Below are 144,179 nucleotides of genomic sequence, written 5' to 3'. Positions count from 1 at the left end.
AGCGAGTTTTCAAATAATTAAGATACGTATTGACCAAAGAAAGATATATTTTATATAACCAGTTTGCATTCAGTTTTACTATTTATTTTCTCCAGTTCTCTAATCAGTTTAATGTATAAAAAACAGACAAATTTATAATTCTTTAAACAGTTGATGACCAAAAACTATAGACAATATTCATGTTAATATCTAATTCGATTGATGAATTCAAAGAAATATATGGGTGATCATAATGTCACGAGTTATAACTGTTATTTTTATCAACAATTTCACTTATTTGCTTTGCCTGTTTTATGTTAAGAAAACAAGAACAACATAAAGATAAATAACAAAAACAAAAACAAGAATTAAAAGTAAAACACAATAACAATCAAAGACGTGAAGTTTACTTTAAATAATGTTTCGTCTCTATACATTTATCAAACGATTGTTACAAAAGCATTATTAACTGATTTAAAAATAACAAGTACTATCTTAAAAAAAAAGATAGCCGACGCAGTAAAATTTTGTTCTTTCTACTTTTAATTTTTTGCATTTCATTCAGGAAATAACACATGTCTCGCAATTTCGATACAGTTTTTTTCGAACGCCACTATGTTTTTAGTATTTAGCCAATCGGGAAACAAAATTGCGACTACGTGACCTGCGTTTCCAAAAACGTCTTGCAGATTAATCGGTCCATTAGTGAAAGGGGAAAATATACCGATTGCATCGGAAAAATCTCGAATGAACATAAAGTTCCAAATAATAATTATTTTTTTCCTTAAGCTTAATGAATGAATATTTCGTATCATTACAGATATGTTGCAGCAGAAGTTGGACATTTTAGAACAGGGAAAGAACACACTGAAACAGGAACAAATTGTTTTACAACAACAAAATCAATATCGTCAACAAACTGTCAATGACAATATCTACACGATAGCTAATCTCACTGATTCCTTGCAGAAAGTTCAAATAGATTTTGATGAGTTTAGAAAGGAATCAGCAGTGACTAACCTTAGTTCAGTTACGAAAGCTATTTATGTTTTACAAAACTCCGTATCCTTAAATGGTCAACAAATATCCTCCATGAAAGATGATTTAATGTATGTCAATAAAGTAACAGAGGGAATTAGTAACAGAACAATGCTGATGGAAAAAAAAACAAAGTTGACAAATCAATTTTTGAAGGTATCTTTTAAAATTTATAACAGCAGTCAAATCGGCTCTAAAATAAGTTTACATATTGAACAATTGAGAGTTTTAATTGGAGATTAGTCTATTAAGGAATATAAAAAAATGATATGATAAAAGACTAATATCTTTGAACTTATCATTAAATGTTAAAACGTACAATAAAAGGTGAACCTTATGCGTCCAACATTAGCATATTATTGAACGCAACTCGACGTTTATATTGAATTTTCAGTGACGATACGAAAAGCAAAGGTCGTTTAACATCAGCCTGTAAAATGTATTTTTGCCAAAATACAAAGAAGTAAATTATTCTTTTCTGATAATATGCCATTATGTATTGTGTCAAATGTGTGTTTTTTACACAGGTTCGCTACTACAAACAATAGGATTTACAGCCATAAACAGCAAAGATGTGACTGTTGGGTTAAATGATGTGATCATAGTTAATAGCGTGATTTCTTCTTTTGGACATGAATATGATCGGATAACTAGAATCTATACGGCCGAAGTCGCTGGTGTCTATGGTTTCTTCGTCATGGCAAGAGGAGACGGACTTTGTATGCAGTGTTACATCAGGATAGTCTATAAACCCACTTAAGCGATAACGCTCAGGTTATTGTGCGTGTAAGTATCAGAGATAAAGTATAGGTAAGGCAGGAGGGCATTGCATTTGTTAATGGTATTGTTAATAGCGAATCTACTTTGATGAGATATCTTCTTCATCCAACGATTTCATGAAATCACAGAATATCTCCAAAATAGCTGAACGGTCTGTAGGCAAACATTTAAGCAATTATCAAATACTTATTGCATAATTAAAAGTACTCTTACAAGTCTTTTGTTAATTGTGTAAAAGAATCATCTACCTTAAATTCAGAAATCTTTATGTGCATTTATTTTAGCGATTTGGGGAACTGGGAAAATGCCATTTGTTTAGCGGACAGGCACTTGGGAGAATTAAAATCTGGAATTATCAACGTTTTCAGTGGATATGTAAAATAAATAAACAAAATAAAAACAAAACAAAACAAAAACAAACAAACAAACCAAAACAAAAAAACAAAAAAACAAAAACAAACAAACAAAAACAAAAACAAAAACAAAAACAAAACAAAAAAGAAAAAACAATCAAAACAAAACAAAACAAAACAAAAAATAACAAAATCTAACGCATGAAATCAATATAAAGCTGCCAAAATTTATGCACACGGTTTTTATTGTGTATCCATCTATACCGCAATAACCGATTTGTTCACCATGTCATAGTTTTCCTTTCCCCAACCCCGGACATGAGTTTTTATAAGGAACACAGCTGGTGTTTCTAAAAACAAAAACAACTGTTAATGTTAACGCCCTTGTTCTTTAACATTCGGACAACAAACATTTCGTTAATTAATCAATAAGCTGTCTTTCAGACAGGAGGTGATTCAGACATGTCAAAACCCACCAACTTTACTTTTATTTCCTATTCAGAAGCAGTAAAAGACCACATAGCCAGTCATAGTTTTTCATTTGGGTGTTGCGCTTTTGAGATAAAATTCAAATAGATTGTACATGAAATTAGCACTTTGCAAGATCTAGAGTTATCGTTCTTGAATTTATTCGATTTGGTTGATTTTAGTAGGAGATAAAGATACGATTTTCTCAAAAGTACAGATCTGAATATGGAAAGGACAACTGTTTCGTAAATATATAGCAGATTGAAAAAGCTTTGTTTGTTTGGTGGGTTTTTCTTAACAATGAATCACTTTAATATGGACAGTGTCTGGATTTTATACGGACTGGTATGTTTATCAATTGAAGAAAAGAAATACTACCTACTGGAAGAATGAAAATGCTACTGACACGAAAACCGATTACAATATAACAGTACAGCAGCATCTACTGAAAAACTCAAATCCAAATATTATGGATTTGATTTATAATTAAAAACTAAAACTAAACTAAGTTATTTCCAAAATTGTGTTTTATAAAGTATTAAAAATATACGCATTTTGTTTTTTTTCTCGATATTTTTATTTCAATTTATGCAAACTTGCATGCAAATATGTAAATGAAAAAAATTCAAAACCTTTTGATTAGCAATATATTGATAAGGAGCACACATGTGATGTGTTATATGCCTTTTTGACTGCCCTCTTTTCTATGTCTCATGATCATCAACCCGATAACTTTCAGTTTTCTCCTTGATAAAGCGTTTCTTTTTTCGACTCATGGAAGGTAAATCAGGTTACTGTATATCTATTAAAGTCTTCATAGTGGGGAAAAAATAACAAGCAAATGTTTTAATTAGTTAATTAATTAAATTATGCAACAATTGTTAATTGCATATGACTGAACACGAAGCAGATAAAATGATAAACCGTCAAATTTCATCACGAATTAAGAATAACGTGTAACAAGTAACTTAAGTTGTCATTAACGAAAACTAAACTTGATGAAACTTTTAAATGACAGTGTATATATCAAATGACAGTGTATGTATTAAATGACAGTGTATGTATTAAATGACAGTGCATATATTAAATGACAGTGTATGTATTAAATGACATGTTTAATAACAGATGCTTTATATCACTCCCGGTTTTTTGTGCGTTTCTATTGCTAGTTCTTTAGTTATTTGTGTGACGTCTTGTTTACCTTATCTTCAGTTTTTATGTGTACTATTTTGTATTCGGTTCGCTATATTGTGTATGTAGATCGTCTCCGTTTCATGCGTTCACGTTTAAGGCCGTGTTTTTGGATTTAGACATATATGAAACATGCCACTGCTGACGCTTCAGTATTTTTTGCCGATATCGAGCAACGAAAAAATAATGTCTATTGTGATGATGACAAGCATTATCGGTACAGTAAATGCAACAACCCAAGATAAGATGCATGGTCGAAAGAATAGTCTAGGGAACCAAGGTTATAGCGGTAATCAAAGAGGAATCAAGGAAACCAAGGTATAGCGGTAATCAAAAGAATGTAATCCAGGGACAAAGACCAGCCATGGAAAACAGACATACATAACAAAGAACATGAAGTAACTAAAATCATACCTACAAAGTAACAAAAGTAAATGAGCAACTCGGACTCCACTAAAACTGGGAGCATGGACCAGGTTCATCGGTTGAGTAAGCGTCCTCTGCTTTTCTAGAAACACCCGCCGAGTTGTTCATAAAAAAGTCAAGTCCGGGGTAGACAAACGAGGAAAGGAAAACTATGACCCGTTGAATAAATCAGTTCTCATGGTGCTAATGGATACACCATAACAATCCACGAGTTCATGATAACGACCATAAAACTTCTGTAGTGATGACTTCAATCTTGTAGCAACATAACCCTGTTCCAGAAGCCTATTCGTTAGAGTTCTATCGCGATACAAAAAGTCTGCGTAGTTTCCGCAAGCTCTGGCATAACGTATGAGTTGTGATATGAACACTCCATACGCGGGAGCCGAAGGGATGTTGCCACAGATGAAAGGAAAGTTGACAATTCTGAATGAAAAGTCATCACGTTTGTCGTAAAGTTTGGTCAATAGTTTTCCTTTACCATCGATTTCTAAGTGTAGGTCAAGATATGAGGCTGACTTCACAGTGTCTGTAGTATCCTTTTTTTCAAGTTGTTTTAGGTAGATGCGATGTATCAAATACCCGAAATTAGGATTGTTTAAAGATAATATGTCATCTATATAGCGGAAACTGAGATTGAAGGCTCTAGCCAAATGATATTCTTTCTTTCTGATCAGATCAGCTATAAAGTCAGCCTCATAAGAGTGAAGGAATAGGTCAGCAAGTAAAGAATCACAATTTGTTCCCATTGGAATGCCGACCGTTTGTGGAAAAACACGTCCACCACACTGAACAAATATGTTGTCGATTAAAAATTTCAGCATTTTGTAAACATCTTCCTCTGTATATTTGGAAGATGATTTAGAATTATTTCTTACAAAGTATGAGGAATCTCTACCAAGAACTATATATGTGTATCTAGGTGTACCATCTTTTTTGGAAAAACAACGATGTATAATGTTTTTAAGTCGGGATTTTGAATGAGTGGTGAATAGAAGTATACAGTGTTGAAAAATCATAGGTTTTAATGCTGTTATATTCAGATAATAGTCTTGAACTGATTGTCTCCCAAAGATCTTTCGAATTTTTCAGGATCCACATTGAATAAATACCACTACGGGAGTAACAAGTGTTGTGATAGGACTGCAGACCCTATTTGATAGTTGTGAGTATAGAAGTTAAAAGTTTTGAAAGAGGTTTGGAGGTACATATTGCAGATCCAGCTATGAAACGTTGTTTGTATGGATTCTTGTGAAGTTTAGGAATCTCTTCTTTGGAGAGAGTGGTAGCAGTATAGGTCTTATCACTGCTATTATCTTCTACGTCTACCTCTGATAATAAACACTGCATATAAAACGTTTTGCTTACAAAAACAATGTTGTTTTGGGCTTTGTCTGCTGGTACGACAACATATTTGTCATGTGTAGCAGACAATGGTTTTGTTACAGCGGGGTCTTTGATAACTGATGTAGCCTTAGCACTCATTGACCTACTTAAAACTTTCATTCGTTTCAAAATTAAAGACCTCACTGCCTTTAACCACTCTGACAGAGAATCAATGTCTTCTTGTTCTCGTTTTATCCATTTTCTTGCATAGTCCTCGACGGCATCCCTAAGAACTTTAAAGTTATAATTCCAATTTATGGAGAGTGGTTCACGGTTCTTTGGACCTTTCGAAAGGATATTACGCAGAGATTCGTCTTCGATAATGGTTAAATCTCCCGTACCGTGACCAGAAGGACAATATTTGAATAGAAAGGTTTTGCAAGAACAGTCAGGTGATTTAGCCTTGAAGTCCTCAATCTCGAGGTTCTGCAATAGCCTTTTATAATTAAAAATTTTGGATGCGATGGTGAAGTATAGGAATATGAAATAATTGGTATGGATTTGTCTTTGAAATATGGGGGAATTTTGTTGGTAACGTTTTTGTGATGGAGTATGTTAACGTTTTTCTTCATCTTGACTTTTCACACAAACTGGTTTAAAGAGTCTGTGGAAACCAATATCCAAAATGATGGCAACAAGTCTGTATAATGATGAGGTGGGGTCAGAAACAGGAGTGTCAAGAGTTGTTTTTTAAAGGGAGTGTAGTAGAGTGATAGATATAGAATAAAGTTTGGTTCTAATGTGATGAAGTCCAAGAAGTTTTTGTATGAAAGGAAGGAGACCATCTATGGAGACATCATGTAACTTAGGTGACGTATAGTGGCGATGGCCATGACTCCTTTCCCGTCTTGGATTTTTGTCAAATAAATTGATCACATTTATGTTATTGTTATATTGGCTTGAAAGGTTTCCTATACTTTTGATGTTGTCATTGCATCCGTAAGGTATTGCAGTACCTAGTCTGCGTATCCAGTACTCCTCTCTTTCCCTACGATAGTTTTTATTTAGAACGGGACTGTTCGTAGGATGGTAATTTTTTTCTAGAATACGAACTCTGATGGAGAGGATTGAATGATCTTGTTTATTAAAGTGTCGGGAATTTGGTGGTGTTAATTCCCGAACGATGACCGCACATTCTTTTATTTAATCGTTCTTGCGTTTCTCCGACATATATTAAACCACATAAGTTGCATTCTAATCCATATATTAAGTTTGTTGATTTGCAACTTAAGTCATCGTGACTTCTTGTATGGAAGGTTTTGTTTGTAAGGGAACTGGAGAAGTAAGGGTCGGTTATAAGAATGTTGCATGTTTTGCAATTTTTAATACCACATTTTGATATGGTACAATGTGGTTCGTCATCGTTGTAGTCAAATATATCGTTTAAAGTGATGGAACATGGTTTGATAATTTTAAAATAGTCAGAATGTATTTTTGTACTGGAATAGATGGTCTGCAGACTGACTGAACGTGTGATTGGGTACTTTTAGTTGAATTGGTCGGGGCACTTTCCATACCAAACCAATCAAAATTACAAGCTCAAGATTACCGAACTCGAATTTATATTTAAGAAGTAAGAATAAACGCGAGCTGGCAAAATCAATTGGAAAAAGTCCCAGTGTTCCTTAATTGGTGATATGTGAAATAATGACGGGTTAATACAGGGATATGCTTGCCAAATCTTCGCTTCCATATTGACCTAAGAATTCAGGTATAAGTTTGTGGTGTGCATACGAAATACAGTCGAACCTCAATGTGTCGAACTTGGATTAATCGAAATCTCGGATAACTCGAACTAATTACAAAGACCCAGCAAAACGCCTCTTACTCCAATGCAATTTTACCTCGGATGACTCGAACTCGGATGAATCGAAACCTCGGATAACTCGAGGTAATCAATTAGTCCCCTCGATCGGACTTCGAGGTTAATTAACCCTGATGTCTCGAAGTCAACTAATTAGTCGGAAAACTGATTGCTTTATAACAAACTAAGATCGAAGTTTGTTTTAACAACAATTAGCGTGGCTTTTAAAATTAATGTGTTGACATTCGTTATGGTTTGATTTGTTTATTTAATTAATTTAAAATTTCGCGTGTTGTAAAAAAAACGAATTTTATTAATAACACGTCGGAATTTACACCAACAGTGATATCGGATATTTTGACATTTTGAATTTTTTTTTAAATACAGATGAATTGTAATGGTATCTGACTTATTAATGAAACATCAAACAAACGATAGTAAGGGTATTTCAACGACTACATTTGTTTCGCTAGTGAATTTGAAATTTTATCGTAATATTGTAAAGCACATTGTTTGACGATACTCCTGATTGTGAATCAAACAAAACAGCATGTTTATATGATCTATGAAGTTTTTTGATATAGACAAAATAAAAAGGAAATTTCACTAAAACACTCGATGTCGTTCAGAATTTCAAACACGATATACAACATACAAAAAATATCTTCCGAGATGAAACGCATAACACTACGATTACCGTGTAAAGTGAAGTACATTTTTGTAAAAGTACAACATTTGATGTAAATACAGAAACAATCATGCACCAAACTACTAGTATTTCCGGTTTATCCTCGACATCAGATTACTCGAACCTCGGATAACTCGTACATTTTTGCATGGTCCCTTCGACTTCGCCTAAACGAGGTTCTACTGTAGATAAGCCAGAATTCAACTCAGCGTAAGACTAGATGACTGGTGGGTGAAAAAAAAAACCACATCTGTAGTGTAAACCTTGAAAGGTTCATGGCAGTGTTATTTTTACTCTTTTTGCGGACAGAAATGTACCGCGAAAATTAAGCTGTCGCTAACATTTTCATCGTAGAGCATTATGATAATATTTGAAGAACGATCGCGAATTTATTGCAAAAGCCTTGAAAAAAGACAGCGCGAATTTCACGTTTTACAGTAATTATCTATTTATTCCGTTCCACATTTAGGAACTGTAATGTTTCAGAGTTACTTTTAACACACATATCCAAATGGTTAAATCTTAATATAAATATTGTGTTGAATCAAAACTCGATTATTTGACATCTTTTAGACAGATGTCGACATTTACCGGACGGGTTTACGTATGGTATGCCAGGTCAGGGATGCAGAGCGTACTGGGTTTGTGTTAATGGTCACAGCGTTGGTGCTTGCTGTCCTGTTGGTTCCTACTACATTGAGGGATTGGGTTGTAGAAGCGGCATACCATGCAATGATCCATGTCCACTATTAGTGAGTTTCTTAGCAGTATTTTAATCATACTTGGCTTTTTTCACGAAGAAGGATATATTACGTTCTAATCATAAGAAAGTACCAAATGTCCTTTATGTTTTGTTTACCCAGATCATATATAAATATGTACCACCCTTGTAGTACATATATGACTAACTAAAATAAAAGTAGAAAACAATGTGCTTTAAATGTGTGAATGGTTAATTTTCATGAATTCAGTTTAATTACTTGTTAATACTAAATTAAAATTCCACTTAGCAATTGACTTAAAATTCTAAAGTAATGATATCCAATTGCTACTATTATATTGTTTGTATTGTATATGTGGATTATTCATGTTTCTTGTTTGTACATGTTGGCCATGTCTTTCAATTCCTACGGTCCAAAAAACTTCTCTTGAATTCTGATTTGATGCGAACATTCCTTCGGCTCCTGCGTATGGAGTGTTCATATCACAACTCATACGTTATGCCAGAGCTTGCCGATACTACGCAGACTCTTTGTATCGCGCTAGAACAAATAGGCTTCTGGAACAGGGTTATGTTGCTACAAGATTGAAGTCATCACTACAGAAGTTTTATGGTCGTCATCATGAACTCGTGGATCGTTATGGTGTATCCATTAGCACCATGAAAACTGATTTATTCAACGGGTCATAGTTTTCCTTTCCTCGTTTGTCTACCCCGTACTTGACTTTTTATGAGCAATTCGGCGGGTATTTCTAGAAAAACAGAGGACGCTTACCCTACCGGTGCACCTGGTCCATGCTCCCAGTTTTTAGTGGAGTCCGAGTTGCTCATTTAATTTTGTTACTTTGTATGTATGATTTTAGTTACTTTATGTTCTTTGTTGCGTATGTCTGTTTTCCATGTCTGGTCTTTGTCCCTGGATTACAGTACCGCTATAACCTTGGTTCCCTTGATTACTCTTAATTGAAAGAAAGGAAAAAAATATCGCCCTCAACCACACATGAGAATAATTGAAAATAATTTTGCAGACGATGTGGACATAACTTTTTTCGACGGTTTCGACTGGTCTAGACCTGGCATGTCCTTAGTAGTCATTTGTTTGTGCATTATAGGTAAGTTTAATTGTGTAAGATTATTTTTTCCACAGTGACATGTTTTTAAAAAAAGTGGAAGGGTTGTGATCTCGCCAAAGTACTTAAACCCCGCTGCATTTGTTGCGCTTATAGATAGATAAATAAATAGATGGATAGATAGACAGATAGATTTATTTGATTAAATTTCAACATATACAAGCATAGTGAAGCAAAATATTACTGACTTATGGTACATACGTATTTGATTGAAATTTAAAAGACTTATTGTATCATATAAATTATGTATCATAATAATAATTATACAGAAAATCTGTTTAAAATAGGTGAAATAATGTCTAAAACAGCTGTAAAAAGATTTTGATATCCAATCAGGATATCCCATGAAAGCCACGTGGCTTATTTCGAAAGGGGTCCCAGTATGTCATACATCTTACTCAACAAGATAAACGGTAACAAAAATAATCTCATGACTTAGCAGGTCTATATATAATATACCAATACACAATACAATTCATTTGATCTATTTTTTCTGCTAAGTATTCCTTAACAATGTTTTTGAAATCATTAATATTTTTTTTTTTTTATATTTTATAAATGATTTGGGAATGAATTCCAATCAATATTACCATTATAAAAGAATGTATGTCATGTTTTGTTAACATTTGATCAGTGGTACCCAGAAATTGAACTCACTCGACCCTGAAAATACTGATGACAATCTCTGACTTATCCTTCATATAAGATGGACTTTTGTTATAAAATATTTCATGAACATGGTTAAGCCGGAATTTAACTCTATTTTCTAAATTTAAAAAAACCTAAACTATCAAAAATATTACAATCTATTCTGGTTCTAGGACCCGTATTTTTTAATACATCAAATACATTTGTTTTGTTCAATCTGTAATTTGTGTTGTTAATTTTTACCAATAGAGTCATACGAGTACGCATAATCAAAATGACACTGTACATGTATGAAAGCTGACACTAATGTTTTTTTCTAGAATTTTCTGATAGGCATTTACCCTGTCGGTATAACTTTAATCATGCATTATTTTTTTTAAACTCATATTGACAATTATCTCCCCAGAAAGAATTTTATCAATGTTAAGTCCTAAATATTTCAGGCTATTTTGTGAAGAAATAGTGTGATTATTGCAGACAACGTTAAATGTGTATATTTTTTAAAGTTTTCATTTTGAGCCAATAAGAATGCGCATGTTTTTTTTTTCAAATGTAGTGTCAGTGTGTTATCTACTAGCCATTGGCAACAAGACTCGAGGTCTTTACCACATCGAGCCGAAATTACATCAGGTTTCTTATGTGAATATAAAATTTTGATATGATCAGCCTAAAAGTAATAATTTACATTCAGAACTAATACTAGTTAACATATCGTCAATAAAGCATAAAAATAATAAAGGTCCTAATATACTCCTTTGAGGAAGACCACAAGGTATGATTTGAAAACTTGATTCGACTCCGCTTACACTGACCTTTTGTTTTCTACCAATAAGATAAGACTGAAACCATTTTGAAGATTTCACACCTATATTCTTTACCTTATAACATGACATGTTGTGGTAAACTGTTTCAAAAACTTTCTGTAGGTCAAACATTATCATATCAGTGCATATGCCCTTAGATGATTGTGATTTTAAATGATCCAACAAATATATCCGGCATGTATCAGTAGAATGCAAATTTCAAAACCGGACTGTAAGTTGTATGATAAATTGTTTCGAACTAACTATGTTTCTCGTGGGATAAACTGATATTTCCATTTATTTTTATAGTTTCCAACATCAAGTCTGCTGTTCTTTTAGAAAATGGGACAAATGCGGTCAATTGTCATATCATCAGGGACTATACCACTGGTAATAGAAAGGTTAACAATGTATGTGATGGGCTTTGATAAAATATCAGCACCATCTTTCAAAAAAACTTGATGGAATTCCATCCAAACCTGTGATCTTACTGGGCTAAGTTGCCGTCTCTCTTTCTTCACACAATCTTCTTTAAAAGGCGACAAATCAAAATCCTTGATTTTAAATTTTTGGTAAAATTTTCTAGACATATTAGAACTGTAGTAAATAAGTTTTGTGGCCTTTGGTACAAGTACAAGTGAAGTGGCAACAGTAGTAAAGAAGGTATTGAAATAATTGGCACAGTGGTTGAATCATGACAATTTATATTATTATTTTAAGAACTATTTTATTGTTTTCTCTTTGTTTTGTGCTATAGCCTAAAGTTTTAAATTGTTTCCAAAGAGGTTTATTTTTACTTTTCTTGTTTTCTTCAATTTTCTTTTTAACAAAATAGCATCTGCTTCTTTTACTTCTCTTTGAACTTTTTTTCTTTTGCAAAATTTAGAGTAAGTTTTTTGTCACCATTTTTATTGTACATCTCCAAAATACCATCTCTTTGTTTGAAAAGATCTAAAATTTCTGGTTATCTATGGTTCTGTTTTACTCTTTACCTTTACCTCTCGTAAAGATGTTACATCGTTTAAAACAGACGTAAATATTTCACAAAAAGCAATCCAAGCAGAATTAACATTTCTGTTCATATATACTTTTGACCAATTACCTTTACTCAACTTTTCAATTAACTCATCTATATTGTACTTTTTTGTTGATCTCATTTCAATAAAATTTTTCCCTTGATCCTTTTTTAACTTTCTGGTACAAAATGTAATAGAATGATCACTAATTCCAATTGTTAGAACTCCTGATTGCATTACCTTTTCTTCACAATTTATAATTATAAGATCAAGAAGTGATCTACTATTTCCCGTCATCCTTGTTGCATTCTGAATCAATTTCAGAGCCATGGTCGGTTTTATTCAATTGTTCTTCAAAATTAGATAAAAAGTCATTGTCGTTAGGTGGTCTTTAAAATGTGACAATCAGAAAGGTTTTTGTCTCTGAAAGTAGAATGTCAACCCACAGAGATTATATATCCCCATGCGAAAGGTTTGCTCTTGGAGAAAAAGCCAAATCCTTTCTTATAAACATGCAGACTCTTCTCCCGTTCCTGTATATATCTGATCTTACCATGGAATAATTGTCTATGTTGATTTTGGCTTTTGTGATCGAACTGTCACGTCTCAGTTATAGAGATAACTGATACCTTCGTTTTTGACACAATCCATCTCAGTTTATGTATTTTCGGCAACAATGTGAGTCTTGTCATCAGTATTTTATTTCTATTGATTACATAATAGATGTTTGATTCCTTCTCTAGTCGTACGTTCTGTCCCAAGAGTAATTAAGGGTACCAAGGTTATAGCAGTAATCCAGGGACAAAGACCAGACAACTAAGTAACTAAAATCATACATACAAAGTAACAAAAGTCAGGAATTTCTGGCCTCTCTATGTCGTGTTTTCATTTTCACTTTTAGTTTTTTTATATTGCAAGAGTATATACAGGAAACAATTTCGCTGTACCTGTGATAATGTTATTATTGTGTCAGATGCAGCCTGTCCACTGGGGTCAGGGTTTCCTCGTCGTTCATGGAAAACCCATGGGTGATCTTAAGCTGCCATTTTTCATCCCGGTGGGATTGTTGTCTCTTTGTCATATCCACCATATCCGTTTATTATTGCACAGTGTTGACGACATGAAAGTAGCTGTCCTTTGGGAAACATATTGCACACTTGTCATGTGGTAAACATAATAAAATGGTGACACATGACATATCCTATCTTTTGAGCAGAGGAGAATTAGTCGAGCCCGTAGGACGCAAACAAAACGGAGTCAGTTTGAAAGTTTACGACATCAAAGTGAAGGGGAAGGCTTTATAGTTCAGAAGAAAAGAAAACAACCGTAAACTGTATACAAAAGGACTTTAAGCATGGTGTACTAGTGTTTGGTATCAAATTTTGTCAAACTTGAAAGAGTAATCAAGGGAACCAAGGTTATAGCGGTAATCAAAACAATTTAATCCAGGGACAAAGACAAGACATGGAAAACAGACATACAGAACAAAGACCATAAAGTAACTACAATCAAAATCTGATACTACAAGAGAAAGAGTTCGGTGACCCCCAATTTTCTTTTTAAAATATGAACGAATGTCAGATAATTGTTCTATGTGTAAATTTAAAAGAACATTCTGCATAGAATCCATATAAACATCAAGATCAGTAAGCGATGTTTTTTACATAAAAATTCTTAGGTTCGATCATTTAATGTCATCTTATAGAAAAACTCGGAAAATTTATCTACAAAACATTTATAGGAATGATCCTCTTTAAATCGCCCAAATTAATTAGACTAGTATACGTAAATTTGTACTGCTCTTACCTAAATACTATCAAAATGTACATGTATATAAAACAACATTCAACACACAAAAAAAAAAAAAAAAAAAAAAAACTTTTTACCACAATTCCTGACTTCTGATAGGCACATGAAACATGTCGTGGTGTTTAAGTAGGATCCAAACCCCAAACCCTCCCCAACAAGTAATCAAGGGGAAAGTCAAGCAAAACAAAATAGGTATTACAGACAAACTATAAAAATCGAACAAAATTTACTCAATCCGCATTTCTCAAAGCAGACTACAAGTTCCGTTGGATTGATATCAGCTCCGATGGTTTAAGTTTAATACTGCAGGCAGATCACTTGCAAGTGATGCCTTCATAACTCTTTTAAGAGTAATCAAGGGAACCAAGGTCATAGCGGTAATCAAAAGAATGTAATCCAGGGACAAAGACCAGACGTGGAAAACAGACATACACAATAAAGAACAAAAAGTTACTTAAATCGCACATACAAAGTAACAAAAGTAAATGAGCAACTCGGACTCCACTTAAAACTTGGAACATGAACCAGGTGCACCGGTAGGGTAAGCGTCATCTGCTTTTCTAGAAACACCCGCCGAGGTGTTCGTAAAAAGTCAAGTTCGGGGTATACGAAAGAGGAAAGAAAAACTTCGAGACGTTGAACATATCAGTTATCATGGCGCAGATGGATACACCGTAACGATACATGAGTTCATGATGACGACCATAAAACTTTTGTAATGATGCCTTCAATCTTGTAGCAACATAACCCTGCTGCAAGAGCCTATTTGTTAGAATTTTAGCGCGATACAAAAAGTCTGCGTGGTCTCGGCAAGCTCTGGCATAACGTATGAGTTGTGATATGAACACTCCATACGCAGGTGCTGAAGGGATTTGCCACAGATGGAAAGAAAGTTGATAATTTTGAATGAAAAGTCATCACGTTTGTCGTAAGTTTGGTAAATAGTTTTCCCTTTACCATCGATTTTTGAGTGTTGGCCAAGATATTAGGCTGACTTCACAGTGTCTGTAGTATCCTTTGTCTCAAGTTCTTTGGGGTAGATGCGATGTATCAAATCCCCGAAACTAGGATTTTTAAAGATAATACATCATCTACATAGCGGAAACTGAGATTAAAGGATCTAACTAAACGATATTCTTTCTTTCGAATCAGATCTGGTATAAAGTTAGCCTCATAAGAGTGAAGGAATAGGTCAGCAAGTAGAGAAGCACAATTTGTTTCCATTGGAATGCCGACCATTTTCTGAAAAACGCGTCCACCACAATGGACAAATATGTTGTCGATTAAAAATTCCAGCATTTTGTAAACATCTTCTGTATATTTGGAAGATGATTTGGTATTATTTCTTACAAAGTATGTATAATGTTTTTAAGTCGGGATTTTAACTGAGTATGTAGAATAGACGTATACAGTGTTGAAAAATCATAGGTTGTAATACTATTATATTCTGATAATAGTCTTGAACCGATTGATCTTTCGAATTTTTCAGGATCCTCATTGATTAACACTACGCGAGTAACAAATGTACAAACTCTCTTTGACAGCAGTGAGTATAGAAGTTAAAAGTTTTGAAAGAGATTTGGTGATACATTTTGCAGATCCAGCTATGTAACTTTGTTTGTATGGATTTTTGTGGTGTGTAAGAATCCAATACACAGACGGCAAATCACAGTCATCGTCCTCGGTAGAGAGACCAAAAGTGGATAGCACAGATTTATTGTTTTCCACAATTTCTTCTTTGGAGAGTGTGGTAGCAGTATAAGTCTTATCACTGCTTTTATTTTCTTAGTCTGATAATAAACATTGGATGTAATATGTTTTGCAGACAAAAACAACATTTTTTTTTTGACATCGAGGTCTTTGAAAACTGATGTAGCATTGGCACACATTGACCTACTTAAAACTTTCATTCGTTTAAAAAATTAAAGACCTCACCGCATTTAACCACTCTGACAGGGAATTTTGTTGGTAACATTTTTGTGATGGAGAATGTTAGCCAAATTATTTGCATTTATTGTACATATGTTCACAAACTGGTTTAAAGGGTCTATGGAAACCAATATCTAAAATGAAGGCAAAAAGGCTGTATAATGATGTGGTAGGGTCGGAAACAGAAGTGTCAAGATTTGTTTTGTAAAGGGAGTGTAGTAGAGTGAGAGGTATAGAACAGTTTGGTTTTAATGTGATGAAATCCGAAAGGTTTTTGTATGAAAGGAAGGAGACTATCTATTGATACATCGTGTAACTTAGGTGACATATAGTGGCAATGGCCATGACTCCTTTTCCGTCTTGGAGTTTCGTCAAATAAATTAATCACATTTATGCTATTGTTATATTGGCTTGAAAGGTTTCCTATACTTTTTATGTTGTCAATGCATCCGTAAGGTATTGAAGTACCTAGTCTGCGTATCCAGTACTCCTCTCTTTCCCTACGAAAGTTTTTACATAGAACGGTATTTTTTTTTTTTACAATACAAACTTTTATAGAGAGGATTGAATGATCTTGTTGGTTCAAAATGTTGATAAACTGTCAGGAATTTGGTGGTATTTATTCCCGAACGATGACTACACATTCTTTTTTTTAGTCGTTCTTGTCCGACATATATTAGACCGCATTCTCATCCATATATTAAGCTTGTTGATTTTCAACTTAAGTAATCGTGACTTCTTGTATGGAAGGTTTTGTTTGTAAGGGGACTAGAGAAGTAAGAGTCAGTTATAGGAATGTTGCATGTTTTGCAATTCTTAATACCACATTTTGATAAAGTACAATGTGGTTTGTAATCGTTGTAGTCAAATATATCATTTAAAGCGATGGAACATGGTTTGATTATTTGGAAATAGTCAGAATCTTTGTACTGGAATAGATGGGTACTTTTTGTTGGAATGGTCAGCGCACTATCCATACCAGATGTGAGCATCTAGGGACACCACATTCTTAGAAGACAACAGTGTGTCCGATCTGCTGTAAGGTATGGATCTTTTTATACTGGACGTCCGACCCAGTTTTGCATTCATTTCTCTTGTTAAAACCATAAATTTTAAAATTGTATTACTGGGTTGATGATTCCCTCGGGGAAAAGATCTACCAGCCAGCAGCGGTATCGACCCTGGTATGAAAGAGTAACCAGGGGAACCAAGTTTATAGCGGAAATAAAAAAAATATAATCCAGGGACAAACACCAGACATGGAAAACAGACAAAGAACATATAATAACAAAAAAAAATACATACAAAGTAACAAAAGTAAATGAGCAGCTCGGAATCTACTCAAAAGGTGCACCGATCGGGTAAACGTCCTCTGTCATTCTAGAAACATCCACCGGTTTCTCAAAAAAAAGTCAAGTCCGGGGTAGACGAATGAGGAAAAAAAGAGAAAAAGTTCGACACGTTGAAAAAATCGGTTCTCATGGTGCAAATGGATAAATCTAGCGGTCCACGATCTTCATAATGACGACCATATTACTTAGTTGTTCTTACTTTTTAGAAGGCATTATAAAGATCCGAGCGGAAGTGATAATATCGGTGTATCAGTAGTATAATTATATTTGCTCGTTAAAAATATGTCGTTCATGTACGTTTCTTTGTGAAGATGTCACTATTGTATGCAAACTTCTGAAGCTACCACCTATGAACGCTTTTTCAAACCGATGCCACACATGTACGCTATCTCATGAAGATATTACTAATGTATGCTAGTTTGTACACATGTAACACATATACGCTTCTTTTTGATATGTCACTCATGTCCGTTTTCATGTGAACATGCACGTCACTACGTTAACTACCTCTTGAAGATTCCAGTGGTATTATCAGACGACTATTTACGCCACTATTTTTAACATTATCGCTGTCACTCAAATGCAATTTATATTGATTTTGAAAAATGCACATATGTCTTGGGTCACAGGAGATGATACTTGGATGATAGTGTTCTATGCTATTTAAACTCTTCAGACATGTTGTTTCCGCGTCTCAAGTGTTGCGAAAATGTAACCATGAAAGTCAACGATGTCTGTGTCTGTGTTGTTTGGCGTTACATTGGAAATGTGGAAAAAGTGGTTACTGAGTAATAAATAGAAAAAGATAATCTTTTAAACACGAACATTATTTATTTTAGTTTTTTTTACAACTTCAAATTGGTTAAAATTTGTCCATATTTTAAAAGGGCATTTGATCAGGTCAAATTGCTTTAATCCTGCCACATGTTTTGCACCTGTCCCAAATCAGGAATTTCTAGCCTGCATATGTCTTGTTTTGTAATTACCTATTTTTTGACATATTCACCATATACATTCGCGTTATATCAGATATTACTGAAGTAAAATATAACTCGTACAAAATAAATTGGATCTTAATAGTATTTCGATCAATGGAAAGATTACGTCGTTTAATGATAGTGCATCTATTCAACCTGCAATATAAACAGTAACTTGTTCTTTACACAATAAACCTGCATATTAAACTGAACATCGTATACTTATCATTAGGTGGACTAATCCGAACGTCTTTTTGACAAGTAATCCGTCACGTACGAAAAGCAGAAATAACATTACTGCAGGATATTTCAACGCCAGGTAAAATGTTCGATTTTATGTCTCAATAGGGTGTTGTTTAAGGATCTAATCAGAAGAATAGGTAAACATACGAATTTTATACTTGTATCCCTTAATACAATTGCAAAAATAATACTCTCCGATAACAAACTTGCATACAACAAAACCATTTTTTTATTTCTTAATAATTCGTTGAAAAAAAAGTTCATTTTTTTGTTTTTTCTTCAGTATAAAATGAAAAAAATAATGCACAGCTGTTAATTCAAGATTTCTAGTTTTTTTATTTTAAATTTAAAAATCTTATTGAACGTGTGGTTTTCAAAGTGTTCTCCGTTTGGCAATACGCTGAATGGCATGGGTTCATATTCAATGTAGCTCGAATATTGGTATTACTTAAGACACAAATAATAAAACAAATCAGGGACATAACTCTTGAAATCAGTGATATGTTTGTATCACATTCAATTTCACTATAGCCTATCAAGCGTTCATTTGAAACAGAATAAAACCAGTCAAATTACTCTGATGCTTGCATGAGATTGTTGAAAAATGCTGAATACAAACGTTCCAATAATTTGTACTCTAGGTATATAACAATAAAAAAACTGAGGCGACCTGCCTTCATAAACGAACCACAGAAGACTTTACAGATACAAATTAATAAAATAGTAGCTGAACATGCTTTTTTTAAGTATTTTATTGTATTAATTCATCAGGGTACAATGGTTCATTATGAGATGTGTAGGCGAGTTCTGTCCTATAGCGTTGGATGTATTGGCATGATGGTAACTGGTGCCATCTTTGTAGTCCCTGTTTATATGAACGCAGTGAAGGAAACATTTCATTACGAGCAATGGGAAGGTAAGTAACAATCCATATAAAATTCAGGCAGTGTAAATAATAGGGGTGGTTAAATGTGGCTGAAGGAAATCCAAACCACAGTTCGATATTAAGGGAAACCATACATTAAAACCCTCTCTTAAATCACCGAAATTAATGTGCGAAGAAACCTGGAAAAATGAAAGACTAATTCTAAAATATGTGATGTGTACTTGTTTCTTAATCATAAAAAAAGTGAATTTTGTTGGTTTTTACCTCCATGTTTCACTTCTCGTCGAATCTTAACAAAGCCGCCTTCTTACAAAAAGAACACGATACTGTATCTTGAATAGGAATATATATTTTATTATGAAATAAAGTATATAACTCTGTTTTTATGATGATTTTTTTTCATTTTCGTATGAACCTTATTTTTAATAAATTGGTGTACTCTGAAAGTTCTTAAATTCGTGGACACCAATTGTCGTGGATTAGGGAAGAAACAAAAGTGGGTTCTTGAATTCATGGTTTTCATATTTTTAGTATACACATCAATGGGGAATCTCCTTTTTGATAGGAATACAATTTCATGGTATAGTTACCCACAAAAAACCCCAAAAATTGGTACCCTACGAACAATATTACTTTCACAGTATATCATGAAAGTAAAGTTTGGCGAAAGTTATTATTTCATTTTTAGATATATCCATTCTATTTATCACACTTCAGTATATATTTTCCTTAGTAAGTCAAGTGTAACATTTTACTACAAAGGTCAATATTATACAACGTCTCAGAATGTGACGACTCTATTCGCTACACTGATCTATCGGATCAAATTTATACAGGGAAGATAACGTAAACTTATAAAAGGGTCTGAAAAATTCCCAACAATGTTAGAACTGTCAAGTTTGCGAAGCAAATTGTTGGTCGTTACCTCCGTGGGACTCGAACTCGTACCGCTGTGACATCTATGGCAACACATACTGCACTAAGTGCAGAGACATTGTATAATATTAATTTGTTGTGACATGCATAATTATTTGATCCTCTATCCTACACAATAACACCTAGATGAACTGTCCCGTACTACCATACATCGTGTACTAATATAGCTTAGCTGGCCGAGTGGTCTAGGGCACTGGACTTAGTGCAGGCAGTGCTGCCATAGATGTCAGAGAAGAGAAGGGGTTCAAATGCCGCTAAGGGAGCGACCAAATTTGCATCGCAAATTATATATATATATATAATATTATGCTATATTAACGAATATAGTCATTTCTACTTATTATTATATCATTTTATCATGTATACAGAAAAACTTGTTATTTTACATTATTATATATCACGGTGCACCTGGTCCATGCTCCCAATTTTTAGTGATTCCGTGTTGCTCATTTACTTTTGTTTCTTTGCACGTATTAATTTGGTAATTTTATGTTTTTTTTGTATGTGCCTGTTTTTCCCGTTTCGTTTTTCGTCCTTGTCCCTAGATTACATAAATTGCATTCTATTGATTTCCGCTACAATATTGGTGCCTTTGATTAATCTTTCAATAGATTTCGTATCAATATTTTTTTTCTATTACTTTATATATTTATCTATTTTTTGACATTGTAAATAAGGTAATGTGTTCCATAATATAATGGTATTCGTTCTATCCATGGAACACAGAGGTTTCAATTTAAACATTTGGCTACAATAATGTAGATCCGGCATACTCTAGTAGAATTTATAACTACTGGATTTGTTTTCCTGTTTCGATACATCCAGTTTTAAGTCTTTTTGTAAATAATTTCTTTTTTGAATCTTAAACTTTCTAAGAATTTGTTTTTTTTTTGGCTACTGTCGAGACGTTACACGTTGAAACCCGTAACAACATTTGAAAATATTTTTGTATATGTATTTTAACGGATTGCAGTAGAATTAATGGTGGCTTTGTCCAATTTTGGATTCTTCTTTGGAATACCAGCTGGCATTGTCAACGAAAGATGTGGTCCTTCACAAACTGCTTTCCTTGGGGTTATATTTAGCTGCACGGGGTACATAATGCAATGGTCCACAACGTTTTACATTGAGTTTTACTCTACCAAAGGAATATTACAAGCTTCATATGCTTTTTTGACAGGTTTGTTTTTTTTTTTTTTTAATTTACATAAGTAGAATCAACAAATATATACATTTCTAAAGAGTACTCAAGGGAACCAAGGTTATATCGGTAATCAAAAGCATGTAATCCAGGGACAAAGACCAGACATGGAAAACAGACATACACAACAAAGAACATAAAGAAACTAAAATCATACATACAAAGTAACAAAAGTAGATGAGCAACTCGGACTCCACTAAGCATGGACCAGTTGCACCGGTAGGGTAAGCGTCCTTTGCTTTTCTAGAAACATCCGCCGAGTTGCTCATAAAAAGTCAAGTCCGGGGTAGACAAACGAAGAAAGGTAAACTATGGCCCGTTGAATAAATTAGTTTTCATGGTGCCGATGGATACATTATAACGATTCACCTGTTCATGATGACGACCAGAAAACTTCTGCAGTGATGACTTCAATCTTGTAGCAACATAACCCTGTTCCAGAAGCCTATTTGTTAGAGTTCTAGCTCGATACAAAAAGTCTGCGTAGTTTTGGCAAGCTCTGGCATAACGTATGAGTTGTGATATGAACACCCTATGCGCAGGAGCCGAAGGGATGTTGCCACAGATGAAAGGAAGGTTGACAATTCTGATTGAAAAGTCATCACGTTTGTCGTTAAGTTTTGTCAATAGTTTTCCTTTACCATCGATTTTTAAGTGTAGGTCAAGATATTAGGCTGACTTCACAGTGTCTGTAGTATCCTTTATCTCACGTTCTTTTGGGTAGATGCGATGTATCAAATCCCCGAAATTAGGATTGTTTAAAGATAATACGTCATCTATATAGCGGAAACTGAGATTGAAGGATCTAGCCAAAAGATATTATTTCTTTCTGATCAAATCAGCTATAAAGTCAGCCCTATAAGAGTGAAAAAATAGGTCAGCAAGTAAAGGAGCACAATTTGTTCCCATTGGAATGCCGACCGTTTTTTGAAAAACACGTCCACCACACTGGACAAATATGTTGTCGATTAAAAATTCCAGCATTTTGTAAACATCTCCCTGTGTATATTAGGAAGATGATTTGGAATTATTTATTACAAAGTATGAGGAATCTCTTCCAAGAACTATATATTTGTATCTAGGTGTACCATCTTGTTTAGAAAAACATCGATGTATAATGTTTTCAAGTCGGGATTTTAACCGAGTATGGGGAATAGAAGTATACAGTGTTGAAAAATCATAGGTTTTAATGCTGTTATATTCAGATAATAGTCTTGAACTGATTGTCTCCAATAGATCTTTCGAATTTTTCAGGATCCATATTGAATAAATATCACCACGGGAGTAACAAGTGTTGTGATAGGACTGCAAACCCTCTTTGACAGTTGTGAGTATAGAAGTTAAAAGTTTTGAAAGAGGTTTGGTGGTACATTTGGCAGGTCCAGCTATGAAAATTTGTTTGTATGGATTCTTGTGAAGTTTAGGAATCCAGTACATAGACGGTAAATCACAATCATCGTCCTTGGTAGAAAGACCAAAAGAGGATAGCACAGATTTATTGTCTTCCACAATCTCTTCTTTGGAGAGAGTGGTAGCAGTATAGGTCTTATCACTGCTGTTATTTTCTATGTCTACCTCTGATAATAAACATTGGATATAAAACGTTTTGCAGACAACAACAATGTTGTTTGGGCTTTGTCTGCTGGTACGACAACATATTTGTCATATATAGTAGACAATGTTTTTTCTACATCGTGGTCTTTGAAAACTGATGTAGCCTTGGCACTCATTGAACTACTAAAAAATTTCATTTGTTTCAGAATTAAAGACCTCAAGTCCATTAACCACTCTGACATAGTTAAACGTATAATGGAAACTTTTCCAGTTTGTTTATATTGTGCAAATTGATCTTGATTTGTTGCCTAATTGTTGTCCAAGGTATTGCTTGCCGACGAATTCACGATTGCCTGTCCCAACCCTATTGCAAAGAATTGTTCAGTATATGTTACAGATAAAAAAGAAATCTTTGAAATTGAGCACATGGTAAAAAAGGAAAAAAGCGTCACATGTTTTAATCATATTAATATCGGATGACAAAAGATCAAAACAATGGTTAAGAATCAAACGTTTGATAAAAAGTTCAGGTTCAGATTTCACGAGACCAGGCCCAAGCGTCAAACAAATTGAAAAATCAGTTAAGCCTGAGAAAAGTCTTAACTGTTTGTGATGACATGAATTATAAAGATTTTGATTGCAGTTTTCATGAAAGTGAAGAATATTTTCAGACTTCTTTTTTTTTACTTTTGTGATAGAGACAAAGATTATGAAATCTAATTTATATTTTAAAACTATCTGTAAGATACGAAATAATACAGTTGTAATTAATATTCCAGGTTTTGGATTGTGTTTTTTGTACACGACAATACTATCAACTAATATGGAAAACTTTTCATCAGAACATCGGGGAAAAGCTTTGGGATTTCTCTTTGTGTGTGTAAATATTGGTACCGTAGTAATTGCATGGATATATGGTTTAACATTTGTGAACGGTCACATAGAAGACGAGAAAAATCAAGATATCAAGGGATTTTTTCTTTCAGCAGCTATTGTGTTTTTTATAGTCGGTAGTCTGTGTTGTTTAGTTTATCTATCAAATCCAGTTAATTCAGAAAGAGACCAGTTACTACAAGAAAGGTCATCATCACATGACATATCATCCGATGATGTTAATGATTTAACAGGTGTCCAACTCTTCAAATTGATCGACTTTCAATTCTTTTTATGGGCATCCATTTTATCAGGGGCTGTTCAGTTAGTATTTCAAGCAAACGTTGGAACGTTCCTTAAGTCTTTTAACTTGGAAAAATACACCATATTGTTTGTAAATGTCACTTCTATTTCACAAGTAGTATCTAAGTTTGTCTTCGGATTTTTATCCGATTTCATGCTTAATTATGCTCCAAGAGTTACAGTCTTGCTTGCACTTACACTTATACAGACCATCTTTGCAACATTATGTATATTTTTGTCGGACAACTTTGAGATACTTTTACTGAATGATATCGCAATAGGAATGGCGGATGGGTGTTTATGGAGTATTGGTTCTATTGCAATACGTGAATATTACGGAAGGAAGTATTTTGGAAGAAATTTTGGATTGTTTACAACGATTATTTCAATAATGGCAATATTAGCTCAAATATGTTTTGGCTGGATGTACAAACTGGTCATTCCGTTTGATGTGCAGAATGATTGTTACGGTAAATTATGTTATAGATCGACTTTCATTCTTCATTCATTAATGTCCCTTATTTCTACGATTCTTTTCATAATGGTTTTTCGAAACCATTCGACTTTCACGTTCAAAGGACTATACAGCTTAATTTGGAACAATAAATGAAATATTGTATCAATGATAGTTTATATTATCAAGTGAAATACAAATTTTAGTATTTCTGGGATTTTAATGAACTTTACTGAATTCGATTTGTTTATTTAAATCCTGACAACGTTGTTGACTAGAAGTCAGAATAATACTTCTGAGTGAAATGACACGCTAACTGGGTGTTTCCTTCGGTGATTAGAAATCTAGCTTCGTGTGTCGCACTAAATAATTATAAAATGAAGGGTCTGGAATTTAATCATAGTTCTCGCACTGAATGCATGGAATAACTAACAATGGACGACGTCGAACCACAATTCATCAGTAAATCCATCTAAATGTGCTATTGATATTTGAGGCAATCCACATTTATTTTTAAGATCAGAAACTAGACAAGCAGTAAGACAAATAACAAATAATCAAGATTTAGAATAAAAGTTTTAGCACAACATGAACATTAGCCAAAAGCAGTAAAAATGTGTTTACCGGCAAGCTACCAGACCATGCATGGTTACAATCAGTGTCAAGTTAAAAGTGTTGTGAGAGCTTTTGTCCGTAATTAAGAAGTTGTATAGCGAAATAACTTTATATGATTTATATGAAAGGGTAATCAAGATTCTAGCGGAAATAACAAGAATGTAATTCAGGGAAAAAAAATGGAAAGAAGACAAACACAACAAAGAATATTAAATAACCAAAATAATACATACAAAGTACAAAGTAACAAAAGTAAATGGATATCTCGGGATCCACTAGAAATTGGAACATGGAAATGGTGCATTGATAGGGTTAACGTCCTCTGCTATTCTCGAAACACCCACCAGTTTCCTCATAAAAATTCCAGTCCGGGGTAGACTAATGCGGAAAGAAACAAAAAAATGGGTAACTATGACACGTTGAACAAATCGGTTCTCATGGTGCCGATTGATACATCGTAGCCGTCCTCAATGTTCATTATGACGACCATATTACTAAATTGTTAATACATGTATATCAGTTGTAAAATTATATTTGCCCGTTCAAAATATTTTGATATTGCTTGAAGTACAGTCACTGGAGTATTTTTTTTTGTTGTTGTATGTGTGTCTGTTTTTCATGTCTGTTTTTATTACTCTTAAAAATGTCAATTCTGTAAATAACTTCGTAAACATTTAATTCATGTGCGATTCTTTGTGGGATGTCACTTATGTATGCAACCTCGTGAAGATGCCTCTTATGAACGCTTTTCAAACCGATGCTACACATGTACGCTATCTCATGAAGATATTACTGATGTTGGCTAGTTTGTACACATGTAACATATATACGCTACTTTATGAAATGTCTCTAATGTCCGTTACTATGTGAACATTCATGTCACGTATGTTAACTACCTCTTGAAGATTCCAGTGGTATTATCAGACGACTATTTACGCCACTATTTTTCATATGATTGATGTCACTCACGTTATGATTTTTTTATTAAGAATGCACGTATGTCCTGGGTCATCGTAGGGTATACTTGGATGATAGTGTTCTACCATATTTGAATTCTTTACATATGTCGTTTCCTCGTTTAAAGGCTGTGAAAAAGTTGTAACCATGAAAGTCAATGATGTCTGTGTCTGTGTTGTTCGACATTACAATAATCAAGGTAACCAAGGTTATAGCGGTAATCGTAAGAATGTATTCAAGGGACAAAGACCAGACATTGAAAACAGACATATACAACAAGGAACATAAAGTTACTTAAATCATACACACAAAGTAACAAAAGCAAATGAGCAAATCGGACTCCACTAAAAACTGGGAGCATGGACCAGATGCATCGGTAGTGTAAGCGTCATATGCTTTTCTAGAAACACCCACCGACTTGCTCTTAAAAAGTCAAGTTCGGGGTAGACGAAAGAGGAAACGAAAACTAGGACACGTTGAACAAATACGTTTTCATGGCGCAGATGGATACACCGGCCTGATCCACGAGTTCATGATGACGACCATAAAAGTTCTGTAGAGATGACTTCAATTTTGTAGCAACATAACCCTGTTCCATAGCCTATTTGTTAGAATTCTAGCGCGATACAAAAAGTCAAGCTCTGGCATAACGTATGAGTTGTGATATGAACACTCCATATGCAGGTGCTGAAGGGTTGTTGAAAAGAAAGTTGACAATTCTGAATGAAAAGTCATCAAGTTTGTGAAAAAAAGTGATTACTGAGTAACGAATAGAAAAAGACTATTTTTTTTAAACATCAACATTCTTTGTTTTAGTCTTTTATAGTTCAGACCATCAAATTGGTTACGAATTGTCCAGATTTTAAAAGTTCGTTAATCCTGCCGCATGTTTTGCATTTGTCCCAAGTCAAGAATTTCTGGCCTTTATATGTCTTGTTTCGTTTTTACCGTTTTTTTTTTTTTGCTAGTTCACCAAAACATTCTCGTTATATCAAATATTAGTAGAATGCAATATAACTCGTATAAAATAAATTGGATCTTAATAATATTTCGATCGGTGGAAAGATTACGTCGTTTAATGATAGTGCATCAATTCCACGTGACATCTAAACAGTAACTTATTTCTTTACACAATACACATACATATTAAACTGAACATCGTATACTTATCATAAGGTGGACTAATCCAAAAGTACTTTTTTGAAAAGTGAGCAGTCACGTTCGAAAAACATAAATAATATTATTGTCGGATACTTCAACGCCAGGTGAAATGTTCGATTTTATGCTTCTTCGGGGTTTTGTTTAACTATCTAATCAGAAGGATAGGTAAGCATATGAACTTGTATCCCTTAAGACAATTGCGAAAAAATAAACGTCCGAGCAGCAATATTTCAGCTATATTCAGACGATGAACATGAAATTGATGATAAAATGAACATGAAATGATGATGAAATGAAAAAGGGATGAGACACAAGGACAATGGGGTCGACAAATTTTGATTGCCACTGGAAATAGGAAGAGGTGGGTAGGGTCGGGCAATTTAGCCTCCTGTGGCGGAGCCCTATGGTTCCTACTCCGGGAGAATACCACAGTAGGGTTCTTTAATGTGCGATGAACGTGGCATCTTTCCCAACACGATGCACCAACTATGATTTGCGGTCAGGTTTTCCGTATTACAGCATGATAACTCCAGCACGTAACACGCCAGGGGTTCCCCATTCCATCGCCTGGGGCACACATCCCAGTTGCTCTGTGGGCTAAGCGCCCTAGCCCCCGGCTAGGGTTCTGAGCACTATTTAGTCGCCTTTTACGACAAGCTTAGCGCTGCTGCAGGTCTATTCTTGTAACACCCGGACTTGCACGGGGACACAAAAATGTATCGTGAATATATGTATCCTGAATATATATTTTATCCTGTTTTCCTGTTTGTTTTTACATTTTCGTATGAACTTCATTTTTAGCAAGGTGAGGCAGTTAGAAGGAAAGTGTGGTACTGTGAATGTACTTAAATTCGTGGACACTAATTGTCGTAGATTAGGGAAGAAACAACAGTTAGTGGGTTCGTGAATTCATAGGTTTCAGGTTTTTAGTATACACATCAATGGGAAATATCCTTTTTATCAACCTTTGCAATAGTGTCTTACTCATATTTCACAGTTTTCCCTTATTATTATGCCTCGATACCCCCTCGTTGCTTATGTGGACAGTTGGTATCTTAAGTAATAAACTTACTGTTTCATTCATGTCCATTTAACAAATATTTGAAATTACACTGTATTATAGTTTAACTAACAATGGAGTTAAACTTTAATCATACTTCTCCAACTGAATATTTGGAATAACTAACAATGGAGTTAAACTTTAATCATACTTCTCGAACTGAATATTTGGAATAACTAACAATGGAGTTAAACTTTAATCATACTTCTCGAACTGAATATTTGAAATAACTAACAATGGAGTTAAACTTTCATCATACTTTCGAACTGAATATTTGAAATAACTAACAATGGAGTTAAACTTTAATCATACTTCTAGAACTGAATATTTGGAATAACTAACAATGGAGTTAAACTTTAATCATACTTCTCGAACTGAATATTTGAAATAACTAACAATGGAGTTAAACTTTAATCATACTTCTCGAACTGAATATTTGGAATAACTAACAATGGAGTTAAACCATAATTAATCAATCTAAATGTGCTATTGATATTAGAGGGCAATCCACATTTATTTTTGAACAGTTTGAAACAAGAGCCTCTTTTATGAAGCACATCCGTACAGAACTAAACTAGATTTTCAAACAGGGAAATAAGAAAGATCATGTTCAAATCATATATAATTTTGAAAATCCTTTCCAGATATAATTAACTAATAAAAAAATAGGAGATGTGTGATAAAATTGTTTAGAGACAGTCATTCACCAAATGCTAAAGCAATGAACACAATTGAACTTACACAGTTCATCATACCGTCTTCAATGATGGGCAAACCCATTCCATAAAGCAAGCTGTAAAGTGCCCCGAATAAATTAAAAGACGTGAAACTATTCATACAATAGACCGATGTATGTACAAAATACAAACATCTTCAAACATAACTCAACAAGCTGTTTCTACCTCGATACTCACTGTTTCACTATCCAAAAGCAAATGAAAAAACACATAAAGTATCAATAAAACAATTACAACACATTTAGTGAAATTTCAAGAAAAAACAAAGGTCTTCGTACAATTGCCAGGATAAAAAAATATTGGCAGAAAATAAGACGTAATGCATAAAGTTAAATAATATTTAATTCATAGAGAAGAGAACCAAAACAAAAAAAAACAAACAAACAAACAAAAACAATCAAACAAAAACAAAAACCAAAAAAATAAACAAAAACACAAAAAAAGAAAAAAAAACAAAAACAAAAACAAAAAAATACAATTCAAGGATTTGAATTTATGAAAGACTTTAGTAAATGTCAGAACTAATTCATGGTAACAGAAACTCTAACCTGACAATTTAAGGAGGTAGACCTAGGGTAAGGGACACAACTCTTAAAAATCATTGGAATATTTGTATTCAGGATTTAACACCAAGCTCAAGTAAGCATCTATGTAACTTGGATTGGTTTCATTCTGTTTCAAATGAAAGCTTGAAAGGCGTTGGTGAAAATGTATATACTACAAACGCATCACTGATTTCAAGAGTGATGTCCCTTACCCCAGGTCTACCTCCTTAACGGTAATACAGATATTTCGTTCATCATCGCTGCAAACACGGGCATATCGAACTAGTTGAATAAATATCTATACACCGTATGAAGGTGCAAAGGAACGTCCCTGTCAAGGAAGGGTTGATTTACAAATGAAATGAGAAATCGTCCCTCTTGACAATTAAAACTGTCCTTATAAATTTTATTTAAAGTCATTCCTTGGGGTAAATTTTAGAAGTATATTTGTAGCGGTAAGGATAATTTATAAGCGCAAAAATATTAAGGTAGCGACGCGCATTAATATGTGAGGAAGATTTGGAAGGATCTTTATGCTGTTTGACCGTAACCTGAGAGTCATAAAAATACAGGAATGGATCTGCTATTGATGGAGCATAATTTGCGGATTAAATGTGGTCATGAACATTGCCTGATATAATTATTTTTCTGACAAATCCAGTAATATATTCATTTTTATCTGCCTCGTTCGTCTGAGAAAAATGACGTTTCTTTTTGACAGTAAATATCGATAAGATAACAAGATATCTGTTAAATAATGTAATGTGGAAGTGTGGTGTAAAATGAGAAAATGAGAGAAATGAGAAATCATAACTGTCCACACTTTCTACGGGGTTTATCCAAATCATGTAATTCATCCAAAACCTAAAGCGAGTTTTCCACACAATAATTTATAATTAGTTCCTAATTGACTGAGAGCACAGTTTAACAATGACAGAAATCTAAGTTGTAGAACACTTACTGGACGCTAAGATGAAACAGAATTTGAGGGTATACTTGTGTTATTTACGTAACAATTATATGGTAAGGACTTGGCAATGTTCAGCGGGGATCATTACCTTATATGTGTCAGCAATGATTTTTTTTATTATATGAGTACATGGCTTTGAATGTATGTGTGTAGACAAATTCAAAATAGCTATATTTTCTTCTGTATCATCATTATTGTTTTGCTATCGATCAAGTTAATATCCATGATGTAACGGATCAGGTTATTGTTCCCAACCCAGCGACTGCATGATATACTGGAATTACCTTTTTAGTCCGTCCGTCCGAATATCGTCGCAATTTCCTTCATTTCAAATTTGATGTTTTGCTTTATATATGTGCATATATTGAAAACAACTTTAGGCCATCTTCGATGTTAACTTCCTGTTTCATGGGACTCTGCCATTTCCATTTTATGTAATGGTTAAGAAACGTTTCATCAGTAAATCTCGGCTCCAAAGGATGTATTGATTTCCTATATCTTATGTGGCTTTATATTTATGGGGCATAGTTGCTGTAGAAGTGGAAAATACATAGAGTAAGACAACGCGTCCAACTTCATATTTTATTTCTATATATTTTGCTGGATATTATACGTTCCATAATACTTCTTCTTGTGATATATAAAATATATTTGTAAATGCCATGTTTTGCGAAAATGTCCTAAAATAGCAACAATGCATGAACAACGAACATGTAAACAGTTGAATTTATGATAAATCGCTTTTGTTTTTACATTATATATTAAAATAATTGTTTGCACTTTCTGTTTCTTCGCGCCATTTCCTGTCATACATATACCTAGATTACAAATTTATATATGTGTCTATTATCTCATATCTAAATGTGTTCAAGTTCTTGGCAACGTTTGTTCTTTTATAAATATTTACAGTGTCATTATCGAAATTTACCCAATCGAAGATTAAATTCAAATTTCATTTTTTAAATTATTTTCTCACATATAAAGTATTTTATTATTGGTGTAAGTTTAATATGATAATGTATGTGATAACAACTTGACCTTATATTTCATACGCTCTAAGCCACACTTTGACAAAGTATTATTTTTTTCGAACAAAGAAAAAAATGGGTTTTTTTTAAATTTATTTAAAGCCAGTAATTTAATATTCATGTCACTTTTTACCCACCTTGTGCTAATTTACAGTTTCAGGATTTCTGTAGATTTCTGATTCTCTCTCAGCGTATTTTTTTCCACTCCTGAAGGATATAAGTTAAGATTTTATTTTGCTTGTGTAAGCTTACAAATCGTAATTTTACTCTCTCGAATAGTGGAATAATTTAGATAACTCATAACTGATGGATTAAATATGTATTTAAGCAAACCTGTTTAAAAAAAAAGAAAACATTTTATGAAAACGAGACCCTTAACAAACCTTCAATATGATCACCAGAGTAAATCTCTTGTTGAGTCAATGTATGTTGGAAGGAACGGAACACAAGCACTTTAATTAATTATGCTGTTTATTTCTTGGCCTGCAGTTTAAAAATTTTGCCATTTCCATGTTTTATCATTGATAAAATTGCATGATAAGTACTCCATTCGTTGAACATTATAAAAATACTGTTATTACCTTTAGGAACCGAACGTCATATAGTAAATTCATTTAACCCTAAAAACGAAAAGGTGTTACGATATTAAATTATATCAAAAATTTTTTTTTGCGATTTTGAGTTGTCTACCTTACCAGGTGTACAACACAATATAATAAAACTGACTCCCATAATACGTTCAGTTCTCGAAGATCGGGCTTTAGACAATCGTTATATGATATGCTAGGATTGCAGCATTGGAAGTTTAAAATGATCAAATTTTAAGCATCCTTTATACCGATATCTTGTTATGCGTAATTTCAAAGTTTTTACAACTCTGCCATATAAATTACAATTCCCCGCCCCAGTTTTCAAATTGCTGGAACATTCATGCTTTGTTACACCTTTTTTACCATGAGTTATCTCTTTAGTAGCAAAAGTCATGATCTAGCGGAACTCTTATAATGCAAATATGAACATATGAGGATGATATAACTTTTTTGTAGGTTTCAGCTGGTCTGGAGCTGGCTGGTCTGTTAACTGCTAGTGTTTCTTAGTTTGTACATATGCGTAATTTATATTCAGTTTCTTTATTTCCGTTGTTACAAGGGACTTAGACATTTTTAAATAAATTTTAAGGTGTGTTTTAGTTGTTGTGTAATATTCTTTCCACAGGGAGATTTTAAAGAGGGAGTGTTGTGATTACACCATAGAAATATAAACCCATGGCACTTTTGTGGTTGCCTAAAGTCAGGAATTTCTGGCCTCTGTATGTCTAGGCTCGTTCTCACCTTTATTGTACTTGTATGTTACTCTCAGTATATACGGGCAACTCTTTAGCTGTATCTGTGTATAAAGATGTCCTTGGGCCAGCTGCAACCAACCCTGTAGTGTGAGGGTTTCATCGTCGTTCATTGAAGACCAATGGGTGACATTGGGCTGACATTTTCAACCCAATGGGGTTGTTGTTTCACCAAATATATACAAACGTCTTAGAATGTAACGACTCTATTCGGTACACTGCTCCATCGGATTAAATTGATACAGGGAAGATAATGTTAATCTATAAAAATCCCCAACGATGTGAGAATTGTCAAATTGGCGATGCAGATTTTTGGTCGTTCCTTCCGCGGGACTCGAACTCGTAATGCTGTGACATCTATGGCAACACCAACTGCACAAAGTCAGCGCCCTAGATCACTCGGTCAGCTAGGCTATATAAAAATATAGCTTTCGCTGGCCGGCTTATTCCTCCTCGTAGGATAAATCTAGGGCTGTAACTAAGTACACGATGTATGGTAGTACGGGACAGCTCATCTAAATGTTATATTGTAACATATAGCATCTAAATGAGCTGTCCCGTACATAAAGCAAAATCCAAAATAGTTAATATGTTCAAGGCATACTATTGTTGTATGAATTCAGAATGTTGAGGTAGGTACTGTGCAAAACGATTGTTTTTTTTTTATAATTGAATCTCTATAGTGGCGCTAACAATAAATCAACGTCATTGACGCCATTGATTGATTACAATAGTCTGTATTTTCTTTGGTTTGTCACCTTTTCAGATGACAAATTGTAGGCTTTCCAACCATGAATCTCGTGTTGCGTGATTCTTATATGGAGTGCTACTTAAGTTCATTAACCATTGAAAAGTAAACCAAAATACAAATCATATAAATTTGAATGCTGCATGTCTGTTTCAAGAACCGAATAATCAACATATGGCAATGAGTGGGGACAAACTTTCTGGTTTAACGAATGTAATGAACGTACTCTTCGCACGGGATAATTATCTTAGGTTTATAGGTACAATTGATACTAGTATTTGATTTTCGTTGATAGTCATTCTATTATATAGATTAACGCTTATTTGATATTAAACAAACGTATCACTAAATAGGAGAATATGTTTGGTCCTGACACGTTTTCAAACAAAAATGACAGTCTTCATTTTGACAAAAATAGGCGAAAAATATTTATTCTTTTATGCGTCTCAACAAATTACTGTACGCTAACAGATGAAATACTACATGTCAGATACGCCTACTTCTCTTGTTGAACCCAGAACTGAATGTTCGAAATAATGTAATGTACATTGCACAGTTCAAAATGATTTAAAGCTTGACAGTATCAAGAGTAAAAGAAGTACACTGTATTTGCACGCATATGGGGTTGTGATTATTTCGTGTGAAAATTCGTGAGTGTTAGTGAATCTTAATGCTAGATGATTGAGTAGAAGAAGATTTTGCTGGGTTCTACAGCAATCTGATTAGAAACTTACTAAGTGTTATTTATACCAATTATCCAAAAATATTGCTTATCCATTGGTCCGTACTTTGCCACCGGAGACGATACAACACTAATATGATAATTAATTGGAAAGAGTGAACAACCAAAATATTATTACAAGTGCAGAACGCTTGTTCCGTGCACGAATTAAATCTTCAAGCGTTCTTGGCACGAGTGATCATATTTTGGTTATTCATGAAAACCAATTGATTATGTATATATATATATATTTATTTATTATATAGATTTTTTTCATTTTTATCGATATTTCCAACATGAATTTTAAATTCTATGATTGGCGGATTGATATAAAATTAATGACGATTTGGCAAGAAAAACTCCGAGAGTGAAATTACAGAAGATATTTCACAGAATGAATTATCGAAATTTATTACACTGGTAACATTCGATAAAACACTGCTATCTATATAATAATAAGAAATATGCCACCAACAATACGCTGTACTGGTCGCTTACTTGTTGTTAATTAAGGATCTCACCATGCAAGTGGTAGTTAAAACAGATGTACCTATTCATCAGTAAACACTTAATATAATATGTGGTCACAGTGTAATTGAAGTTCGCTAAAAATATCAAAACCAATATTGTTATTTGGAAAATTCGTTTAAAATGCTAAAGCAATCCGACAGATTGTGTATGAAATAAAAGTCGTAATAATTGGATCAATTTATACATTTGACTTGGACAAACATGACAGAGCCGGTCTTGATATACACGCGACCTACATCTTGAGTTTAAACTAAACCCTTTCTCGGCAAAAAGGTTAATTTTTTTAAAAAACATAATTAGTTATGAAATATATAAATTTGTATTGGATATATATTTAAAATCTAATACGACCCCTATAAGACTAGACACTGGTTCATTTGTTGCAATGCACCACATCGGATCACTTTTCTTCGATATGTTTTATATTGAAAGGTTGTGGCAAATACATTCACACTGACAAATTCTAAATATTCCACGACAAGTTTCCACAGTAGTAAACTAAGGAGTGTAGTATCCATACTTAATAAAAAACAAATTTGTTGAAGGACATGCCTACCCTTCCGGAGCACCTAAATTCACTTCAGCTTCTGGTGCTTCTATTGCTACTGATTTTATGTTTTGTGTAACGTCTTATTTTCTTTATATTCAGTTTGTGTATGTAGATCGTCTTTATTTCCTGTTTTCCCGATCAGGCCCTTTTACTTGGATTTCAATTTCAATTGCCTTATCTGGCATTTGGGATTTTTTCAGATATTTAACAAGTGACGGTGCAAACACTTCGATAAAAATGTTGATAAATTGTAGCAAGAACATGTCTAAATATGAGAATACTGTGGTCAAATGGAGTGTTTCTGTGTTTCAAAACTGTGACATTAAGAACGGTAAACCCCCTCTCTCAACGGAAAATTATAACTAAGGGCAAAATTACTTTTACTAACCAATTATAGGACGTAGACATTGTTTGTTTTGAAACTGTTCTTCTTGGGCAGATGATTTTTTTTTCTTTTTACTTTTGTTACTTTGTGTGTATGATTTTAGATACTTTATGTTCTTTGTTGTGTATGTCTGTTTTCCATGTCTGGCCTTTGTCCCTGGATTACATTCTTTTGATTACCGCTATTACCTTGGTTCCCTTGATTACTTTTTTCGAACATCGAACCTGTAATATTTTTTATTCGGTTCGCTACACTATGCATATAGATCGTCTCTATTTCATGTGCTCACATTTAGGTAATATTTTTGGATTTTGACGTATTTGACGCGTCGGGATTGTATGCTGATAATAGTATCCTTTTGAACAATTGCATGCATAATATCACCTAGATAAATTCATCCGCAATTCACGTTAATTCAGAGCTATGAATAACTCTGCCGTATTGGCATCAGAAAAAGGGGAAAATCTTTATAGATTGAGAAACCATTTCATTTGCAGCGATCAAATAATGCTCCAGGATTAGCGCGTTAAAAAAGACGTAAGATATCTATAACTGTAAATAAAAAAGAATGATGATTCCACATACATCGAAATTATACAAAATTCCCATTCTAATTTGTTTGTGCAACGTATAGCTTAATAACGTCATGTTTTGTGGCCTGTTGCTTTCTAAATTTGAATTAAAAAACACCATTTCATGCATTAAAAATAACCAATAAATGAAAAAATTCTTAAGTTCAAACGTCTGTAACACTAAGAAAACATAATCACGAAAACATAACCGAGGAAGAAGGATGTTTATTTTCAGTTAGCTTTTTTTTCGTTAACGTAAAGATTTCAATAGTTTTATTTGATCTTTATATCTTTAACTTAACATAAAATGAACAAATTCAAAATCATTTTTTGTACAATATACTATGTAAGCGATGTAAAATCAACTGTTCAAAGTTTTTTGACAAGCATCGTATGCCTAAAGGCAAGAGAAATTATTCACAATCAAATACATTAGTTTAGAACGCAAGAGGTCAGTTTGTTGCAGTCAAATTACCTATCATTCATAGTCACTTTGACGTCACAGAATATAACAGTGTATTGAACAAATCACGTGATATATTAGGAAACCTTGTTGGCTGATATGGTATAAAAGCGACTTTAGTTAAAAGAACATGCTCAAATAAAATGGTGACACTATTTTGAAATTTTATTACCACTTTCGATATTTAAGGATTCACGACTACAACAGGGAAAAGTAAGTTTAATTATCAATTTGTTTAAATTATTTTATTATTTTATGCAAAAAAGTATTATGCAAAGTTGCATGGTGATTTATTCATTTATTGATCATTTAGAAATACGTACTATTCAGTCCAATTTCAAAAAGTCAAAAAGAATTCGCTTTTTCATTGGTTAAAACATGGTCATGTGGTACTCATTAATGTGCGTTAAGATATCACACGATGATGCCCTCTGAAGACTATTTAATGAAACAAACACAATAGTTGCATACAATACCATGGGCAATCACTTTATCATGATAATGCCCTCTGTATAAGCAACTAATTTTTTAAATAAAGAATTCCATTATATACTACAAACAATTATTTTGACCGGGATTAAAACATCTGATTCTCCATTTCGTTTGCAAAGGACAAAATATAATTTCATATCAGAAACTTAACAAAACAGTATAACTTTCTCTTTTGATCATTCAATCAATTCATTGCATTTCTTGCACCTGTCTCAATTGAGGAATTTCAGGGCTCTGTATGTTTTATTTTCATCTTTTGCTTATAATTAATTTACTTGAGTAAATAGGGGTAACGCTTTGGCTATACCTGTGTATATTAATGTTTTGGGACCAAATGTAGTCTGTACTTATATGTGAGGGTTTCCTAGTCGTCCATTGAGTGTGCTTGGGTGGGCATTTTGATTCCGGTGGGGTTTTTGTCTGACATATTCACTATTCATTATTTTTGAATTTAATCTACAGTTGTTTCGAGAATTGTATAAGAGGGAAACAATTATCACCTAAACATGGAGATGAGTAACACAAAGCAGAAAACTGTTTTAAAAGCAATCAAAACGTACAAAGTACAGTGAGTTCTGCTTTGCTTTTTTGAATCCTTTACATGCTAATATTTTTATTAGGACTTAATGATGATTGAGAATATAATAATAAAAAAGTTGTCGTAAAACTAGGCAAACCATTCTGCTAAATGGTAGCCACGTATGTCAATATCTATAGAACTTGTTTCCTCTAAGAATATATTTAGTAAAGGAATAAATAATCTATTATTTCTGTGCTAATTTGTAAGCAAATAAGAAACTTAAAAGCCGTTGAAAACGAATAAAAATCAGGGTTTGTTGTGCGTTTGACGAAATGTTTACGTCCTCTTTACTTAATAGAATGTATTGTCCTTTAAAAAACACCTTTATTTTTTGTAGTTGCATCTTTTCGTAAGACGAGAATATCAATTCTATATTAAAAATCTCAAATTTCGACATGGCGCGCAGGTGATTCAAGAAATGAACCCTAATCAGCTGCATGATGACCAAATAAAAATAATGCATGAGAATAAGTACTCAAACACTTTACAAAAAAACGAAAAATTCTACAATATAAGCATTTTTGCAAAGATATGCTAAACGTACCACAGTAATGTTAACACATAAATAATTCTGCAATACAACATAGTTAAATAATTCACGTTCAGTTACAAAGAAAAGAAACGTTGTCTGTTCGGTATACAATACATCATTTAAAAGAAGTTTGAACATGTAATTACATGTGAAAGTTAAAACACCTGTAAAAGCCAGACAAATGTGATAAAAGAAATGTTAAACACAAACTAAATTATAACGTGGCATACAACATACTAAAATGAAGCGTATAGTGCTTCAGTTGCATTCATAATTCATTGTAAACAACGAGGAAATTTCAACAAATGTGTAAGCGTTGTTATATAATTAAAGTGTTAGTGCGTGAAATAAGACCTTTTTTCTGGGAAGCTTAGTTGATACTGATGTTACATATAGGCAGATACTACACTTTCCTGTAAAATCTCATTTTTCAATCATGTATTACGATAGGGTCTTTTACGAAGATGTTTTTTTAAGTATATTTAAGTTATTGCACTCGCAACCTTTTGAATTTCTGAATATTCATGTTGATACTAAAGTACACAACAAGACAGTAACATTTACTTTTCTAGTGACAGGCATGGATGTGTCCCTTTATATAAATACAGGCCATTTCACAATGCTCGGAACAGGCAAATTAGGTATATCACCTTATAAAAATATTGAACGCACCAGAATTAAAAATAATAAGTATACTAGAATCTTTATGTTTTTGAAGCATTTGATGTTACTTTTCCTCATATTTGTTTCCTGCAATGTTTTATATTGATATACTGTAAATTATTAGCACTTAACAAATTGCCTGTTTTTTTGTTTGCTTTTTGTTTGTTTTTTGTTTTTTTTTAAAGAGGAAGACCAGACCTTTATCAAATCGAGACTATCACCGGAATATACACACTTGCAATGTTACAAGTGAATTTCTAACCTTTCCGGAAAACAAGTTTTTTTTTAATATTATTCCGATTTCATTCGGTTCCCTGGAATGGGGTTGTAGGTCGTCTTTCGTTCCAGTTTTCACGTGCAGGCCATGTACTTGGATTTTGACGTATTGGAATTGTCCCATTAATACGGCTCCTGTTTTATTTTGCTCTTTTCTGTTTTCTTGATATGCTACTAGTCATTATAACTATATGATAGTTTGACAGTACATATATAAGTGTATACTATATTATATTTTGACCGTATGATTATGATATAAAATGTTTCTCTACTATAGCCACTTGACGTTTGACAGAAGCTTTGATTAGTCGTGTAAAATCGTGGAATTTGCTTAAGTATTAGAGAAACATGGAACTACATGCTTTGTCGTACAAGGTATACCCCTAAATGTTCTATTTATTATAAATGGGGAAATTCCTACTAAGAAGTTGATATTTGACAACATCTAAAAAACTTACAACGTATGCTAGTATAACACCAAACACCACAATGGGACATACAACATTTGTGGTCGAGAGTTTTCTGATAAAAAACGTTCTCAATCGTGCTAAATAGTGAAACATCGCACAGCCCCCCCCCAAAAAAAAGAAGTTGATATGAAGCAGCGACCAAAATGTGCTAGATGTACACCACCTATATAAGACAATAAACCAAATTAGATACCAATCCATCAATGGAGATGATTGCAACAGAAATCTGACAAAATAAAAAAAAATTTCCATCCACTTGTCGATTGGAGGTGAACATAAACTTATGTTAATGGACAACCAAAAGGTAAAATGCAATTTTTTAAACAATTTTCCCTGCTATTACTAATCAAAACCACTTGATATTATGACAGTATACTTTATCCTTGGATTTTGATACAGACTATGTCGTCATTAACTTCCTTTTTGACAATTAATTACCTGTTTGACAACTTTTTTTATATATTTGAACCATATGAGTTTTGCGATATTGAACAGGGGGTATTCATTAGTCAATTTTGCTAAAAATTTATCCTGGTTTATTAAAATTGGATTTAATAGGTAAGTACAATCAAAAGTTTTGTTCAGAATGTTTTTTTTTCCCAAGCAAATAAAATTTCTCTTCAATAGGAAAACCATTTTACGTGATCAAGTTTTCTATCATTTTGTCAGTGTCTCCTCTTGTCTATGATCAGCCAGCCATGCATTGGATAAACTGTGAAACAACCTTGAACCATTGTTGAGACCATGCAAACATTTGTTGTTGTTTTTAAAACTTAAACTTTAAACTTTCGTTTCAAAAACTCTACTCTTTTTTTTAGATATACCTAAATTATAATTAGATATCACAACCAAATAATACTAGATTTATCTGCCTTACAAACAAGAAATAGCATTGTTTAATAACGGACAAAGTTCTACAAAATAAATTTAAGTCGATATAAAATATTTGATATTAATTCGCGATGTAACGCTTTGGGTTTAAATATTATGTCCCCAATATATATAAATGTTCAATATTTTACTATTCCATACAGCCTATTCACTTAACCCATTGCCTATTACCATAACCGGTTTGAATCTGGAAGCGTTCAAAAGAACGAGGAATTTTGTAAGATTTTTGGTTTAAGTTTAAGCCAAGTATTCGCAATTTTCTGGTGTTGATAAATTATCATATCGGTCACCATTCAGTACCATGCACTATTTTTACTGTTGTTAAGACAGTTAATTATATAGTAAACATATTTTATGTAAACTATATAGACAAATTAATCATATGTGGTTTTGTATATATATACTGCTGTAAACAAGCGCGTATTTCTCCCATATTCCGTGTTTATTTAATCATTTTGTGATTACGGATGGCTTGTTCCGTGTTCCCATCTGCTATATCGTCCAATACCATTGAATTTACAACAGACAAAATCCTTAACAGACAAAAACAAGTTTCCTTTTGCTCTTACTGTAAATCTCCATAGTACTACTTCGTGTGTTCACGGCTTTGTAACGATAATTACAATGTATTAAATGATTTCTGAGAGAGAATAGTTATTTTTATATAATAATACAATCTTGGTAATTTCATGGAGAGAATGGCTCTATAGTACTGCGATGATTTCTATCTCATTTTTAGATTAGTTTCTTGTGTATCAATATTTTTATCTATGAAAAGAGTAATCAAGGTAACCAAGGTTATAGCGATAATCAAAAGAATGTAATCCAGGGACAAAGATCAGACATGGAAAACAGACATACACAACAAAGTGCATGAAGTAACTAAAATAATATATACAAAGTAACGAAAGCAAATGAGCAACTTGGACTCCACTAAAAACTGGGAGCATGGACCAGGTGCACAGGTAGGGTAAGAGTCCTCTGCTTTTTTAGAAACACCCGCCGAGTTGCTCATAAAAAGTCAAGTTCGGGGTAGACAAACGAGGAAAGGAAAAAGGCTTAAGCTTAATGAGTTTTATTAACAGTTTATGACTTTATTATGTGTGTTATTAGCAGGAATGGGAGAACGTTGACATAAACCGTCATTTTCTTAAGTTGCTCATTTACGTTTGTGACTTTGTATGTATAATTTTGATTATTTTATGTTCTTTTTGTGTGTGTTTGTTTTCCTTGTGTGGTCTTTGTCATTGGATTACATTAATTTGATTTCTGCTAGAATCTTGGTTCCCTTGATTTCTCATTTATATATTTATAGATATCTGCCCATTTTATTACCTCGATAACGTTTGGGAGATTGAAAAAAAAATCAAATTTCAAAGAGAAAACATTGCTAGATTTTCAAGGTTGAAATATTTCAATCAGTATGCAGAAAGGAGATTATTGCATAATAGCACCAAACTTGTAATAAATTATAAAAGTTTACATTTAATTTGATGGAAATTATTTACTTCTATCTACATGCACTTATTTTATTATTTTTCATTATTTTTTTTAATTTCTATTTTTCCTTTTATCGTCAATTTTTACCACAGAAATGATTAATTTGGTATTCTATCATATTTTAAACCCCTATTTACGAACTAAAAATGGCTATTTATGTAAACAACATATATTTTTGTAAGAAAATGCAAATTGTTATCATCTTGCCTTAGTATTTGAAATGCTGAAACTGTACTTCAAACATTTAATATGTCAAGCACTGTGTCACTTCATATTCGATGTGATGTGATGCAGCATGCATGCCACTTGTACAAAGTTTTTACATTATTATAAGTGAAATGTTTTATGCAATTGGGTATTTATCAAACATCATGTTCCACCGTTTTAAGGAGGTAGCCCTAGGATAAGGGACATTACTCATGAAATCAATATGTTTGTATCATATTTAATTTCACCAAAACCTGTCAAGCTTTTATAAGAAACAGAATGAAATCAGTCCAGGTTACTTTGATGTTTACATGGGACAGATGTAAAATGCTGAATACGGACGTTCCAATGATTTGTGAGGGTTGTGTCCCTTACCCTAGGTCTACCTCCTTAATTCGATTTTTTTCGGTACTGCCTTGATGACTATGTGTGCCAAAACAATATACAACAAAACGGACCATAGACGGAATTTAAATGTAAATTCGACATACGTACTTCACCGAAAAAGTATTAAAACTTATTCTTTGTAATACCTTTATTTACTGTTTATTCAATATTTCTCTGCTGTGTTATTCGTGACCAATATAGACAACAATAGTGCACTGACGGCTTATGCTTAAAACCGCGGGAAATTTCGAGGCTGTGCCAACATTTTCACCGAACATCATTCGTATATTAAAGTTATGTAAAGTCGGCGCGCTGTCATTTTCTATAATGCAAAAAGCTTAAAACGAAATATGACATTTTAAAGAAGGAAAATAACGTTATTTTATTCGAAGAGGACGACATCCTGGCAACTTAAAAACAATTTAACATTTGTTACATCACAAGAGTTATATTCAGTCAGTGACAGTGTATCACTTGTAATTATACAATCAATACATTTTGACTGCACAAATAGAACGGATTCAGTATTAATATTTCAAATCATTACAGAAATAAATGTTATTTTGATATGATTTGACAAAAATTATGTCACGCGGAATCACGAAAAAAAACATTCTATCGCATTGAATCACGAAAAACATTCTATCACACTAAATCACGACAAACAGTATATCACACTGAATCACGTCAAACATGTCACACTGAAACACGACAAACATTATATCACAATGAATCACGTCAAACATGTCACACTGAAACACGACTAAAATTATATCACACTGAATCACGTCAAACATGTCACACTGAAACACGACAAACATTATATCACAATGAATCACGACAAACATTATACCACACAGAAACACCACAAATATTCTATCAAACTGAATCACGTCAAACATTCTATCACACTGAATCACGACAACATTCTATCACACTTAATCACAACAAACATTATACCACACTGAAACCCGACAAATATTCTATCACACTGAATCACAACAAACATTATACCACACTGAAACCCGACAAATATTCTATCACACTGAATTACGTCAAACATTCTATCACACTGAATCACGACCAACATTCTGTCATACTGAAACACGATAAACACTATATCACAATGGTTTTATGAGTTTTATGCATAAGAAGGATATCAGTTATCCGAAATATTCAATTTAAATTTTACCATCTCCTGGTTAAACATATTTAGACGTTTATTTAATTTAATGTTATGTTTTGCATCGTTTTTTAACGATCCATCACCCCGTAAGAATGGCCGGGTCATTCCTCCTCGTAGGATCAATCTAGGGCTGTAACTTAGTGTACACGATGTGTGGTGGTACGGGACAGTTCATTGAGATGTTAATATGTAGGATAGGGGATCAAATTAATGATGCATGTCACAACAAATCAATATTATACAACGTGTCAGAAATGACGACTCTATTTGCTACACTGCTCCATCGGATCAAATTGATACAGGGAAGATATATAAACGTATAGAAAGGTCTGAAAAATTCCCAACGATGTTAGAATTGTCAAATTTGCGATGCAAAATTTTGGTCGTTACCTCTGCGGGACTCGAACACGTACTGCTGTGACATCTATGGCAACACCGCATGCACTAAGTCCAGCGCCCTAGACCACTCATTCTATTAACTATTAACAACACATATTCAACCAAATTAATGTCGAATACCACTTATCGAGATCTCTGTTCATCTTGTACTTCCGAATATCTAAACAAAAATGACCTCGAATAACTTATCAAACAATGATTAACATGAATATAAAGTAAATAAATGTAAATTATAACACTACCTGAGAATAATGCAAGAAAGACACATTCCCGTTCATTTTTCAGTGAAACATTTCATAAGTTCCAGAAGTGCAGATATTGCATCTGGTATTAAACAATCAATATAATCGTTTTAATGTAGAACTTTTGATTTTTTTTTTTTATGATTGTAATCATTGACTCATGGATTGCTGTAGGGTATGTAAGTCTCGTTCTAGTTTCATTTCATACCGGAATTTACGAGATAGAACGTATTGAAAACCGAGGACCGATCTGCATTTTATTGTTTACTTCCGGGTACTCAAAACGTGGTAAAACAATGCAAAATCTTCTATTTTATATTTTTTCTTAATACCTTTATCGTGTAGAAAGAGATAATTGTAATTTTTTATCGGTATTATTTACACAAAAAGATGTTTTGCCCTCAACACTGAAATCAACGCTCTCTAGATGACAAGTTTCCATGCTTTCTAATGGTAGACTAGGACCCGATTTTGTGAAATCACGTGGTCACATGACGAGACTTACATACCCTATAGTGATTCATCTATACGATGAGAAACGACATGTTCAACGTGACAGTTTTTTTGTTTCTTTTTCGTATAAGCTATATGTGACCTTTTATATGCAATCATATGTGTGTGTGTCTTAGTAATTTTACCTGGATTATATTTTTGTAGATTACCGTTCGGGTCTTGGTTTCCTTGATTTTATCTAGCTACTTACAAAACATACATCTCAGTGGCGTAGCACCATTAAAGCAGTGTAAGCATGTGCTTACAAATTATTTTGACAATTTTTTTTCAGTTTTTCACAACCTTGGCTTTACATTTACATTAATTTGCTTGTAACAATCACATCTGGAATGAATATTAATTTCTATTAAACATTCGATCATTAAAATGTGACTGTGTCTTAGTTTTATAGGTTCAAGATCGATTTCTATTCAAGATCAGTTCAATTAAGAAGGTAGACCTAGGGTAAGGGACACAACTCTTAAAAATCATTCAAACGTTTGTATTCAGCATATGTCCCTTACCCTAGGTCTACCTCCTTAAACAAGCGTCCGTGTGTTGATCTTGTACTTCATAAAACCTACAGGACGCCGTTTACGTTGAAGTGACAAATATACATCTGGGATAAACACGCTTTACTCGACGGTTCGAAAATAAAACATTAAAATCCTCAAGTTATTGTTACATGTAAATTAAAATGAAAAGAAGTCATACCTCTTCACTAGAACATACTTTGAGCAAAGGCCTAAATCATTACAGCCACAAAACTTGGATATTGCATCATACAAGGGGAATGTTGACGACAAAAAAAGTTCTATCTTCTGCAAAATAAATGGGTTGTTCTCGATTCGTTCGTATTACAGAAATTCGGGGAGTGAAAAGGGGTTTTAATCGAAAATGGCTCGATAAACATTCATAGTTAAGATATTCCGAGTAGGAAAATGCAGTATATTGTTTGTATTGCGTTTTATGTTCTTTTTGTGTTCTTTGTTGTGTATGTCTGCTTTCCATGTCTGGTCTTTGTCCCTGGATTACATTCTTTTGATTACCGCTATAACCTTGGTTCCCTTGATTACTCATTCAATAGTTCTGAAAATGCTTGGGCCAACCTGGTCATGACAAATGCATTGAAAAGAGTGAAAACTTTATGGAAATTGCTGATGGTAAAAGGGATGATGTTGTCTCAATGTTGAGTTATTTTGCAAAATAAAATATCAAGAAACAGGGCTATATTGAAAAGTATTTTGAAGACTATTTGTTTGTGTGGAAAGCAGAACATTCCCCTAAGTGGTCATACCGAAGATCGAAGATAAATGTAATTTCATTCCTCTTATCAAATTTAGGGCAGAAAATGATAGGATTTTGTCTGACAATTTACAAAGCAGTTCCTCAACAAATTTCTGCAAACAGTTTTAGCATAATTGTAGATGAAACTACTGATGTTTCTACCGTCGAACAGGTTTTTTTACGCTTGCGTTATGTCGGTTCCATCAAAGCTGGCTGTGACTCTTTTAACTTATACACCTTCCTCTAAACAATTAACAAGTTTTAAAATGGATGGTCAAAGCTGTTAACTTAATGAAATATTTTTTATTTGAATTTGAAAATTTTACTCAGCTTTTTATACGCCGCTGTATCTAATATATTGAATGTACACTTGCAAAGCAGATTTGCAATGTAGTATCACCTGCCTAATTGTTATATGTGAGATGTCGCTTGAAAAGTGAACAATGTCAATGCAATGCACTTTCTTTATTCTGTCATTGAATTTCAATATTGCAGATTTTGTTTAAGTGCATTTCTGGTGTATCTATCAAATGCACTATTCACAATTATAAGTGATATGATTTGTACCTATGTGTACATGTATTGAATTAATAATAAAAGTTGTTATCGTGTTGACTTCAATCAATATAATTATAGGCATCAGAACATACTTCAGAAGTCATAAATCTTCAATATAAATCAAAGACACTTATTATGAATGCTAATCTTCTTCCGGTTTTTTGTTCTACTTCCAATTATGTTGATTAATGAATATGACGTTATGAATCATTTTTTACATTTGACTAATTCTTAATTGCGAATAGGATAGGGGTATTACCCTTTTTATGGAGGGGAAATGTGATGATATTTTAAAATAATAATTAAAAAAAATAATTATACTATTATTTCATGTTCTAAGGCATTTGTTTATATAACAAATTCATCTCTAAACAATATTTTTGTAAACTTTCAACTTGATTTAAACGACGTTCATTGTTCCCTCATTGTCGTTATCAACTTTAAGGCATTTCTCCGTCACGGTCGCCATTGGTTTGTCATAAACTTTCAGCAATATCCATGACACAGTAGGCCATTGATTTGTTAACAATTTGTAGCATTTTTCCGTTACGGTCGGTAATTTTTTTTATTTCACCGTTTCATTCATTCAACAATGATAATTCATCGTTCAGTAATGGAATTCAATTTTTTTTTGCCGTCACATTTAATAGTTGGGTGGCTATCATGCCTATTTTATCCTATACAAACATGTCAGTATAAACATAAATCAGTCGATCATCCGAAATGTTTTGCTTTTTAAAATTTAATCATTTTTTGAACGTTTAATTGAATGGTTTGTTTCATAAAAACACTTTTTTAATTGGATATGGGCCCAATTTTTATGAGGTTAAAGAGTAATCAATGAAACCAAGATTCTAGCGGAAACCAAAAGAATGTAATTCAGAGACAAAGATCAGACATCGAAGAGTAATCAAGGGAACCAAGGTTACTGACATGCTCAACAAAGAACATAAGTTAGTTACTTAAATAATGTACGCAAAGAAACAAAAGTTAGTGAAAATTAAAATGCACCTTTAGGGATTACGTCACATTAGGAAACAGAAATGTAACATAAGTCATTGGAATTAGTTTTTTCACAATTGAGACTTGAATAGTACGTTTTATATATGAATTGTTTAATTACATAGATGTGTATTTTTCTTGTTCTTTCAATATTTACAGAATACAAATGTTCGATGAATTTGTTTTGAAAATTGATTAAGTGAATTCATTAAACAAGATGTATACACACAAAGCTGACATTAAAACTTCATAATTACATTATTACTATCTCTACAGTGGAAACAAATACTGTTTTTTTTTGTTTTTACTCCATGTTATTTTTTAAAAAAATATTTTGATATTGATCTTGATGCGTGAATAAGACATTTCAATTGTGTTTACCATTTATGTGATTTTCTTTTTAAATTCAAAAGACCAATGGTACTGTTAATCATCACGTCAAGAATTAAAAGCATATATTAGAGGGATATACAATATACATGTAATGTATATATTGTTATATATTGTGATCATGCCAAACTGATTCAACCCCGCCACATTTTATGCGCCTGTCCCAAGTCAGGAATTTCGGGCTTCTGTATGTGTGGTTTCGTTTTTACCTTTTTTTCGTTTATTTAATGTTTTTGTTAATTGAGTTTATATAGGCAACCTTTTCGCTGTACCTGTGTAGAATGATGCATAGGAGCAAGCTGCAGCCTGTCCTGTGGTGTGTGGTTTTCCTATTCGTTCATAGAAGAAGACCAATGGGTGACCTTGGTGTGACATTTCCGTCCCGGTTGGATTGTTGTGTCAAATTCACCATACCTAATCTCGTTATAATATATACATGTATTTAGTTTACATTCAAACCTTGTTCACTAGAATTGATTTTAAACATTCCGTGTATATGACACACAACATATTTGTTAAATAGATATATGGATATTTGTATATGTAATTCTATAACTTAAACCTTGTGTGAACTTAATAATGGTCAATGTGCCCATTTGTATTATCTTTTGTGACGTAGGTGTGAAATGTTATTGCCTAAAGCTGCATGTAGGTCACCATCTAACAAGGCCGGTCAATTATTTGTCCGCGACCTTCCTGTAGGGAAGTTCACGTTACCAACTCATAAGGTCAAGGACAGATTTGGATCTTTGGTATGCTCTCGTAATGGTATACAATATGGATTTTAGACAACAAATTTATATGCTCCACATAATAAAAAGCACGTCGTATCCCATGGTTTGTTAATGTCCCCTTGCAAGCATTCTGAAATACAAAACATCACACTTTTTTATCACAGATTATATAACCTACGTTTTTTTTAATATATATATACCATGTTACATGGGATGATATTTTATTTCATTGATCCATTTTGGGTTATTTTTCCTCATTTCCCCATTAGTTGCTCAGTTTACATAATAACACTGTTTTGAATTAAAAAATATTGCCCTATTGTGAATTGTTTTGAAAATAGCCCTTCGTGACTCGTAATATACATTTACCGGAATATACTCACTTGTAATATAACGGGTGTTGCTGGCGGAGCAGGACATGCCGACGCTTCCAGAGTACTCGATTTTACATCCGTTTGTGTGGAGTTTACACTGCTAGTGCTTAATTGCTTTGTGTGACGTCATGTTTTTTATCTTTAGTTTTTTTGTGTAATCTATTTTATTTGGTACGCTACTTCATATTTGTTTCCTAAGTTCACGTTTAAGTCATACTTTGTGATTTTGACATAAAGAATTATCCCACTACACTTTCGTATATTTTGCCGACATTAAGGATTATATTGTGTATGAGTATAGTAATAAATCGTTTGTTACGATATTGGTCGATATTTTCAGGATATGTTTCGTTGATGTTTTTGCATCGGCTTGTTCATTTACTTTTGTTTCTATGTACATGTTTGTTTTTTTGTTTTTTTTTTTGTTTTTTTTTTTTTGTTTTTTTGTTTTTTTTTCTTTTTGGTTATTTCATACATTAGTATGTATGCCTTTGTATTTTGTACTTTAAATCTCTCACTTTTCCCCCGAATATTGACTTTTTAAATGCACTTAAAAATCGATCGCAATGTAATTTTAATGAACAATTTCAGAAATTTATGGTTCACCAAGGGTCAAAGAAAAACCACACATTATATGAATACCTAACATGTTTGCAGTGTTTTGGTGTTGATTACTAGGCATGCGTGATGTATTTACATCTGAACGTGTATGTTCAATGCTTTCCAACTATATTATCGTGTCATATCGGCTATTCTGTCAAGCATTAAAAACATGGCTTTGTTTGTTGTCAGTACGCTTTTCATTATTTATTTCATCACAATGTTTTTAACGCTTATTTTGAAAAGTCGACAATTGAAATAAAGTAATGTCTGGTTGAAGGTAGGCATACATTTCTTTCCAGTGATTTATTATGAGCTAAGAAATGTATAATGTTATTGCGCAGTTATGAGATGAGGGTATGTACCATAGATGTTGCACGTAAAAAGATGCAGAGTATATGTGTCCTATGAATATATATATATATATATATGTATTTCTTGTTGTCACTTCCTCGCAAAGATATATAAGTTTGTACATGATATAGGATAATAACAATAAATAACAATATAATGAAATGTTAAACTATGGGCAATACTTCGAATGAATAGTCAAAAAGAATATCTATATAACAAATGGGGCATTAACAAGTTTTCTTGCGAAGGCCTCGAAGTTAAAGTTTCACTATCCAATGAGAAGGCCATGAAATATGTAGAGAACTACATTTATTGAGAATTTCCTTTCAATGTTCTTTTATTTCCTACGTAATAATCAAAATATGTGACCGTGTTTTCATGTAAACCATGACTTCTATGGACATGTTAAGAGATAATATTATAGACAGATTCATTATGTACAATGTAAAGTGTGTATACATTCTTATTTGTGGTTTACAGATTTTCCAATCACATACTTGATATTTAACTATAAATTTTGATACATATCTCTGGCTACTTCCCTTTGCTTGTTAATGATATTCCTGGTATCCCTTTATAAACACTCAATCTATATGAATATTTTCATGTTTGGAAAAGACTATACAACATAGATTTCATTTTTTTTATTATTACACGGCTAAAAGTACGTACATTTTTGTTCTAATTTTGTTTATTTAAATATGTTCTAAGTTTTCCAAATATTTAGTAAGATACGATTCTTAAAATTTAACAGCAAAGCCTGTAGACTTTATTTGATATCTATGATATATCCAAGCAGATTTAAACGATTTAATACTTAAAATTGATAGTTTGTTTAATGTAGACAATTATTAAGAAAAACAGTTGTCTTTAATGTTTACGAAAAATAAAATGTTTATGTTAACAATCTTACTAATACTATGCAGTTGGTACATGTATATACAGCCATTTTTACATGTATATACAAAACATCAATACATTGCATATATATATCTGTAAATGTGAATAATCATAGATATGTAATTCTTTGTTCATCTGTCATATTGTCGTTAGTGTGTGATTAATTTTCGTTTGCTACAAGTCAAGGTTTACGCCAAGGTGATCCACCGTCACATAGCATATAGGCAACATTAATCAAATATTCATGTATTTGATATTTTTATATATGGTATGAAATTGAGTCTCCCCCGCATCAACAAAAAATAGGACTATGATAAGGGTAATTTGTATGTATTTGATATTTTTATACAATTAAAAGTACTATAATATCAAACCTCCGGAACCGAATTAACTCAGGATTATGATAAAGTTATTTTTTTTTGTCTGTTCACCCATTCCATCCATTTCTTGATTAGCTGCACGATAAGAGATTTCATTTTATTTTTCTATTTTTATAATACTAGTTGGTAGGCAAAACTTATACTAAATATATGTATGAACTGCATATATTATATGTGTGCACCACGAGCATTATGATTATTTTAGAAAGACAGAAAGCATTCCTTAATTCTTTACATTGTTCATGTAACGGTGTTTTTTTTTCTGTTTGGATGGTTGTCTCATGGACATTCTACCCCAAATATTGACTTTACAGTCAAACTGAAGTTCACATTTATCATAATATTTAAAATTATTATCTTAATGTTGGTTGATTTCTAAATTGTAAATGTCACGGTAAAAAATAAACGATGTTGAACCTTTAGTTTAGTAAATGTAAACACAAAATTTTAAAACGTTCACGCCTACCTTTTCTGTTGAAGAAAAAGAAAACAAAAGAATTAAAATAATAATAATCTCATAATTGCGGAACAACAAGCGCCATTGTACATAATACCTTAATACATGTATTTTTGCATGTTATCAATCTCATTCAAGTTTTAAATACCACAAAGAACAGTTTTTGTACATCAAGAGGAACGTGTAAACAAATTGATGAAAAACGGAAGTATTAATAGGCAATTTATTCAAAGGTAGTTCATTTTAAAGATAAAGATATGCTATGTAATAAGGATATGCTATGTAATATAGATGATTTAAGTGTTTTGGTTACTGATATTTTACGAAGCAATGAATAAGAATGTGTTGGTCTTTCTCTAGTTAAAAATTGTATTTCAAACCAAGATATGGAAAACTTTATTCTGTTCTTCTAAATGTAACTTGAGCAATTCTGATTAAACAAGCAATATATGAATAATTTTTTTTATGTAGGCTATATAGGAACAGTACATGCGATAACGCATTATACAACAATAAGGGGATTGTTTTAAGTCATAGTTTCCTCGAATTTTATTATTAATTTTAATTTTTTTTCTAATAGACTACTTTGAGTTAAAAAATTCCATTCAGGACATTTGGACGGGATATGACATCAAAGTGTAATTTCCAGCACGAACAAAAGATGTAATTACTTAATGAGTGAATTACGTTTTATTTATCTCTTTTAAGAAATGTCGTCACAAGTAGAATCTACACCACCAAAATTTGAGATAATCGTCGACAACATCTCTGAAAAGTTAGAACCACGAGACCTTTTCTGCCAAATGGATGCGCTACGTCATTACAACGATGACTTCGTATGGAAAGAAGTTCGGAGGTTAGTAATTCAGATTACAAAACGAGATTTATATCTGAATTCAACTGTACAACATCTTTATATATAAATACCCATTGACTCCTCGAGTTTCAAACTTAGTTTCTTTTTTAGTAACAATGTTAAGGTATTACATTATTTATTTCATTTTTTTCAAACATCTGGAAAACCGGATAGATGTTAAAAGGTTTTGAAACATTAGATCGAAAATATTTTGCTGATGCATAAAATGACGACACAAGTCGGACCAAGGACTGATTATAGCAACACAAGTCCCAACCTAACCCGAATTTGTTCAAAGCATTTATTTCTTTAGGAGTATTTGGGATTATCTGTTTCATATAAACTGTGTCCTATACTAGGTTTAAACGCGTACTTATTGTACACCATTTATATGATAAATTAGTGATATACATGTATGAGGATTGACAAAATACATGACTCTAGTGTACATATATAATGTAGGTATCCAGTTTGTGACTGACTTGTTTGTTGACAAGGTACAGATAATTCCAATATCACAATAATATTCCGAAAATGATGCTACTCGTAAGTGTTACACTATGACACAAGTGTGTACTTTGACTATCACTCTCGAATACATGTAATACACGAAAAGATTTATAAACTGAAGTTTTTTTTTAAATTTCTTATCATATATTATTAAAACTTTTAGCAATTTTAAAGTAATGTCATGTTGTCTTTAGATGGGTGAAATTTGAAGAGGTAATCGAAGAAAAAGGAAAACGATGGTCCAAGCCTCACGTATCATCTCTTTGCATGCAGTACCTCACAGAGTTACACATGATTGTGGCATCAAATCCACTGGTCCTCGATTTGGAGGCTTCCTCCATGTTTGACGTTGTTGGTAAGTCTATTGTTTGACACCTTTGCATGCGACAGTCACTGTTAATTTGTTTCGAGACGATTAAATGCTATTCTCTATAAGAATCAGGCAGTGGGTCAATAATGGTGAACAATAAACAACGCAAATCTTGCCATGAAACCTGCTTCAAAACGTTATCTGAAATGCAGAAATTAATTGGAAAGAGTGAATAACCAAAATATTATCACGAGTGCCGAAGAACGCCTAGATTTAACTAGTGTGCGGAACTTGTTCACGAAAAATTATCGAAATTTATTACACTGGGAACATTCGATAAAACACTGCTATCTATATAGTAAATTCATTTCTTTTTTAAGTGTCAGTAATTCAATGTATAAATTACATGAAATGCACAACAGTAAATTTCGTTATTAAAGGGAGATAACTCATTTTCCTCCTTGCATTCTATCAATATTTTGTGTTTTTATTCTAGGCCCGATTTATTATTTTTCTATTTTGCCTGCTTCTTACAGATGCCAGCACTTATTTATTTCGAAACGTTCTGGGAAACTATCAGTTAGATGCGAACATTACACGCATATCAACTGAATTAGAAACCAATTCATCAGAACTCGAATAAAAACCTAGAAAATAGGTACATGTAACTTGCCCAAGGGAGTAGTATAGTTAAGTTTATTCACTTAAATATCATATCATGCAAGAAAGTCCCAAAACAAGTCGGATTGTAGCATAACTGAAACAACAACTTCATGTAGTGTACATAAAATAAAATATTTTTTACGAGTAAAAAAAGGGAGAAAATATCAGCAAAATCGATTTGGATATATAGACAGGTGAATACTGTGGTTAAAGGGATGCTGTTTTCCTTTGCCCTGTGACCTTGAATTAAATAATTATTTAGAGCCTCCATGACATATAGACCCCCCTGTTATAGATACACTTCTAGAAGAATGGCGAGTTAGTGGTATATTAAACAGTCTATTATGGAACCATGTCCGGTCAGTTCTACTGAAACCACACAAACACCAACACGTTGGCAGACGACAAATTAAGCGCCACCAAAGCAGGGCCGGTAATCTGAACCAAGGAACTTTTCTAAGCGACGACGAGGAAGCTCCATCATCACCAGATCTGAAAGGAAAAATTAACGGTACATTGTACATTAAAAGTGTAAAATCATGTTACTTGGATTAACCTGTATTGCATTTTGATGATCGGTTCTGAGAGACAAAAGACTAATCTAATTGTATCGGTACCAGCTGCTCCGATGGTGTATTATCTATGTTGTCTTGATTATGGATCGGATTAGTATTCGGGAATTTCGTTGTTACCCATATTTATGCCCACCCTTCCAGAGCACCTAATGTTATTCTCTGTCTTTTTTGTGAATGTTTACATTGCAACTGCCTTAATAAACAGCCATTTATGTGTGCTGTATCTTTTTTTTAATGTTAAGTTTTTACATATATTCCCTTCTGTTATCTACAAAATGTACATGTATGTAGCTTTTCTATGTTTCCTGTCTTCAAATTATAGCAATGACACATAATCCTTTTTAAATGCTTCGGTATATTTTCCCCGATATACATATTCACCAGGCTTAAGTTGCAAGGATATATATATCTGGTCCTTGCAACCTAAGCCTGGTGAATCATCTCATTTTCATCTTTTTTAATTGTATTTTATTTCCCAATATTTATGATAATATAAAAGATTGTCCTGGAAACCTAAAGTACATCGTTTCATTAGTTCCTTGGGAATCTTAGCAGATATATATGTACTTGATGCATATTAATACATAATCGTAAAAAGTTAACATATCATATCATTTTAAAACACCTATCTTCTACTTAGAACTGTCGTTATTATAAGTAATATACCAATGAATTAAAGTATTATGAAACACGTGCACTTTAATGGGGTCAAAGGGGACTTCAATTATACTTAATGTAGATATTTTGAATAACTAATGTGAAAAATTATCTCAATTGCATAAGTTACTCTTTTCTTGTATTTTTTTTTTCACCAAACCCTTGAGAAATTGTTAAAATTTTATCTGCGGCATTGTTTTAACGGAACGAATTTATCTACGACATTGTTTAACGGAACGAATTTATCATCTATCAGTTGCTTATTATTAGTTCATCTTTTCTACATTTTAAAGCCACTTTTCTTACACTATTAGGAGGATATCAACCATCATCAGTACACAGCTTATCAGAGCCGACGAATGGTATTGTAAATGGTGACATAAATGCAAGTCAGCCAAATCTCTTGTCGTTCGGAGGCGAGGTACAGTAACCTAAATTCCAGTGACAATAACAATTACAAAAATTGCAAGAACAAGTTGGCCGCGATCTGATTTTGTGTCATTTGATACATACTCCATATAATTTGGAACAAAACAATTTATTTAAAAAAATATTTGTAGGGTTTTATCTATATTTCAAACCCTATGTTTGGGTGTCCAACCCACAATTCCGCCTGCTGTAGCAATGCGCCATAAGTGGGTATATCTATTTATATGCTCTCAAATGGAGTAATTTTAGTTAACTAAGTAATAGTTTATAAAATTCTTTTCCAAAAGGAATGCACTGTTTACGTTGCACGAACGTTGTTCTGTCGTCGCACGATTAACACAAATGAATCACCATTTAGACAACTGATGATGCTCATCCTTTAATGTTTTTTCCTTTAAATTCTATACGTTATTGTCTTAGGTGAATATAGCGACCTCAGACCTTCTGAACACTGGAAAAGTCTTATAGGATTTAATCAAACTTACAAAAACAGAGCAATACATTTAAGGGTGAACAAGACATTAAGCATCAAAACATTTATACGCATTTCAGCCGGGAAATTCTTGGTAAGTTAGCAAATAACTTAAAGACATTAAAACAGAATTTAGGGAAGTAAAGTTTCGAACAAAATATAGTTTGTATTTTACTTATCTGCATAGGTATTCCTTTTAACTAAAATTGGAGCACTATTTTTATTTAGTTAGAACTAGCATAATATACAATTACTCTAAATGTAGTTCCTACATACACTTTGTTTACAGACAAACAGAAAGTTCAAAAGAAAAATCCCGGATGGGGCAGAAGTAATGAATATCATGGTCGGAGAGGTCGAAGAGCTTACCAATAATCTATGTGCCTTTGTTAGACTCAGAGAAGCAAGGGATCTTGGGAAGATAACGGAAGTGGACTTGCCAACTCGTTTCCTGTTTGTGTTACTGGTACCAAGGGCACATTTAGATCCTGCAATCGAAGCTGGACGATGTATGGGTACTTTAATGACAGATGAGGTAAACAAAGGAAATAAAGTTTCGCCCCAATTTTCTGGTGGGATATACATCTGTAGTGATCATGGTGTCTGTCCGTCCGTCCTTTCGCCCTTCAACAACTTATATTGCTACAGTTTTCATTACAACTACTTATCACAACCTTTTTGATATTTTGACATGATATGCCACATCTCAAACTTTAGCGACATCAATTTACGACTTTGTTTTTACTTTGACCATATAATTATTGGGATGGGGTGTAGAAGTATTCTTTAGCGAGGGTTTCCCACTGTTTTTAAATGTTTTGAAGCTTTCCGCTCGCTCCGATCGATGTTTTGTTGCAGTTCGTACTGGGTGATAATTGAGTGAACAGTTACCGCATAATATAATTTTGTCAGTTTCCATTGCCTACTCTTATTTTTGAATTTCCGTGATATGAAATGTAATAAACAACTGAGGCAACAAAACCAACGACAAATAATATCTCCGATAAAATGTATAGACAATGATGGCTATAGTTATTCACCCTATATTAAGGAACATTCTAGACAAAAAAGTATACGGCATGTGTATTAATCATTTTGTCAAGAGGAAAGAAAACATGTGTGACCTTGTGTAATTTTTAATTAAAAACTATAAAAACCATACTGTAAACTGGTAAACCATTCGTCACTTTTTGTGGTTGCTAAATTTATCATTTGTTAAAAGTTTTATACAACATGTTAAAAAATGAATGAAGATTGAGAAGTTTGAACCAATAATTCCTCCTAGATTTTGATTTTTTTTCCTTCAATGACAAAAAAATATGTACATGCATAGCGAAAAAAGCTATTTTGTCACGTCTCTAATTAAACCAGGCGTAAAGATGATGACATTTGTCCACTTCAAGTGGATGTAGCACAACATATGTTCTCTTCCAAGGACTGTAGCACAACATTTGTTTTCTTCCAAGGCCTGTAGCACAACATTTGTTTTCTTCCAAGGACTGTAGCACAACATATGTCTACTTTAAAGGATTTTAGCACAACATATGTTCTCTTCCAAGGATTGTAACACAACATATGTCTTCTTCCAAGGACAGTAGCATGGCATGTTTTCATTTACATATACAAGGGATGCAACATATTAACGTATGTCCACTCCCGAGCATTAAATCTATTTTCCGAGGCCTGCTTCATTAATATTTCTGTAGGCTCTTGAGTTTGCAAACCGTTATATAGGTAACAGCCTCTGTTTTAGCAGCCCTTATATCTGAATTATCCCTCTAGAATTATTTCGAGCAGTATTTTGTGTTTGTATAATGTAATTAGGACGGTAAAACACCGACAAAATATTTCACATGGTATTTATATGAATAACACGTGATTTTTCACTCGAAATGAGCAGTTTTAATTTGTAATGTATGTCACTTGAAATTTTTATAAATTTCGTGTGAACTTTTTGCATTAATTTCACTTCAAGAGAATATCACTTGAAAACCAGGGTTTTCTTATTTCATGAGAAATTCTTATGAATATCATGTAACCGTTAAGCTCGATTAGCATGAACATTATTGGCAATTATAGCCAAATTCCTTTGAAGTGTACTTGCTGATAATGCTTGTATCGACAAACTGATTATTGGGTCAGTTTGCAATAAGCATGCGCCAATTACCCGCATCGGGATTCCTTTTTTGAAGAGGCTAATGAAATAACACTTACAATGACGTGGTAACGATCAGCAGTACTTGCAGCCGTTACTGTAAACAGCTTTGTATAAACAAATACGGTATATGTACAGCAGTATCACATCTCTTAAACATTTAACATGGAATGATATAATAAATCAGTACGGTATACTTTTCTGAAGCTGCGATTAAGATTTGCTGCATTCTAGGGTCTAAAAATTCTCAATGATATTAGAACTGTGAAATTTGCGAAGCAAATTTTTGGTCGTTCCCTCCGCGGGACTCGAGCTCGTACCGCTGTGACATCTATGGCAACACCGCCTGCACAAAGTGCAGCGCCCTAAACCACTCAGCCAGCTAGGCTATATAAAAATATAGCTTACGCTGGCCGGGTCATTCCTCCTCGTAGGCTGCAACTTAGTACACGATGTATAGTAGTACGGCACATCTCATGTAGGTATTGTTATGTAGGATAGAGGATCAATTTAACGATACATGTCACAACAAATATATATTATTCAAACGTCTCAGAATGTGACGAGGCTATTCGCAACACTGCTCCATCGGATCACAATGAAACAGGGAAGATAATGTAAGCATAGAAGGGTCTGATGCTCTCACGATTTATGTAGCTAATGTTAAACTTGTCTTGTAAACTAGTTACTTTAAAGAACTATTTTAAGACAATATTTATTGTCCTTTGGCAATTCTTGCAACATACGAAGGAGTGACTTTATATTCAAGAGAACTGGCAAAATCGTAACTCACCACTGTAGAAATTAAATCATAATAGTAATGCACAACCGATGGTAACAAATTAATATTATGTAATGCCAGCCTTCCACTGTTCGGGTCCCTGTTACATTGCTTCATTAAATAACGCACTGGATCTAATTACATTCATGACGACCAGTGGTCTTCCGAATGAAATAAGTCTCCATTTAATTAATGTTTTTGTTTAAAGATAAAGAGTATCGTTTTCATTTATAAGTTACAAATTACCGACAAAAGGAATAAATGGCATTTTGTTTTTGATAGTGACTTCATCACGGTAAATATAAGGCTCGCCCTATTGGAATCACCTGATATGAACCGTGATAAAGTCACTATCAAAAACAAAGTGCTCTTTATTCCTATAATATTGCCAGTATAAATTTGGTTAAATGAAATATCGATTGATAATAATAAATCTAGAATCACCGATCGAAGCTGGTCTGGATTATCTAGACAGTTTTTTTGTAACGTTTTTTTTCTTCTAGAGACTCATATTTAAGCGTATAAGTAATGAATACGCATTGAAAAAAAATGGGAAGCTAAAATAAAGTTATATAAACGAAGAGACCGGCACTGAACAACTTCGGATGGATAACAGTCCATACATGTACATGCATTAAAACCTTAAATGATATCATTTCAGGTCAAAGTCTTATGTATATGTAGGAAATGCGGAAAGGCATTAGACATGTTTTAAGTGCAGAAAAGTTATTTAAACGGATAATAATCCATATTTCAGCATCTTCTGGTAAATATTACACAATAGTCGAGGTGTAATTGTATAATGATGTTCCTCTATAAAAGCACAAATAAGAAAATGAAGTTATTTTACTTCTAAAAAATATGGAATAAGGTTTCACATTGATATAACAAATCCCAAAGCATAAAAACTACATGTACATGTATTTTGTTTCCTATACGAAGTGCACTTAGCATCCCTATCCCTACCATTTAAGTGGTTGTATTACTCTAATGTACAACCGCGTGTTAGTTTGTTTTTATTTTAAAACATAAGAGAAGACAGATTATGCTAAAAGAAAACTAATTCTAACAGTCTAAAAACCTCAAATATTCTTCTTGCCGAGAACAATCCGTCAACCTGCTCTTTTTATCTAATAAACAATGTTTTTTCCATGTTCTTTGTAGTAACAGACTTACTACATAAATCTTGATATTTCTAAAATAACCATCTGTTTTCTCAGATGTAATATTTCATTCTAAATCCTGGTATAATTTTTACCTTAAAAAAGCACATATGAACATCTTTAAACTAGAAAAAGAATAGTTGGTTGAAAGTATGTGTAGTAAGGTTTAAGTCAGGGTGTTGCATAATCCATCAGTTTATTCGGTTTTAACTGTTTCATGTGTTGGATGTTCTTGGTATAAGACAGTCTATCGAGGGCAAGACTGGTTTCTATGGGTTTTGTTATGTTGATAAAACATTAATGAGCTCGCTCACAAACAGCATCATATTGGACACTCGGTCAGAGAATGGGATCCAGTTGATTTCTGTTAAAGTTTATCCATCCATCCATGCCAAGCTTTCATGGTAACGGACACAAGTTCAAAGTTTGAATGGACTCCGAAATTAATAAGAAGGCAATATTAAACTATGATTTCTACCAAATGCCTTTATTCGAAAATATGCCCCCGTGCACCGTGGGGGTCTTTCCGTAAAAATAAGTCCTAATTAAGCTATAACAATTCTTCAAGTTTGATGGGAGTCCGACAAGACGAAAGGCTATTTTCAGGCGGCAACAGTGAAGGACGTCCGAATGGTTGTGTGATGGACAAGTTAAAAACATTATTTCCCCCGAAACATATTAGACTACACTCAGCAGAGCTTAATTTAAGTAGCAGTCTTTCTAAAAGTCAGACAGAAGGTGATTCATGCACGTCAAAAACCCACCATATTCAGTTTATTTCTTGTTTAGAAACAGTTACTGTTTATATAAAATGTTTTTTTTTCTTTTGGTCGTTGCGCTTTTGAGACAAAATGTATATAGATTGTATATCAAATTAGCACTTTCCAAGAGTTATCGTTCTTGATTTGCTTTGATTTGGTTGATTTTAGTGTGAGATGAATGTATGATTTTCTCAAAAATGCAGATCTGAATACAGAAAATACTAACGTTACCTAAAAATATAGCATCTGAAGACCAAAAAAACATAGCTTTTCGGTGAATCACCTGTACCATAGGCAGTGTCTGAATTTTATATGGACGAGTACTTAATTAGAAAACAAACTCCGAAACCTATTAGACTTCACTCAACAGTTGATAATTTAATTAAAAAGCAGCGTTCGAAACGTTTTGACCACTCTCTACATAGAGGGAATTAATTAGAAGATAACTCCGAAAATAGGACATAGAATCCAGAGTTTATGCGAAATAGGCAATTTAATTCCACTATAATATCGTGACAGTAGTACTTAAACCTAAAGCATGTTGTTTTGATGATAAATCATCTTATCGTTAGTAATTTGTCAAGTTTATGTGCAAAAAGGTACGGAGTTAAATGATAGTTTTATAGTTAGTTGTGTATTTTTTCACCTTTGACCCACACTGTGGTCAAATGTTAGATTTTATTGGCATTCCGAACGGCTTACATGTATCTCTCCCTAGCTTTTTTCCATACCACTTGGTAGGTTGTTTCTTCGGATTTTTGCTCTTTCTTCTATGACTGATACAACTAATTCAGTTTTAATTTTGTTTATTTAGGCATAGTCGGAAATTGTCAGCAAATCTCGTTTGCACAAAAGAAAATCTCATATTTTCAAAGCAGAAAAAATATGTTCATATTTATTTTCGATTCGAGTTAAAATTATAAATCCTTGACCTGCCCCTAAGACAATGCCCTCCGATGTATTACGTATCACTTCGCAAAAAAAAAGTTTTCAAACAGCAAATTCTCGATATTTGTTCTCCAGAACTTACGAATTTCTCGAAAATCAAAATAGATATACAATCCTTGCTATTGATTAAATGATCCTTCATAATTTCAAATGAGTTGAATTTATACGCCAACTCATTATCAGACCTACATTTTTTGGTATTCCAGGCCAATAAATCTGTGTTCTGATTAGAGTAATGGTCTAGTAAAAATAAATACTTTGATAATATAATGTCTATTGAAAATGAGCGAAAAAGACATTAGGAGAAATTCTATAAGTACAAGTAATTTATCGATGCCGTGTCAATTAATGTATTACTTCGGAACTCTTATGGCCACATGTGAAAAACTCAGTTTAAAGTGGCGGATGCAGGAATTGACGAACGAGAGGGCGCGCTGATTGACCAAGGGGGTGGCACTTACAGTTACCTTTCGGTAGATTTCTTCCAATTCAACAGTTTTTCCTAAAAACGGGAAGACACGCGCCCGGCGTGTCGGGCCAGAATCCGGGTTTTGGTTAACCTACCATTTAATTTTTCCTTTTATCATTGATTTTGACGGTTCGTCATTTATCTCACTTCCCGCATTGTTAATTCGGTAAATTTGTTGTTGCATTTTGACTTGTATTTAACGTATGGTATTTTGAGCTATTTTAGCCCTAGGCAAAAACATAATTTGATACTTTTATTCATTTTCGATCAAACGTTTTATAGATATTCAGAGAAGTAGCGTATGCAGCAGAAGACCGTGCGGATGTCCTTTCTGCACTTCAAGAGTTCATGAGTCAAACTACCGTTCTGCCACCTGGTTGTTGGGACCCTACCATACGCATTGAGCCTCCTGATGAAATCCCAACAAAAGTAAGTTAAATTTTACATTGTGTAACCAACGATGTAGCGTCTAACTTCGCTGTGGTTAGGACATAGGTAAGCGGGTTGTTGTCCGTCCATACTGTAAAATTTTGACCGAACAGGTAGTCCTTAAATTTGTCGGTGATTGGCCACTTCAGTGCCAAAAATTCCAGTTTATGCGGCGGGTAATTCTTTTCTGCTTTAGTAAGGCCTTTGCTTGCATAACATATCACACGCTTCTCACCTTCTTGTTCCTGGTAAAGGACAGTTCCTAATCCAAATCCTGAGGCGTCTGTGTGCAACTCAAAAGGAAGTGTGGAATCCGCATATCCTAATACAGGTGCTGACGTAAGAAGCTGTTTTGGGGTGGTGAAGGCTCTTTCCTGATCTTGTCCCCATTTCCATTCTTTCTGTTTCTTGGACTTTCTTTTGGTTCCTTTCTTGCCTGTTGGCCCGGTGGTAACTTTGTCCGTCTTCTCTGGGTCGATCTCTTTCCCATACTCTTGACACAGAATGTTTGAAAAGGAGAGTTCTAGAAAACAGACAGGTTACAGGCTTTTTTTTGTTCAATGTTGTCACCACATTTTGCACAAATTTAATATTAATTTCAACAAAATGGAAAGTTCTTACATCACAACTTCAAACACACTGGATCCATCACTGCTAGCAGATTTTTACATTGATCATGTGACTTTATTTGTAGGAATCAAGAAAACCTCCGACCTACACAGCCGTTGTCATTGATAAAAATGAAGAGAGTTCTCATGAGGACCCAGCTTTGGCTAGGACGGGAAGGTACAATTAAAACAAAACAAGACAAAAAACAAAACAAACAAACAAATAAACAAAATGCGTACTTCGAATTTATGTGCCACATTCTTCTTTATTTGACCAAAAATACATATATTACTGCCATAATATGTTTAGTTAATACGCACGAACTTAATTGTGTTATAAAACATCCATTATTGAATCTGAATCTGCACATTGATCATATGTAAATGCAAGCTACATATAAAGACTTGTGTTTCAGGATCTTTGGTGGTCTAGTTGCCGATGTGAAGAGAAAATTACCGTGGTACAAGAGTGATTTTACCGACGCTTTACACGTTCAATGTGTTGCCTCTTTCATTTATCTCTTTCTTGCCACACTGACCCCGAACGTGACCTTTGGAGGCTTGTTGTCAGAAGCAACACATGATTACATGGTATGATGTATTCAGAGTATTTTGTAAACTTTTGTCGGTTTAAATTATTGACAATTTACCATTGACAATAAACTACAAAAAAAAAAGATTGAATTGTCTCCCCTAGTACATATGCTAAATAACGGTACGAACCACGACAATCGCTTCAGGTTTTAAATGAAATAAACAAGCAGTATTAAATGTCTGCTTACAACAGCTCAGCAGTATATGCGTTACATTTTTAGACAAAGAATTACCTTCGACGATGTATGCCTTCGTTTAATTATGTTTGCTTTCTGTTTTATCAATGTAAAACACCAATTAAGAGTGACTGAGTTGTCGCCCTTACATGTACTATATATAAATTTAATTTCGGACTCAATTTAAAAATAAAAATGATAAATGTAAGAAATGAAAGAATGAAAGAATTCAACTACGCAGATTTTTTGCATGGCGCTAGACGTCCTGGAACAGGGTTATGTTGCTACAAGATTGAAGTCATCACTACAGAAGTTTGTTCAGACTTGACTTTTTATGAGCAACTCTGTGGGCTAGAATCGTGGTTAACGTGATTACTCTTTCAATTATATTTATTGCTAAAATATCGTTTATCAGGCCTTCAAAAGTGTTTGTAATAATTACATTCATGAGTGAAGTATTTTCATGATTCTTAGATGGACCTTTACTTCAGGACAAATGTATATCATCCATGATTATTCCCGCTCCGTTTTTTTGTATACTTAAAGTATTCAGGTCTTGCATTGCTCTTTTTATACACAGGGAACTATAGAGTGTATACTAGCTGCATCTATAACTGGAGTGGTGTTCGCCCTGTTTTCTGGACAACCATTAAATATCCTTGGTAGCACTGGACCTATGCTCGTATTAGAAATGATTCTTTTTAAGTTTTGTCAGTAAGTTATACCGTAAACATTCTTGACGATTCGCCAATAATTTATATAATTCTCGAGGAACCTCGGTCATGATCCCAAAGCTGTTTCTATATATTAATAGTTTTACTTCTTTGCATATTGTATTAAAAATTAAGACAAATGATGACTTTAAATTTTGAAGAAAATCAAATTTTTAATGACTTAATGGCTTCTGACATATAGAAAAGAATTTTTACTCTTTCAGGGATCGAGATTGGGATTTTATGCCAGTCCGAGTTTGGGTCGGTATTTGGACGGCGTTGTTCATAGTAATCATCGTAGCGTTTGATCTCAGTTCTCTTGTACGGTATATTACAAGATTTACTGAAGAATGTTTCGCTTGTCTTATAGCGTTGATTTTTATATATCAAGCGTTTCTTCAGCTAATCCAAATAGAAAGCAAATATCCGGTGCATTTCCAAGCACCGCACCCTCAAGAGGTCGACTGTTTCTGTATAATTAACAACTTTACGATACCAGCAACGACTCCAAAACCGGAAGAAGGATTAGAGGTCCGCCATGTCCGGTCAGCTTTTCTAAAATTGTCATCAAACGAAGACATTCCGACCCAGTCACCACAAGATGAACTTTCTTTCTTCCAATTCATATCCCCTGGAAATTGTTCTATGTATGGCGGAATTTTAACAGGAAGTGGTTGTGATAGTCACCTTTATGTACCGGATGTGTTTTTCCTGTCTGTCCTTCTCTTTATCGGAACATTCACCATAGCAACTGTGTTGGTAGCCTCTAAAGGGAGCACATTCTGTCCGACTGTTGTAAGACATTTACTTTCATTTCTATATCTGACTGAGAAACACAAAACAAATACCAAGCACGTGTAGTTTTTATCATTATTTTAAAGTACATATTGTGTAAAATTTGGAACTAAAAAAAAACAAACAAAAACAAAAATAAAACAAACAAAAACAAAACAAAAACAACAACGTTAACAACAAAGAAATGCCTAAATTTGCAGGACTAAGTTTGTTTAAATATTCAAATTGAAACATAACGTACAAGTAGTATGACTCAAATTAAACTTATAAGTATAATTAATACAAACATTCAGCGGTGTATATAGCAGGAGTGATATTCACTATTGCATTAATTAAAAAATATCTTTGAAAACTGATTTCATTTGATTATTATCGTCCGCTATAAAGTACAAATACATAGTAGTATGTTATACTGTAGGTAAGACAGACTGTCAGTGATTTTGGTGTTTTGATAGCTATTATATCTATGGTGGGAGTGGATGCATGGTTTGGTGTACCTACTCCAAAGCTGAATGTTCCCACAGAATTCAAGGTATATATCTTGAACAATACATTTATTTTCCTCTCAATATGATGTTTTTATTTATGTATGTTTTTGTTTCTTTTTTTCTCAAAACACGTCGAACTATAGGTAATTCGTATGATACCAATATGCAAGTTTGTTACAACTGCACAAACTGTGCAGCACTTGCATAAGTCGTCTTTAATTCATTTGATATAAGGAGAATGGATATGGCGAATATGTCAACCCCGCCAGGTGAAAAATGTCAGCTCAAGGCCACCCATATGTATTCAGTGAACGACGATGAAACCCTTACACCACAGCTCAGGCTGCAGCTAGCCCAAAACGACATCATACACAGGTACATGTACAACGAACTAATTGCCTCTATATATATATTTACATAAATTAAACTGAAAGTGAAAACGAAACAAGACAAACGTAGGCCAGATATTCCTGAATTTGGAAAGGCTAAAATACGGTGGGGTTTAAGTACTTTGGCGTTGGCACAACTCTTATAGCAACATGGAAACGCTTTTCAGCCGACCAAACCAGGACGAGGTTGGTTGATAAACCCTATCAGTGATAAGAACCCATGGTGGTTGATATTGGTGGCAGCAATACCTGCTCTGTTGACGACCATCCTCATTTTCATGGATCAACAGATAACATCGGTCATTGTAAACAGGAAGGAGAATAAATTAAAGGTAACATTAAACTATAAAGGATACAAATATTGCATTCATGGGTCTATCTGCTTCATAAATTATAAAAGTGGGAAAATTAAGACAATTGTAAGTCAAAGACAACATGAAAAATGGAGATAGTTGACACAACATGCAATATCTCACGGAAGTCCGCTAAAGTGAGCTTATTCACACAATGGCTCTGACTTGAAATAGTTGCACTTAAATCGGGGATAACATAAGAAATTCATATGGGAGACCAATCTTATTCCATAATAAGATAAAACAAAATAGTAAAAAATTCTCTTATTTTAACAAATACAATTAAAAAATGTAGTTTTTTTTTTTTATTAATTTCTGAGTATTTTTTTTTATGTTTTAAGATATATATCATAACTCTAAAGCTTTGCAATTTTGAAAGGGTCCACGTCCATTAAAATCCGCCATTGGAGATTTCAATTGAAATGGTACATTGAAAAAGACTATATAGCGCACTTATATGATAGACGATATTGAAATAAATTGTTGCGTTTTTAACTATCCTTGCAAGTGATTGTTTTTTTTATAATTTATTTAGTAATATTTAAACATTTATTTATCAAATAATTTTACAGAAAGGTGGCGGATACCATCTAGACATGCTGATAGTAGCCATTCTAGTGATAGTGCTGTCATTTCTTGGTCTCCCATGGTACGTGGCAGCGACTGTTTCAGCATTAGCTCACGTCATGAGTCTAAGGAAAGAGTCTGAATGTACTGCACCTGGGGAGAAACCAACATTTTTAGGAGTCAGGTACTTTTTCAACAGAAAAAACAGGCATATTTCGCAATCGTTACTTTTCACTCCCTATAATTAAAGATTTGGTTAAAGGCTTGCTTGTTAGGGGCCTAATTTCTCGCAATCGGTCATACTTGCTACGTTCGACGTGAATATCTTTTCTATGCTGCATGATACATGTTGAATTATATGAAATGTAAAGATTTAAGCAATGAAGGTATGTAGCTTATTGGTGAAATTTCTAACTGTTCTTGCCATAAGCAATGTATGAAACAACAATATTGTGCAAAGTATTTGTGATGTAATATATCCGTTCAATCCAATGTTTGTGCCTACAAGATTAAAAACATATATAAAGTGGCCTCCATTTTACAACGTAAAGGTATATTTTCAGAGAACAAAGGGTGACAGCTTTGTTGGTAGGTGTCTTCAGTGGGTTGGCCGTACTCATTACATCTGTATTGAAGGTATGCACACGCTGTAGTAAATAACCTCACCATTAGTACAAGTATTCGTGAAGTTACTTATCTTTATCCAGTGTAATAAAAAGTCAACAATTCTCACCGAACATAATTTTTTTGTTTTCTTGATACACATAGAAAGCAGTCTTCAGCAGCATGCTTTACCAATTCGATACGCTAAACTGATATCAATGATTCCGTTCCATTCCAGATATATCACAGTATTTATTTATTCCACTCATGGAAAATCAATTATGCCTCTGGATAATCTGGAAAGGGTTGATCATTAAAACAAGTCTCTCACATTTTTAAATTTGCAACAAAAGTTCATTTCCTAAGTGCTTGTTATTTGCATGTTTTTGATTGATTAAACTTGAAGAAATTTGATTTTAAAATTGTTCCAATTTTAGTACATTCCAATGCCTGTTCTCTATGGAGTGTTTCTGTATATGGGAGTTGCTTCATTAAAAGGAATGCAGGTAAAAATTCTATACTTTCTACAAGTGCGTGTGTTAATAAGGATAATGCTTTATCAAAGTGAAAAATCAACATTTATTTTATGTGACGTTGTTACTAACATATGTTTAAAGGATAAGAAACTTTAAAAAATAAAAAGAGAAAAAATCTTGAAAAAACTATTACAATTCACCACTATTTGTTCTGTCATATGTTTAAACATGTAAATCATCGTGTGAGAAATAACATTACATCAATATTTTATCATTTATTTTATTTACATGTAGTTTTAAACCTCGAATCAATCGATATAGAAGACGAATTTGTGTATACCTGATTGTAATGTGTTTTTCACATTTTCATTGTAGCTCATGGAAAGATTTGCCATTCTATTCATGCCACAGAAATATCAACCAGACTATAAATATCTACGTCACGTGCCACTAAAGAAGGTCCATCTCTTTACCTTTATCCAAATAGCTTGTCTTGCCATACTGTGGTTGGTGAAAAGTTGGAATGACATCTCTATAGGATTCCCTATCATGGTACGGAAACCCCAAAATCACAACACGCAATGGGCAAAAAAAAGTACTTTGAGGGTATTTCAGTCGTAGAAGCATATTTGGATGGTTTTGGGGAACAACACTCGAATTCGTTGTTTTGACATCTTAATCATACAACGGAATTGAATGTTTCTTTCTCTTCGGAAACGAAAAGTTTATTGTTTGTCAAAGACTAGTCAAAGGAACCAAGATTCTAGAGGAATTCAAAAGAATGCAATCTGGGAGAATCCTCGAAAAACATGAAAACTTGTATCACACAAACAATAGTAATTTTCACATTCAGGTGACAACCACGTCTTTGATAGGAGGCACCACAATAAATGAAATGAAATAAGGATTGAACTTATAACATACACGCATATAACTTTAAAATGCTTCTTTACCTAAAAGTAAGTCAAATTCAAAGCATATTTATTTCATAATTTTCATAATGTTGATAATATTTTTCGTTTGTTGGCAGAGAAAATTTTGAAATTCGATTTATCTCCCACTGAACCACTGTAACATTATTTACATAAAAGAATCACCCAAATGCAAACGCTTTGGTATTTTTATGCTGATATCAATACTACGTGCAAAGAGCTTTTTGTAAACTCCTGCTTCATGCTTTAAGCATAATAAGAGTTTTAAGCATAATAAACTAAGTAAATTCGGGTAAATATCCATATTCGGTTTATCATTATACATCTATTACAGAAATGTCATGGAAGTCATAAATGAGCACTCATCAAATTATGGTCCGATCCTTTATTTAAACGAATTAAAAAGCGTGTCACTGATTTTTTATGTTTATTTTAGAACGTATTCAACGAAGAGAAGGTATGAAAGCAGATGCATTACTATTGTTTTCCCGTTCTAGGTTCTGGGTACGTGCTTCATAAGAAAAGGTATGGAATTGATATTTACCGACCACGATTTGAAATGGCTGGACGATCTACTTCCCGGTAAACAACTCTTAAGGAATCATAGTAAAAAGGTATTTATATAAATAAAAAATTATACGATCAACGTTCGAATCAACTTTTTTCCCAAAACATTTGGTCAGATACTCTTCATTCTAAAACCCAACCATATCTTGAATTTACCAAAAGCTTCCAAACGGTGCACAGTCATATGATGAAACGTTTTAATCGTATTGCTTTTCGATTCTGTGAAAATGTATTTTAACATTTAAAAAAGCGCCACAGCAAAAATGGTTAAACCAATGGTATAAACATTTAAAAGTAAACCATGTAGTGATATTAGCCTTTGTTTTAAAATGCATAGCTTTATCTGACTGAAAAATGACTTAAACATTATATATATATTTCACTAACTGTCTTTCAAACCATTTATGAATAGACCTTTACAGAAATATGTATATACCAGCTTCATAACACACCAATCTTTGAAATATAGTTAGAATGCACATGTGTACCATAGTACATTTAGACATGTATAGAGTCCAACGTACTACATATGATAATCATATGTTGATCAAACACATGAGAATCATACTATTATTTGATTATATAGTTATATGTCGTATGTTTATCACATGATTCTCATATGTTTATCACATGATTCTCATATGTGAATATTGGACTGCCAACATTTTCATATGATTGTGAAAATGAAATTTATAAAATTAATTTCATTAGAGTTATCCGTTATTCATACGCATACTAAACCTGTCACACTTATTTGTATAATAATCACATGATGTCAATTATTTCTCATATGTGGCACTTATGGCTATGTATATCCGAACTATTCGAATATCCTTCTTGCAAGTAAGCATCCCTGGAATTCTCTCAATAAATTTAACTGTATTTCAATAGGTCAAATTTGGTAACTATCTACATTTTTATAAGCTTTAAAGCCTACCTAAGATCCTTTATAAACTTATCCTGCTTTTTGTATATTGTTAATTTCATCTTTGTTATGTAATCAGTGGCCTCCATGCTTGAATCCGAAGCTTTTGTTTGCTTTTCCCGATCTAGATTTAGGCATATTATTGCTTTCCCTGCAAATTACCCTGCTTTGAAATGATTCTGTATTAGATATACTTTTAAACATTGTCAAAGACGATAATGTGTCTTCAAAATAGTTACTGGAATCACAAAATAACCTATTTCGTGTCGTATGTTGATATTTTATTTGACTGGCACACGTGGAACGTTGATTTACAGAGCAAGGATGTCCATTCCAACTTTTTCTCCTATTTACTTAAATTTCTGTGTCAAATCAATTAACAAAATATCAAAACACAGTCAATTCATAATGTAGTGTTACTTTATATAACGTTTCGCACGAATAGATAACACGGAACAAGTAATAATCATGGATATCATTAAAATTGAAAAAAATGTATATATGAATATAAAAGTATGGAAGTGTTAACGTTAATTAAACAATTTTATGTATCATAAACATAATTTACTACCTTTTCAATTTGCCGAATTAATGAATTCAGATAACTTAATGTATTTCTTTTATCCTAATTTGATTTGGTGTTATGGAGTATTCGTGTATTCATTTTATCGTAACCCACGTTAACCCGTTATTGTTGATAGATATCGTATTATGTTGACAGTGACCACACAATTATTGTCACATTTCGGCCTAATGGTGACAAGTTTAGGAGATTAAAAATTGTGATGTTGTTGACACTGTAATAAAATATAAAGTTTATGAAGTGTAAATAAAAAGGTAACCTATTCGACAGTAGAAAAGCCTTTAGAGCTTTATAAAGATTAATTTATTTTCCTTATTTTGAACCTTGTAACAAATCGACGTTAACAATGATGATTGACATTCAGACGTATATGACGGTATTTTTTTCTATTCTATAGTCCTTTTCATAAAAGAACAAATTTAATATTTTATTAACTTTGTTATCAGTGGTAGCTTTACGTGATGAACACCTCTAACTATATAGAGCCCTCAGATACTCATGATAATTTCTGGCTGGAGAAAAAAACAAAGCCATCGCTTATTGTCTTCAAAAATTTTTAAAAAGTCTTTCTCGTGGTATTTTGTTATACATGTAGCACTTTTTGATCAGAAATAGTTGAAAAAAATGATTCACAAATATTTTACAGCTTTTAAAATGTTGGACGTCTGTTTCTATTCACTGTTGGAAAACCAAAGTATGTGTACATGAGTATGTTTATAAATTCTGTATCAATTATCAATAATGTTCGTAACCATTCAGTCAAACCATATACGTTGTCGCAAGGTAACATAATTCAGTTCCTGAATTGTACGAACTTTCAATTTCCCGTTCTACATTCTCTATCGTGTAACCCCCTCCCTTTTCCCCATGGAAAATTCATTTCCCCGATTATAATTCCTATATATTAAAGAGAGAATATTTTTGTTTTCATATCGTTATGCCTCTTCTTCCAATTCTTGTATGACCACAATAAAAATGCATATTCCCAAATTCCTCACAAAATAGACTGGGAAGTTTTATCCATACACGTACTGTAATATAACAATATCCATTTAGGTATCTGCAGACTTAAGTGAAGGACCTAACTATGATGGTTGTTTGCATAAAGTATCATGTAAAATATATCTAACATTTCCTCTCATTGTATATATGAAATTTTGTACGTGTTTTAACTTATATGTACAATGGTATTTGTCAAAATATTTATAAATTGTACGTTATTGGTCTGTATATGCAGAACTTACAACACCATACCAATCTGTAAAGTGTTTTATATACATGTATATTGGTTGCTCTGTGTGTTGAATGCGTAATAGTTGTGAACGGGACATTTATTTACTTAAAACCAATACTTCAATATACTATGTAAGCTTGCATGCTATGTATTCTACATTTAAGAGACTGTTCATATAATATGGATGTCACGTGGTCAATTTTATCCCACGGAATTGTTTGTTCCACTGCAATATGTTTGTCATATGAATATCAAAGAATTTCTTTAAATCGACAATTGATGGCTCAGAAATTGTTTTTAAAGTCCATAAGGAAGTAACACAATTTTGCACAAAATGAAAGAGTTACATCCCCTTTTCAATGAATGTCAATGCTTTCTGTGTAATTTATTTCTCTTACCTGTGAATGAATGAATTAAAAAAAAATACCAAGTCATATGCCATCCACTGCCTGGTTTTTGCATGGACACCATCATAACGACCCGGAAATCATCTATGGATGTAAACCACTTATAAACTTTTATTTGATATGCATAATATTAATGAAATTAAACAGATCGCCTCGTTTACAAGGTGGCAGGCCGATGATATTAGGGATTTGATTTGCAATAAATGTTTTTTTTTTCAATTTGTATCTTCTGGAATGAGAACAGTTTTAGAAGTAAGACACTACAAATATTCTATGAATTATATTGGAAAATGACAATAAATCTAAAAAATTATGTAAATGGTAAAACCCTTTTAAAAGCTTTATATACAGCAACAAGGTTTTTTTACACTGATATTTGTTAGGCTACATACTACTACATAACCCTAATGTGCAATGCACTGACATACAACTACATACCCCTAATGTACCATGCACTGACACACAACTACATACCCCTAATGTACCATGCACTGACACACAACTACATACCCCTAATGTACCATGCACTGACACACAACTACATACCCCTAATGTACCATGCACTGACACACAACTACATAACCCTAATGTACCATGCACTGACACACAACTACATACCCCTAATGTACCATGCACTGACACACAACTACATACCCCTAATGTATCATGCACTGACACACAACTACATAACCCTAATGTACCATGCACTGACACACAACTACATACCCCTAATGTACCATGCATTGACATACAAATATATAACCCTAATGTATCATGCACTGGTGAAAATCTGTTTTATTTGGTTTGTTTTGTTTTGCTTTTGTATACTTACGGCATTGTCAAAAATATGTGTTTTGTGTTTGAAAATAATAAAAACTTCATTTTTTATACATGGACGACAACGGCTACTTACATTTTGTCAGAGAGTAGTAAAACACATTTGTAACATAAAATACTTTTATCTTTGTCACATTTGACATTTGTATTGTAACGGCTTGTTTCGTCCTTGTCTTGTGAAATAATGTAAGTGCTAGCATGTAAAACTGGTCAGAAATTTAGCATAACTTGTACAACTGAATTAATATGTGTTTATTTACATTTGTAACAATCTTAATAAAATCAGACAGTAGATGATTTGTGCATAAAAAGGCACAAAATCCACATTTTCCTCATTCAGAAACAGTTTCAGGCCAAATTTTTTTTTAAATTTTCATTTGGATGTTACGCTTTTGAAGTTTAAAATTAAATCGATGGTACATGAAATTGGTACCTTTCAGGAATTGTCGTTTTTGTTTAAATTTCATTATCTGGGAGAGAATATGTGATTCTTTCCAAGCTACAGATCTAAATACAGAAATGACTATATTATGGTAAAATATATGGCGTGTGTAGACCATGTCGGGTTTGTTCAGTTTTTGCATAAGGAATATTCATAGTAGCCTCCCGCCAATGGCAGTGTCTGAAATTGTACGGCTATAGATCTATAAACATTAAAACGTGCGAATGTATGATTTAATTTAGCAAATCCATCGAAAAATAATCTGGTAATCTGTTTTATATCATGTTATATCTGAAGAATGATTTCTATTTTCAGACACAGAAGAAACAAAAAACATCAAAGTACATAAAGAAAAAGACAAATCGGTCGAAATCGGTTCCAGCGTACACAAATCAACCACCTATCCTCATGGACACAATATTTCCAACACCCGTACAATTTCAACGATCGATATCCACTGAATCAGTAACTTCAAACAGGACTCAAGATATATTTGAGAAAAGGGCAACGAGAAAGTTATCATTATTGTCCTTACCGTCTAATTTGACCTATTTAGAAGAACTAGGGAAATCCAATCAGGACATGAACGCAAACCGGAAGGGGTCGTTCTATTAGTCTGGATTATTTCACCAGAAATTCGGGCAATAATGAAATATACTTTTAATGTAATGACCTTTGATGAGGCAGTTAAAAAGTTACTGTCTTAGTCTAGAACGACAAATGTTCAATACGAGGGATTGACATCAGTACGACGACTTTCTTACCCTAATATTTTTACCACAAACATTCTGTTATGCCAAAAGTGCAAATTGCGGGAGAAGTAACAAAATATCCACTCTTTATTTTTAAATAAACAGAGTTCACGTAAGTGAGTAAATTCCATCCAGTAATTATAATGTTCCCATTTTTCTCTAACTATCTAGTACTATGTTGTTTTTTATGTGTTTATGTTGAGTTCACAAATGGAATCATGCACGAAATTCTTTAAATTAGTAAATTCTATGTCGTTTCATCCGGTAATGCATTTTCTTCCATATTTCAGATATTTACAAAAAAAAATTGAATTTTACCCATTGGCTTCACTATAGGAAAGATAAACGATTTCACAGAGCTGCCTAAATCAGGATATTTTGCATGGATATCCAATGCTTATACATTACTCAACCATGTAATCTCATTACAGTCATTACTTTCATATAGGCTATTTATCGTCACTTCGTGTGCTTTTTAGCGACTGTTTATGACATTGCGACTACTACCGTAGACAATTACCCAGATGCAAACTTCAGTTTGAATTCTGTAAATTACTTACGATTTGTAATAAAAGTTTTGAAACTCATGTTAGCAACTATTCATATATCATACTATATTTTACACAGCACTAGATCAAGGGAATATAGTGTTCATTTGTTATTTGAAAAAAAATATATATCAGACAGATATAACATGTAAGAGAACGAAGCAAGAGGGAGCTTCTCGAAAAATATGACACAATTTCGATGCCGTCCTAGATCTTGAATATTAGACATTCGCCGACTTGTCTGTGGTTCCATATATTGAACTTTCATACAATAAAAGTTTTGTCCTGTAGTTTTTATTGTCGATAAAAGCGAGCACCGCGGGCTTCAACATACCTGAATTTTTTTTTTACCTTTCAAGCAGTTCCAATCAGATCCTTTCAAGTTTAAGCCATTTTGATTCATTATTTGTACATATTTCGGAAATATTCCGCCCCCATTGATGGCTGGGATATTTTACATATAACCTTGACGTGAACATATTTTGATGAAACTCACTGATAGCATAAATTCCAAAAATAGTAATTTTGCTTTTCGTTTGTAGAAAAAAATATGCTTCGATTTGGATAATATAATCGAAGCTATATTTTCCCGAGGCGGGTTAGGTTCTTGAACAACGGAGAAGATACGTACACACATCATCCGACTTTTCTGTACACATGGCTGTTTTGTGAAAATATAAAGTAAAGAGTATGAGGTACGAAGCTGTTTGTATTCATCTGACATTTGATAATGCAGCGATATTTTGTTATGTCGCTGATAACTCGACCAACTGGAATATTTGAGACTTCCTATAACATACTCTGTGCATCTACGTAATCATCTCCTAACTGCATACGTTATTTTCGAAATACATCCCTTCCGGAAAACGATATAGGCCAGTCATGTTTCAGTGCATCTACATATTAAGGACATCGCTGACACGCCTTCCCTATCACCTTATGTTCTTACGTAGACCTAACCTACTCCTATGGTATGTGAAACGAAGTAAAAGAGTAATAAAGGGAACCAAGATTCTAGCAGAAATAAACAAAAATGTAATCCAGGGACATAGATCAGACATGTAAAACAGACAAACACAACAAAGAACATAACACAACAAACAATAATACATACAAATTAACAAAAGTAAAGAAACAACTCGGACTCCACTAAAAACTGAGAGCATGGAGCAGGTGCACCGGTTAGATAAACACCTCTAAAAGTATCTGAATGTAAATAATTGTCAAGGCGAATATTAATGAAGAATATCCGAAACTATTCATAGCGTTTTTCTCTTTCCCTTTTTCACTTTCCGACAAAAAAAGGAGAGGAAACAACGACTGTAACAAAGACAAAATAACTGTATCAAAGTTTGAATATAAATAGTAAATGACCATTTTAGGCCGTCTAGACCTGGAATATTCTGCTAATTTTAATGCAAGCCACATGATTTCATGAAAGATTAATTAAAATAACTTGTCCTGTAAAAAAAGCATCCTCTTTTGCATGTATCAGGTAATATTTAGTCGATTTGTTAGACTTCCTGCCAATGACCAAAGCTGCTTGTTTGTTTTTTTTTCTTACCAATACCTCTCCCCGAAAAAAGCAGTTTGAAAAAAAACGAAGTATCATTTGCGTCAAATATTTTCATAATCATTCATCTGCGTCTTTTCTTTGGTAAAACCTTTAAATAGTGCATGCATATACCCCAAATTCAATCAATATATCTTTAAGATTATGCTATTTAACACATAAACAGAAAGTGACAGTATACTGATTTAGTAGAGTAGAATAATATGTGGTACGTGAGTTTGGTATTCATTAGATTTAAAGTGCTCTGGTCTATGCTTTTTTGGTTGTGTTTTAAAACTGCACTTTTACCATTAATGAAAACTATTCAAGTTACAGCAAAACTCAATTCACTTTCATTTTTCAATTAGATATACTTATGAATATTTGTCATAAAGGGTGCATGAAAATAAATGTTTTTTTTTTAACTATTTCTGCACAGAGGAGAGCATGTCACTATCTCTTTAAACTACGTTAATATCCGCTCTTTGAATAGAACGACGGTAAAAAAAAAACATTGATCTTAGTAGGAGTAGGTGCGATAATATCATAAAATGGCCATCACAATATATAGCGTTATGATTTTTATATTGTCTGATAAAACAAGCAATAAGAATTGATAGATTAAGGGGACAACATTCAAAGAAAGCAGAAGAAATGTGTTTTAATTAAAAACGTCAGTCTGTTTCTTTTAATACGGCCAGTTAATTCCCTTTCTTAACAAGTCTGAAAAGGAAACGGTGAAAATCCGGTCCTCGTGAATAAAGACTGGAAATTGTCAAGTGTCAATTTGGGCTGCTGTACCAGAGAAGGGCTCTGCTATCTTAAAAACTCTTAAACAACTGAAGTTCGATAAGAATTTACTCTAAATGGGAATGCATCAAGTACTAATTGTTTGAGGAGAAGTGGCACACAGTGACGTCACATATTATTTTGTGGTTGCAAGACTTACAATATCAAGACTGGAGATTCACTTGATGAAACCTCAACAGATAATCGACCAGACGCCGTAAACGCCATTTTGTCAATACTGCAAGAAATGGGAGGGATATTTTACATAACATATTTTACATTGAATGTAGAAAATGTAGAAAATAGAGTCAGAGGAATAACTGGTAATCATAACAACATAATTTTGAATTATTTGCAAGAGGGGGGTGTCGCTATGCTGTAAACTTAACATTATGGCGATATTTTTTATTCGTCGGTTTTTGGTCCAAGAATCGTATTTCACTTATTTTTGTACATTACAGTGCCACATAGAATGTGTAAAAAGTTTATGCATTTGGTATGTTTTTCTACAAATGGTTAAATAATTTTATTTTGATAAAAATGGTGTGAAGTTTTGTTTATTGACAAGATTATTTTTTGCCTTGAATTTATTTTTTTACTAACCAATACATGTATAATGTATTACTGTGTAATTACGTATTCCCTGTGTGCTAAATATGTGCATTGTATCGATAAACAACATAAACTTACAAAAGAAAGAGGATATTCTTGTCACAAAAAATTGGGACAAGCACCAGCATTAGTGAACAACATCCTTCTGCGTAAATGATGGTTTAACTTTATCAAAGGTTCAAAATTATTTATCACAAATCGTTTTAAATATTACACCAACATGTTTGCCTAATGTTAGAAGCAACCCTGTCACTGTGAGTTACTGTACGCCACGAATTGAAGATGACACGTAATTTACTCATTCGAGTCCTGCATGGTACGAAACATTTGGTAAGTTTTTGACTAACTCATATTTTTTTTGTATCACTGATGTTCATTATTTTCTTATACTTTTTACACTGGTTTCCGTCACTTATCATCAGGATAAAAACAGATAATGTTCATTTGTTTTACAAAAAACCTGGAAGTTGCCAATTTAGGTGTGCAAAGTAAACAAAAAAGTTTAATCAATTATCATGACTTTTAAGATTGTTTCATGACAAAGTTATACATTTATATATTTTTGTAAACAGTCAATTACAGTTTAGGTTAGCTTTTAACAAATTTAATACTTTATTATGCTATTGTTGAGCATACAGATATCATTGGATTTAAATGTTTCGTTAACTGGCATGTCCAAAAGGTAAAGGTGGAATGTTTTACTTTTTGTAAACGGAATTTATACTGTAACGTATTTCATGATGTATAAAAAATGTTTTTAAAAAACCCGTACTTTTATTGTTGGGACCATTCTGAGATTGTTGAACGATTTGTTTACACTTGTTAACAGACCTTCCAGTGTTCTCTAAAGGGATTTACAATCTTGGAGTTATGTTATACGCTGGTATTTTTGTTGCGTTTTACCTTACTTTTTTTTTGGTTGGAAAGAAGAATGTGATGTAAAAATTGATTTTTGTCGTTTTTTTTAAACACACATACAAATATAATTTACTGAGTAATGAGTTGACGATAAAGAAACTATTAGAACCCGATACCAGTACTCTGTGGTGTGCCTCTAGTAACAGACAAATATGGGTAGCTCTAGAAACACATTCAATCGACGACGAAGATTACGTGTAAACACTAAAATACACTAAAATACATTAAAATGTGTAAGAATGTTAGTAATTGAACTTTTCCTACATTAGAACGTGATGTTAACATAGCAATGGTGACCTTTGTGTGGTGTCTGCGTAAGCTTGTTAATTTCTTAATTCATATATTAATATTTTTTCATGTCTCCTATAAAACGCATGAATTGAGGCACGTCTGCTTTTCTGACGTCCTGTAGAGTTTCTACATTAGCAATATTAAACCAAATCATAGCTGGTTATCCCTTTACAAAAAAAGTCTACATTTAATCCAATTAGGATACCAATAGTTGCCATTCGAATATCGTAATTTATACTGTATATTATGTATATATTACTCTATCATTAAAGGTGTGTTTAAAGTACAAAGTAAGAATTAAGCTTCAGGCTGTTATGTCTGGTGAAGGTGTTATCATTTATATTGCATTTGTACTTGTTGACTTTTGTGTTAATTGTCTAATCAATCCATTTTGATAAAGCATACCGTATGGCTTTCATGATCATAATCTCAGTTGGTTTTGTCGTATACAGTGAAACCTGTCTAACCGAACCCTGAATTAACGTCCAACCTGTGTACACCACATATCATCTAAGGGCCCTTCATAACAGTTACAATACTTTTTTAGAAGTGTTTAAATCTAATACCTGCCTAAACGGAACAAATAACTCAATCAAAAAATGTTTCGCTTTGAGAGGTTTCCCTTTATATTATTTTCCTTTATTCTTCCTTTCCTTGGTTCGTGTACACAGCAAAAACTGTGAACTAACTTTTTTTTTTCAAAAACATCTGAAAAATATCTTATCGTACGAAGTTCATACGTATAGAACCAACATCAAAGAGATGACTAGAATAACAAATGTATTCATAAACACATTTTTTGTGGTACATGAAAAATAAAATTGTGTATTATTAAGAGGATTTCATGTTCAATATACGTATATTTAATAACATTCCTACACAAATGTTCGCGCATGCTTATGACATTTTAAAAGGTATGCTACAAATTTCCTTGTGTCCATTTACTATCTTTTTAAGCTGTTGTCCGTTCCATCTGTATTTTTTTTTTTTGTTTTATATCGTTTTGTTTTTGAATTTTGCAAAACAACTCTAATCATTTCCATGTGTACCTCAAAGTATTTTGATATTAAGGTCACACTCACTTTGCTATAGCACTCACTTACGCGCGACATCTTCTGTCCCTTGTTAGTTTTCTTGTGACTTTATTAATTTGATTTAACATTTAAGAAGTAATACCTGAGAGACATAACGCTTTAAATCAGTGATATGCTAGTATCGTATTCAATATTATCAAGGCCAGTCAATAATTATTTGGCACAGTATGAAATCAATCAATTAGTTACTAAATACTTACATGTCATAATTGTTTTACATAATCATACCAATGAAAAGTCGGGGTTTAAAACTAGGTCGACATCCTGAAAATTTGTATTTTTTTCCTGCCTCTGATCATCAGTCTAATGATTAATGATATAAGTAATAAAAAAAAACAACTTTGTTATGGTCCCTGCATCCAAATCTACAATACCTAGTCATCTTCCATTATATTCCATTCCCCATTGATCAACCTAGAATAAAACACAATTTCAATGTATATCATTCGTTCTTTACTCATTTTACTACAATGTAATACCTATATGAAATTTAAAAGATTTTCATAATTTATCTGATCATAATTGATATAGTAACTAAAATCTGTTCACAAAATATGTCAGATCATTAATCAAATAAAACATCAATTTTTATATCATTTTCAAACGCTAATTGGCATACTTAACGAACAGACCTCTCAATAAAATCATCTCTGTATGTGCAATATCTATTGTGTTTTGCGGTACCAGCAAGTCTGGCGGTGCAATATACATTTTGTTTTGCGGTAGCAGCTACTCCGCCGCTAGTGTAATATTTATTTTGTCAGATTTAATTTGGACTTGACTAGATTATGGATCAGAATAGCGTTTGGTTATTTTGTTGTTACCCTTATTATCTCGCACACTGTAATATCAAACTGTTGACCAGGTTGTTGACCTAACTATGTTACCAGAATATGGTTATGGTAAAGATGGTCAGTTAATTTCAATTTGTTATATGCTAAATCAGCAGCATAACTTATATTGCATACAGGCATTTTGTTCGAAAAAAAAAGGGTAATGAGACTTTGACTCAAACGAGAAGAAATTGTCTGCGAAAAGGAAATTTGACGTAAAATAAATACAGGCTATCTACAACATCAAATTGTTGCTAGAAATAAACAAAATCATAATTAGTCTGCAGTTTCTTTCAAATTTAATCTATTTTAGACCTAATTGTAATCCTATAAACTTAGACTGGCAAAACAGGAAGAGTAATAATAGACATTTATTTGTTGGTGTGCTTGACACATTATGTGTACTTATTTTGTAGTACTAGTACTTTTTTCCCAAACATCCCGTGAATGTAGTAGTCTTACAAGGTTATTTTGGGTCAGTCTCCCTTTAACAAGTGACTTCACACATTTCGTTAGGGGGTTGTTATACATGCTGACAACGTCACTATTAATCTTCAGACAGTAGCTGTAAACCAGCCGCTTTTCAAGGTAGGAATGTAGCTCATGTTATTTCCCTAAATGTATTATGAATAAATGCAATTTCTTGTATCTTGAAATAACTTCATTTATTTTAACAGTATAGGTCATTCATTGATAAATTAAACAGTTAATTGTTATTATTTTTTTTGGTTAATTTTTGTTTGTTTATCTGTTTAATATTATGCAATCATCACATAATTCACAAAATTTACAAAGCTCATTAACTTTTGTTACTTTGTATGTATGTTACTTTATGTTCTTTGTTGTGTATGTATGTTTTGCATGTCTGGTCTTTGTCTCCGTATTACATTCTTTTAATTATCGTTAAAACCTTGCTTCCCTTGATTATTCCTTAGCATAGTCCTTGAACGGCGTAGTATAAAGCATTGATTTTTATTTTTTAGTTCAGTTGTGCTTTTTGTTTTGTTTTTATTATTTGTTTCATTGAAAAGTACCAGTAACGATGTGACAGTTATTTAACTGATATTCCACAGAAGTCTAAAAACAAACGAAAAAATATTTTAAAAGAGAACAGTCAATCTATACATCTATAAAGACGCCTCAAAATTAGTATTTGATACGGTATTGACTCCATTATCACTTACTTGTTTCTTTTTTTGTATGTGCAATTAGTGAATTTCACTTAAAAATCAAAACATTTGTTGTTGGACGAAAATTTAAATACAATAAAATAAGGAGACAAACGAAAGGCACCAAAACCCGGCAAAACGGCTTGGATTCCCATCCAATAAGAAAATACAAACACGCAAATTCAAGTAGTAACCATTTTAAGCAAAATCGCAATGAGTCTTATTAACATTGATTCCTATGTAAATCCTCCTCTAAGGTGGTAATTCATTCCTTTTCGTATGTAATAACATTTCTACATTACAAAAATATGCAGAAACAGGATGTTTTGTGCAAATTCATCTCACGCAGAAAAACGACTAAACATTCATGAATAACATCATCCTTTGCATAATTTTCTTCAACTTTACACGTGTAAAATATATTAAATGGGATGGAGTACTGTCCCATTGATCCTTATCATGTTCAAAATAGAATAACATGAGTAGTTCTAATTTTCCTCTCTAATTTCATCATGCGATTTACATCATATATATATATTTTCAATTTCGTAATTTTCCCTCTTGTTCAAACATTCTATATTTTGATAAAATTTCATTTTCACCAAACATAGGCTGTTGCTGAACATTTTATTTCAAATTCTCAGCTTATAATTGTAAAGAACGTGTCAATATAAAGGTTCACCTAGCATTTGCTCCTCTAAATCGTCAACTTTCTGCTTATACTTTTTACACTGTACAATACTGGTTTTTTTTACACTTAAAAGATGCAAAGGTCGTGTCGCAATCGTACTAAATTGTATTATTACCAGTCGACAATTTCACAAAATCGTTGTTAATGTAAATTAAGTGTAATTGGCGGGCGTCATAATAGAAAATAGCACTGTGACGTCATTTTCTAAGACGAGCTTCACATCTACGTTTTTTTGTAAATCGATTACAGCGATATTAACGAATCTGCACTCGAAACATTGAAAGTTTTATGTTGAATTACCACCCCAACAACTACTAATAGCAAAAGGGGAGTGTTGTGATCACGCCAAAGTACTTTAATCCTGACGCATTTGGTGTGCCTGTTCTCTGGCCTCTGTTTTTACCTTTAGTTTATTTTTATGTTACTTGAGTATATAGGGACAACTCTTTCGGTGAACCTGTGTGTAATGATGTTTTGGGGTTATCTGCAGTCTACCCTGTGGTGTGAGGGTTTCATTGTCATTCATTAAAGACCAATGGATCTCCTTGAGCTGTCATTTTCATCCCTATGGGGATGTTATGGCTTTGACATACTCACTGTATCTATTTTCGTTATATTAGAGAGTGCACTTTGATTCAGCTAATACTACTGATGTGCTTCGAAATACAATTAAGCTTTAGCTATGCACTTTAAAATGCCATATTTTAAGAAACCTATAATGTACATTTAAATATACATAAAAATAAGACAAATGACACCAGCAGTACTGTTTACATGCATAGTGTATGTTACGACGTCTATTTACCTGTAATGAGACTATAATTTACTCTTAATTACCTATTACTGACATGGGCCTGAAATAACCTACAGGTGGTAGAGTTTATCCGGAGAATCAATTTTCATACTGATTTATTATAAATTTGCTGAATAACATGTAATGTTAAGTAGTGACTCAAATGGTGAGCCGAGTTAAGAGTTTTGCTAATATTTGTAATTACGCTGGATTAAGGAAGAAATGAATGTTTCGAAGACATTTTAATCTGGAATAAATCAACAAGTAAATGTGGACACACCAGTTATTTAAAACCATTTACTAGTGCACTCTTGCTTTTTTCCATTCCAATAAACCAAAAACGTATTCAAAATCAAAAGAAAAGATATAATTCAAATGATTGTGTGATGTAAAATGCATCATGTAAATATTTACCCAGAGATAGAATTGGTACCTATGGGAACCTTCTTTTTAATGGTAAAATCAAAGTAGGTTTGAAAAGACACTCTATTGGATAAATTAGATAACATAACGTAATAATCACTCCCTGACATTGCACAAAATATATCAAGCAGTTTAGATTGTGTTTACCAATTACTTTCCTCTACCTACAGCATCTTTACGAATTTATTTAGGTACATTTATGAGGCTGAATACTATTTTAACACATATCTTAATAACTTGAAAAAAAAAAGAAATTTAGATTTTTTTCGGAAATTGGTCTGCATGTATATTGTTAATCTCATTTTGACTGTCAATAGTTCATATGTTAACATTTAACAGATAATGCTTTTTATGAAACAGTCCTTTTGAATTTAAAGTGAAATCTTGTCCAAATATGATAATTCATTAATAGCATGCTGCATTGCTATGTAAGACAGGAATAGACTTTTATCCAAATGTTACAAAGTGCTGGAAAAAAATGTCAGTTCCTTAAGACAATACTGACAATTTTTCAACTGCTATTGTATATAACTGGACAGTAACAAATTAATTTTTAAGTTATTGGTCGAAAAATAGTTCTGGCATGCAATGTCCGTTGCCGTATGATTATGATACACGTAAACATATGGATATAACACGTTTAGTTTCATTAAAATGTTTCCGCAATAATATATTTTGTATTATTACTAAAAATGGAGCGTTAATCTGATTTCAAATAATGAGACTAATATATATTGTTTTCCTTTTGTTTAAAAAAGTCGTTTTACTACAATTATCATTTCAATTGTCCTTTCTTTCTGGTTTTAGCCAATGAATACATTGGTACATACATTCATCGATAGGGTGGACACACCTAATAAACAATATACCATCGTTATAGTACTCTATCCACTGTACCTACTGTTATCGTCATATCTGTTGCATATATTTGTATGAACTGACCAGAGTGGACAACCCTGAATAATACCATTCATTATATTAATCGTTCTATATTTCGACATAAATTAAAACAGAACTTCTACTCAATGATAGAAGTAGCAACACCAAAACCCATTCAGAAGCTGAAACCAGGCGTCGGTTTCACAAAAAGTCGTAAGTGTGAAACTGATTGTAAATCATGACGTCACAATGCTATTTTAGTTTAAGACGTCATTACTTACGATCAACTTTACACTTACGACTTTTATGAAATCGAGACCAGGAGACCACAAAACAAAAGACACCAAATAACAAAAATGTGCATACAGAAAAACGAACAGCATGAACCACATGCACTAAGAAGCACTGGAAAGGTAGTAAGTTCAGGATTCCATTCAATCTACTAAATAAAGATTAGATCTGCAAAATAGTGGCTGCTTGTCATATTTGAAAGAGATACTCCATGTCAATCAAGTCATTGGAACGACGGTTAGTTAGACAAGAAATGGTTTTACTGTTTATTTGTTCTGTTTTTTGTTTTTTTTGTTTTTGTTTTTTGTTTTTTTGTTTTTTTTGTTTTTGTTATCTATTGTATTTGGTATCAATATGAATAAAAATGAAACTGAAATTGCTTTTTGTACTTTTTATTGAAAGTAGTGTATTTTCAGATGTCCAAATCAGATGAAAATGATGCAGAAGATAACGCTAAACATGAAGGCGAATGCTGCCATGTTTTTTGTCAGATGGATGCCCTTCGACCTTTCCACAATGAGTTTGTCTGGAAGGAAGTCAGACGGTACACGTTTTAAAAGTTATTACTAGTATAAAGAAAGCAAGTTTATTCTTACTATCATATACATATAATACTTATAATGACTTGGTAAAATGGACAATCCGAATATATTATTGGGGAAAGTAGTCAAAAGATGTTATAATGCTGCTTCCTTAAAATGAAGGAAAAAGAAAACAAATAAATTACTATTTGATAGTTTCTAAACCCATTTATTTACCAAACAAGTTTTATTTTTGATAAATAATTTATTCAAAATTGGATCGAAATACATTTGAAGTTACATAACATAAAACAAAAACATTGCTTAAACTATAAAACTTTATGAGTGATGGGCTTAACGAGATAATTATACACAGTATTATTATAATTTCATGTAAGGCCTTGAACTTCATTTGTTCATGGAATTACGCAGTGTTTAAAGCATATCGGGTCACAATAAAACGTCAGTATGATAAATATGTTATAAACAAATATCTTGGACATATTTTTGCAATTTCGATATTGTTTATTGATTTATTATTATTATATATATATGTTTAACATCACCAGAAGATGGTAAAATTTAAATAGAATATTTCGGATAACAGATATCCTCCCTCAGCATAAAACTATATAAAATATATGTATACCCACAATGATAAACATTGACATGATGTTGTAGTCATTTCGACAATTTGCGCTTTATAATCTGGTAAACAAAATTGTGCTTACGAAAGACGCATTTTGCATGAACACTGTTGTCTATGATTTAATTAATCGTTATGATAATTATATGACAGAGTCATAACCACAACAAAACCTGACTAAAAGCAATTGCCCTTTTGAATTAACAACATAATCATGATAATTGAGTTTTAACGTCCAGTAACGCTTAGTCGTTTTTTTTCGTCGTGCATATGTGTGCATATATTTACTCCATTATCACGTTCAAACACCATTGCCACTCCTGTATTTGTTGTGAGAGTTCTTACATTGGTATTGCTAGTACTTTTGTGTTTTGTCATACGTCCTGTTTGCCTTATCTCCAGTTTTATATATAATCTTTTTTTTCGGGTCGTATCATTGTAAATGTAGATCGTCTTTGTTTCCTGTCTTCAAATTCAGGCCCTGTATTTGAATTTGACGTATTGGAATTGTCCCTTTTTTCAAGCTCGTGTATGTTTTGCTAATAATTATGTATGAAAGCCTATTTAGAACAATACTATATTTAAGGAGATATAGTATTTATGAAAATGTAGCAGTCTTTATGAATAAATATTTCGACCGACACTAGGTGATGTCAGGCATATCAATAATTACTAAAACTCATTTCTCGAAGTAAGAAACTGTAATAGAAAACAATGTTTGTCATTTGTTTATTGCACGTTTGATACAAAGTATATATGTTGATTGTCTATGAAATTGGCACATTGCAAGGGTTATATTTCTTTATGTGACTTCTTTAAGAAGGAGATTAACGTTTGTTTTTTCAAAAATAAAAAAAATAAAAAACGTGAAGTCTATAATTACGCATGGCATATGTAAACCAAAAAGCATCGTTTATTCGATGTTGTTTTTCTATCACCTTTAACATTGACAGTATCTGAGTTTTATATTAATATTTTCATATTATAATGTTACAGGAAAAGCAGAGGACGTTTACCCTACCAGTGCACGATCACAATTTTTACTTGTAAGCCCGTGCCCGGTTTCATAAAACATATCTCGAACTGTGATTTCCCCAGAACCTTTGAGTATGTCCTCAAATCTTCAATTTCAGGTGATTGTATTGGTCGATATCTGAGTTGAGGAAGGATTTGGGGAAATGTCAATTTGAGAATTTTTTTTTTTTTTTTGAAACCGGGTCCAAATTGCTCACTCACTTTCTTTTTTACCTTGTACGTGCTATTTTATTTTAGTTATTTCATGTTCTTTGTTGTTGAGTGTGTTTATATTCCCCGTCTATTTGTTTTATTTTCTTTTGATTTTCGCCCTAATATTGTTTTGCTTGATTACTCTTTCAGTTGGGTAAAGTTTGAGGAAGAGTTAGAAGAAGATGGTAAGCGATGGTCCAAACCTCATGTATCCTCTTTATGTATGCAATACCTCACAGAACTTCATCTCATCGTCGCCTCAAACCCGGTTCTTTTGGATCTCGACGCTGGATATATGTCAGAAATTGTCGGTAAGATTGTATGGTAAATACGATTGCAGAACATGACCTTTGAAGTAAAGCAGTATTTGCAATTTTTGTTACATGCATTTCCTTAAGTTGAAACATGTCTCAATTTGTTGATGGACATTATTTTGATACTTACTGTTTAACCAATGTTGTCAAGAGCTTTTTAGAATTTTAAGTCACAATTAGTCTGTAAAATATCTACGATATTTCTACCAGCATGAATAAATAATACATGCATCTTATAAAAAGATAAATCATTAAAAATGTACCGATTGGACTAACATACAGAAAACATTAACTTGAACTCTTTGTTTCTATAGAGTAGTCATTCACATGACTTAACTGTGTACGAACACAACTTTATAGTATGATTTACAAAGTTTATTAATATTCCATTTTCTCATGAACTTGTTTTTTCAGCCACACTTTTGTGTCACAATAAAAAAAATATCTGTCAAATTTTTCATCATTGTAACGTCAGTCTACAAAGAAAATGTCAAAATTGACTTACTTTTATCACTGATAATTCGCAATAAACGTCGATTTAAAAAGGATTAAATATATCTCTATGTGTCTCTCTGCCTCTGTGTGAGAGTATTTGGTCCTTAAATTGGATGTGTATGTTTTACATGTAGGACATGTAACGAATTCATAAGGTTAAATGGATATTAATGACTTTTCATTCTCATTCATGATTATAAATAATTACTTACATTTTATTCCTTAATGTCCTGTTTTAGAAGAATAATCTAAAGCTGATATGTTCAATATTTGTACCCTAATAAAATTACATAAATATATATATATATCAAAACTTATAGAAAGTAACAATCGTTAAATGAGTGTATGCCATTTTCACTCCCCTAAAAACAGTGTGAATTATGAAACTTTGTTCTTGTAGTACTGTGTAAAAGCACGCCTGGGTCGAAATAGCTCTGTTATCCTGCAATTTGACATTCTCATATTTCTTAATCGTGGTTATGTTCTTGATGTCCGGAAAGTGAAAACAAAAATAAATCACAATATTAGATGCATATAATTACTTCTAAAAGTATGACTTGTATATAATTACCTACCTACATTTTAGACCATCATAAAAAAGCTTACATTCTTATCCAATATTTTTCAAAATAAGGGACGGGCGTGCGAATTTTATTTCTTTATTCTTTTATAAATTTAATTGAAAATTGCTGTTAAATTGAAAGAAATTAACCTGAATTGATAAAAAAATCAACATATTTTTTTTCGGAGAGTGTGACACAAATGGGTCCGGGGGGAATCAGAATCTAGATATTTTTTTTTTCTTCCATACCCAAGGATTTTTTTTTACTTTTTGACTAATTCAAGGCCTTCGTATTGGGTTATTGTCACTCTGATACGGTCCACATTTTCACTTAACATCTTCTCAAATTATTTCAAATATCAAACTATTGTTCTTACTTCATGCATAGCATTTTGATATTGAATGGTATGTTCATATTTCAGATATTTTACTTGAACACTGGTCAAGTGACGGTGTACTTCAACCGTTGCTATGGAATCACGTTCGATCAATACTTCTGAAGACACATAAGCATCAATCGTTACACAAACACATTCACAGCTTCCATCTTCCGAAGATAAAATCCAACACTGCACTAGTGGAAGAAGACGAAGCAGAGGATGGAGATATTTTAAATGGAACCACAAATAGTAACATTTTTAATTACCTTCCCTGAAAAAAAAATGATAAGTTTATACAAGGAACAAGTTTAAACAGAACTCTCCTGATAATTTAAATTTCATTCGGATTAGGCATGTGATCGGTTTAGACAGGTATTCGGTTAACCAAGGTTCAAAATACATTTAAGTCAAAACAAAGGGACTCTAAAAAGTGTGTTTCAGACATTGTTTTTGTTATTCAGGATTCCTTTTCAGCATATTTCTTTATATTGAAAATTAAAAAAAATATATTTGCGTTTAACCTCTACAGGCAACCCAAATATTTGATATATTGATAGATTAATACAAATTGACTTCTATCAGCAACCAATTATTTAAAGCAACAATGCCTTGTAATTCTATCTTAATCGTGATTTCCATGACAAAATAACGACTTGTTTTATAGGTTAATAACCGCTATATGGAACACACAAAAATAGTTAAATACTGAAGGAAAACAAATCATGTATAGATTATTCAAGATGATTGTTTAATTCATAACAACATGTATATAATTTTATTTCGAACAAACGAACTGTTTCTGTATGCAGTTTTACCTGGAAAAACTACAATGTTTTATTGCGATCCTAAACATATGTTTCCATATGGCAACGTAAATCGCAATTTTTCTGTGTATTCACTTTCCAGATTATAAATTCCAAAAGATGTTTTTAAAAAAATATTTCACATATCTTCACATTTACAGAAGCGTACATTCCCGAGGTTGATTCTCAGGAGAGTATTGATAACTCAGAAAATAATCAGAAAGAGGGACAAGTTTTGTCAGATGGCGAGGTCAGTGATTATTTGTTAAAACATCTAAAGTAAAAGTTAGTTTTTCCTAAAACACGTGAAACTTTACATGGACAAATGATCTTGACAGATGTAAAATATTTTGAAAATGTTTTATTCAGACAACGGGATATTCCAATTAGGAACAGCATTGGCAAGTTTTATCTTAAGTTTCAGTAGGACAAATGCAATGTATTTTCATGTCGCCACGTATCATAGGATATACCGCTGGCAGGTTTAAATCAAGATCTTAACTTTCTCAAAAGAAGTGTGTGATGTTTGCAAACAACTTCGACAAATATGTAAACATGATAGCCAAATGAAACACTACATATGTTAAGCATGTAAATTGAGTGCGATATAATTTTTTATTATTATTATTTTTTTTTTTTTGCATAAACATGTGATTCTCAAAACGTTTACATCTGATGAAAAAAGTAAAAAACTAAATCCCGTGAACTTATATCAACACTACAATTGTAATATTTTACATACAATATATTTTTGTTTCTTTCTAAACCAAATAATATTTTCATACAATTATAGATGAATAAGAAATTCAAAAGAAAGATACCTGCTGGATCTGAAGTAATGAACATTATGATAGGGGAAATCGAAGATCTGCGAGGAAATCTATGTGCTTTCATTCGACTTCGCAACGCAAGGGACATCGGTATGATTACGGAAGTTGATTTACCAACCCGCTTCTTGTTTATTTTGTTGGTTCCGAACGGAAACCTGGAACCAGCCTTAGAAGCAGGTCGGTGTATGGGAACTCTGATCACGGACGAGGTACGCTTCTAATTGTGTTTTACTATTTATTTTAAAAAGAAATTTCGTGTGACGATTGTGATAAGAGAATTGCTTTAATTCATAAATAAGACTTCATGAAAGATATACGTATTAACATCTGTTTTTTATATGTTTTGAAAACACCTGAATAACACATGTGTCTCATATGTTTCTCATATGTTAATTGCCAACATAAAAACCATGTTCATGACTCACAAATAATTCATGAAATACAATGATTTAAAATCAAATGTTAATTATATGTTTTCCATTTACAAAAGTTAAAAAAAAACAACGAACAGTAGAACATTACTAGAATGGAAAGGTTGATTAAGAGTTTTTACACTATGTTAAAGATTTAACATCTTAATATTTGTATAAATGTAAAACTGTTGTTTAAGATAAGTGTAAAACTTCATTTTCTCGATAGATTTTTCGTGAGATAGCTTACAAAGCTGAAAACTATACAGATATTCTATCAGGTATCCAGGAATTTACCAGCCAGACAACTGTTCTACCACCGGGATGCTGGAATCCTGCTACTAGGATAGAACCTCCAGAAAGTCTTCCATCAAAAGTAGGCTTCTACTAAACATTAACATGTCCTTCAATTGGGATACTTGACAACAATATTACAAACATTTTTTTCATTAGATAGTCCTGACTTGGTACAGGCATTTCAAACAAAATGGTGGGTGAAATTTACGTTATACAGCGCGCTAAATCGGCCTCAAAGTGATGCTTGAGCTCTTCCACAAATGAAGACCCACCCTACTTGGAAAACCGCTGTATGGTAATAAGGAATCAGATATATGATATATTATAATTAACTTGTTTTTTCTTGTAGGAAACGAGAAAAGCCGGAATGAGCTTCAAAGATAAGGAGCCAAAAGCTCACATAGACCCAACTCTGCAAAGAACCGGGAGGTATCGTTCGATCATTATCAAATAAAACAAATGTTGCAATGTTTCGTATAAAATAGAAGAAATGATCCTTTGGTTTTCATTTAAAGCAAATTGACACACTTCGTCTTTAAATTAGTGACTTATAGCCCTACATAATAACACTTTATTTTGCATGCTACTAAGTATAATTCATCATCACTCTTGCAGACTATTTGGAGGGCTTGTCGAGGACATCAAGAGGAAGTTACCATGGTATAAGAGTGACTTTACAGACGCCTTACATGTCCAGTGTATAGCATCTTTTATCTACTTATACCTGGCAACATTGACTCCGAATGTGACCTTCGGTGGAATGTTGGGTAAAGCCACAAACGACTATATGGTATGCTCGTTGGAGTGGTTAGACAACGCTCTCTGTCAAAATAGTTTTCATTCCATGAATTAATATTGATTAATTAATTATGTAAGAAAAACGAGTAGTATGACCCGATTAACCTATGTTTTAGATCATAACGGTTTCTATTGTAACAGTTGTACTTACTTTTTGTGACTTTGAATCTTCTTACCAGCTATCTCCTAACATATGAGAAGTAAAAATAGATCATTCCGGTTTTATTGTGTGTATTATCAAATCTAAATCATAAGTTTAAGGCGTTGATGATTAACTTACCATCATATGATATTGTGTATCGACCAGACATGGAAAACAGACATACACAACAAAGAACATAAAGTAACTAAAATCATACATACAGAGTAACAAAAGCAAATAAGCAACTCGGACGTATTATATAAATTATGTCAATATATGTACATCTTTCGAAATAGAGAACTTTCTTTATATTTTCAACCTCTTTAAGCTGGGTCCAAATATTTGGTGTTTAAGATAACTTGTATTTTCTCCATTATAGGGTCCAATGGAATGTATTCTGGCAGCCGCAATAACAGGAGTTGCTTTTGCTCTATTCTCGGGACAACCATTAAATATCCTTGGAAGTACAGGACCTATGTTGGTCTTAGAAATGATTCTCTACAAGTTCTGTCAGTAAGTTCATTAAGATATTATTCATTTTGAATATAAACAAAGTGATTGTGAAAACGAAACATGATTAAAACGCAAACATTTCCACAGCTTATAAATCAAGTTTATGGCTGAAATAAGAAGCGGTTTATAAAAAGTATAACCTTACCCAAATCAGATTATTGAGTATATATTGTTCAAAATTAGAAACATTCCTTATAATTTAATTTCTAATGTGACAGAAAAACGATCAATAATTAATTCGTAATCAAAACATGATTTCGTTTGGGATTATTTGAATCACGCAGTGCGAACCGTTTGACGTTTGTGACGTCATGGTACCAAGATAGGTTATACAAAATAACCTGGTTTGCCCAACGAATTCCAACCAATTAGAAAGCTTGTAACAAATCAAATCAAATTGTTTTAAAGTGGTTGTCATTTGGACTTACGATCTGCCTTCATGTTTTTTGGCATTTTGTAATAAGTTTTGTGGCATTCTCAGTTTTATTTACAAAGCACTGAACGCTGTCAATATTTCCTAGTCAGAAATTTGCATCCAGGTCTTTTTATATAAATATTAGCACATTTGACGATATACATTTGTAATATAACGATATAGATACGTTTTATATTGAGTTTTCTTTCAGGGATCAACATTGGGATTATATGCCATTTAGATGCTGGGTCGGTTTGTGGATAGCTCTGTTGATCTTCATCATCGTTGCGTTTGACCTAAGTGCGTTAGTCCGTTACATAACAAGGTTCACTGAAGAGTGTTTTGCATGTTTAATTGCACTTATATTCATATATCAAGCGTTTGAAAATTTAATAAAACTCGAACATGAATTCCCAGTCGAGTTTCATGCTCCTGTAAATCAAAATGAAACTTGCATGTGTACTCTTCCTAACACAAGTATCGTGCTAAACAGATATGTAGAGCGAAATCAAAATGAATCGTCAAGCAACTTTGGTTTTCCAACATTATCAACATCGGAGAACTTGCATTTAGAAGATGGCAACGGATCAATTCAACAAATTATTTTGGCTAACTGTTCTGCCTATGGTGGCGTGTTAACGGGAAGGGGATGTGACGTCACAAAATACGTGCCAGACGTATTCTTTCTATCCATTTTACTGTTCCTCGGGACGTTTGGAATCGCCATTGCTTTAGTGAATGTCAAAGGAGGACGATTTGCAACGTCTGCGGTAACTTAGAACACTATACTTTTCGTATTTATAAGTTTATTCTAGCTAAAGGTCTTAACTTGCCATTATAAGCATAATTTGAATATTAAACGCGCGTATTTCTATTCATGTTTTTTTTGTTGTAAATTTGATTGATTGTTTGATTTTAGTGTATACATGAAGTTACAAGCATGTTATGCACTTGATTGTTCAATCAAACAAACCCTGCTCCTGCATTCAAGTCAAGCATAAACTTAAATTGAAAATAAGCGGAAGGAATATATATCGTACGATTACGGCAATTTCATCAGACAATATTACATTTTTCTTTATGTTACTTGATTAAGTTTTGAATTGTGAATACTATGTTGATATTTGTCATTTGTGATACCACTTCATCAGAGTTGATAAAAAACAACAATGTAAGGATAACGCAGAGATAACTGCAATTAGGCTCCACTCATTATTCTGTTTTCTTTGATATGTTTAGAACTTTCACTTAAAACAGATGAACGACAATGGCCCCTCTTGAACTTTCTTGTGCCTTCAGATATTTTGTAAAGGTCTTTGAAGTCAAAGGTGACTATTGGCATGAGGTTAATGATAATGTCAAGTATACAATGGTATAGTTCATATGATTTATTTCTTAAACATATCAGTGCAAACGTGAGAGGTTTAAGTAACTAATGTAATAATAATGCAATGGGTATTATATAGGGAAATGAATATAATTTTTGGGGAATGTAGAAAATATGTAATGGTATATTGCGTTTATGTCAACAACCAACTAATAGTAAAAAAATACAATCAGCAATAGTGTCATAAAAGTTAAAACTGTTGTAGGTTCGACAAACGATCAGTGACTTCGGGGTATTGTTGGCTATTGTCATTATGGTCTTCGTGGATGCACTTCTGGGTATACCAACACCAAAATTGTCAGTTCCGACTGAGTTCAAGGTATGTGTATTGTCACTTTGGAGTACTGTTGTCTATTGGCCTTATGGTCTTAGTGGATGCACGTCTGGGTATACCAACACCAAAATTGTCAGTTCCGACTGAGTTCAAGGTATGTGTATTGTCACTTTGGGGTACTGTTGTCTATTGGCCTAATGGTATTAGTGGATGCTCTTCTGGGTATACCAACAAAATAAATTGTCAGTTCCGACTGAATTTAAGGTATGTGTATTGTCACTTTGGGGTACTGTTGTCTATTGGCCTTATGGTCTTAGTGGATGCTCTTCTGGGTATACCAACAAAATAAATTGTCAGTTCCGACTGAAGAAAAGGTATGTGTATTGTTTTTATAATCAGCGTCAATAGATCTGTTTTTTTCTGGAACGGCGTATATCGAAAGTGCGAAAGAACATATTTCGCTGCTATAACATGATTTATTTGTCAAAATGTTGTAAATAATAAAACTGGGTGTTGATTTAATTTACTTTGCTTAAATAGCAATTTCTGTTTCACAAAAATAAAAATAAATAAATAAAAATAAAACAATAACGAAAACAAAAACAAAACAAAATAAAAAGAAAATGATTTTTTATCATTCAGAAAGTAATCGATGATTGGAAATTAGTCTCTATCACGATGTATTTGGTTGTTGGACTTTGACTTGCGTTACTATTTGGTAATGTTGGGACTTTCATTAAACCATTTTAGCCAAGTAACCCAGATCGAGGTTGGTTCATCAGTCCTATCAGCGATAGAAATCCATGGTGGTTGATGTTAGCTGCGTCACTTCCGGCAATGTTGACTACCATTCTAGTATTTATGGACCAACAGATTACAGCAGTCATAGTCAATCGACAACAACACAAATTACAGGTAATAAGATCAATGTACATTTTTAAACAATCAGTTTAAACCTTATTCCAAGTGCTTTTTTTTTTTTTTGAGTGACGTCAGTTTTTTTTTGTAATCTACATTGTATCGTCTTTTTTCATGCATTCACTTTTAGGCCATGTTTTGGACTTTGACGTATTTGATCCATTCCACAGCTGACGCTTCGATATATTTATACAGATAGTTTGAACACCCCGACAAAAATCGTGCTCACTGTCATATTTTCTGTCTCGACCTAAAACCTGCCGTTATTCTGTATATTCCGGTAAAGCAAAATACAAATCACAAGATAGAAGTATGTAATTATAACTATGGTTACATGTTTATATTTCAGAAAGGAAGTGGTTACCACCTTGACATGCTGGTACTCGGAGTTCTGATTATTATACTGTCATTGTTTGGATTGCCTTGGTATGTTGCTGCAACTGTTTCCGCTCTCGCGCACATCCTCAGTTTAAAGAGAGAATCCGGATGCACTGCTCCCGGTGAAAAACCACAGTTCCTTGGTGTAAGGTAAATAGAACTTAATTTCTGTGGACAACACATAAATGTATTATTGTGAATAAAAAAGCCAGACTGAAAAAGACAAAACATTTGATAACTGTGTACTAAATAATTTACAGATTTATACTTTCCGGTTACATTTGATTTGATACAATTTGTATTTAATAATCATCATTTTGTTAAAGCAATGTCAGCTTTATATCAACAGAAGAGTACAACAAGTTCTATTACTTTGATTAACTAGACTGTTTTCAATTAATTCTACCGACTGAACTTTTAGTGAGGTGCCCTGTTCAGGTCCGGGAGTTAAAAGAATAGGCCTGCAGCAGCGCTAAGCTTGTCGTAAAAGACGACTAAATAGTGCTCAGAAACGTAGCCGGGGGCTAGGCGCTCTGCCCAGAGAGCAGCTGAGGTGTGTGCCCCAGGTTGTGGAATGGGGTACCCCTGACGTGTTACATGCTGGGGTTGTCAGTTTATAATACGGAAACCCTGATAGCAAACCATAGTGGTGCACAGTGTTTTGAAAGATGCCACGTTTCTCGCACGTTAAAGAACCCTGCTGTGGTATTCGATAGGAGTAGGAACCTTTGCGCTCCACCACAGGAGGCTAAATTGCCCAACCCTACCCATGCCCCCTTTTTCAAAGTGGCAATCAAAATTTGTCGACCCTATCATCCTTGTGTCCCATCCTTTTTTTTCCATTTCATCATCATTCATGTTCATTTTATCATCCATTTCATGTTCATCGCCTGAATATAGCTGAAATACTGCTGCTCGGGCGTTAAACCCTAACAATCAATCAATCATTTAATGAGGTATTGGTCTATAAAACGAAAAGTAAATAATAGGTTTAGCTTGTCAATTTTCATAATTTCGTGAATATGTCTTGACAAAACATTAAGTGTAGAAAGTATAAAAGACACATGATGTCACGTTATATCGTAAAGAGTGTTGTATTGACATTATTTCTTTGAAACTGATGTTGAATATTTTAACGTTATAGAGAACAACGAGTTACTGCATTACTTGTTGGTATTCTGAGTGGATTTTCTATATTGATTACTTCTGTTTTAAAGGTTAGTAGATATCCAAGATTTAGATGTTGCAAAAATATTGAATTGTTTTTAAATGAAAAATTATCAAATATAGTTATCTAGGTATAATGAACACCTATAACTGTAAATTATCCCTGTATGACTAACACCTAAATCTGTAACACTCGTTTACTTATTTTGTCTATATTATGGCATAGTTTGTTTACTAAAGTTTCATATCCATGATGATTGTAATTTTGAATGTCTAATTTATCTCGCCGTATCTTGTTCGTTTATGCAATGCTTCATACTATTTTCTATTCATATCGGCTCTCATATAATTCATATTTACATCTTAAAAATCACCTAGCGATCGTTTATAGGTCTCACAAATATTTGGTTTAAGTGTGATTTATATCTTTATAAGACTTTTTAACCGAATCAGTCATTACTGTAGGTTTACACTAAAATTCATCTTGTCTATTTGGTTATTTGTCAATTTGGATGTGCTATAAGGTATACCATTCATTAAACTTTTATACATACATCTTTTGCATATTGGTATTTGATTTAATTGAAATGACTTAAATTCTTTATCTCAGTACATTCCAATGCCGGTTTTATATGGAGTGTTCCTGTACATGGGTGTGGCAGCACTTAACGGAATGCAGGTAGCTAGTATTCTACATTGGAAATTAATGTCATGCAGTTTTAGATTGTGTATTTCATATTATGGCAGGCATACCAGTATTCACAGATCAGCTCTGTGTGCAAAGTGCCAGGAACAGTGTATTATTGATAAGTTAACATTATTAATAGTGAAAAAAATTGAGTTTAAGTCGTAAGAACATTATTTCATCATAATTTCGTTCTATTTTTTGAGTATTATCAAAAGTATTTTCAACCAATCAACAAACAAGATATCATGACTAAGTTTTTTCTTTATTAGGTTGGTGTAGAACCAATACAAAATCTTCTAACGATAACCTTGGTCTCTTGATTACTCTTTCATTCTATTTAGTCTTTTTATGTAGGATCTAATACGTTCTGTGCAAATGACCAACTTTATGAGTATTTTGTCCAATTCTTGTAGCGTAAGAGATCTGATATGCATGTATATACCTTCTATGTCATTTGCCTTACCATAAAAATTTTAAATGTCGCTGTGGAAGTTCTGGATTCAGATTTTATATCATTACATATATGTTAATTAATCTCCATTTTCAGTTGGTACAGCGGATCAGTATTTTATTTATGCCACAAAAATATCAACCAGATTATAAATATCTGCGACATGTTCCAATCAAAAAGGTCCATCTATTTACTGGAATACAGCTTATGTGTCTTATTGTGTTATGGGTAATCAAAAGCATCAAGAAAATATCTATCATCTTCCCATTGATGGTAAGTATAATAATACAGATGGAGTACAGTTCCAAACGTTTTAAAAAGAAGGGTTCTTATCAGAAGATTCTAAAAATCCATCGGAATTTAGAATAAATTATATGCGGCATTTGAATTTACCAACTTAAGACTCCATGGTCCACCGCCACCGTAGATTTGAAATGTCTTTCATTTATGGATCCTTACAATACACTGAGGGCCTAACAATACATATTATGAAAGAATTTCCTGCAGCATTAAACCAACCGTTATAAATGTCACTTCAATTTCTTTAACTTACAATAATTTGTGCGGATCTATGTAAAACTATAATGTAGAACACAGGCTTATAAATACTCCTGTTATATCAGCCCTTAGTGCTTGTCTGGGTAAGTAACAATTTAAATTACACAAAATATTGATAATAATACAATTGATACATTATAGATATCACGATCAGTGCGTGCAGGTACTGATTGTCAAATGTATCTTAATACCAGCGACCCAATCTCGTGTTTTGGCTTTCACCCTGTCAGTGAAAACCCAGAGTTGGGAGAATTTAAAAATGCCCTTTTGTTTGGAAATAACAATTCATGATTTAATCTGTACTGTAGGTACTGGCTACTATCTTCGTTAGAAAAGGCCTGGACATCATCTTTACTGAGCACGAGCTAAGGTGGTTAGACGGATCAGGAAACGCAAGAGAGCGTAAAAAATTAAAACAGAAAAAAGCGGAAATACAAGAAGTCGAGGAGGAACCTGAACCTCCCGTACCTAAGGTAAACATTCGTAATTCTTGGTTACGATGGCCTTACATCGTTTGCTTGTTTTTGTTTTGTTTTGTTTTGTTTTGTTTTTTGTTTGTTTCGAAAGTAGTACATTTCATGTGGCTAAATTAATCACAAGTATATACCATTGGATATTTTCAACAAAGCAAACAATAGCCATATATCTAGAGTTAATCGATATGGTTTGTATAAAACAAGGTAATACCTGTCTTGACTAAATCCCCTTAAGACCAAAATTATTTCTGTTTAGACAGGTGTTCGGTATAGATAGGTGTTCAGTAAGACAGGTGTTCGGTTTAGCCAGGTGTTAGGTTTAGATAGGTGATGGTTTTAGAAAGGTGTTCGGTTTAGACCGATGTTCCGTTTAGACAGGTATTCAGTTTAGGCAGGTGTTCTATTTAGTATGTGTTCTGTTTAGACAGGTGTTCAGTTTAGACAGATGTTCGTTTAGACAGGTGTTCGGTTTAGATAGGTGTTTGGTTTAGACATATACTATGTTTAGACATATTTTCGTTTTACACAGGTGTTCAGTTTATACAGTGTTGGTTATAGACAGGTGTTTGGTTTAGACAGGTGTTCCGTTTGGAAATGTGTTCGTTTTATGCAGGTGTTCGGTTTAGACGGTTGCTCGGTTTATACAGGTGTTCGATTTACCAAGGATTCAAATACATTCAAATTGATAAAATGGAACTTTCAAAAGTGTCAGCTATGACAGACTTCACTGTAAATTGTATTGTTCAGCATTTTAATACGTCAATTTCAGACAAAAGCAGAAAAACGGCAGAGTGTAGCATTGAGTATGAAACAGCGCTGTATATCTCTACCCGCATCTGTCAACGTAACCTACCAGCCAACAGTGACAAACGTTAACGAGACAGCAGCACCCACGACGATATCGCCATCGGCAGATAATCAGGAGACATTCGACAAGCGCAGTAGAAAGATTTCACTGATGGCACTACCTAGTGAAAATTCATATCGTCGGGAAAGCGAACACATGATAAATAAAGACTTCCAGCTTTCGATGTCAACCCTACATCAAGCTCTTTCTCAAGAGAATATTGACGGCGTCAAACATCAGGAGATATTTGGTAGACGAAAGTCGCGACGACCGTCATTGCTTGCAATTCCACCAGTACCTCAAAACCAAAGTATGTACGTGTAAGAATATAAGGTGGTTATAAATATCGTATAACAGGAAATTTAAGCAGTCAATCTGATAAAAATAACGCTAGGCTTAAGTACTTAGTGCACCACTCAGAATCCACCAATATTAGAAACGCCAAAATTGTTCGTATACTATTTTGCCACAAAATCGCCAAATGTTATAAATGCAAATTATTGCCGTGAACTTGAATTAAGTTTCTTGACCGTTGAAGTAAATCGTATTCAACACATGCAATGACTTGGTCCCAAAGACCCCCATTTTTCAAACTTATTTAGAAACGTTTTGAGCATTTTCATTTCAGCCGTCATGTGACTGAGTTGATATTAGAAACATAATTTAATTAGATTGTCATTTGTGTAATATCAGATCACAATCTATTATTTGTGCTGCAGTTCAACATTCTATTTCTTTAAATGTACATTGAAATTAAACTTCAGACTGTTTTATTCATAATGTAAAACACGAAATAAAAAACACACATAACTCTTTTCATATTACTTCAATCAAATATTATTTTCGGGAAAATAACATTATTACTCCAATTATCAAAAGACCAAACTACGTCAATGAGTAAAAATTTGCATGGATAGTGTGTAAAAGAAAATTGAGTTATGTTTATTTTCTGTGACGGCGAGATATGGTAACATGTAATTAACATTAAGCTACTTTTCTTTCAGTTTTATGATAGAATGTTTACATTTAACTGAATATCTGAATATCATGAGCTTTACATTTTTCAGGCAGCCATCTATGAGAATGCAAGCGATTGGATTTCATTAACATAATATAGATTGTACAGAAACACATTATTTCAGATATGAAGAATATTTTAGTATTTAGCTTTTTAATCAATGACTTTTGGGAGTTTGATTCGTGTCCAGTATGTATGATATATCAACGACACATAATTGTATAACACTATAATGTGTATATTTTTACAATCACAAATTACTTTATATGTATATAGGCGTTTTGTATTTTTTCTGTATAATATAATTAACAGAAATTATAACTCATTTTCATTTCATGTCTGAACTATACTTGTCCATTTGTCCTTCTTTCGATTTCACCAAAATGCATTGAATGGTTAAGAGGAAATAAGACGTTTCATGCTATGTTCGTACAAGAAAGTGATTAAGAATGTCTGTTTTGAAATTCACGAAATTAAACCTTTAAAGTGTAAATGTTTGTAAGAATCATGCAAAATAGGAAAAATCAGAAACATGCATGTCAAAACCCCACCGATGAGACAATATAACTTCACAACAAGGATACTTTCTCTATTTTATAAGACCATTATTTGATCTCTGCATTACTGGCTTTGTGCAGAAATTTTTCAATAGAATCTTAGAAAAATGAGGTTTTTGACAGAGTTATCTGCCCTTGAAATGTTTATTTTCAGTGCATTTCAATGAAATTGAAACTCAATGGTCCAGCATAATATGGAAACTCATGTCTGTTTTCCTTGATTCTGTTGGTGCAAATAGTCAAAATCAATGGAGATTTCCAGAATGACTACTTCCTTGTTTGATAAGGCAATATGTTTACAATAATTTGGTATTTACTTGAAAAGAGTATTTGTGTATGTATATTATCAACGAAAAATGTTACCAGGGAAAAAACATAACACAAAATGATAATTCGCATCGCATCAACATGAAATGTGTGCATTTTATGTCCCCATGCAGAAGTAGTTCTTTTATTATGTTGTAAACATAGTAGATACATTTGTTACTATGAAATAGTGGACTGATATCCGAAATTGACACTTTTAGATTGAGGTATCGAAAAATCACCATTCAGCATTAAGCCATTATCTTTTTTTCACAAAGCAATAAATCATAAGATTAAAAGTCACAGAGGGCCAAAAATTTACTTCAAGATTTCAAAAGAAATCAAATGTATATCTCTGTGAACGTACGTTTCAAAAAAATAGATGAAATGAGTTTATTCTAAATATGATTATTTTCAGCATGACCTGCGTATGATTAATTAATTGCCAATTTGACAAGTTATAGCTTACAAAAACACACCAAGTATAAAAATACCGAAGCGTCAAAAACAAGACAATTCAGATACCTCAAAATTCAAATTCTGTACATAGCATAAATTCGAAAACAGGAAAATGACACGATGTAGCGAACAAAGTAAATATACGAAATAAGTGAGCGATTGCTCACTAGTGATACCCCTGCTTTCAATCACGATATAAGGAAAAGTAACAAAGTCCTCTATAAACAGAAGTTTTGACGATTATTTCCAAAAGTGGATCCCAACACATGGCATACCATACAGGAGAATGTTAAAATTTCAAGCCGCTGTGATGAATACTAGTACATTGTGGTTGATGAGAAAAGTGCGACGAAAATGTCAACTTTCAAAAATATAAAGTAAAAAAATAAGCGAAGTTTTCGGTGAACAGGAAGTTCCAAAAACGGATATCATCAATCAAATGGCATTTGTTACGTTAGTGGAGTCCGAGTTGGTCATTTACTTTTGTTACTTTGTATGTATAAGTTTAGTTACTTTATGATCGTTGTTGTGTATGTCTGTTTTCCATATCTGGTCTTTGTCCCTGGATTACATTTTGATTTCCGCTAGAATCTTGGTTCCCTTAATTACTCTTACGGATGGTAAGAAAAACAAGGGTAAAACTGTAAGCCCCCTCTCCTTTACAGCAGGGGTATAATTGCATAAAAAAATAACACAAGATAAGAAAAACAAAACCCACGAAAAAAAAGGCACTTGCAATACGAATACGTCAGAAAGGGCAATTGACAAAGAGCAAGTCCCACATGAAGAATTTTATTTTTGCATCCGGATAATGTATATTTAATTATGTACATTGAAAATCAGTCATGATTTTGGCAAACTAACGGAAAAACAGAAGTCAAAACGCAGTAACAATAAATATATACATAGTACATATTCCATTTGATTTCTTAAAGGCTACGATCTATTGCCTATCAATACAATGTTGATAATACCATCTCTACCAGGTAATTATATGTATAAACCTTTTTGACTGCTGAAGAAGATCGATTACTTTGAGAAAAAAAAGAGAGAAAGAAAACGTTTGGCATCAAATGAAAACCTGATAATGCCTTATTGCCTATGGTATATGTTTGATTATGCTACCCTTCACAGTGTTGTGGCTTTAGATTGGAGAGATGGTTTTTTAATTTACTTTTGGTGATGAAATGTTCGACTTCAACATGATTGTTTAGATCCACAACTTATCTGAAATTCTAAATAACATAATGATACTAATCTATATTTTTAAAATTTTTGATGTAGAACTTATTAATAATGATTTTAATGAACTCTTGTTAAGATATGAAAAACAGAAAAAAATACCTAAAAATATAGGAAAAATTGTTAAGTCTTAATAAACAAAATGATGTTCTGTTTAACAAAAATAATGTGATATTTCTGTCATGGTAAACAACAAATGTTAATGCATTTTACTACATGACAGTATGTGGTGATATGTTTTCCTTTCAATACAATGTTTTTTCTTTGTATTAAAATTAAGAATCTTTAAGTATCAATCCATATAAAATTCAGACACTGTCAATGGTAAAGTGATTCATTTTGTAAAAAAAAAATTGAACAAATATTTTTTTTGGTCAACATATGTTATATTTTAACATAACTAAAATCTTTCCTGTTGTCAGATCTGTAAATTTGAGATAATCATATATTCATCTCCCACTAAAATCAACCAAATCAAGAATGTTAACTCTGGCAAAATACCAATTTACTACCTATATAATTTTTACCTCAAAAGCCCAACCCCCAAATGAAAAAGTATGACTGGTTATATGATCAGTAACTGTATCTGAAGAAGAAATAAAAGTGAGTTTGATGGATTTTGACATAAATGGATCACCTCCTGTCTGAAATAAGTACAATTATCTTGATTCATCCACTGTATTCTGTTTAAGCTTAATTATGTCAAGTAAACCAGCAAGTGACCCACCTATAACATAAATATAATTAATTGATTGACAAATCTAACTAGTAGTTACTTGGTAATAGAAGATAACTTGTGTAAATTACCTTCAACTAATAAAATATGAACTGTTTACTAAGAAATTATAGAAAGTCTTTTGCAATATTGAAACTTTTCTTGATTGCTAGAATTTGATAAAAGTAAAAGCAATGTAGGAGTTTTAAAAGCTGTACTAAATCCATAGGCATTTTACATCATAAAATTACTCCAAACATTTCCTGAATTAGTAAAAAATATACAATAAAGCAATTAATTTTCATGAGTGGTCATTTTGGCATTTCTTTTTCAGATCTGTCAAAAAATGCAAATTAAATTCCATAAAATAATTATTCAGGTCTTAAGTAACTATTTCATTTGCATAAAAATATGAACATTTTTCGAATTCCTTTTTGCCTCAAATTCACCCAATTTTACAGTAGCTAAACAGATACATACAAATCAACACAATAACTACACGAGTGTATGATACAAATTGAAAATGAGAGTATTGCTAACAATTGAACAAATATTGCTGGTCAAAATGGTACATTGTAAATACATGTTTAATAATTTGTATATTTTGATATGTAGAATTGTATAACACACAACATAATAGCCTTGCACTGTCAGATGCATTAATGTGCATGAAAATTAAATATAACAAGAACAGTGTGAGTAAAGCTCACTAAATGATACCCCTGCTCAGTAATCCATACAGGCAAAATATAAATTAAGTTATTCCTATTCTGTTTAAAATTCCTTTGTTCTTCCTATGCAATAACTTTCAATCTAATACCAGTCGAGTGAGAATGAAAATTTTTGTATAGCTGCACAAAAATGTGTGACGTCACATGGCACTCCGCTGATAAATATTCCCTAAACGAAAGTTTGCAGTGCTTATAAAACTTTTAAACATTTTGGTAAAGAAAACTGAAAATAAAAGAAATGTAATACATTACACTTAAACAAAACAGGAAGTTGGTGTCACTTAATTCTGACATTGAATCCCACAACATGGCTTGTCTATAGGAGGATTCAGTCAAAATATCATATGGCTATGACACAATTGCAGAGAAAGCTATAACAAAAAGGATGTGGGCAAATGAACATAATCTTTTTCATAGTATCCAGAGCATAATTTTTTTTCAATATACATGTAATAAAATATTAAAGATAACTGTACTTAGCATGATTGCACTATACACATGTAATGTCTGTCTATGATTAAGTCCTGATATTAATGCCCTAACTAAAATATGCTCTGATTGTTAAAATAAACATACATACAAAAATGTCTTCCTTCAAATTATGGTAAAAAAATGCATGCATATGACCTGACAAGTAAAACGCTCATAGTGTGTCATAAATCATGTTATAAAATTATAAACTTGTCAAAAATTATTTGATCAAGTACTAAGTAGATACAAACAGAAGATAAGAAAATTTAAGTACTATTCTCTGTAAGAGTCAGGCAGTGGATGAATCATGGTGAAAAAAAAAAGTTTTTCAATGCAATTTTATTCAAAATGTTATTTGACAAGCAGAAATGACATTAATTTTTAAGTATCAGTAATTTGAAGTGTAAATTATATGAAATTCATTGAAATTTCATCTTCAAAGGGAGGTAACTCATTTTCCCCTTTCGTTCTATCATAAATTTGAACTCACTTTTCTGCATCTCTTATAATTTGAAGACAAACAGTTAATTCGTCTTCAATAGATCATAATATTTGTTCAAACATTGTCAAATTTGTGCGTTTTTTTTCTGAGCATGATTCATTATTTTACAATTTCGCCTGATTCTTTCCAGCACTTTAAAATTAACACAGACTGTACAATTTACTGTGTTTTATATCCCACTGTTTTGCACACTATATATACACCTTATGACACAACCATATAAAATCTATGTCTTCAACATGAGTTCCCACTTACTAATATTCTTAAGGCCAGGCCAATTAAGGTTTGTTTTTTTTTTTAAATTCCACAAGGGTCAAGTTTGAGACAATTCAAGCCTCTTCCTCAAATAATTTTTGTCAATATATCATAACAGTCAAAATTTAAACAATACATATTTTATCATTACAATCTGTGTTATAGATAGTACTAAGTGCACACACTCTCTTATCTAATAACAAAATAGTTTTTGAATTATATACAAGATCACAAATTACAGCAATTTTTTCAACATATATTAAAAATACTGACTTCACACAATGATATAATTTCAATGTTTCTTTAGGAGCCACTTTTCACAAATTGTAATGTCATAATACATTAAATTGGATGTAAATGTGTATAAGTAGGGAGGCAGATTACTATCACATAAACCAACCTTTGTACAACCAATTGTACTAGTATTGTACATCTGAATAAAATATGACCAAAGAGTGCAAAGTTTCAAATACTGAAATCATACAGCAGTAAAACTTGGATGCACAACATCTGGAGGCCAGGAGCATAAAATAATTGTTGTGCAACTCCTCATCTGGTTAGTAGAAAAATATCAATTGAATACATATCCAATATGTTAATAACATTACCATTAAGGTATTACAGTACATACACTAGTAATACTTAGTCTTCCTTTGATTAAGTGCTTTCAGTAAATCTTTTGACCATTGAGAAGGTTTTAACTTTCCATCAGACTATCAGACATAGAAAAAAAAATTCTATTGAATAAATCAACTGGTGAGCTGATTGTTCAGTTATCTACCTGGTTTAACCCATCATATCACTTTGAAATGCCGGAACCATCCGAGACACTGTAGCTGTTTATTTACTGTTTATTCTTGTCAGTTAATGTATTACATGTATTTAATAAGTCCCTGCGATTTAGTGATTCTCAGTTCAATAATTTTGTTATTACTTTTATGTACAGTACCTTAGTCAGTTCATCAAATGAATGTCATGTGATCAAGGAAAGACCAAGTCTATTCCATGAATATCATCATGGTATGTGCTGTAATTCATCAATTAAAAGTGTGAAACCTTATAATGCTGAACCATGAAAATCTACATTTACATGTGTTGTAAAAAAAACAGTAAATCAGGAATGTTTCATAAACAACTTATTTAGTCACTGATAATGTAAAACATTCAAGTGCACAAAAAACATGACATTTTGAAATCATTAAATCGGCAGTGGTTTAGCTAAAATATGGAAACAGACATACAGGCATCAAAAGGATTGACAGATCAGTAGCATTAACTAGGGTGTATGATATAAATATAACCAATGCAATCAAAATAGTAAATAATAAAACTTCAGCCATGATTTCAAGTGGGGTAGAAAGAAGATACAAGCCTCATAAATAATTTGAAAGATATAGATTTTTTGCACAGAATCTTACATACCCTTAAAAAAATGTGCATTGCAAATTTTTGTACCTTTTTTTTCTTGCTCCCTTAAACCAGAAATCTTGAAATCGCCTCTTCAAGTGTAATAGATCACTTACAATTTAACAAACATGGCACCACCGGTCTCACAACTAAATCTTACAATGGAGGTAATATTTGGTTAACTAGGGTCTATTAAATGTTGTGAGGTTTTTTTTATCAACAAGTTAGAAATCACGGAAATGATGCAGCAGTTAGTTATGAACACATAACAAACAGTTAGTCAGATCTTAAACTTCGTACCTGGCAATCAATACATCCCTCTGTTTCCAAATACTCCAAAGCAAAATGAATAAACACATCTACATACTTTCATTTCATCTGTACAAGTCTTCTAATTGTTTTAGTTTGTGTTTCTAGGCAACAAAAGTTATTAGTATTGATCAATTTGTTACTATGAATTCAATTAAATCATATGGTGCCCAGTCCCCCATTCACATAATCCCAATCTAAATAGAATTAATAGATTAACACATTCTTTAAACTGGAATCAATTAGAAATTGATATTTATAAAAATTATAAGGACTGTTTTTAATGTTTGACCAAAGTTATGTTTACATATTTATACCTAGGACAATAATTCATTTACTATTTCACAGTTCAACAAATAAAAATGTCAAACATTTGATTATATCACATAAACTAGGTCAAATATTAAAACAAATCAATTTTCAGAAAGTTTCAATCTGGGGATATTAGTATGCTGTGATTCAACACAATTTTTCCAGCAGTAAGAAATATTGGGTTATATTCAGCCCAAAGTATAGTATACAGAAGAATATAGTACTTTTTTAGCAGTATCTGTGGATGACAGCTAACATATTATATCTTTAGTACTAAGTGCTCGACAAAATCTAACAGTGTACCTCCATCCATTTGGTCAGACGGCAGCTTGTTTGACAGTGATTCCTGAAAAGAAAAAAAAAACAACAGCCAATAAAAACACTTGAATCAATAGGCATGCTGTCAAGGATTAAAGTGATCAGGCATTGATTTAACATGTTCATAGTAGGTCAGATCTATATATTCTTCTTGTAATCGCTCTTTGTAATTGAGACGACACATGTAAGACAAGGTCATGCACGTTCTTATCCCTTTCTCTTAGCCAATGAAATGTTTGAAGTGGCAGCATCACAGACATATTCAAAACTGAGACAAGAGAAAATATGACATCTTATATACTATGCTTCAAGAAATGGTGGCAGTCTCAAGGAGAAGCAAACAAAATATATATGTTTTCATGGGAGAAACAGGTATTTATACTCAGATCAAAGATTGGGTTATCTTCCCCTCGTTAGAGAAATTCTTGGTCTTTTGAGAATTTCTCAAACTCATGAACTTTAACCCCATCTTAAATCTTCACTCATGTAAGAACCTATTATTCTCCTCCAAATTCTAGAAAAAAAAATAATGTGTGCAAGCTCACAAAGAAAATACCCCTTTTTAAATACTGATAAAGTTGGATTATCTCCCTTTGGAATACTCCAGCAATAATTGTATAAATATACAATAATAAAAATAAAAAGAAATTTCTAATGCATAGCTACATATCTCCAACAATAACTATATTTCTAAAGCATATCTTCATTATCTACATATGATGCCCGCATCAACACTTCTTACATTAAAGAGTCTTTAAAATGAAATGAAAATAAATTGAAATTCTGTTCATAGTGCAAGATGTCATGTCTGGGCTTTACCTTTAATTTATCAATATATTTGATTGATGACTGCCAGGAATGGCTGAAGTTAACCCAATCAGATGATCCATTGTAGAAATCTCTTAATTTTTTCTGTAAAATAAAAAAAAAAAAAAACATTAAAAGATACATTTCTACAATACAGTGGATGTAATTGAATGTAGTTAAAATTTGTTTTGTAAAACAGAAAAAGAAAACATCTTCTGTAAAATACAAATGAATATGAATCATGTGATGTTAGAACTTGCATGTATTACCACAGGCAATTTATTTTCACTAATTTTATGAGCAATAAAACTAGAGGCTCCTGAAGAGCCTGAATCGCTCACCTGGCAAAACATGCCTTATTAACTAAGTAATTAAACGCATCATGCTTTGTTACCATGTTTGACAAAAAAATGCTAAAAAAGAGCATATATTGATGAATGTTGTAAGTTCAACTGAGTACCTAATACACTGTAAAATTTTGGAAATGCCTTCAAAATGTTTTTAGAACCTCTTGAAAAAATTTGGGCAGGGGTACCCCTATGCCCTTTTATTCCACCAGGTCGAAGGGCATTAGCCAAGTATACATTTGCTGAAAAAGAATATAAAATGAAGTAAAGTCATGGCTATACAACATTTTCATCATCATCATTCAATGCAGGAGACCATGTTTACTATGTAAACCAATTGTCACTAAAAATCAAAGCAAGTATAAAATTTATGAGAAAGTGGTGGCCCAGAACGAACTTGGTCTTCACCAATCAACTCAGAATACCATATTTCCCAAAGAAACCAACAAATCATTTGAATCCGAGGAACTGGTGAAAAAGGTTGCAAAATGGCTGCCTGAAAAAAAAATTTCAACAAAGCCAATGAACTCAGAATATCATATTGATCTCATGAGAAGCTTCCATCTTCATTCTTCTTCTTTGGTTGAAGTAAAAAATAGCAAAAAAAGAATTTTAACCCCTGTGTTCTTTTTTAGTAATGACAGTTATTTGAAAAAATGAAGTTTTAAATGATCAGTTTATGCAGGATACTCTAAAAAATTATACCAACTTTTAAATTTAAATTTTGTCAAATTGTTTCAGAGAAGAAGAGTTGTATACATGAAAAACAACAAAAAAGTTGGTTTCAGGGATCAAAACACTATATCGGGCAACAAATCATTTTGAACTTTCAGTGCAGGTCATCTTCTGATGGTGAACAATATTACACTCCATCAGAATTTTGCTAATTAAATGGTTTTCTGAGTTATTAGAAAAAAATAAACTTTGACCCATAAGTTCTAATTTAGTAACAGATTGACTGATTATTGGGTTCAACAGAGGCAATGTTCATCAGAATTTCAAAATTTTTAACAATTAGTTTGTGCAGAATACACTAAAAAATAATCTTAATAAGTTTCATTTGATTCTGATTAGTAGTTTCAAAGAAGAAGATTTTTTTTAAAATAACACAAAATTAGTCAAAAATCATGAAAAGGGGCAATAACTGCAATGTGGGTCAACAGATTTTCATCACCAAAATTTGACCACAGATAGATCTACATTGTTGAATATTTTTAGCCTGTCAGAATTGGTTAAACCTATTGGTTTTGTAGATAAACGAGAAAAACTTCTGTCTGACCCTGATGTTCTATTTTTAGATTAGCAACCATGTTTTTCTATGGATAAAAAATTGAAGCAAATACTTCATGCAGGAAACCCTATTTAAATAGAACAACCATGGTAAGTTTCATCCAAATCCATTCAATTGTTTCAGAGGAAAATATGTTTGAAAAAATGTTAACGATGATGACTCTGGACCCAAGTGATGGCAATAGCACAAATGGCCTACATCCAGGTGAGCTAAAAATCACAATAAATAGCCATGAATTAGTCCTTTTGATAAAGAATACATCTTAAGTATGGTTCTGTCTAAAGACCAGGCAGGGGATGATTCATCATACCCAAGATAATCAATGAGATTGTTCATTTGTTACATCCTAAAAAAAGATTTTTGGGATTAAGAAATGCATGAATCACTAATCATAAGCTTCTGCCTGGTTTTAAGGCAGACCTGTACTTAAATATAGTAAATAAGTCACAAAAATAAGAAATACATGTAGCAAAAAGGAATTGATATCCTAAAATGTAAAAATAAGAATCCATGAAAATGAACTATTTCACAGTATGCTGCTAACATCTGCTATAACACTTACCATTTCACTGAGAAGTTCTTCAGTTAGTGATGGGTTTTGTTTCAGTACATAAGAGACTTTCATAGGAATACCACATGAGTCTGTCTGATCATCCTTTGGAAGAGAAGACATATTCATACAGATGATGTACAATGGTTAGATTTCAGACACATATACATTTTATATATTATAGATAGGCAAAATTGCAACATAAGTTTTCACATGTTTAAAAACATAATTTATGGAAACGTGTTTAAGACCAGTATGGTGAATACATATTTGCACATTTAAAAAAGTACAAGTTTTTGAAGATAATGTGAAACCATACTCGTCTCATTTTATGGTGTATTATTGAGAATAAATGCATCTAAATATGTATGAATGATTTTTTATTTACTCATTTTTCATGAATATTGAATTTGTTCGTTAGAAACACATGCTTTACATGTTTTTTTATGGTAGTCCAAAACATATAAAAAACATGTATTTCAAATGTTTTCAAAGCATACTAAGTATGAAAAACGTATGTTGCAATTTTTCTCCTGTACACATGGTACATTATGAACATTTATTAACCCAAAAGGCAAGTTTTTTTAAACTATTTTTTTAACGACACATTCTTTTATACATATATGCTCTACACATCTCTGTATTGTTTTATTTTCACATTCAGTACTTTTATGTTGCTGGAGTGTATAGGGACAACTATTTCGCTGTACATGTGTACCTTGTTGTTTTGGGGCCAGCTGCAGTCAGCCCTGTGGTGCAAAGGTTTCCTCATCATTCATTGAAGACCAATGGGTGGCCTTGACATTTTTCATCCTAGTGAAGTTGTGGTCACTTTGACATATTCACCATATCCCTTATATCTAATACTTTCTTTGGTTTTTTATTGGTTTTACTTTAAAGATGGCAGAATTGCATCCGGAGTATGAATTCTTTTACTGCCTAGGATCTCTATGGTAAACATGTGAGGGAATACTTGTTGTTCAGCGGCACATCTAGAATAGTAAGTCCATAAACAGCAAGCCGATATTTTTTAAGGATGGCCTCATTTGGGTTAACAAATTCTTTTACTTTTCCTACATTAATTAATCAGTAATTACCTCGATAGGTGGCATAACCATGAACATGTTATAACTGGAATCTAAATCACTCTGAACTTTAAAGTATGGAGCTGGAATAAAACAAAGGTGCTTAACAAATAACACAGGAACAAAGTTACAATTCTCTTGTACTACATAAATACTAATGAATTAAACACTATTTTTCTTGATAAATTATTTACTACGATTTTACAAATCCAACAAAAAAGCATAAATTGACAAAAAAATGAAGTAAACTAATGGTAAAAAGAGAAACATAATGATAAAACACGATTTAAAGCAGAAGAAAATTATGTTTGCTATGGGTAGTTAAAATATAGCCATTTAATTGATTCAAAATTTGTCGTGTCAATTTTTTGACTCAACATTTCACATTCAAAGTTATGATTTCCAATCAAAAATGATCATACTGCTATGCATAGAAAAATATATCTTTTGTCTGAATGTTTAACAATATTAAACAAGACCAATTATGATCAATTCAAAATAGCAAATGGGCCATACAAAGCTCAAATTCCATTCAAAGCTACACTGTAGGTCTTGAGAAAGTTGTCATCAAATGTCTGGAGAGTGTGAAAGACAAATAGTGTTGAAACCATGGCACTGAGGCAAGAGGATTAACAAAACTTTTGATGTAGAATACTTACAGGATATGATACCCACACAGGGGTAATATGAAGCACCGGAGCCCTTCATACAGAGCTGATATGACATCTGACAACCAATATCCCTTATCGTTGGATCTGATTGGCTGTGAGGGTGACTGTGATACCAACCAACCAATGACAAGCCTTGTCTCTGCATAGACGTCTTTATCTGTTTTAAAAGTTCAACAATATTTAAAATATACAGATAAAGTCTGGGACATATTGATCATTATCATGCATAAGTGACATCCATTGGAATGTGAGAAGACCCTTAAGGGAAGCAGTTATGATGATTTACAAATGTGCAATAAATATTTTAAAAAGTATCTGAACTCTGTAAAAAAACAGCTTTAAATCAGAAAAAAAACAAGTCAGCAAAACTCCCATGTCAGTCAAATCTAAACATAATGAATATATTTAGTATCTGCCTCAATTATTGTCACCGTTTATGTAATATAGATCAATAAATGTATTAAAATCAGACATATTTCATTATATTAACAAAGGCTAGTATCCTACCTCATCTTCTATTGATGTAGACTTGTGACCATCAGTCAGCTTACATTTACATGGGAATGCTTCTATGATGCTTAGATCTGAAATAATCAGCACCTTATTTACTTTGAGATACATGTACATGTATGAAGGCTATAAATGCTACGATAGAAAACTATAGGAAATGAATTTTTTTCCCGAATACCAATAGTGTATTTGTTCACATAAATGTCTGATTAAACCATACGGTATGGCAACCTCAGCTGTACAGGTTTTAGACTGACATTGCAGATAAAACTCCATCAATGCTTAAAATGAAGGCAAAGATAAGAGCACATATTAAAGTTTGTCTGTTTGATCTGAATGCTTGAAATGCAATTTGTAAAACTAACAAAAACTTTCAAAATATGTTTTATAACCTTATAAAATCATTTATATTGATCACATTATAGCCTTGGACTATAGAAATATGTTAAAGTTTGGAAACAAAATAAGAACTATTACAGTACTAGTATCAGACTTGGATCCACGGATGAATGTGCCTGACATACGTCCAAACCTAAATTATTGGAATATGTTTTGTTTTTTCACATGAAATCTAGATTTTTCACAAGTTTTAAAACCCAAAATTCTTTCTATGCCTCTCACCTTATCTGAAATCTTGATCCACCCCTAAGTATTTGTAGAAACAGACTATAGAACTATTACAGTAATTGTAGAAACAGACTATAGAACTATTACAGTAACTGTAGGAACAGACTACAGAACTATTACAGTAATTTAAGAACTAGACAATAATGTATAAAAGTCTTACGCTGAGATTTAGTGTTCCAGGTTCCCCCTAGGTACCCCACAACTTCACTTGAGGTAAGGTGGCAATGGAAGTCCTAAATAAATAAATAAAAATATATAGTACATGTATCTTTCAACAAAGACAAGGCACAATGAGTAAACTGATCATAAATGGAAATATGCTAAAACATAAAATCCACAACTAAGACAATAAATGCAGACTCAAATCTTTCCAGATGTCTGTTTTACAGGATATGGATGTATGACCGATTTATTGCCAAGCTATCCCGATGTCTGTTTTACAGGATATGGATGTATGACCGATTTATTGCCAAGCTATCCAGATGTCTGTTTTACCGGATACGGATGTATGACCGATGTACGGCCAAGCTATCCAGATGTCTGTTTTACAGGATATGGATGTATGACCAAAGTACAGCCAAGCTATCCAGATGTCTGTTTTACAGGTTATGGATGTATGACCGATGTACGGCCAAGCTATCCAGATGTCTGTTTTACAGGATATGGATATATGACCTATTTTTACAGGATATGGAAGTATGACCGATGTATGACTAGATGAGAGAAGCATACACAGTACAACATAGGGAAAGCATTTAAAACTTAATGGCCACTGCTACATCTGAAGACAGAGGCATACACACATTACAGGATCAGACCGTGCTAAGAAAAATAGGTTCTCATGTCCTAAAATGTCCACAAGAACACTTTTTAAAATGACTAAGGGATATTCTAGTAAAATTACCATGGAGGGGGCAGAATGCCACTTAATTATTTAAACATTTCTGATATTTTACTTTCCACAATTTAATGCATTGTAAAATTAAATTAATTCTCTTGGTGATACCCCTTATGAACTGTAGCATTCCACCCCATTCAGAGATATTTCACTAGAATAGCCCTTAATACTGTAGCTTATAAAAAATCACAATAGTTTCTCTTTTTACAGGGTAAAACTACAGTTTATACTGCCATGGATATTTTCTTTACAGAACTTAAAATATGATTTTTGGACAAATTGTGAATTTAAATCTGTGCTTAAGCAAACTTGTTGGAAAAACTTTGACAAAAAAACGATAGCACAATAATTTCCTAGGTTACAATAACAATTCAGACAACTTTAGTTTTCAAAGACTTCACTAATAAAACTTACCAATAATAACAAAACATTAGATGATAACGATACTGTAAATGGCTGAGTTTTCCCCAATGATTTGAATGATTCACATGACACAAATGTACCTGGCTCACTACAATAGATCAGTAACCAGTAACAAGAATTTGTAAAAAAAAAAATCCAAGACCTAAGCCAAAACTTTTTTTTTACTCAAAAAATTTATGTTGACATTATGAACTTGTAGGCTGTCATATGGCCATCCTCGCCAGGAGAAAATCTGTACAAACTGTTGTACTTTCCCATTTCATTTAAGAATGTTTGCTGCTCAGTTTAAGAATAACAAAGATTTCAAAGGGTTGTAAAATCTTTTAAGTTCTTTCATGCTAAAACAATACAAGAACAAAAATGATTGGTCAGTGTGCTTGGTTTTGAGATAGGAGCATTTGAAATTTTGGTGGGAAAAGGACTTCTCTCGTTTTCCATAGGTTTTGGTGTTTTTTATATTAAAAACCCTAAGAAATAATGAAAATTTCATTAAAAAATTATTCTCAAGCAACATTTTAATTGTTTAATGAAATTATGGAAAGAAAAGTGGGGGGCACCGGCCAAAAAAAATATTTGTGCTAAGAAAGAAATAAAACCCCAGAGGAGTCTAAAAATCTGCCAAAAATTGCTGAATATGACTTGCGAACATCCTTAAATCTAGATTTGACACCATATAAGATATCGAAGTGTATTAATGGATAAGAAGTGGACGCTTACTCTTCTGGTGCACCTAGTTCAATTTTAATGGAGTCAGGTTTGCCTATTCATCTAAAGTGTTTTGTGTTTATTTTAGTTAACATGTTATTTATAGTGCATTGTTTGTTGAACTACTTATTGTTCTAGAAATCCTGTTTGTCATTCTAAGCATAGCCTCCTTCCTTTTGCCAAAGTGTATTTGTATCAGGCTAAAAACATAGTGTCTACTATCCTAATATCTAGCTTTTTGTGTATACCCTAAAATTATATGACCATTTTAGCTCAAGCACTGGTAAAGTCTACAATGTTTCCCCATTAACTCAAAGTAAAATGTATTTGAAAAATAAAATAATTTCCCTACAGGAGGCAATACCATATTTTCCGGACTATAAGTCAAATTGCCTAAATCTGACAAAAATCGACGAAAAAAACATAGATAAGTCGAATTCAGCAGATAAGTTGAGGGTCAGACGTGTGCATTTATATTGTACGTGTCAACGGAGATCCAAGTTGAGCGGTTTGTTTTCAACTGCATATTATTCCAGCGATGTTACTAAGTATAAGATTTCTGAATTAAATAAATATATGTGTTTTTGTTAAAGTGTACTTTGTCTGCGAGTTCAATTATTTTTATTGAATGGTGTGTCAATGGCTCTGAAGCCATAGATCATCAGGAGTATGAAATTGTAAACATGTCAAACGTGGGCAGCCATTTGTGAAATAAGCAGGAAATTGTTTGATGAATTGGTCATAATTACGAGCGGTAATTAGTAAACAATATTACCTGGTATTACGAAATACAATAAGAAATAATTGTTACCTTCAAATTTGGTTGCAATTAGCCATTTAGATAATACCTTAATTGAATCATAATTTGAGCCACATGCGAATATGTTACCACATACCATAAATGGGTATAAATTTGCATAATAAAGGACCAATAACTCGGAAACACTTGACAATGTATTCCAAGTAAAAAAAGAGTTTTGTTAATGTATCTTCTAGAGTTTATTTATATTATTTTAATAGTTTCAAAGTCCCAGAGTTTTTATTAACATCAATGTATTCATTCATAAATGGATAGCGGCAATGATCAATGATATTTGAATTCAATCGCCGGTTTCACTGTTTGAGTGATGGCTTTCGTTGATTGCAGTTTACCAAAAATTCTGAATTAAAGCAATCGAAAGTGAACTAAACAAATCTTATGAAAAGCATTTTCGATGAACATTTTTCTTGAAAAATCCTTAGATAAGTCGAAGTGGACGATAAGTCGAGGCTGACACTTTACTGAAAAAAATATCGACTTATAGTCCGGAAAATACGGTACATTTTTTTTAAACCTCAACTGTGTCAAATGACTGCCGTCTTTTTTATGTCATTTAATGAAGAAATTAAGAATGCTTTACCAGTTCCTAATATTTTTTTTATTTTCCAGCTGTGTAGTTTGAGAACTGACACAATTCTTTTAATGATTTCACTATTAGGACAGGTTGAATTCAGCTAGACTCATAAGATCAAGTAAAGTAAAACCTCTATCATTATGTTGACAATAGCTTACAGATCTTGGTTCTTTTTGCCCAGTATGGAATGATGAACTGATTCTCTCCCTTTGTTGCTCTGGTTCCCAGAGGTACAACTTTTATCTGGCTCTTTCATGGACAGGTTTAAAGCTGAAAAATTATTACAGTAGTTTAAAGAATATGTTCAATTTTTAATTGTGCTTTTGAAGGGTCAATTTTTTAATTAAAAAAAAATTCTGGACTGATTTTCAATATACAAATAAAAACTCCAAAACATTTTTACTTTTCATACAATGTCAAAACAACTTGTCACTCAATATAAAGTAAAATATAATGTTCATGAATATGAATATAATTCAACAGAGCATTTTTCCAATTGCCATTGTCATTTGATTTTAAAGCTGTCAAGTTGGGAAAAACAAGTCTAACTTCCTATACACAGGCAATTGTGCCACATATGATAATCATATGGTACTTGATTCATATGATAATCATATGATGCCAACCATACGATTCTCATGTGTGGTACATTTGCCTGTGTATAGATAATTTAATTTTTTTATACACAAGCAAATGTGCCACACATGAGAATCATGTTTTGCATCATATGATTATCAATAAAATAGAGCACCATCTGATAATCATGTTTCGTTTTACAAATGATAATCGCATGATTATCTTAAGATAATCATGTTTTTAACAAACATATGACAGTCGTATGTTTTCAAGCCAAAATTAACATATGAGAATCATATGATAATCGTATGACTGTCATATGTTCAATATCATATGATTGTCATATGATTACCATATGAATTGAGCACCATATGATTATCATATATGGCACATTTGCCTGTGTATAATGAGAACCTTATAATTTTCTGCTTTTCAAACTTTGTGAGTGTTCTAAATTTTTTTACCAAGTTTTATGATATAAACAACTTAGGGAAAGTTTTATCGCAGTACAGATTCAGTTCATGTAAAATAATCATGATCAACCAATCAAAAGGCTTATTACTAATTAAATACAATCATATATATGTAATGAGTGGTTTGACTTATTTCTCCACTCAACCACTCAAGATGGTGAATTCAAGATTTAAAATATGCAAGCTTTAGCAAGCATGTTAAAATCTTAATTTTACCATAGAGAGAAATACTGGTAGTTTAAATAAAAAATAGGTTGAAGGAGAATTGGTTTATCACATGAAACCAGTAAAAAATAGGAAATGGTAAAACAGAGGGAAAACTCAAGCAGAAAATCAATCACTGCCCAATGGTTAAATAGCCATGTGCAATTTTAATCACTAGCTTAAAAATGGGAGAAAAATAATACTTTTTTACGTGTTTGTTTTCAGCTTTCATGCTATTCAATCAGTTTGGTTTTTTTGATAACTCAATATTCTTTACAACTCAATAATAGATACATTTCTGCAGCTCTTTTAGGTAAAGTAAGGTGTAAGTTGTGACGTCACAATACTTTGATCACTAATGACCTCGAAACTTACAACTAATTTTACACTCATGATGAAAGGACTGCTGAATCTTATTCTGCGACAAAATTGGCTTCAAGAAATACCTACCTTCTTCTTGTACATGTATATCACTCTTTAAGCAGTCTGTTGAGGTTCTAAAAAATGCATGTAAAACATGATGTCATAGAGATTAATTCAATGAGTATATATCCAAGAAACCAGAAAGATTTTAAATGGATATTCTGTTTCTTAGATATTAGATATTAAGATTCTTATAACATTGCAAATAATACAGTCATAACAAAACAATATAAATGAAAGAACCACAACTCTGAAAAACAAAATCACATCTAGCAAAACTGTATCAGTAATACATTTAGTCAAACCTGTCTTAGTCACCACCTGTATCCAGCAATAACAAATCATACATGTATCTAACACTATTTTTTACTTTCTCGTGCCAAAACAACACAAATATCAATCCACAAGTCACAAAATTTAAAACGTATAATGAAAACAGCATTTAATTAAGAAGAAAATCTATATAATAAATAGGACCATTAATTGGTTATCATGAATTACTCAGAACATTTGATGATTTAACTCGCGCACTGAACTTGCACTTCTTGGCATTCTCTGGCACTAGTGATTATATTTGATACTCTTTCCAATTGAATAACTAACGAACATTGAACTATAAATAAAAATCAAAATTTACTTGTGATTTGGACCAGATCCATTGGTGAATGATAGTTTTGTGCTGAGGTCAACAGCATGAGGTATTGTATTATTTTTGGAATCATGTCCATTGTGTTTTGATTCAGTCACTTGTTCCTTTAGGTCTATAGACAGATCCATTCCAAGATGGCTCAGATCAGTCTTCCTAGGACGGTCACCATGGTTACTGTATAAACTAGCTGCACTCCCTGGACGCTCATTGTTTTGATTGTAATCAGTCATGAACACCCGGGGGGACTGAAATAGACATTTTAATTTGAATTATGGTATGAATAATTAAATTAATCGTTTTGAAATCTTATCTATATTTTAATGCTGTAATTGTTTGATTTGAATATCAAATCATAATTCATGTTGCAATCATTTCTGCATTTGTAGTGTAGTCAAAATATCAAAATTTAGGAATCTAATTCTATATATCTGAACAGGTTTAAAAAAAATAAACACAAACTTTGAACAGTACTTAATCTATAACACACAGGGTCAATATTTCAATCTTTATATAAATGAATACAATAGTCTCAACATTCAACATATTAAATGTATTAGCACCTGTAAAACAAGAGCATTTAACATAATGATATTGCTCTTTAATTTCTTTTATCCTACAAAATTACTTACAGCAGACTCTCTTCTCGCTGGACTACCAGGTCGATGTTTCCTGAACCATGACGTCTTCCATGTGTCCAGTTTTCTACCTTTATACATTACCTGTTTAATAAAATGAATGAACAAAACTCAATCAAAATTGATAAACTCAAAACATAAATTAAATTTTATCACAATAATGTATGGTCCATTATTGGCAGATCATTTTTTTACAGTTCCAATGACACTTCATTATTTTCATTCGTTATTTTCATTTCTATACCCTATCACATGAAGTGGTGAGGTATTTGGAGAAACCCTCCGAAAAGTCGAATGTCAATCTGTCTGTCTGTCCCTAAAGGTTTCAGATGATAACTTGATCAATGACTTTTTTTTTAATGTTGTACAGTTGTTAAGTGCCATAAACTACAAATAAAGTTTAATTTTCAGCAAATTACAAATTGCAGTGAGACCATTTTGATAATTTTATCAATCCCTTTTTCACCATAATATGGCAGGGTATCAATTAATGTTCCATTAACATGATTAATGCCATATTTTTACATAATTATTGCTTTACCTCTTGCCTATCCAATTTTAAAAAGTAAAAAAAACTTTAACTGAATGGTTTCAACAGTTCACACTAATTAAGACATTTAATAAATATTGTATAACTTACAGAGTTCCATCCACAACCTGATTTCTTGTTTGGGTTAACCTGGCGTTTGCAATGTGCTGCCCAAGCACTTGGTGTACTGAACATCTCTTTTGTTGCTGGGGTCATAATCTTTCCATTAGGTAGCAGATCAGCAAGGAACTTTCGACCCTAGATAAATTAAGAAATGGAAATAACTTATTACAGTAGAACTATCAGGCCTCATCAAATCAGGCAGAGTTTAAATGTTTTCATCATAAACAAAACTTCAGCATAGTCTCAAAATTGGTAATTTGAACTGTCTCAACTGTCAAAATATAATAATCTATGGAGTAAGATTCTATAAATAATTTTTAAAACATGTATGTAGTAGACTACAAACACAGGAATAATTATCAGATATGTTTATATAGAAACATGTTTTAGAACCAAAATGGTTGAATTTGTTCTTGTGCATATCATTACAAGAAGTCAGATGTTTTCAAAAATAATACAAGTACATGTATACCAACAATACCTTTTTTGTATATAAAGTCCAATAAAAAACATATAACTACCATTTGAAAATCTTTATTAGTGGAATTATTTAACTATATGGAATTATCTCCTTCATTATCTTCTTTAATTATACTTTTATAAGAAGTAATGTATCAGTCCTATCTTTCAGGGTGGTTTAGTGTTCTAGGATTTCAATTTCCCATCACCCGGGGCAAGCACAATATGGCTGGGGGGAAGTTATTTTTTATGCTCCACTGTCCATTTGGCAAGTAAAAAAACATAATTTTCAAAATAATTTGTAAAGTTTGGGAAGCAGACTTTAACTGAAGGAAAGTACATCTTCATTTAGATGCCTACAATTTTGAAAAATCTTAGAACACTGCAGTGGTCTTATGGAAAACATACTTTGCAAATTTTTCTACGTGTGTGCAGGTTCTCAGTGATGCATGTAGTGTCATACATGCGCAGTATATACGTTTATGTACAGAGATTTTCCTACTGTTCTTGAGAAGACCCAAAAAGGGTTCATGCAGTTTGGAAAAAGAATATGAAAAATGCAACTTTGGGAGATAGTTTTTATACATTTAGATGAAGGCATTGAAGCATTTTTATAAAGTATTTAAAAAATAATTTGTTATCAAAATCCTTGATGAGGACCATTACAGTTTACCTTGTACTGAAGTCCATGAGATGATCTCTGGATGACCAATTTTAACAGTAGAGTGAAAAGAGGCTTTTGCATATCTTACAAATCTCAATTTTAACCATATACATGTACATGTACAAATCTCGAGTAGTTTCAAGTCACAAATGGGAATTTTCACTGCTGAAAGTTGGAAAATTTTAAGCATTTTTTATCTTCGAGGATGGGGCTAAAATTCAAATAAAAAATAAGGGCATCATATACATTTTAGACGTACATCACTGTATACATAACATGTACATGTACATGCAAGTTTGAGATGGAGAAATTTTACCAAATATTTTAGAGTAAGAAGACCATTTCCAGGTTGTATAATGCCATCAGTGATCAGCATCTGAAGGGTTACACCTCTCCCTGTTATTGCTGTTTTCATGTAGTTCTCTGAAATGGAATTATCCCCTTCACTGTCTTCGTCTTCAATTCCATCTTCCACTTCATCTGTCACACTCTCATCTATATTCAAATATAATACAAAATTCATAATAAAATATTGTGAAAAAAGGACTATTTGCAAAAATGTATAAAAATGTACATGCAAGAAGATTTAAATCTTGGGTATATTGTATCCATAGTAACCTAGTAAAAATCATCAACACACCACCAATGTTTTAAAGCAGAGTCAAAGGTTGCTATGTAACACAATGAAATAAATTGTACATGTCTGGATGTGTGTCACCGTCATATTTTTGCAGTGGTCTGGTTACTTAGTGAATTTTATGGTGTGTTTATTCGTTGTTTCAGTTCGATTTTGACCTTACATTAAAGGGAGATGGTTAAGACCTTATAAAACTAGTCTAACCCCAACACAGACATGCACCTATTCACAGTCAGGAGATGTTCATTATTATGCATATTTTTTTGACTTTTTAGTTTATTTTGAAGAAGTGTTTGTTACCATGGACTTTATTACTTTTGTCGTCTGGGCCTTTCAGAGCTTACTTGAAGGTGTGATCTCTGTGTTTACTATTTTTATAAGGGTATACGGTGGTGCATTTGTTGCATTTTACCATATTTGTTCCTTTTTCTATTGTTAGCCAAATTTAGAATTCTATTAAAATTGATATTATAATCAAAGATGTGTTTGCAATAGTTACAGGAAATAGTATTCCTTCAAATTAGTGATGATTTTTAAAATGTGGAGATGCAATTTTGAAAATTTGTTACATTTCCTAAATTTTGGAACAGTAGGAATTTATGTCTTACCAGATTAACAAGCAATTGAAGTTGACCCTTACTAGCTACACAGTTGTAGCTCCATTGACATGATTTATTTATACTGTACATTATGTATGCAAGAGTAATCAAGGGAACCAAGGTTATAGCAGTAATCAAAAGAATGTAATCCAGGGACAAAGACCAGACATGGAAAACGGACATACACAACAAAAAAGATAAAGTAACTAAAATCCTACATACAAAGTAACAAAAGCAAATGAGCAACTCAGACTCCACTAAAAACTGGGAGCATGGACCAGGTGCACCGGTAGGGTAAGCGTCCTCTGCTTTTCTTTTTTTTTTCTTTTTTCTGTTTTTGTGATCTTACATTAAAATCACAAAAAAATAGTTCAAGCTACGTTTTGCAGCTATTTCCCCATAAGCATCACCATCTTTTATAGACATATTATTAGTCTAACATATGACAGTTGCTTAGCAGTATGCCAGGAACTACACTGGAAAAGTGTTGAATAGGCCACATTAGCACGATGTGGACAATCTGGTGCCCCATGTTAGACCGGAAATGGAATTACGCAAACCAGTCAACATCTAATAACCAAACAAATAATCAAACGAAAAAAGCACTGTGACGGCCATTTTTTACTGGCTGTCCTCCGACCGTTGCTTGTGATAAAAACATCAGACAACCCCATTTTTTAAGTCAGGACCAGCAGGACCGACGAATTTCGTGTACTCTAACAGTTGTTTTTTTTTTTTTTTTTTTTAAGAGAAACCTTTAGTGATATGGAATGGCAGGGGCCAAGGGCCTTATGCCCATTGAAGTTGAAAATAGCCCGTTAAAGTTACAGGATTTCACTTAGAATGTATTTAAATGGCTCATTTACATCTTGAATACTTGTAATACATAAATGCTGAAAATAGTCCATTTGAAAAAAAAACTCTTTCTTGACTACTGAGACTTGTGTGACAAAGTGTGTCTGGAATCTAGTGCACAATATTGCAGCTACAGATTCTTACTGGATATTTTCACTGGGAATAAAACTGTGTACCTGATGGAGCATAAGATGCTTACCCCAAAGTTTTCCCTGGAAGTGAAAGTTCATACTGCAAGCGATTCAGATTTTTTGTGTGGTGTCTTGTTTTATCTATTTTTCAGTTTTATTTGATTTATTCATTTGCTAGATTATGTATACAAGGACATTACAAAATGTCTGTACTTTACATTCAATCTTCTAAAAAAAAGACAATTATTCTAAACACCACAATACATGTAAACACATTGCAATAAAATTAAAAATACAATGTACATGTACCTGAAACTTGCCTCTCAATGTATAATTTGAATACGTCAGCTCTGAAAAATGTCTACAAATCAGAATAGGTAACATATAATTTCTGTAAAATAAAGTAAAAATACACACCCATATTCAACCCAAACAAAATCACCCTTCAGATCATTGTTTACAAACAATTTTCCCTCTTTGTTTACATGTGCTTCCTGTGACCCCGACCTAGGAGGTAAATCTTTAGTTGACCAGCCATTAGGCAAAAGATTGATAACAGATTGATGTTCGTATTTTATATTTTTGTCGATATATTGTATTTAAAATATTTAAATATAATTTATCAATAGAGTAAATCAAAATCAATCAGGATTTTAATTTTACTTTTAAGTGCGGAGATAGTAAACAGACCAACATGGCCGCCGAAATGACAGCCGATGATTTCAGAAGACTTCAAACGGAGTTGCAGAACCAGGAATTAGATGTATACTTATTTGACTACTTGCAAATTTCTTCTTTAGTTGAAAATTTTAGTTGTGCTTGTGTTCTTGTATATCATTGATTTGTTTCTTAGTTTTTATTATTAAAATTAGCACTCGCCACTGGGACTTGCTAGTATTAATAGTATAACTAAGTAGAAAGCAGCGGCTGCTCGTCCACGCATTCGTGGAAGGGGAGCCTTTACAGGCTAATTGTCCACACATCCAGTTTGAGTAAATAACACATGGAATCATGACGGAAACGGTTCATTTACGTTAGTATTGTGGAAATTGTGAGAAATTCTTTTTATACAAATGTGACGCCACTAACGCCAGTACTCGGGTCTTCAGGAAATGCAAGTTTTCTCAGTGAAAATGGCCAGTTAATACTTTGAAATCTGACTAAGAAAATAGCAATACCAATCTAACCATATAAGTAGAGTGCTATTCTTCTAATAAATGCTGGAAAACGGTCGAAATTCACTAATGTATTCACTTTTCTATATTTACGTGTCTATATTAACTACCTATATTAAGACTAAATAGCCGTAGATGTCCTTGCAGAAACTGTTGAAATTACCCAATCTTGAAGTAATATCATGCTTCCATCAGTTGTCACAGTATAATCTATGGCTCGGTACAGTGAATGTGTGTCGGCTGAACTATTTTATGAAGAACTTACTGTCTGGTACATTGAGTTCAATCATATTAAAACAAAAATTCAAAGAAACAGCAATGACAGCACAATAACAAATACAATGCAGATGCTACATCTTATTGTATTTTACCTAGTAATACATACATTTTTACATGTATGAAGCAGCTACAATCTTTTTACTTTAAAAAATAAAATGCCATTTCTTCCTTCAATACATATTATAAAGGGTAAAGCTAACTGTACAGTATTTCATTAAAACATATTATTTTAATTCTGGCACACATTATTTTAACCATGGCAGACTTTATTTTAACCATGGCACTGTCCATTGATAAAACAGATCATGGAGAATCCTGAATATGTGTTTAATTCATCACAGTATTTTAGATCTTTAACTATAATTGCACCATTAAAATCCAGGTGAAATTAAGGTGATCAAGAAAGAACAGACTACAATTATGAAAACATCAATTTCCTATATGTCTATGTGAACCAAGATTAAATATGGTCTTAAAAGATTGATTGGTTTTACTCATAAACAGGATACAGTCATTTAAGTCAGATTAGGTGTCAACACATTAGCTTGATTGAAGAGGAAGTCTGTTTCTGACAAACTTTCTGTTAAATTTAATATACATAACCTTAGGCTAGGAGGCACCAAGAAAATTGCCAATTGGTTATTTTTGTCGCCAGATCAAATAAAAATTCGCATTTGGCAGTATTTGCAAATTCTCGCATGACCACTGTAATACAGTCATTTATGCTTCCATGAAGTCCAAAATATATATTACTAGGTTCCCTTTTCAGTGAAGTAGACTTCTTGCCATTTATCATTTTAGCCAAGTTGATTAGGATATTTTCATCTGTAGGAGTTGGACAAGGATACTACAAAGTATTTATAAAATTATTGCACCCTTTTATCACTATCTCTTCAACTGGTAGTACCTATTTCGAAAATGCCAGATGAGTTGTTCTGATTGAAAAAGATAGACGTCTGTGAAACATTTTTGCTAGCTGGCAGTTTGACTATGTTGTATTTGGTATGCTTCAATAGATCGTGATGTAGTTTTTGCTTTAATGAAAGTTTTTCAAGTGTCAATATGATGAATTTTTTGACAAATTTCTATACATTTAGGAGCCTGAAACATAGAATTATTTTTATGAGCCCTGTTACATGTATGGTGTATTATGATTTTTAGCTCAGTTTGTGAAGAACTAAGTACATGTGTATTCAGAAATTTTGGGAATCCATCTGTGTCTTGTAAACATTTCCATATTTTGTGTGTAATCCTGGTTTTATTTGTTTGTATTTTCAGTCACCTGGAGGAGTAGCAACAGTACAACAATACACACAGCTCCTAGCTTTACATTTGTTACACAATCAGATGTAAGTATCACAGACAATCAGTTTTATAATCTTCTAATTTATGAAATTTTAAGAAGTTTTGTTTTTGTATTTTTTATTATACCCCCCCCCCCCCCACAAAAAAAACAAAAACAAAAACTTAAACATGTAGGAATTACCTTTTCTGTCCTGTCCACATTTCTTGTAAGCACTACTCTTCCTTTATCGCTTAAGAGATTTTGATGAAATTTGATGGGAAAGTTTTCATCATATGTACATGAAAATGTGCATGAAAAAATCTAATTTTTGGTGGAGGACTTTCAACTTATATGTTAAAACCTTGTTAGCACAACTAACCTACTCGGAGGATTTTGATGAGATTGTATAGGATGGACATTTTTAGGTTAGGCATTATATGGAGATGCAGATGAATTAATATACATGTACATGTACATGTACACTGCTATCAACCAAAATTTTAATTTCTTCACTCTTCACAGTGGAGTCACTCATGTCCTCCACTGTGACTCCACCAAAGTAAAAACCAGGATAAAATTGCAAAATTTAAATAGTTTTCAATATTTTGTTGTACCCTTTACAGAAATGTTATTAAACTACTAGAACCATAAAATATATTTTGGCATAAAGACAGGAAAAGTTAATTACAGACAATTTTGGAAATGGTGACTCCACTGTGGAGAGTGGAGACACTGTGACTCCACTCACAATATCTCCACTGTGAAGAGTGGAGAAATTTAAATTTGTGTTGACAGTAGTGTAATTACTCATTAATACTGTTAGAGAACTGCATAGGGGAAATATCAAACTTAAAAAAATTTAGAAATTACCATTAACATGTATCTCCATTTGTATTCTGTGTATCAGCTTGCTCACAGCATTTCATAAATCATCATTATCACTTGATTTCATGCTCTTTATTTTTTAAATAAGATTTCCATATATGCCATGTACATGAAGTGTAATTAAGTCTTTACATGTTTATTTTCTAGATGTGAAGCTAAATTTGTATGGAAAAGGATTCCTACTGCCATCAAAACTGTAAGTTTTTAGTATGCAAATAAAATCCATATTAAATTTACTCTCCTACTTTGGCATGCTATACCAATGAAAGCCATTACAATACAAAATACCTTCAACGCCAGGGTTACTCTCCTTCTAAATGGTCAAATTGTTGATTAACTGTTGATTTTACATGTATATGTATGTAGAAACATTTTACATATACATGTATGTAGAAATTATTATTTTCCAGTCCTCACAAGAACTTTCAAATGTTTGGGCTGTTGGTCAGAAGATCTGGCTCAGAGATTTCCCTGGGATATATGAAGCCATGAACAAAGAATGGTCCGAGCCTGTTAAACCTATTATGACTGCTTTATTAGGTAATTATTCACATAATTGATAAAATGGCAGTCTAGTAGGAAGTAGGAATGGGGAGTGTATCAAAGAAACAACATTACTGAACACTGATAAAACAGCCAAACAACCTGGTATATTCTACACATGTAGAAACTAAAAATGCAAAATTACACAAGATTAATAAATGCTGGAGGATTCTACACAGGAAAATGTACCTCACACATGGCAACATATGTTTTCATTTGTTCAAATCATATGGAAAATTATGTTTAGGACCAGTATGGAAATATATCAATGTTTGCACATTACAATTCATGAACTTCATATTTTGCCCTGATCCAGTTAAAATTATCTGGGAAACATTTGTCTTCCTTTTTTAATGAAAGAATATCATATTTTTATATTCTAATTGATTTTCATGGTGGTCATAAGTGGTGCATTGATCATTGGGGACATTCAGTTATTGGTCTTTTGGGGTGCTTCAGCTTTGATTGGATGATTGACTTCAAGATATCAAGATCTTTAAAATATGAAGATTTTGTCTTTATCCTCCTTTTGGAAGTCATCTTTTCTTGTCTGACTGGGCCATTTATCTTTCTGTTGACAGACAATTTGTTTTATTTTTAATGATAACATAGGATGATTTTACATTGTATTTGCTGTTTTGTCGGCCGGGGATGGACAGGCCTCAAGTCAACACATGGCTTTATTGATGATGATTTCACACATTTACATAAGATATAATAATGTCCAAGCAGGGTAAATGGAGGCATTCTGGCAAAACTGTATTGTTGTTATCCTAGTCAAACTCCCAAACACCAATCATCGATCATCAGTCAATGTTTATACAACAATATTCCATCAGGAAATTTTGACGAAAACACTAGTGGTCATAAACATATGAAAAACACATGAAAACATATGTTTCATTGAAGACTGATGGGTGGCGTTGAGCTGACAGTTTTCATCCTGGTGTTGTTGTCTATTTGAAATATTCACCATATCCACTGTTGTTGTGTATTGTAGTTAATGATGTATAATCTAATGTAATATCAAACCAAATATATTATAAATTTCCCAATGAGTAAAAACTGAACATCACAACATATTATCTCAAGTTATTACATTAGGACATCATTACATTAGGACAAGTTTGTTATGATGTTAAAGTTAAATTTTTGCGATATTCAAATTTAATGAGTTATAAAACCTTTTTTGTGATTCCTTTGGAAAATTTGACAGCTTTCATTTGGCATCGGCTTTTACAGAAATTCTAGCAATTGTCTGCCAGTAGTTAGGGTAATTACAACATAAGAAATGTCACAATGTTGTTTTTGACCAACCAGATTTTATAGACAAAAACAAACACACAACAACAAATCACTATGGCATTTTTTTTAAAATCATTTTTTCCATATCACATCATCCGTGTTTGAATTCTCAAATTGTAGCGAAAATAATCAAATCATAGATGATATTTTCATTCATCTTCTTCATTAGATTTTTGTTCTCAGAGAGAAAGATGTACATGTACTTTGAAATACCAAGTGCAGTATTTTGGTTCAATCAGAAGAGCTATGTAGAGGGTGTCCATGCAAAACTCAGGCAATGGCACATGACAGATTTTGTTTTTCAGTTAAATGTTGGTTTTTGATTAACTACATCGATTAAAGAGAAATAAATCACTAAGTAAACAATAAAATTCATTGAATAGGGGAGATAACTGAATATTTTGTGCTAATTTAGTTGCTTTATTAGGGAACTTTAAAAACGTTTTCTTTACCATCCATTGTAGATTTAAAAGAAACTTTTATACTATTTGACATACATATGATATAAACATGACATTGGTACACCTAATTCAGTGGAAAAAAATAAGTTGGTATCACCAATATCATAGGGTTTGCCTGATTTTTACACGAACAACCTCTTGTCATTCAGAATATGATGATTTAAACCAAATTTACTTTGTTTATAATTATATATTGAATATTTTAGCTGCCACTAGGAAGAGAGCATTTAATTTAGTTGGTCAAGCTTACGACTCAATTAATATAGATGACCTAGCATGTTTTGTTGGCATGTCCTCCAGTGATACAGCACAAGGTATGCTAAATGGAAACCATGCTTTACAATTTTTAGTTTTTTAGAACTTTAGGAATTATCTCCTTTTAATGGGAAAGACTAGCAACAACAGAAATCAACTGTTTTATATACAAAGTGAAGTAGAATTTAAGTTTCCTAGGGGTTAATTTCATGTGAAATGCAAATTTTAGAACCTTGTTTCCATGCCTTAACTATCAGAAATTAGAGCTGTATTGTACATTAAATATAAAAGTTTTACTGGTCATACCCCTGCTCCGAAGGAGAGGGGGGTATATTGTTTTTTACCCTTGTTTTTTTTTTTTCAAGTTATCAATTATGTTGTCAATGTGCAATATATGGCTATACTTGATAATGATAACTTATTTATTGGGGTTATGTCTTATGAAGACATTCGATTTAATTCTATGAAGAGTGAGTTTATATTATCTCTAAATGATTTGAAAAGTTCTATCTTAATAGTAACTTGAGTTATTCAATTTTGAGTTGATTGTTTCTTTTCCTGGCAGAAAGTTATATCCCAAAAGTAGGGAGTTATCTCTCTTCACATGGTGGGCTAGTTCTCTCAATCTTATGCTTATATCATCTTAAAATGATTTAAAAAGTTCTATGTAAATAATAACTCAAATTATTCAATTTTGAGTTCTTTTTTTCTCTTCTTGGTAGAAAGATATAGTCAAAAAATGTATTTTTAGTTATCTCTGTTTGCATGGTAGGCTGGCTCTTCTCAGTTGTTCATGTTGGTCTTCTTAGTACAATATTTTTTTGTTTGTTTTATCTGTTGTGTCCTTAAATGTTTATTTTGTTTTGTTATGAGTGGTGCCTGCTTATTTTTTATTTTTTGTATAATAAAATGATAAAAGAAAGTAGAAAATGGAAAACAGACTACATTGAACATTTGCTGTTTGATATAGAAGATGTTACAAGAAAACGCATATCATAACAAAACATGGATCATGACTGAGAACATTCTACAGATAATATTAGAAATATGGGTAACAACAAAAGAACTGAACACAAATATGATCCATAATCAAGTCATGACCTAATTAAATCAGACAAAATAGTTAATACTCCATCAGAGTAGCTGGTACCACAATGGTCTGATTAGAATAGAAGTCAAACATGGAGACAAGTGGTACACACAAGGAGTATGAACTCCACTGAAGGTCATTTTTCAAAATTAAAGGTGTGTAGGGAAATTTTAATTCTAATTTTTAATTAGTTCAAGTGAAAAGTAATGTCAACTTGATAGAAATTGACCAAAAATTGGGAAAAAATCAAAACAAAAATTGTTCAAGGAAGGTGAATAAATTGGGTTGCTTTGTTTATAGCACATTAAAATGTGTAACTAACTGGATAATTATAATTTAAGAATGTATGATGTTTCAGAAATAACTACCAGAAATGAAGGTTGGGTAGCTGATCCACAGACCAGATTTGTTACACCTAAGAAACCAGGTCTGTATGAAGTATAGGATTTATTTACACTCTCTTTCATGACTTAGTTACCTTTAATGCCTCTCCTATAGATTCCAGGAATGTAATTAAGCATTTTGGAAAGTATGGTGTATTTAAGAATTTTTACATGATTCTAGAATGTTGTTTTCTACTGAGGTGAACTAGCTGTATCATAAACACAGAATCTCTCAGTTTGAACTATGAACAGTCGGTACAAAATTTTGTAGGGTACATTAAGTGATATATTAATTCAGCAAAAAATGGTTTTTTGTACCGAATAATCTGTGATTTTTCAACAATATTTAAGAATGGTACTCTGTATATTAATCACACAGAGCCTGATAATCATCTACATGTAATTAGTTACCTTCTCTTAAAAAAACCCCTGCAACATCATAGGCAATCAGATGTTGTGATACCTCTTAGTAATGAACAATTTATGGCAATCGTATGTAATGGTCAATATGTTTATGTTCATTACTTCAGAATTAAATTATAAATTGTTTTGTAACACTAATGAAAATTTTGACATGGTTTTTATTCATATTGAGAAAATTTGTTTTGTTAATATATGATATTTTTTTCTTCTACAGTCCTTGATAATGACCCTGTGTTAGTTAGTGAACAACAGTTGTCAGTATTAACAGACTATGTATCGTTTTTAGAAAGTTGATGGTAAGCTCAATATTAATTTATGGGTTCTTTAAAATAATATGATTTGCTAAGGGTCATATTTTTTGTTATTTTCTGTGCAACACACTATTTTGTTGTAAATTCTGCATTGATTTGCACTGACGATACAAACTTGACTTGGCTCTGTGGAACTTCAGACCAAGCCCCATGTATTACTCCTGTCTCATATATCTCTTTATCATTGGATTTTAATAAAACCTTTTGAAAAGGTTGGTACCATATCAAATATATTTCGTTGTCTGAAGTATGAAGGAGAGAGAGCCATCATGATCTCGTCATTTGAAGTTCGCAACCTCTGTAACTTTGTTATTTTATCAGGTGCACATAAACTAAAACTCTTACTCAATGTAGACGTCAAAACCATTACCAAATTCATCAGTGAAGTCTTCAAATTTAGGTCAAATGCTATTTGAAACTGTCTTTTAACATGTTCAATAGTTTTACTAATCTGAATTGTTCAAATTCAAAAAATCGTTGCCGACATATTTAACATTCTTGATTTCAAAGCATTCAATCTATCAAGACTTTTATATTTGTCATTGTAAGTTAAATTTATCATAACCCTGTGGAGGATAGCTGACTATTCATGTCATTTTTTCATCCATCTGTAGGTTTTAAGATAATGTAGTATTGCTAGTCTGGCCACTCATTAGTCCAGGTATTATTCCCCTGCTCTCTAATGAGTAGGGCTCCATTGTAATCACCATGTCTGTTTATCTGTTACAATTCACTTGTAGCAGATTCCTCAGCTTTCTGACTAAGTAATTTGCTATACTGCTTTTGCATGATGACTTATACAATATCTCCCAGGTTCATTGCTCATCTTTTTCATGTTTACTGTATGAGTTAAATTAACAGAAATGGTTGAGTAGGACATGTTTTGTTTTTCAGAGTGCTTCAACATATGGATTGATTTCCAGTGGGGAGAAAGAATTTGATGTTTGTTTTGATGAATGAGATATACAGATAAATAGGGAAGAGAACAGAATTGAATGTACTTTGACTGTTAATGTGATAAAAATACAAGTGCTATGTTTGTATCATGTTTATGAAAATCTTACTGAATGCACATAATATAATGTAGAGAAATTAAATGTGTAGAATTTTTAAAACATTGCCCATCATCCTTATAGTTTTTATTTTCAAGAATTGACTTCAATGTATACATAAATCTAAAAAACATGTCATTGAACCTTAAAGAAGTAGTGATCACGTCTATAATGTGTATATTATTTACTGATGGATAAAATATAAATAGCAGCTCTAAACAATATCCTTGATGCAAATACAAGGCAGATAGAAATGAAACACGAAATCTGTTGATAAATGTTGACAGTAGATAATCGTTTATACTGCAACCATAATATAATGGTACTCTCTGAACATCACTGAAAATGTTTATCTTGCTTAAAATATTTTCAAAATAAAACTATTTTGTTGCAGTATAAAAAAAAACAATAACAATTGGCTGACTTAACAAAAATGTTACAAGTACAAATTCAGTTTGAATCCGTGAAAGTGCACCACACAGTCTCACATTTCTTCACAGCTCTAAGGTTAATCCGTACATAAACACCCAGGTCATGTCAATGCATTGTTATTTTCTTTTTACGTATACATCTTAATAAGATAGGTTGTTGGAAGAATTGAATAAACAGTTTATGGAAATGGAAGCATTGCAATTATATGTTTAACTAAATAAAAGAGTTCAAAATGAATATATCCTTGACAAGTGTTTAAAAATAAAACACATATATATATTCATAATATAATTACCTTTTTCATGCATTGGTTTAAATTGAACAACAAGGTTACAAACTTTTTAAAAATTGTCTGCCATAACATATTGGTTACAAAGTAAGAATGCAAATACAATCAAAGGAAGCAATGGTTTAAACACAAGTTTTTCTGCTCGTGTATATAAAGCAAAATGATTTTGAAACATAATAATAGATAATTTAGATAATATCACAAGTTATTCTAGGTTTTAAAAACCAAAGTTTAGTTAAAAATAAAGACTAGAACTAAGTAATCAGTGAATGTTAAACAATTTGGTGGAGTCCTGAATTTTACAATGAGGGAAGCAATGATTAACTTTTGGCAATAGTTACATTTATAACTAACTAGCCTGTATTATTACTAGTATTAACTTGATTTAAATTTCATGTTATCATTGTTGAACAGTGTTCATGGATCGTTATGGTGTATCCATCTGCACCATGAAAACTGATTTATTCAACGAGTCATAGTTTTCCCTTCCTCGTTTGTCTACCCCGGACTTGACTTTTTCTGAGCAACTCGGCGGGTGTTTCTAGAAAAGCAGAGGACGCTTACCCTACCAATAGACCTGGTCTATGCTCCCAGTTTTTAATGGAGTCTGAGTTGCTCATTTGTTTTTGTTACTTCGTATGTATGATTTCAGTTACTATATGTTATTTGTTGTGTATGTCTGTTTTCCATGTCTGGTCTTTGTCCCTGGATTACATTCCTTTGATTACCACTATAACCTTGGTTCTCTTGATTACTCTTAAAGGGTGATCAATATTCAGGGTGAATAAGAGGAAGAGGGCATGTGTTACTCAACCTTGTCAAAAGATATCCTTTCTCACTTAACATGCTTAACCTTTAAAGCAAAGATATGACTCGCCTGAATTGATCATCAAATGAACAAACTGTTTCAAACAGTACATATGTATTTTTTTTTGAATATCAAGTAATTAACGTATAGCTCTGAGTTTAAGGATATTCACTGCTCTATTTAAAAATAACAAGGATATCGATGGGTTGTTAAATCTTTTATAATCTTTCATGGAAGAATGTAGAAAAATAGAGGGGTCCTTGTTCTCGTTTTTTAGATATAAGCATTTGAAATTTTAGCAGGAAAAGGACTTCTCTAGGATTTCCATAGATTCTGATCTATTAAAAAATCCAAAGAAATTCGTAAAAATTCGTTATCACGTTGTCAAGGGAACCAAGGTTCTATGGAAAAAATACCTTCTGAAATAACATTTTGAGGTGTGTTTAATGAAATTATATAAAGCAAACTGGGTGTCACTGGACATAAAATATTGATGATATGAAATAAATAAAAAAACAGAGGAGTCAGAAATAACAAAACATGAACATCCTTGATACTGGTTATATACAAGCAAAACGAAGTTACAGTGTAAACATACATATGCCTTATTTGAATATATCAAGGCATCGAATCGAATTCGTTGAAAACGCTTGATTTAACTTGCGAGTGCCGGATATCTGCGACCATATCGACTAATAAATTCCTGAGCTGCATCCTTTGGTATTTGTTTTCTTGATACAAAAATGAGTTATCGTGTCATTACCGTAAAATGTACCAGCGTTGTACTTTGATAGAAGTTGTAAAATGTCATTATGAGCACAAATATATGCTATAAGTTGCGGCGATTGATTGATAATTGCTTTCTCCCGAATTATATCTGGTTTCTTTTTTATCATTAACTTTAGCAGCAGCAACTTTTCCTTGTTGACAACTTAAGAAAAAAGGAGATCCTCTATATGTATCTATTTGACAAATATCTGCATTTTTGTCGAGCAAAAGTTTTACTAAATCTGCGTGACCATAAAGGGAGGCAGCATGCGGCAAGGCAGACAATTCGATATTGGTACTTCTACTGCTCACATTACGTCCATGACAAAGAAGATATTGTACAACATCTTTATTTCCTGACACAGATGCTGCAAAGAGAGGATAGAAACATGATTCATATTAACCTTTTGGGTCAACTATAGCGTTATGTTCTATTAAAAGTCTAACGATGATGATTTCGCTTGCAAAACACGCAAAACTTAATGGGGAATCATATGTTGTGTAAACAAGTGCAGAAGCGTTTTTGTCTATCCACACACCAGTATTACTTGGTAACTTAAAAATTCTATAAGACTACTATCATTTGTTTACTTGTGCTCCATTCTCTAAAAGAATTTTTAAAATTTCTTCATGACATCGATTGGCATTGTATGGCATTGTATGAAGATGTTTGATGGGACAAGTTCGTGTCCAAACTAACGATATTTGTTTCCATCAACATAAAATAATCGTAGTCGAAACCACAAGTTTTGAGTAATGGCGTTGCTCCTTTTGAATCGGTTTGCGACATGTCTGCCTTATTTTGCAAAAGAAGGCGTTCGATATCAACGTTGCCGCTGCTACAAGCATAATGTAACGCTGGAGATTGGGACGGACTGTGAAGATTTATATTAGCATTAACATTTAATAGTATTTAAACGGCGTCAAAGTCTTCTATTTTACTTGCCAAACAAATCGGAGTGTGAGTACTTTTACCATGACAATTTTGTTTGTTTACATCAAATTTGAGATGAATAAAATACTTAAGAAGGAATTTACTTCTAGAAAACACTGCTTTTAACACTAAAGATGATACGGCTTCTAAATTTTGGAAAACTGGTTTAATCTGAGGAAATTCAGCATTTAAAAATCTTTCCAACTTGTTTATATAGGAGGTATTCTCCGAAGATTGTACGTGAAACATTATTTCTATGTTTCCGAACATTCTTTCAAAGTAAAGTTGTTCCATGTCTTTTGAAATATACACCAAGTTAAATGTTTTTTTTAATGATTTTGAAACATTCGAAATAGATATAGTTTGCAAGAAAATTGGAAGGACCATGTTTAATAAAGAACTTTGGCATGCGATTTGCACAAGTAACCGCTGCAACTTCATATGATTTGTCGTGGATAAATTTAAATCCATCAGCATCAACTGCCATAAGATAAGTCCTATCAAGTACTTTGAAACTGTCCCACAATTCATTTTCATATAGTTCTGACTCTACATTTATGATCAGAAACTGTGTCATTATCTTGTCGACCAATTGTTGTACGTTTATAGAACATGTTCTAGAATTTAAGAATGATTTGCGACATCCATCAGGAAATAGAATGCAAAATACAAGCGCACAATAATGATATACCTGCTTAAACCGAATGATACTTTCTACATCGTTTTTATGCTCGCAACTGGATTCGAAAATAATTCAACTAGATCATTCAAGGATTTCCCTTGACCTATCCGGCATAACAGTAGAAAACAAGTAAAATATTCCAACAAATTATTTACCACGCTTATCTCGTTATCTTTTAAATAAAGTTTTATGATTTCCGTTCTTTCAGCTTTTGTTAAGCAGTGTTTTCTTGACGAGAGGTCACATATATTTTCAGTGAACGGATTTAAACACTGAAATAACAAATCATTGAAGACCAGTAATCTGCATGAAACAAGAATTTTTAACATATTTATATTTTTATCAGTTTTATCTTTAGCTGTTCGCACACTGCTTGATTCCGCTACACAAGGGCTCTCATTGTTAATCTGGTGGTATTTTCGATCTACAAACGCGCGTTTGAAATGTTCTAAAGAAGTCCACCATAATTTTGCAGTGGTTTGATTGATAATTTGTTTTCACACGTCGCAAATTATAAATACCTGCTTTCTCTGATTTTGGTGATGGAAAATTTCATCGCGTCTCACCATCAAAGGAATGATGTCATAGCCTTGATTATTTTTCATTTCCAAGGCAATGTAGTGAATTAGGGATAATTTCCCTATTCCAGAAGTACCGGTTACAACAACAATAGCATGCTTATTGATCAACTCAGTGACTTATTTGATAGCTCTTGTATGATAGAAAGTCTCACCATCAACCACCCATCTCGATATTTCTTCTTGGTACCATTCTATCAATATAGTTTAGAAGACATACCAATAAGTAATATCAGAAATTTTATCCAGACTATATGCCATTTCATTTTTTGTTTAGTTTAAGCCACTTCACGTTTTTGTGTTTGAAAACTGTCATGTGATTTTAACCCCAAAAAATTCAGACTAGAAGCAAAAAAGGCATTGAAGTCGACATTTATCTATCATCAAATTTATACGAAAGGAAATCCATTTGCTGGAATTTTGCCATCTTATTTTAGATTTACCTAAATTGATTCATTAAATCATACCTCTGATATTTCTTGGAATTGGATTCATTACGTCATCATCTATTTGCAAAATAAAAAATCTCATCTTTTTGGAAAATGAATAATTATATTCGACATTACTTAATGTTCCTTTACCTTTTTGATAGTGATCACACATATTAATTCATTGATTTCTGGGATATATATTTGTTTAAAATGAAAAGATAAGGAAACAGTTAGGTATACTGTATAACATTTAACATTACTAATTGCTAGGATTTTAATTGAATGTTGTAACATTAAATAAAGGACAACGAAAAAACAATTTATATCCTAACCGTCAAAGTATTTGGGTTAAGAAATTATATCTTTTGAGTATTGATAAAACTTTGACACTTGAAAAATCATGCATTTATTGCAGTTTTATCATTTTTATAGCTTTGTTACTTCTTTCGATAAATAACAACTATCTATAACATCCTTTATTCTTTCTACTAAATTTGTTGTTTTCTATAATAAAAGAGAAAATACGGAAGTGTCAAATCAGGTGTGGCCATGTTAGAAGCACAGCCATGGATAGAACAAAAAAATACTGAGGGCTGCAACATAATTTACAAATACACAACAATTAGCAGTACAAGTGCCAATCGAACCACTAATGAACGGGGATGCCTAGATACTTTAATTAGTAAACGTTCCAGGACCAGTGGTTGATTTCATGTAAGTGTTAAATATGTCGTAAGCTATGACGGCAGCTGATTTTGATCTGTTATTACGCAATACATTACGACTTATTTTACACTTAATTAGATTTTTTTTGTGTATAAAGGACGGTTAATTCTTGCGTAACAGACTCCCACCGTGATGCTTGTACGACGTCATTTCAAATGAATAGCTAGATGTAGGTAGTTATTCATGTTTGAAGTTACCCTTTTTATAGAATAGCAAGGCAAGTCGAAAACCTCTGCATACTAGTAGTAAACAAGACATACTGTGAGCAAAGGTCACCTACCAGAAAACCTATTGGAAACCCCATTAAGACTGGGTAAAAAACGAAGTAGGAGTTGCACAATGGCATCATGTGATAAAAATGTAAATTTTTGTCATAATCAATTCAACGTCTTAGAAAAGTTATCGAGTGGAAGATGGCATCCCTCGGTCGATCATTTAAAAAAAAATGTTCTGAATAAGGAAAACCCAAAAGTCATTCATTTTGAAGAACAAAAGAGTTAACTAACTTGTTCAATGACATCATGCAATAAAATCGTCGAAACTTTGTCATCAAAATGCAGACCGCGGTTTTTTTAGGATTACTGGAGACGGACGAATAACATGATCACTATGTCCTGCGGACATTTCGGCCCATACATATTACAGACCATGACACTTGGATAATGCATAAGGACATCATAACATATTTTACCATTTTTGGAAGTTAATAATAATAACAGGACTGACAAAAATTATAAAAGGACATAAGGTTTTGACAATGACGGGATCCAGAAGTTGGGGATGCAGGTGTTAGCCCCTGATATTTTCATTGATAAATTTGTCATTTTCATGTGTCAAATCGACAAAAATGACAAATAATGTACTAGCACCCCCTTTTTTCTGAGGTATCCCGGCTGGCACCCCTGCTTTTCAAAGTGTATAGATTCGCTCCTTGTGTTTAATGATATGTCTCTTCGGGAGCTCTTTATTTATGGTTCCATCTTCCTCATATCGATTCATATACACTAAAATATGTATTTTAATCTAAATATTTGATAAGAACATGAATACAATTAAACCATTTACCTGTTCAAGGTTGTTTAATCTGTTTGAGTAATTTGACATGATTTTTGACGCTCTGTTCAACTCTTTAAGAATTCTCTTCACGTTTTCTTCCGTTTCTTTTTCAATATCAAGGAATTTTTTTTCAATCTCTTGAACCTCCTTTCTCAAATCGTTAACGAGGTCTGTAGCAGGTTAACACCTATTAACAAGGCATTCTCTAAGGATTTAACAAAATCAAAAAGACTGTATTTAACTTATATTGCACTGATTTACGGACATTTTTGAAGATAGCTCAATGAAAAGTACGAAAATTTATTTACACAAATTCTGTAACGGAGTCTTTCCATACTGATGATTTACATGTAATTGATGAAAGGCGGAAATAAATAGCCCCGTGCAGGTCCGGGTGTTAAAAGACTAGGCCTGCAGCAGCGCTAAGCTTGTCGTATAAGGCGACTAAATAGTGCTCAGAAACCTAGTTGGGGGCT

The 144,179-nt window shown here is 32.6% G+C and overlaps 4 protein-coding genes and 1 long non-coding RNA gene across 7 annotated transcripts; 3 read left to right on the top strand and 2 right to left on the bottom strand.

Moving 5' to 3' along the window:
• Window positions 1–37,466: 37,466 nt before the first annotated feature.
• LOC148599195 (electrogenic sodium bicarbonate cotransporter 1-like) lies at window positions 37,467–77,143 on the top strand. The gene is made up of 19 exons (XM_088558641.1): window positions 37,467–37,546; window positions 53,395–53,542; window positions 54,247–54,407; window positions 55,321–55,536; window positions 56,572–56,678; window positions 57,448–57,693; window positions 63,718–63,864; window positions 64,559–64,650; window positions 64,889–65,063; window positions 65,823–65,956; window positions 66,180–66,750; window positions 67,169–67,282; window positions 67,795–67,959; window positions 68,553–68,731; window positions 69,111–69,183; window positions 69,588–69,656; window positions 70,002–70,178; window positions 71,056–71,172; window positions 75,869–77,143. The coding sequence occupies exons 2-19, from the start codon at window positions 53,397–53,399 to the stop codon at window positions 76,166–76,168; spliced, it is 3,189 nt and encodes a 1,062-aa protein (XP_088414767.1). The 5' UTR covers window positions 37,467–37,546; window positions 53,395–53,396; the 3' UTR covers window positions 76,169–77,143.
• LOC148599196 (uncharacterized) lies at window positions 54,404–60,239 on the bottom strand. The gene is made up of 3 exons (XR_015917998.1): window positions 60,107–60,239; window positions 55,417–55,517; window positions 54,404–54,563 (listed from the first exon to the last, which is right to left on the bottom strand). It is a non-coding gene; the product is annotated as an uncharacterized LOC148599196 (long non-coding RNA).
• Window positions 77,144–79,928: 2,785 nt separating the features above from the next.
• Window positions 79,929–104,034, top strand: LOC148599194 (electrogenic sodium bicarbonate cotransporter 1-like). 2 transcript variants are annotated; one of them, XM_088559720.1, is made up of 20 exons: window positions 79,929–80,136; window positions 87,605–87,732; window positions 89,733–89,893; window positions 91,376–91,582; window positions 92,298–92,386; window positions 92,930–93,175; window positions 93,606–93,752; window positions 94,023–94,102; window positions 94,289–94,463; window positions 94,993–95,126; window positions 95,753–96,311; window positions 97,134–97,247; window positions 97,953–98,117; window positions 98,470–98,648; window positions 99,643–99,715; window positions 100,276–100,344; window positions 100,901–101,077; window positions 101,671–101,835; window positions 102,608–102,995; window positions 103,753–104,034. In XM_088559720.1, exons 1-20 carry the CDS (start codon window positions 80,089–80,091, stop codon window positions 103,764–103,766), a joined length of 3,318 nt encoding a protein of 1,105 aa, XP_088415846.1. In that variant the 5' UTR covers window positions 79,929–80,088; the 3' UTR covers window positions 103,767–104,034. The 2 variants fall into 2 exon arrangements, with proteins under 2 accessions (XP_088415846.1, XP_088415847.1); XM_088559721.1 differs by lacking the exon at window positions 79,929–80,136 and adding an exon at window positions 83,384–83,530.
• Window positions 104,035–105,801: 1,767 nt separating this feature from the next.
• LOC148599193 (MPN domain-containing protein-like) lies at window positions 105,802–128,089 on the bottom strand. Of its 2 annotated transcripts, none has more exons than XM_088559722.1 (15): window positions 127,970–128,089; window positions 125,647–125,825; window positions 124,196–124,342; window positions 123,550–123,639; window positions 122,909–123,165; window positions 122,299–122,345; window positions 120,754–120,865; window positions 118,488–118,584; window positions 117,336–117,408; window positions 116,546–116,622; window positions 116,027–116,195; window positions 115,380–115,450; window positions 114,295–114,387; window positions 112,107–112,199; window positions 105,802–111,315 (listed from the first exon to the last, which is right to left on the bottom strand). In XM_088559722.1, the coding sequence occupies exons 1-15, from the start codon at window positions 127,971–127,973 to the stop codon at window positions 111,229–111,231; spliced, it is 1,596 nt and encodes a 531-aa protein (XP_088415848.1). In that variant the 5' UTR covers window positions 127,974–128,089; the 3' UTR covers window positions 105,802–111,228. The 2 variants fall into 2 exon arrangements, with proteins under 2 accessions (XP_088415848.1, XP_088415849.1); XM_088559723.1 differs by having other exon boundaries at window positions 127,862–128,065.
• A 133-nt stretch (window positions 128,090–128,222) lies between these two features.
• LOC148599192 (COP9 signalosome complex subunit 8-like) lies at window positions 128,223–137,044 on the top strand. Its single transcript, XM_088559724.1, has 8 exons — window positions 128,223–128,315; window positions 130,285–130,355; window positions 131,324–131,372; window positions 131,587–131,716; window positions 133,692–133,799; window positions 135,189–135,257; window positions 135,851–135,932; window positions 136,842–137,044. Exons 1-7 carry the CDS (start codon window positions 128,247–128,249, stop codon window positions 135,928–135,930), a joined length of 576 nt encoding a protein of 191 aa, XP_088415850.1. The 5' UTR covers window positions 128,223–128,246; the 3' UTR covers window positions 135,931–135,932; window positions 136,842–137,044.
• The last annotated feature ends 7,135 nt before the right edge of the window (window positions 137,045–144,179 follow it).

Source organism: Perna viridis, chromosome 13, assembly GCF_037379345.1.
Source record: "Perna viridis isolate PV_CMFRI_1.1 ecotype Kerala chromosome 13, ASM3737934v1, whole genome shotgun sequence".
NCBI classification, from domain to species: Eukaryota; Metazoa; Mollusca; class Bivalvia; order Mytilida; family Mytilidae; genus Perna; species Perna viridis.
This window is presented reverse-complemented; position numbering and strand designations above follow the sequence as displayed.

Excerpts from the sequence above, each read along its gene's own strand:
- LOC148599192 (XM_088559724.1), top strand. The coding sequence starts at position 128,247 with ATGGCCGCCGAAATGACAGCCGATGATTTCAGAAGACTTCAAACGGAG. Across the intron at positions 131,373-131,586 it reads TTCCTACTGCCATCAAAACT|TCCTCACAAGAACTTTCAAA; the intron begins GTAAGTTTTTAG and ends ATTATTTTCCAG. Across the intron at positions 133,800-135,188 it reads CTCCAGTGATACAGCACAAG|AAATAACTACCAGAAATGAA; the intron begins GTATGCTAAATG and ends ATGATGTTTCAG.
- LOC148599193 (XM_088559722.1), bottom strand. Across the intron at positions 123,640-124,195 it reads CAGGTTGTGGATGGAACTCT|GTAATGTATAAAGGTAGAAA; the intron begins GTAAGTTATACA and ends TTTATTAAACAG. Across the intron at positions 111,316-112,106 it reads AATATATTGATAAATTAAAG|GAATCACTGTCAAACAAGCT; the intron begins GTAAAGCCCAGA and ends TTTTCTTTTCAG.
- LOC148599194 (XM_088559720.1), top strand. The coding sequence starts at position 80,089 with ATGACACGTAATTTACTCATTCGAGTCCTGCATGGTACGAAACATTTG. Across the intron at positions 98,118-98,469 it reads GACAACAACACAAATTACAG|AAAGGAAGTGGTTACCACCT; the intron begins GTAATAAGATCA and ends TTTATATTTCAG. Across the intron at positions 101,836-102,607 it reads CTGAACCTCCCGTACCTAAG|ACAAAAGCAGAAAAACGGCA; the intron begins GTAAACATTCGT and ends CGTCAATTTCAG.
- LOC148599195 (XM_088558641.1), top strand. The coding sequence starts at position 53,397 with ATGTCGTCACAAGTAGAATCTACACCACCAAAATTTGAGATAATCGTC. Across the intron at positions 64,651-64,888 it reads GCTTTGGCTAGGACGGGAAG|GATCTTTGGTGGTCTAGTTG; the intron begins GTACAATTAAAA and ends CTTGTGTTTCAG. Across the intron at positions 65,064-65,822 it reads AAGCAACACATGATTACATG|GGAACTATAGAGTGTATACT; the intron begins GTATGATGTATT and ends TTTTATACACAG.